The sequence below is a fragment of the Condylostylus longicornis genome, unplaced genomic scaffold (assembly GCF_029603195.1).
Source record: "Condylostylus longicornis isolate FDR11 unplaced genomic scaffold, ASM2960319v2 ptg000049l, whole genome shotgun sequence".
Lineage (NCBI taxonomy): Eukaryota > Metazoa > Arthropoda > Insecta > Diptera > Dolichopodidae > Condylostylus > Condylostylus longicornis.
Genome location: NW_026578018.1, coordinates 8,717,256 through 8,861,434, shown reverse-complemented (window position 1 = coordinate 8,861,434; position 144,179 = coordinate 8,717,256). Strand labels below are relative to the sequence as shown.

The 144,179-nt window shown below is 26.0% G+C and overlaps 1 protein-coding gene across 1 annotated transcript; it reads left to right on the top strand.

Annotated features, from left to right (window-relative positions):
* Positions 1-49,683: 49,683 nt before the first annotated feature.
* On the top strand, positions 49,684-101,404 carry LOC129611489 (zwei Ig domain protein zig-8-like; the record flags this gene model as incomplete). Its single annotated transcript, XM_055524667.1, has 6 exons — positions 49,684-49,795; positions 90,314-90,423; positions 92,896-93,106; positions 98,926-99,028; positions 100,255-100,442; positions 101,280-101,404. Coding segments are annotated over exons 1-6 (837 nt in total), but the record flags the coding sequence as incomplete, so codon positions are not given.
* Positions 101,405-144,179: the final 42,775 nt, after the last annotated feature.

The following is a 144,179-nucleotide window of genomic DNA, read 5'->3' as shown; positions in this document are numbered from 1 at the left end:
TATAGTTAAAAAAATGCATTAATATGCTTTGTTTTATAATAGAAATAGAAAATCTATTGGGATTAAATAAATAATGCACCTAAAGGTATGCAATTTTTTTATATAGTATGAGAAGACGTGATATTAAAATAAATTAAAATTCTTCTAAAAAAATGAATAAATTTTGTAATTAAATTCAGTAATTTTACAACATTTTTATAAAAGTAACTTATGAATTTTGCCATGTGTGCATTAAGATGAGAATCACGTTATTTACGTTAAATAAATTCACTAACATTTTAAATTAGAAAAAAAATATTTGAAATGAGTTTTATTTTGGTGATTAGAATTTCTATTTAACTTTAATTGCCAGTCATTCAATTCAATTTCACAAATAATAATTTATGGTGGTCATACGCAGCTAAAAATTAATATAATTTGTAAAATATACCAAAAATTCATTAAAATAGTTTACCAACAATAATAATATTAGTGAGAAATTTGGTGAAAAAACAAAATAATATTACAAGGTAATAAATCTTAATTGAAAATTATAAATTCGCGAATAACATTTTTATTTAATATGAACGACATTTTTATTGGTTTAATGGTGATTATACGATTCTAAAATGAAAATAATTTTTGTAATATTTTAAAATTTTATTTAGGTAAATTTTTATATAGTAAATAAAATATCTAATACTGTAGCTATTTACCAATTTAATTTATAAATATTTTATTCCTTTACATTCATTTGCATTACATATTATAAAAAAATATTTTGTAAAAATTAAAATTATATTTTTAACCACAAATTATTTGCGATTAGTTATGTAGTTGCCAACAAAACCGCATTCAAATTACATATAATGTAGGCTTATATAAAATCTAATAAAAAATTCAATAAAATAAAAATATTATCGTGTGTACTTAAAATGCAATTTATTAGAAATAACCACGGTAAATGAAGGAAATTTGAAGCAACTATAGGAGAAATGAGAGGAAGTAAATGCGAATTAAAAAATCTAAACTAATTTAAATTGTACGGCATTAGTCTCTATTCGGCCAATTTCAAGGTTAATTATGTAAATAATAATGTGTGTTGCTTTGAACACTGGTATAAAACTGACTTGCCTTCTACGAAACAGTTGTAGATTGTAGATTTTAAGGAAACCGAGTGAGGTAAGAGAATCTCCCCCGTGGTACCTCAGCCATTCGCGACTTATTGTAGCCGCCCCACACTCCCGCCTATAATATTCCTGTTTCATTTATAAAGCTGGAGATATCTCCAAGGGATTTGAACAGTAGCTCCGACCGCTTAAGAAACCCGGTACAAAACAATTATGACATCCGACAGTCATTACCGGGCAGTCGCAATTGATATGCACAGTGGTTTTGTCACTGTCCCCAAATAATAATTGCTCTGCTTTCCAGCAGGTTCAACTAAATCAATTGAAAACTGTCTAAAAGTGAGTTCACATTAGCTGACATTGTTCTTCATCGAATACTCAATTAAAATGTAATTATTTTTGAAAGATTTCTCGTATTTTTTTTTTGAGAATATTTTCTAAGGAATGCAAAATATTTCTAGTAATCCCGCTTTAAATGTTGAAGTCTCTTCCATTAGAATATTTATTGTCTTATAATATATAATATGAATCGTTTGGATTTTTTTGAGGTATTATAAATTGGAAAAATAAATTTGTCATAACCAGCTTGTATTTACAGAATATGATTACCAATATAAATTATATTTAACATTTATAACAGTAAGCTTTACATTGAATTTAACTATAATGTCCTAATGTCTGTACTTTGGAATGTAAATATAATAAATATTTTTTTAAATTGTTGCTAATCCGTTTGGAATATAAATGAATTACAATTAAAGTTAGTGTAGGAATTAATAGCACAACTATAGTTCAATAGCCTTATTATACGTTAATATGGTTTAAATTATTAGAATAGTTCTTAAGGAATAATATAAGCTGTATTGAATTACAGAAATAACTAGAAACTTTAATATTAAATTAAAAATTGTAAATCATTTTTAAACAGAAAATTTAGTTTAAAATTCTCCTTTCTCATTAAATTCCTGCAAAAAGTTTAATTCATTTTTAAGGTTTTAATGGTAATTATTACTAAAGAAGGGAGGAAATATTATAATTTAGTATCACAGTTATAATTTGATATCGTGATTATATTATCGGCTATCATGAAATCACATACACTTAAAATTAAAATATTTTGTGGTTATTTTTGTTCAACCTTTTACATTTTTCTCATTTATTATTGTGACTCAACATATTTACAATATAATACAATATTTTCTCTGATGTCGTATCTTTCTATGTTTTCGAGTTTTCTATGATCTCTTTCTACTGTTACCACCAAAGAAAATGTAAATAGAATTATCTAATATCCAAGCCATATAGGTAATTGCTCATGCTGAATTTTAGTGTTACTTTTACATTATATGTAGACACATTAAAACTGTAAACATGTCTGTTACATAAAATATTTTATTATATTATGTACTATAATTAGTTATTACATAACTAATTATTTTCAAATTGCCAGTTAAGATTACGTCCATACATTAATATTATTTATTCTATTTTTCTTCTTATTATATGAGAATTAATGTTATCCTTAAAGAGAACAGCTATAATATTAATATAAGTATGAGATCTCATTAAAATTAATCCTGAATAATATAGAAATTGAAATTATTTTATTTAATTTAATATAAGGCACAAGAAATTAAAGGTTTTTTACTTAAAAATAATGTTAGAATAAATAAAAACAGAAAAATTCTGTAGATATTGTTATTTATTTACAGGACCAAAATAAAAATGACTGGAGCGACTGGAACGACTGGAATTTTTAAGAAATCAAAATTTTTAATACTCAAAGAAATATGTTGATATCCGCTTTATCCGAAATTTTATTATTCCCTCATTTAGGCTACCCCTTATCAGAATAGGCTTCAACTTTTGAACTTAAGGTCGTTCTGTTGTCGTATGTTGGTTACCGATATAGTTTTCATTCATCATCTTTTGGTGGGAGACGTAGTTGTTTTATTGTGTCGGATTTCTTACAAAGAGAATTCCAGTAACTTGAGGTCGGATAGCATTGTTTCTATTTAATTTATTCTCAATTTATGTGACACCATCTATTGACTTTTCTACTTCTTAATTTACCTATTAATCTTAAATTATTGTTACTAATATTATGTTTTTCTCTATTTTTCCTCTTTCTCTTCCCATTCTATCTATAAATGATGACAATTTTAGTTATATTTCCTGATAGCCTTGTCTCCTTCATGTAGCTTAGTCATGTTTATTTTGTTATACTAAATTTTTAAGTAATTGGCGAGCTATACTTATGATAATCTATATAAAATCATTTTAATAATCTAAATAAATGCAATCAAACACACATTCCGATATAAAGTAGCCCGAAATACCTATATGTATATTATAACTACCCACATAAATTTATTAATTATTTAAAATATTCAAATTTTAATTGAGTAATATTATTTTCTGTAAAACAAAGATCCAGCGAAGTAAAATATTAATAGATTACACTAGTCATATAGTTGAACTGAATTTTTCATTTTAATTTTTTTAAGAAATTCCATACCTTCATTTCATAATTACTCCCACTCATTCATAAATTTTAATTAGAAATTTCTTTTAATTAATTTAATTACTTATTTTTTTGATAAAATTGTTGATTATCTAATTTCTAAGTATATTTTGTATATTCCATTACAATCTTACAATAATTATCTTACCTTTTTTTAAAAAAAAAAAAAAAATAAAAGAAAATCTCAGAATATTATCTAATTTTCATTATTTAAATTATTATGTACGAGTATATAAGTAAAGATACTCAAATGTGAATAGTATAATAATATAGAAAATTATTTTACAGAAACAAAAGAAATAAAAATCAGAAATAATTAATGATTTTACTTATTATAATTAATTTTATTTTTTTAATGTAATAAATTTTAAGAGTAAAACTCATTATAGTGATTATTTTGTTCCGATACGCAAAAATAAGTTTTTACCCTTGATATTGAAATTTAAACCAATTATTTTTTTTAAGTTAATTCTATTCTCTAAAAAAAATTTTATTAAAATAACAGAAATCAAAATTTATCTACCGTTCCAGATTGATCAGATAAACAACAATATTCGTTTAATAAATAAAATCACGCGTAATCGTATACGCGTTTCGCGTATACGTTATTCATGCCACGTGGAGATGCGATGAAAAATAAAATTAATTAAATTTAAAAATTATTGTTGTTATTGTAAATTACAAAAAGTAGGTAACTATATTTTTTATTATCCTTTTCGTTTCTCTCTCTATATTTTCATTTCTTGTTTTTTTTTTTTGGGAAAAATGTAACCGACCTTAAAATTATTCTCTTATCCTTTTTAAAGGTCACATCTTTCAGAATTTATATCTATATCAGATTAGAATGTATGCACACAAAAATTAAAATGTAAGTATATGTAAAAAGGTTAATACACAAAAAAAAAGAAAAAAACTTTAATATAATTATTATACTTTTAATAACTCAATTAAGCATTCCTAATCATAAAATCAAAGTTCCGGATAAAAATGGTAAAATCTCTTGTAGATTTTTTTACCTTTAGTTTAGTAACAAAAAATTAGTAAGTATCCATTAAAGATTTCTGAACTTATTTGTTTTTGTTTCCCTTTTTGTTTATATAAATTTTTTCCCTTTTTTCTATGTGTATTGGTATATGTAGAGAGGATTATGAACATTGAAAATTTTAATATTATATTATACATTTATAAAAATGAGTTAGTCAACAATAAAAATTTTTAAATTTCATGAAAACTTGGTCTGTAACTTAAGAAAATATTATTATATTTTAAAATCATCGAAATTCATTTATAGAAATTAAGACTGGACTAATATCATAATATCCCTTAGAGGGCAATGGTATATACCCCTGAGATGGTACCAGTATGTACTCAAGCACAAGCGTCTTTACTGATTTATTAATTGAGAGCATAGCTCTCGAACAGGAACCGAACCATAAATTTGGATCATAAATGTCTCTAGAAATTTTCAAGATTCATTAAAATTAAAAAATAATATTATATAATCAATGATGATATCTGGTACGGTAGTTAGGTGGTTGATTTAGGAAGTGAAAAAAAATTTCATTTATTTTAAAAATTTTTATCTGAATATATTTTATAATCACAAGTTACGTAAGCTCTTGTTGGTGCCCTGTGCCAAACAAATTATGTATACTTTATTTGCGTAGGTAAAAAATTTTTTATATTATCATAACAATAATTTTTATTCTACCCACATATTTTTTACATTAAAATCTTTAATTTTTAATTGACTAACCCTATTTTATATATGTTTATAATATGACGTTGATTTTAATAAGTATTTAGTAATTTTGCTTATGTTATACATATATTATAACAAATTGTATATAGATATTATTATAATTATTATTATTTTCGCATCTTTGTTTTCTTTTCATTTTGTTCTGTTTTAATTTTTATCCTTTTTCATACACTAGTTATTTTCTTTGCTAAAATTGTATATACATAAATAATAATATACAAATATATTGTATGTATAACAAAAAATACGTACGTAAAAGGTAAATAATTTATTATTAAAATAATAAGAGAGAGGAACTGAGCATATTTTTACGCTATTAAATAAGTCACTGAACCATCAACTTCAAGTAAATTATCCTTGAAAAAAAAAAATGAGAGAAAAATAAAAAATTAAATAAAATATTTCATTTATATATCACAATATACATTCATTATTGTTATACTCATAGATAGTGTATACGTATACTAATTGTATATACATACAACAACATAGAGTGGTATATTTGTACAGAACTTGTGTTATACTGCAACAAAATTTGTAATAATATTTTTTTTTCCAAGAAATGGAATTTATTTTAATAAATTCATAAATATACAAAAAGTATAAAGATTATTTGTGCATGCATACTTGACATGTGAGGGAAATAAATTTTTGCATTCTCAAAATAATAATATGTGCGTACATATTTTATTTACATATTTTATAAATTTACATAACATCTATATATATGTAATTAGTTAGATAAGAACAAGTTAATGACACAAAATAATAATTATTGTCATTTTAAACGTTAATTTTTAATAACCCTTATACAACATCTTGTCGCTAATTGTAATGATTTTGAGGTGTAATAACGATTTTATTTAAGTTGACAGATGATTATTATATTTGATAATGTAATTGCTATCATAGTGAAATAGAGAAAATAAGAAAAATGTTTTGTTATTGTCATAGCAGTAAACATACAAGAAGGTACAGTAGTCATGATTAAAATAAAATAATATTGCTCTAGTAAATTATTCCTTGAAGAAAGATAATAGTAATTTTTTTGAGATAGTATAAAACAATATTGTTATTTTGTTAACAAAGTAATAAAAAAAGAAACAAAAATCAGTAAATATGCGGGTAATGTAATTTACTATAGGTATACAGTAGTGTTAGAAAATTGTGAATTGCGGAGAATCCTAAATATTGGTCTTGATTTGAAAAAAGCATTGTGATGCCATACTGCAGATAATTATTTTGATTCCACTTGATGCACGTTGGCGTTGTTTTACTTACATATAATCAATGATTTTAACTAAAGGGATTTGAACATAATTCGATGGAGCGCTAGATTTATAAAGAGGTCATAATAATGCGCTTATTAGAAAGTAGTTGGAGTAGTTGAAAGCAGTGATTCCAACAATATAAAATACCAGATGTATTGAAAACTGGAGACCACTATTAAGACCCATGCTTCTGTTAAAGCGTGGAAGAATAGAATTTATTAAGTTGTAATTAACTGAACTGTTGTTGTGGTAGTCAAATAAACACAATTTTAAATCTAATGAGATACGAGAAATGAAAAAACCCACACAATAGTTATAAAAATGCGAAATAGGATATTCAAATGTTTTTAATTCCAAATATGCTTAAGTGTTTTTCTCAATCTTTTACTTTGTTATCTAAAACTTTGAATGAAATCACAATTTTATATTTTTATATTCAATAGTATTTTGTGTTGTACATATATCCTTACAGAATATCCTTAATAATTTTTTTTATTAGCTATTTTTTTTAAGCACTATAATATATGAAATATAATCTTTCAATTTCCTTTAATTCTGTTAAATTACTCTGTTATCAGATTTTCTAAGTTTTGTGTCTTTATTTATGTAGTTCATTACATATTTTGCCTTTAATATTGTGATATTTAATTTTCTATATAAATATTCACACGTTCTACTCAATATACCAATATAATAACATTTAAGAATATTCTACATGTTAATTTATTAGCATTATCTATAATCATCTAACACAGTGTTTAACATTTTGAAACACAAAAAAATATTATTTATAAAAGGATAAGAAGTTTATTTCAATTCCTAAGGCATTCATTTATTTTTATTTTTATTTTTTTGTTAAAATACCCTTATACCTACATTCATTTCAATTACAGAAATTTATTATACAAAAATTTATACCCATATATTAAAAATAAACACCTATCTACCTTTTTATTATGATATTGTTATACTACTTGCACATTATACAAATTTACTATTTTGTATGTATGTTTGATTTAAGTGTTAATAATTTATGTATAGCTATTCCAAATTAAATACTATAATATAATATAACAGTTATTTTCTTTAACTTATTTACATTAATTTAAAATATTGGTATAATATAGACGTCCTTTTTTGAATAATAATGTAATTATTATTATTATTCTTTGAATTAGCTTCAACAACTATATTATATGATAGGTTCTAAAAATAAATTAAAATTCTTGAGGAGAAATAAAAGCGAGCGTCGATAGTTATATTAATATAAAATTAATATGCGGGTGAAAATAATTTATATTATAATGGAATATTGTAATAATATTTATAATATAGGCACTGGTATACTGTCAATAATTTATAGAATAATACGTACGTACACATTATAAATTTAAAGCACCAGCACTTAAATACACTTTATATGTACAAATAATAGTATAATAAATGAGCATGAAATTATATATTTAATATATAATTCAAATTACATAAAATCAAAAGCAATGTAGAAGTAAAGTAATTGGAATAATAACAAATACAAATAAAATCCAAGAACAATAAAAACCACACACAAAATTTTAATGTTTTATAATAAAATTTCCCCGAGAAGTAGGCAATATTTTTTTCATTTGTCAATCTATTTTATTTTTTAATTTATTTAGTTAGCTAGCTTAGTGTAATTGAAAATAAAATTTCAATACCTTAACCAAAAGGGAATTAACAGAATTATTAAAGTTATTTATGGAGGTCATAGTATACATATGTAATTTTTGCATTATAGAAATTATAATTATAATATTGCCCATTTTGTTGATAGTTTTGCATATGTTGATAGTAATGGTTATAATTTATTCACTTTTATATTATAGTTGATAAATAATATTGTTTATTAAATTCAGCTTTACATCAATTGTTAATTTATTATTGACATTTTAGAAAACCGAAAATTACTTTTATCAAGATTTTAATAACTATTAATAATACAATGAAGGCGGTTTCTTTGACAAGGAAATTCACAACAAAAAAAAATGTGGATATTGAAAATTAATTTATCACCAAAAATTCGTAATTATTATTATGAATTGAAATGAAATATTATTTTTTTCACCTGGATGATCATAAATTCCTAAAACCAGTAAAACTGAGTAGCTATTAGTTTTTTTCTATCGTGTTTTCGAGTCTACATTCCGTGAGGGAAAGCATGGGAGTACCGTCACAAAACTTTGTACTAATTCGGGAGATCTCGTTTACTTCAGTCTTTTTGTCCATCCCCTATAAGTTGAGATGGCCCGACAATCACATATTACTCCTGTAATATAATGAAATCTCTGAAATAGATAAATTATTCGAAGGCAATATTATAGTGTTTTGTCATATTATTCTAGTAAAAATTCTAATATTAACAGTTTGCTACAGAGTTTATTCCAACTAATTTCAAAATAACTATTTTTAGTAGTGGGTCTACTAAAGTAGTTTTTATTGTATTCTAAAATTTAGTTTTAATGAAATTACTTCTCATAACTCAACAGGAAACGTGCACCCCATTAAGATATGAAACATAATCAATTTTTTTTAAACAATTTATTAAAAGGAAAAATCATAATATTATTTTTACTAACGCAGACTTTATTGCTAGGGAAAAAGGTTATACCAAGATTCTTTAGATCTGTTTTTCAACGAAAGATTGGAAAAAAAAAATGGGATAGAAAAACAAATTGTTTCAAAAAAATTTTTTATTACATACAATTTAGAATGTTATTTAAAAAAAAAGGAGATTTTGTTTAGGGTTAAAAATGCTGTTTAAAACAAGGACCAACTATATAGGTACAAGATACTCGAGAAAATTGTTTTGATTAGATGGATAATGGGAACCTTTTATATTTTTTTTTTGTATTTTGGTTTTTGCTAAAAAAGGATCTAATAAATTTATTAATAATGTAAATATTTTTATCAAAGATTGATTTTATATTGAAGTTTTAAGGTTTCTCCAGTATGCTTCATTTTTGGGTGTTATGGTTTACTTTTTTTTTTTATGATTATCAAGGTTATATGAATAATAAAAGGTAAAAAGTTTACCTTTATTCTTAAATTAAAATCTTTGAAAATATGTTAAAATTTTCTTTTGTTTTAGTGGTGTTTTATAATGCAAATACATAGACGCACAAACATAAACCCATATAAAATAAAACATATTTTCAGTTGTATGTATGTATGGGTGTATATAAAAATGTCCATGAAAATTTTGGAACAAAATATATTGAAGGAATTAAAATTGAGCGATGAAAATCTAGAAAAAAATTAATTTATTGGTAAAATATAAATTGAAGGACATTTTTTTAATTGATTAAAGAAAATTTTCTATAGCTATTTTAAATATTTTATTTATTTAATAAAAAAATTAAAAAAAAAAATTCTATTCGAATCCACATTTTGTCGGTCTAATCTGATGTGTTCCATATGCCATTTTGGGTATTTTTGATTTAACAACACTTCCGTATGTTTTGAGAGACGCCATTTTATAATATGTAACCCGTTTTTCCCTATCTCTTTTTATTATGGATTTATAGAGTTGCAACTTACGAGTAGGTCGATATTCGAAATTTTTACTAAATTTAAATGAATTTTGAACCATAACTGAAATCGATGGCGTATGGCGAATCAAAATGCCTAACATTTTTTCATTAAAAATTTCTAATGCTTAATCAATCAACTTATATCGTCCTAATAATTATACCTCGCTTTAAAAATGAATTTCTTGTATATTTACATGGATCTTGGAACTTTTTTTACACGGTGCCTTATATGTCCTAGGTCCGCAACATTTTGAAAAATCCAAGGTCCGCAAACATGAAAAATTAATATAGACCAAAAATGCATTTTTTTTATTCTTATAAATTCAGCTATAACTCGCTTAATTCTTTCTCATTTTGTTTTAAACTTTCTAGACATAATATACAATATGTATACTAAAAAATTTAATTTCAAACTTTAAAATTGATTTAGCCGGAACATGAGACGTGGCATATCATACGGATCATATCAGAGCGATAATTTTTGAATTAGGCAAATTTATTCTTGTGAATTAGGCAATTATTTTTAAATAAATTGAATAATCAAATTATAATATTTTTGTTTTACTTAAAGAAAGTAGTTTTATGTCCTAATTACGTACAAGCGACGCGTTATTGTAGTTGAAGGAAATTTTGAATTTATTAATAATCAAACAATTATTAAAAAAATAAATTTTAAAATTTCTTTAAAAAAAATTACATTTTATTCTTCAAGGTTTTCCATTAGTCCTTTTTTTTCTTAAATCTTCCTTTTAATGGCACGTGTAAAAAACTGCATGGTGGTATGAGTTGAAATAATATTGTGAATAAATTATCAGTTACCTTTTTTTAAAATTAAAAAAATAATGTATTATTTTGGATTAAATTTAATATTTTCAATAATTAAATAAAAAAATATTTTTTAAGAATTCAAAATTATTCGAATTTTTAATTTCAATTAAGTCTGGATATTTAAAAATTTTCTCATATTTTTCTTTTAAATTCTGTTTTTCACCATGATTTTTCGGACCCATTTCGGACAATGGGATAATGATTATTGAATCAAGTTAATCTATATTTAGTGTACACAATTATTCATAGTGAATTTAATTAACTCATGACCATTTATTTGCGCACAGCAAAAATTATTATATCGAAATATTTCCAGGCACGTAATTGAATAGTGACAAGCCTATAGAGTTTTCACTCATAGAGTGTGTTATAATGACTTTGATATGAAAATCTAGCTTCCTTTTCCAAACAGAAAATTTTTTTAATTATTTTTGAAAATTTAAATTAAAAATAAAATTTTTGAATAGAATGGGGATTTGATTATTATAAATTTTTTCTATATGAAAAAACTTACAGAGGTAAATATTTTTAGAATAAAATAATTCTACTTGCTATATGTTTTAAATGGTTATCGATTTGTTATATCGGATATAAGAAAGTGGCGTAACACAAGATTTACTAAAATTTTAAGCATTATTTGTTTACCTGATGCCTTTCGATTCAACTCACATTCTCAAAATTCACAGAGAATCTGACCTTGTAGGCACTTACATCATTAAATTGTTAAAAAAGTTAAACTTTTTTTGAATCAACTTTCAAAAATTCATTTAATTCAAAATGCAGAAATGATACTTTGTGATTACTTATGCTTTTGTCAGATAAGAGGCATATTTCCCTGATTCAAATTTGTAATAAATCATAGGCACCATTAAGGTAATAATTTGCTGTTTATTATGCTAGATTTTCATGTCAAATATAATAATATTATCTAAATTAAATTTTATTAGCAATATTTTCAAAAATAATTCATTATAGTCATAATTCTTCCCTATAAGAATATGACATTGACTTGTTTCTTAAAATAATTTTGTATAAAAACGTAATTGATGTTACAAAATCATACTTCGTCCTTTATACAAAAGCAAATTGTAATTAAGCTATCTAAAATTGTTCTTAATTAAAATTGTTAAGCTTTTTAATAACATTACACCTGTATTATTTTGTTTCCCGTTTCCATCTCATTTTCTCAGAACATTAATTTTTCTTTCTTATTTAAAAATTTCATTTCATTAATTTGAAATTACAGAAAAAAAAATATTATTGAAAAATTTTTTTAAAGAATTAAAATGTAAAATTGTCCTACCTTGTCATGTATATTAAAATTTTCCTTTGGAAAATTTTGTATGTTTTCCTTATATATTTACCTTTTGTTACAAGCAAAGCTATGTATGTGTATGTAGGTAGTCTCAATTTTAATTTCTCAATCCATTATTCTCAATACACTCAGAATGTAGAATCGTATATCATTTATTTTGTAAAAAAGAAATATTTAAAATTTTATTTGAGTTAAATGGGAAAATTTTATATAAAATTAAATATTATGTAGGTAGCTATCTATAGTTATATTGTGTAGATAAATATGTAAGATAAAGTAAAATAATAAATATTTTCTTTACCATATTGTGGTTACACTAAATAAATTTTTAAATCCCATTTTTAAGGTATGCAATATTATTTATTTTTTTTTTTTTTGTTTTTACCAAAAATTTTGTTTGTTCTTCACAATTTTGTGGAATATTTTTTTTTTGTGTTAAAATGAATACACAAAAATTACAAGAAAAAAAAAGAGAGAGAAAAAACTTATTTAAGAGTTTTGATTACATAATTTTATAAAATTTCCCCAAAAAAAAAATATTATAAATTATTTTTATTATTTTTTCTCTCATTTTGTTCTTGTTCTTCGTTCGGGCAATTGCAGTTGGTGATTCGTAAGCACAATATAATAATTATAATGGCTCAAATTTATTTAAAAAAATATTTTTTCCTATACTGTACTCCGAATGAGCTTGAAGACAGAATTAGTTTATTAAAATTCCATTCTGAGCAAAAGGAACTCACAATATTATGTAAGAAATAGACAAAAATGTGAATTTCGTTGATAACAAATTGTATTAGAGTCGCAAAGCCCTGAAATTCCATCTACTACATAATAATGTAGGAAAAGGACCAAAACAGCAGAACGCAAAATATTTTTCTCAAAACTGTAATTTTGTTGGTTTCCAAACCAAAATTTATAAGAACTGAAAATTTGAATGAAAGAAATGAAAAAAAGAAAATTTGAATGAAAAATGAATGAAAGAAATGAGATCGCCTGTCTACATTCTTAATTAAACTAACACCAAACTCGCTCATAAATTTAATATTCAACACAATAAAAGACAGACAGTCAAATTAAGTAAGAGTATAATATTATTATTTAAATGATTTTGTTTAGTAAAAGAAAATACACCACTATATAACCATTCTAAATTAAAGAGAAAAACAAAATTTTCACAAAAACACATGAAGTTGAAAAAAGAAGCAAATGAAGAAAACAAAATTAAAATACTGGAAAATCTTTAAATATTAATGAAAAATTGTAAGGAAAAACATAAGAATTTGAGAAAAGAAAGCCCACAAAAGTAACGAAAATAATTAGAAAATGAAAAGGAAAACCAAGAGCATAAAAACTTTTCGCAAAATTTTTCTTCTTTTTCTTTCTAACAACTAGCAAGAATTCCTTTCGTTTCATTCATAATATTTGATTCTGTTTATTTAGAAAAAAAAATGTCTCTATGTGTATTAAATTTAAGACTTAAAAGTATTATAGAGGAAAATAATAATTTTTAATATAAGTTTTTGTTATTTTTAACGTTGTTAATTTTCTTGGTAGTTGGTAAGACTACATTTTTTGTCACTAAAACTCATCATTTCTCATTTTGATGAATAATACAATATTTTAGAAAAAGTATTAGAAATACCACGTCAATGATTTTTTTATAAATTGAACAATATTGTTTTGAGAAAGAGAGGAATTAGAAAGGGAAATTGTGTATTCAGGACAAGTTTTGTAAGACAATAAGACAAGCAAAAATTATTAACAAATTGCACAGTAATGAAATTCATTTATTTTAGGCCTATGTTATTCTTTTTCGAAAAAAGGATTTTGGATTCCTAACTGTTTGCTAAATTAGTTTCCCTTTATAGAAAATACACGAAAAGATTTGCCTGTTTTAAGAAGCCTTTATGGTTTTTATTTTGTCACCTTATTCCTAAGTAAAAATATTTCTTGTCACCTATTTCTAAATGAAATATGCAAAATCAGTCTTCTGAATCAAAAACAACTTAATTTTATGACGCATTTTGTGAAATATAGCTTCTGTACCATTAACCGTCACTTATTACCTTGGTTTATTCATTTTATTGAAAATTTTAACTAATTAATTTTATAATTTTTATTAAAAATTATAAAAAATATTTTATTCTCTTTCAAATAATGAAATTGAAAAAAAATAGCTTCAATAATAATTTTCTATATTTTTACTTAAGGTGCCCCTAAATATATGCAATTTTTTAAATAAATTAAAATGTGAAATTAAAGGAACATTGAAAATAAAAATTTACTAATTAAAATGTCTAGCTACTCTATTTTAAAATAATTCTTTTGACAAAATGAAAAAACAAACAATAAAAATGTAGAAAATATTTAAGAAAAGGAAAAAAATGAAAGGACTCAAGGATATTTTTTTAAAAATAAATCAAAAGATTTTAAAACTTTTTTATTTTTGTTTTATAGAAAAATTTAATTTTTTGCTTAATTTATTTTAAAGGAATTCCTTCAGTGGTCTTTCATTTCAAATTTTTCATTTAAGCTTCGTAAAATCTTTGAGTGAAAATATTTTTTTTTTTAAATAAATGTGCAGTGATAGGTTTTCGTTAATTTATTTTGGAATAAAAAAAAAAAAGAAAAGCTATAGGATACTTTTATAATATTTTTCATTAATGATAAAAAATTGTAATTGAATAGAATTTTATAAAATTTTTTAATTACAAAACTTATACAATATTGTTGATGATGGCTTCTAAAATGTTATGATCAATTTTGTGACATTTTGTTTTGATATTTTATTGTAAATGCTATGTATAGCAAGTTAAGACTTCAATCAAACGCAATTTAAAAAATTTTAAGTAAATAATGTAAAAAATAAAATTTCATAAAATTTTATTAATGAGTTTTTATTTGTGTAAACCGTAAATGATGTAAAATTCATATATCTTAATCAGGAAATAAATTCAACTGCGGTGGTATATTCAAAAACCCAATAATCCAATTTTCAATTTTAAAAACCTAGTTTCTTATTTAACCTCCTCTAATCTTATTAACCTCCTAATTGTAAATGCCATTTTCATTCTACATAACTTAACAAATTAATTGAATACAACACACTTCATAATATAGGTATTCCAAAATATTTAATTGAAATGAAACTCGGACGGCTGAGAATAATCAAAATGTATTCCAAGAACTATTATTAATTTATTTTAATATAAAAAATAAAAAATTTCCAAAAAAAATTTCTAAAATACATTAAAAATTTTTTTTTTCTTTTTAATTTCATGGTCTTACTATGGTTAATGAAAAATTACTTATACCCTTATTTATAATATAAACATGAGCTAGGATATTTTTCATAGGAATACCAAATAATTTTATAGGTAAATATATTTTATATAGGTAAATAAAATAAGCCTCTCTCCCCTACTCTCCCTAAAAATAATAAGCTTGATAAAAACAAAAGAACATGCAAAGAAAAAAAAATTTTTTTTTAATAAAATTAAAAAATACTAAAAATAAAAAATCAATTTCATTAAAAGGAAAATTAATTTTATCAAGAGAATGAAAATTAATTAAGTGTAAATTGATCAAAGCCTAATTTGAGTTAACATTTTGCATGTATCTATACTTGTTGGAGGCTTCATAGGTATTTCAGGTATCTATAGAAATACGAAAAACCAATTGTGAATATTGATGGCTATAAGAGGTAAAAAAAAATTTTTTTTTTTTAATTTTAATTTTTTTTTTATGCTTTTGCAAATATTTTTTTGTTTTTCATGGATCAATAAATGGAAAATCAAAAAATAGTTAAATAAATATTGGATACAATAAAAGGTATAGAAGAAATTCTATTAAAAAAATATTTTAATATTTTGTAAAAGGTTTTAAAACTTACGAAATGAAAGTGAAATTGTGGGTATGGGCAATGAATGTATTTATATTGGAAGCATATGGCTCCTGATTTTTGGTAATATATGCACATGATCAGCAAAAACAATACATTTTATGATACTGTTCAATTTAATAGTTAACTTTATACTTATTTCTTTAAGATATTTACTGGAATTGGTAACAGCATATGATGATATGATTGAAAGTGTGATTCATATGAATATTAATATTTTGAGTGTGAAAATTTTCTTCAAATTCTTTCAGTGTCTTCTTTTAGTGTAAATATAATAGATTATGCAATAGAATAAAAAATTATAGAAGTTTCCATGACCTTTCTCTAACCTGTATTACTATGCTCTTTTGCTCTTGTAATAATATAATTTGAGGAATTTCTTGTTGTATTTGTATGATCCACTAACTATAGTAGAAGCAAAATCTTAAATAATCAATTGAAACTAAAATTTTTACAACCGCTATAGTAGAATATAAATTGTAAGCTATACAAAATTAATTAATAAAAAATGGAAAATCTTAGTAGCTATTATTAATTTAAAAAAAAAAAATTTTGCAAAAAATTTTTGAATTCATTTTTGTTTTTCTCTGTGTAACTAATCATACAATGCAAGTACACAAATCGTATATCGATTGTAGAATCGAAATGAATATCAATTGTTATCTTGCATATTATGTACAATATTTTAAATATTTTATTTTAATTTAATTTTTGTATAACATTTAGAGATTATATTATTTAAAACTGGTATAAAATATTTATAAAATAAGAATTAACTTACAAGTAAATGAAAACAATTTTTTAACAAGATCTTAAAATCTTTCATATTTAATTTTAAAATCTTAAATAATTCCGGTATAAGTTCTATAAAATTATTGGTATAATAATATTAAGGATAATAGTCTGTGCCAACAATAAAAGGGAATTGTATAAAAATTTAACATATTGTAAAAAAAATTTTTATTATATAGCTACATACAGGGTGTTCGTATAAGATGGTAAATAATTTCATGGATTATTCTTTAATCAATTTCCAGCCAATTACAGCCTGTTGAAAAAAAAGTACCAGATTTTTCTACATATATATAAATCTTTAAAAGTTACGAGTCATGTGACTTAGGGTTACCACCAGGAACAAGTTTTCCAGGTGATTGATTGCTCTTTATTTTTAATCTTACAATGAATTTTATTTGAGACATGGTTTTCAAGATAAAACTCGTCGAAATCAAATTTTTTTTAAAAAGTTCGAATTTTCTCGAAAATTTGTGTTATTTTTTCTTATGCAATGATCTACAATGAGAGTTAAAAAATAACCTAAAGAAAGTAATATATCTGCACCAACCTCTCTCCCTTCATGAAATTTTTCTGGAATTTTATATGGTACACCCTGTATATTAATTTATATAATAAAAACAATAAATAATATTTGTATTGTATCACACTCTAGGTATGAATTGGGTGTGATATTTTTTCTAAATGTTCTTATAATATTCTTTAGAATATTATATCCTTATATGGGTCTATGCATTAAGTTTTATATTTACATATTAGAAAATTAGAATAAAAATTTATTGAAAAATTCTTTACTATTTGCAGTCTAGACTTACTTTGTTTTTAAGAATTTTATTTGGTTTTATAAGGAAAATTTTTAAACTAGTTGCACATGTAATAGTTAATAGCTAATACGAAAGTTTTAGCAAATAAATGATTGTAAAATATATAATATTAAAAATTGCATACTTTTAGGATTTAATTTTTTTTTTAATTGAGAAAGATCTGTGTCTGGTCATAAATTTTGTATAAAATTTATTGAATTTATTGTTGAAATTTTAAAAAGGCATCACTGCCTTATAACTAAGTTATTAAAAAGCCACCAGAAATTGTTATTCATAATCAGGCACGGTTCTGATGTATTCGTCGCCCTAAGCGGTTCCTAAAAAGTGCGCCCCCCCCCCCCTTTTCACCTATTTTATTACTGTGAACAAAATTTAATAGGCATTGCACATTGTGCATCATAAAGCAGTTTCTTGTAACCTTATTGTGCTGAATTATAGAATTAAAGTCTGGAACTAAACTTTCAATTTTTTGTTTTATAAATTCAAAAACAAGGTAATTTATTTAACTGTACGTTTTTTTATGAAGTTATGATCAGATTTATATCAATCACTTAAACTTGATTTTTTGATTTTAACAACCAAAAAATTTACTTTTTGACGTAAGTGAAACTTATTGTAAAAGGTTCTATGAAAATTATATCAAATGAACTTTTTCAAAGCTTATTTGAATATGCAAAAAAGTAAAAAATTATTTTTATTTTTATTCGTAATTTTATTTTTATAATTATTTTTATTTTTATTCGTAAAATTTGGCTTTTTATTTCACAAATCGCCTGAGAAATGAAGCAGCGTATAAAAAAAGTTTCGACTTGCATTCAAAAATTTAAGGAAAATATTAAATTCAACTAAAACTTAAAAACTAAGCTTTTCATGTACATAGCTATAAGCTTTTATACTGTTCATTATATTTTTTAGATTTTATTAAAATAAATGCATTTACTGGTATTTATAGGCTCGTGGTTTTGAAATTTCAGAATGTCGTTTTGCTTAACTGTTTTAATTTTGGAGATAAATGTGTGAAGCAAATTATGCGCCATTTCATTTTACTCTTATTTTTTGGATGACTTACACTACATCAATTCAGCATAAAAATTCTTAACATTCACTTGATTATTAAACAACATTTTTTCAATTCAATATAAGTAGTAGATTTTATCAATTAAAATTTAATTCTGTGATTGATAACAGTTTTTTCAAAAACGAAAGCAGAACATAGTAGTAGAAATTCATAACGATCATGTAATTTTAAAATTCATTCAAAATTTTTTGTTGTTAAACAAAAACAAAATATTGGTATACACAATCTCAATATCAAGTTATGCTTTCCATCATTTAAGAATATGTATTGCTCTCATTCTCTTTTTCTAATTTCTTTCTATTCTCATTCTTAATTTGTGTTTTTTTTGTTTTGTTCTTGTTGTTTACTAATGCAATAGTATACAGAAAAGTAATACATTATAATAATGTGTTTGTTTGTTTGGTGAGTGGGCGACAACTAAGCAAAAATAAAATTTTGCATGTATGAAACAATTTAAATATAATGTGTACGAACGAGTGTAGCCACTAAGCATAATAATAAGCTTTGTGATATAATTATATGTGTACGAGCGAGTGTTGATAGGGAGCAATCTCAGCAAAATAAAAATTTTGCTTTATGAGATAATTATATGTGTACGCATGAGTGTTGATCTTATTCATATTAGACAATATAAATTATGTGTACATGTGTATTTTTGAATATTTTTATTTGTTGCGTACATTGCTTCTATATATGTATGTATATTATATGAGACGATTTCACTTATATATATGAACGATTGAATGTATACAGCTGTGTGAAATAATATTCTGTGTTTATAGGCATATACAGTACATAAAAAATAAGAATGAAAGAGTAGTGTAGAGTAAAGAAATGTATGAGTAATTTTAATTCTATGAATATTTTTTGTTATATGGTCCAAATAGAAAATATGTGTAGGAACAAAATATTATGTTTGTATGTAGGTAGATTTTATTAAGTTAATTTCGCTATAAATTGATGTATAAAAAAAAACTTGGAATCCTTTTTTTTGGGTGAAAATTTTTTTTTTAAATTTAAGGGTTTTTTAAGTTTTCAATGGCGCCCCTATTTTTTATCGCCCATTGCAAATGCATACTTTGCATGTATGATAAATCCGGGGCTGTTCATAATGCATAAAATACTTTTCATCCTATACGTATGTTAAAACTAATAATCTTATTCTCATTTCAAATCTTATCAAATTAAAGATAATTTCCTATTCCTTATACAAACATATTCATTAATAAAATTAATATATTAATATTAAGCTTGTGTTCACTTAAAAACGATTTACATTAATATTAATAATATCTTTAAAATTTTATTAATATGAGAATTTATTTTTAGATTATTGTAATGATTAAATGAATTTTATATTATATTAAATAGAAAAGCCTCTATTCCAGTTCAATGAATTTCTCATTAATATTTTATTTCAAATAAATTTTCGCCTACACAATATTATTTTAATTTATTTTTAATTAATTAAGTTTTTTTTTTTTTACTCTTTCTCCCATACTTGAATAAGTAAATTAAGAATATAATTTAGATGTCATGTGTATGAATAAATAATTTGAAATGAATTTTTAAAATGGTAGATATATTTTAGATTAAAATGATTATAGTAATTGGAGATGTTAATAAAAATATTATAAAAATGTTTTGGTTTTTCCAATAATATTTTGATATAACCATTATGTCTGAATGAAAATTTATTTTCTTCACATATCCATTATGTCTGAAAAGGATGAATGAAATTTATAAAGAGTTTAATAAATTTTAAAAGTCAAACTCTTTATTTAGAGCCATTAATAGTATAATTAGACTGAGAAACTTTCTAATATACAGAAAATTTTTTAATTGTTTGATTCTAAAATTATTTTTGTCTTTTCAAATGTACATATTTGCTTTAAGAGTACATTGTTGAGGCTGATTATTTACTAATTATTGCTTGTAATATAACGATTACATTTAAAATTCAAAAGGGTTCTTTAAAATATGAAGATAGGAACTGAATTAAACCTACTAAATTTTTCTAATTACAAAATCAAAGATATTTAATAATTTATTATTAAAGTAAAATTTTCAAGATTTGAAAATTTTTAATTTATAATTTTAGAAAAAAATATTTGTGTGGGAAATATTTAAGAGGAAGCTTGACTATTCCTTCATTTCTTTTCTATGTGACAAATCTTTTTTAATCTACTTTTAAAAATTTTCATATTATATGAAAAATTTTTGCAGGTCTCATCTGTAAAATTAATACCTTATTTATAACATTTTTTTTTTTTTATTAATACCAACAACGATGTATTGATAATAAAAATGTAAACGATTATGTTTTTTTTTTTTTTTTTTGGTAAAAGCATAAATTTTCAATCTAAATATTACAATAGCCTTGGGCCCTATATATTTTATTCCAGAAAAAAAAAAATTATCGTAAAAAACAGAAAGCAAAGGAAAAACGAAGGAAATCTTTTTTCTATCAGCAGACATTAATGGTTCTTTTTATTTCCTTTAGAATTTTGTAAAAAAAATAATATAGATTTTCTTGTTATCATTTAGAAAATTTATGATATTCAAAATCGATTATTATAGAATTTCCTTTTCTCACAAACAAGAACGAAAACAAAAATTTCTGATTATATGGAATTTAAAATTTTCAATATATATAATTCAAAGAGAATCAGGTGATTACACTTATGCAAACATATTGGATGCAATTTGCAGTATGTAATAATAATGACTGAAATGCGGTTCCTTTTAGAAAATATACGGGGCATTTAATACAATTAAATGGAATACCTTTCAATCCAGTTTTCTTTCAGTTTATTTCATAGACACTTTGTATTTGTACTGTTATACAGAAATTCTTCATTTTCTTAATCCTGGAATGTTAAAATACTACTTGACAAACATTATGGCAAACAGCTGTAGCTTGTACCAATTTTATATGGTAATACGTTTTCAAATTCAAAATCTTTTTTCTAAATATTGTGCTGTATAATAATGTGGAAAATTTGAAACGACTCATATGTCACATATAGAAGGTTACAGATGTATGCTATAATGGAAAGCAAATAATTCATATATATGAGTCAAAATGTTATATCCTTTTATGGAAATGGAAATTTACGCAAAACTATATCTAAAATCTTATAATACTCGTATAGCCTCTAAAAATTTTTGTCTATAAGAACATCTTAATATAGATATTGTACAGTTAACAGATTTCATTTTTCCCAAAAGTATTAAATTTGCTTAAGGTGATAAATTTAAAAGTTAAGCAGCAAACCAAACATAAAACTAAAAGTAAGAAAACAAAAAAAAACAAAATGGAAACAAAAAAAAAAGGATTTGGGATTTAAAACATTTGTTCTTTTCATTTCTACTTTTCTACAATTTTATTTTTCTTTCTTTTTCTTCAAGTCTTTTTTTTGTATCACTAATTTTAATAGCAAATTTCTTATATACAAATCTATCTTTTTCACTCTCTCTATCTCTCTCTATTTCTCTTTCTATTTCTGTCTCTCTTATCTATTTTAAATGTGAAAAGAGTCAGTCACCCACCTTAGGCAAAAACAAAAAAGAAAAATATCTATTCAAAATATTCATGAAACTTTATTGGTATTTTTGTTCTTCTCTTTCAAAACAGGCTTTTTTATATTTTCAATATTAATATTCCAGGACTATGATGAAGAAAGATGAAAAAATGCAGATGAAAAAAAAACAAAATTTTAAATGAAAATAGAAAAAATCGAATTCCGATCATTTCTAAAATGGAATTTCCATTTTAAATGCTTTTAGGCGTACACATAATAAAATGGAATAAAAATATTTTTCTTTTTTAGTGTTCGCAAATATTGTTCACATGAAAAAAACACAAAAAAACAAAAAGAAAAACGAAAATTAAAAGCATAGTGAAAATATTCATAAATTTTAAAAATAAAAATATTTTTTGTATAATTTGCAAAGTGCGATGACTTTTTACTACAATTGTGAAAAAATATGATTTTTGCGGATTTAAGGAATTAAAGCTACTTATATTGAAGTTAAATTGAAAATATTTTGTCAATGATTGACAAGCACTTTTGATTAAATTTCAATAGGTTAATGAATTTTCTACCAGATTGCTGAGTTTATACAATTTTGTTCGATCATACTTTGAGCATACCAATTTTTTGATATTACAATTTCTTGACAAGGGCTCAGACAGAAATGCAATTTTTAATTTTGCAATTACTGCTTAATTATAGAATCGTCGCGCGGATATTTGACCAAATAAACTATTGCATCAATTCAAATCGAATACGTTAAACAAAAATTGCTATCAGTTTGTAAAAAATTACAAACTGTTTGATTGCTTAAATGCATGCGACCATACTTAGTTTCATGCGCACATGCATTTGAATATTAACCTATGGAATACAAATAAGCAATCAAACAGATACAAAACTGAAAATTGTTTATCTGTGTGTGCTCTAACACAATTTTCATAATCGCACAATAGAGAAAGTAAAAAGTAATAAAAGTTCCTTCATGCTATATCAGTGATGGAAATTCACCAACTTTTAAAGTGTCACGTTAAGTTTTCTGAGTGTTCCAAATCCAAAGATAAGAATACTATTTCATCAATCTAGTCATATAAACTTTGATGTTAGTGTTAAAAAAACTTCTATTTTCTTGCAGTTTTAGGTAAATTTTGTTTACTGTTTTTGTTGGAATTAAATTTTTCATTATTAATTATCTCTTTTTGTGTTTTTCTTAACTTTCTTAAAGAAGTTTTGGCTTCTTAAGTTATAAGTAACTTAAAAAGTTATTTGTGTTAGTAGAGATGTAACAATTTATCGCCGTCTGAGTGCTATTTTGATCCATACGCCACTTTCGAAGTTTCTGATTTGAGACCATTTTCATAGGTTTTCGACGATGATCTTTCATTATATGTAATCAGATTTTCGCTATCTCATTCAGTTTCGTAGATACGACAATGTCATTTTGATCCACCTCCACTTAAAATTTAATTGTTAAACTTCTAACGGGATTTTCTCGATTCAGCCGAAGATATTATTTTTATTTTAAATGCTAATGAATTATTATGTTTTTTGTTCTTGTTTATCATATTAATGTAGATTATCTTCATAAAGATAATCTACTATTGAATGCTCTGATATTCCCCATAGCAAATTATGAAGCAGAAACGTAGACAATAAAAACAAGAAAAATATTGAGAGCTTTGAGCTGTGATTATATCGGACAGTGCTTAGAATATCATACATAAAAAACCACACTAGGCGTGATGAAAAAATGGAATAGGGGTCAATCATCTAATAGATGGATCGATCAAGTACGCAAATTTACTAACAAAACGGGTGCAGAATCACTCACCTTGCCCAAGGCTCAGTTTTTCCAAGGGTTAATTTTTAATTCGAATATGCGAATATCATTAAAATTTATTTTTTTTTTAATTTTTAAAATAATTTTATATTTATTCAATAATATTGAAAAAAATTGGGTATCCTTACCTACATAATATCATTCCAATATTTTCTTTTAAGATGTTCGAACAGATGGAACAAAATCGCATACCATTTGTATGCAAATATTTGAATTTTTTTAATTAATTTTTTTATAACAAAATGGAACAGATTGGTACGATAACCATTTTTGATATTTTAAAATTACAATTTTATTTTGGTGTTAATCACATTCATATAAATGCTATAACTGTAATATAAATATATGCACCCGTGTACCTTACACCTTATTGAAATTTTCGTAAAATAGAAACGTTTTATTCTGTCTGTTCGAACACTACTGATAATTGAATTCCTTATTCCTTTTAATACTTAAAAATTCCCATTTTTTTTTTTGTTTTTACTTAAATTTTCTTTATTTTTGTATTAAATGCTTTTTGCTATCATATGGAAATAGGATTTTTGTATTTCTTTAGCAAGCAACTAAAATACGATATAAAAAAACTAAAAACAAAAAAAAGAAATAAAAATTATGAGAAACATTTTCAATCTCTTTAGATTATATTTTAATAAAAATAAAGATAAAAACAAAAATAAAATGGAGAAAAAAAAACAATAATATTCTGGGAAAGAAACTTTTAAATCTGGAACAATAATATTTTGAACGTAGGTTTGTTTGTAGGTTTTATATTTTATAATATTGAAAATTTAAGGAAAATGAAAACAAACAAAAACAAAGTTAAGTCCTTGAAATCCTACAGAACATATAAATATTTTATTATAATATCGAAAGTACACATTGCTCTTTTGATTAGACTAGCCATTTTTGTTCCAGAATTTCATATACCAATTGTCCTTTAAGTTGTTCTCTAAGGCACATTATAACTCTATTTATTTTAACATAAACACCCGAAAGCTACGCTACGATTGTAATCAACAGTACTTCTTCCTGTTTGAACGCCTAGTATTCATCTAGTATCAATCCGAATTAAAAAGTAGATTATACACATAGTCTAGTTTTTTTAATATTGCCTTAATATTGCCAATTAAATTTGAATATTTTAGATGATATGGTTCCAGACGAGTGCACTTTATGGTATAAATTTTTAATTACTTTAATAATATTTCCGAATTCTTATAATGTTTCCGCAATTACACAATTCTTATAATATTTCCGAAATTCCGACTCGTTATACAGTTATTGGAATTTACTTTTCTCTTGAAATTTTCAATTAATCCCAGTTGTTGAGCTTTCTACACAAAATATTGTACAGTTTTGCAATTCATAATTTTGTTATTGTGCTACAAAACCCCGCCACAGAACTTAATCGAGATTTTAAATTACTTGAGAATAAAAAGCATACACAGTAGAAATAATTCTAGCTTAGAATATTTAGCCATTGTTGCTTCTAAATTGAAAGAGAAAATATTTGAATTCTTAAAATTCAAATAATTTTATTGAACTAGTCGTATTCATGTGGCTGTTCCCATAGCCATACAAACAAATAAATTTATTATTTTTTAAAATTTAAAAATCAAATTGGATTCTGTTTCGAAAATTTTCCTTATATCTTATTCTAATTTTCTATTTTTGAAATTGAATTTAAATATTATGCTGTAGCTACTTTAAGAAGACAAAAAAAAATTTTTATAAAAATTTTCATTCATAAGTCGATTTAAAACAAAGTCAGTATAGACGTATACAAAAAATTTAAAAAGTTAAAAAAAAAGGGAGCGTCATTTTATTTCTTGCCGTGTTTTTTTATTGAAATTTTCGATTTGGACTTATTTTTGTCATCTCTTAATATTAGATTGCTTTAATAGTATTAGACCTTTAATAATATATTTTTCTTCTGCTTTATTTGTTTGTTTGTTTTTTTTTTATTGTTATTTTTACAGAGATGTCTTCCTTTCGTATTCAAATTATGGAAAGGGATTTTTGAATATTAAATTGAATGGGATTATGGTGGGAGCTGACAATTGTGGGCTGGTAGATTCTGGGTTGATGAAGTCAAATTTTATAATTTAATTTTTTTTGTGGTTTATTTAAAAAAATATTATTATGTGGTTCTTAAATATTATGGTATTTGTTATTGGTTAAGTATTCAATGTTAGACAAAAAACAGGAATTTAATAAAATATTATTAAATTTTAAATAAAATTAAAATTTTAATATGAAAAATTATTAAAGTAGACGGAAGATTGACTGTTAATAGCAATAAAAATGATTTTTGAATATATTTTTATTAATAATAATAAAAATTTATTGAATTTAGCTAAAAGTATCATTAAAATTATTGATAATTTATTATGAAAAATTCCCGAATTAAGAAAGGATTTAGGATAGATTTATTTAGAAGAAATTTTTTTTGATGTAACACACAGAGAGGAGCTAGTAGTATAAGATAAACTATTATAGACCAGTAAATTCCTGGAAATTCTAGGAATTTTTGGATTTCAATAAACTAAATAATTTGCTTTTAAAAAGTGAGCACTGATGACATGCAATACAATGTGATCAATAAATCTCACATTAAATGAATCGGTCATACGCTATATGATAAGCTCTTAGAATGAAATTCAAAAATATTTCCTAATAAGTTTCAATATGACAAAATATCAATTACTGCAGAGCTATAGTCCCAAACATATCCATCGTAGATTATGACGGCTAATGCGACACAATAATTATAATATTAATACTTCCTTATGTTGATTTGACCATTGGTGCAGTGGTTATGGCACCGGTCCTTTAACCGAAGGGTCTCGGGTTCAAACCCCGGTCAGGTCACTATAAAAATTATATTCAATTATTATAACTTAATATACAATACTAATAAAAATATTATACAAGTAATATTCAAATATTCCTAATATTCGATATTAAAAAAAAAAACTAAGAAAAATAAATAGTAAATATTAACAACCTCAAATAATTAATATATAAATAAAAACTACGGCAGGCTAGTCACCTACCTAGTTAAACCCTATGACGCTATGAAACTAGTGCATGAGAAATCATGCACTAGCCCTATGCTCCTTCTAGGAGTGAACAAAGGAAAAAAAAAAAAAAAAAAACTTCCTTATCTAATATAATCTTCAGGATTTCTTGCACATCTCATTTTTGCTAATTGCCATCGGCAATAAAATTAAATAGAATTACAATCATATTCAATCCACCTGGAAAAGTTATAAGAATCTACTTTCAGTAAGGGAAATAAAAATATAAAGCATCGAGGGAGAGACATGATGGGGATTAGAAATTTTAATATCGTCTTCTCTTTAACCATCGATTAAATTAATTTTAAATAATATGAAATTAAAAAGGATTTTGTTAGTGTTTTTACAATATTTTTTAAAATTCCATTTTAATGACATTAATTTTTTTTCCTCGTTTTTTTGGTAATACAAAATTTTTCCCATCAGCTTTTTTGATATTTTAATTGAAATTTATGTTACAATTTATTTTTTCAATTTCATATTCCATGACGTTGTATTTAATTGGTTTTATTTTTACTAAACTTTTTACTAAATGAGTATACTTAGTTCTGTAATATAAAATTACTTTAAATGGGATGAGGCGGGAAATTAAGTCTAGCAGAATAAAAACTCATTAATGAGTTATTGATTTTTGAAGTTTTCTTAGGGTCATTGTCATTATCGTCTGATAAATAATTTTTCGTTTGATATCATGATGAAAATTATGATTCTATTTGATTTATTAAAAGAAAAGAAAGAAAAAAAAAATTAAAAATTTTTCATAAACCGATTTGAAATTAAAAATAAATTGATGTTCTTGTAAATTCCAAGAAGAAAAAAAGTAAGACGAAATATAAATTAAAAAGTCTATACTCTAGGCTTCTCTTGGTAAATAATTTTGATAATTGAATTTTTTTTTTAAATATTCATGTAGGTGTGGGTGTCTAACAATAAAACGATTGAAGAAATAAATGGTGGAATGGCAAATCAAAAGAACAAGATTTGAGATAGTCGCTTTATAACGTTTAACGTGTCGGTTTCCTTCATTTCTTTTCTTTAGCCGATTGCCTCAAAATATAACCTGAAATTGTGTTTCAACGCTGCCACCCAACACTGTGGCAGTAGAACGTCCATTAGCATTCCTCCACAAGACACCTCTCCCCGTTAATTTCCTTGAAAATGTTAGGCAGATCTTCCACAACCGCCCTCGAGAGCTCCTTCAGTCCCCGACGGAGCTCTCGAGGGCGCCTGTTGAGGGATGAGCTCGCGCATATTCTCAACCACCCCGATGATTTGGCATCCCCGACAAATATCCAAAGAGGAACTGTCAGTCTCTCAGGCATCCTTTCCAATGAAGTATGGGCCGTATAGCCAATTCTTTAGCCATGAGGCCCATCCTTCCTTGCACAATTCATGAAATATTTATGTTATTTAAATACATTGTAATGATCTGACTACAATTATTATTTCAATAAAATACATATGTAACTTTGCGATCGGCTTTGAAATATTACAGTCAAATTAACGATAAGGCTCTGGGAGTTCTCTTTACTTAATATTCACGAATTTTATTAAGAAATTTTAATAAAATGTTCCCTACACAACATTGTTAAGGCTAAAGTTCAAAAATATATTGAGGTCTTCTATTATCTTATAATTTTTAACGTGACAATATTATCGTTTTTTTTTCTTCTAATATTATTTAATAAAATATTGTCAATTACGAATTAAACCCCACTTGTTTTCCATAAAGGACGTATAATATTTTCTTAAGGTCAAATAGAGAAAAAAAAATGAAGAAAACACTTTGTGTTTCATTTTATTTTTAACAGCAGCTTTCTTTGTGATCTCCCATTTCTTTTCAAATATTAATGTTATGCTATTATTTTTTTTCTTTTCACCATTTATAATTTTTTAAAATAATAAAATATTAAAATAATAAAAAAAAAAACTGCGAAATTATAATGTCATTCAAGTGTTACCGTTTTCCTTTATTCAAGAAAAATTTTTTTTTGTTATTTTTGATTAGAAAAGTTTTAGCTTAGTTTGATGTACCAACGTAATTGATTGAGGATGAGGAGAATGAAGATGTTAGTAAGTAGCCTTAAATGGTAACTTCCCAAATCGAATTGAGTTTGAAATTCTTTTCAAAAATTTCTGAAAAAAATCGGAAGATTTTATCACTTTAAATAATACGATAAAAAATATTTAAAACTGATTTACGTAATATGGGAACTTTCAAAGCAAAATGTGATGGACAAAGTAAAATGTGCTAGTGGATAAATGCAGTTTATTTGTCGTCTAAAATTTTCTTTCAACAATAAATTTCCTTCGTTTGGCGAAATATGCTAAAATACTCTCGTCAGAATTTCTTTTCCTTTCGCTAGTATTTTTCATATTTTAAATGTAAAATGGCAACACTACTCAACACAAACGTTCACATTTTTAGAATTCTGATTTTAAGATTTCTACACATTGTTTTCCTCAATAAGCAGCTCAACTATATTAAAACTATACATGGCAATTCTTATTTTTTTCTTTATTCAAAACTCGTAAAAAACAAAACCAAATTATCAAACAAATAAGATGAAGATGAAGATGAAACGGATGTTTTACAATAAAGCAATGTAAAACGCAAAATAAATGGAAAAATGAGAGAAAAAAAAACGAATAGAAATAAAAAAGATTTAGGCTTATGTCGGTTCGCCATGTATTAAAAAAAAAAAGACCCCGGCGGCAGCATAATGAAATGAAATCATTTGGGAAAATTTATTTTTTTTTTATGGTTTTCTTTTTCCCTCTTTTAATTTTATTTTTGTTTTTTTATATTTTTGTAAATTATACCCAAGGATTTTAAAATTTTTTGTTTTTAATTTTTCTTTACAATATTTTGTTTTTTATAGAAGCAATAACAAAATTGATGATTTATTTTTGTGAGAAAAAAAATTAGAAGACAAGAAGGTGTTCGGTCAGAACCTTTAAGGTAGAAAAAGGAAAATAAAAAATTAATATTTTTAAATGAGAAATTAGAAAAATATTATCATTAACGTGGCTGTGGAATAATATGAAAAAAAAATATATAATTTACCAGGTTAAAAAAATTTCAGAAGAGTGTTACAGATTAAAGAACGAAAGAATAAAATCAGTAATTTTAGTTAAAAAAGATTTGAGTATTGGCAAGGTCACGATCTCCGGACAAAATAATAAATTCAATTTTTTTTCTAAATTTCAGCTATTCGTAAATATTATTTGAGCCTAGAATTTCAACAGAATTTCAATAGAATTACAATAAAATATTAGTGATTCCAATAGAATCTTATTTGAGCCTAGAATTCCAATCAATTCCAATAGAATAAATATCGAAATTTGACAAATATATTCCACAATTTCTGTTTAAATGAGTTTATGTTTCTACTCTACCTGTTGTATTTGATATGGTTTTGTAAATTCACAGAATTTTATATTAGTTTTGTGTTATTGTACGCTATTTTACAGTGTTTTTGTCACAATTCGAGTATTAAAATCTCGGCAGAATTAACTGAAATAAAATCTAATGCAGTAATGTACTTTTAATATTATGATTATGGTTTTGAATAAATTTTCAGCAATCTAATTGAAATTGACTACTGGTAAATAAAATTGGGGCAAGAGCACTCTTTGTTACATTAATTTAGTTACAATGCATCATGGCAATTATAACGCCTCATACTCAATCGAATTTTCTCGTTGAGATCTTAAATTATTCAACTCTACAACCGGAGATGTGAGAAATCCCCATAATTATATCTCATTACACTTAAAAACTCATTACACTTTTTCTTTAATTCAAAATTAATAATGTCTTTTTTTTTACAAATTTCAATTTCTGACGAAATGCATGTATATCGGTATCTGCCTAGATTTCAAATTTATTAAAACAAAATCTGCCAAGAATGTCATGGATTTTAATTTAAAAGGATGCTTATAAAATTTTGTCTAATAAAATTGTCTGATTTAGTGTAATTTAATCCTTTATAAGTAATCCTTTGGAAATTTTATCTTGCTTTTAAGAAAGAATTACAATTTTCAAAGTGCAATAAAAATTTTATTCAATCTATTTTATCCAGTATTTTTTCTAAAATTTTTAATTTAAAAAAAAATTACTACAATTTGTAAGTGCTTAAAGCGATGTCACGTCTTTTTGTCCTTGTTATTTTCATTTGGAAATAATTTTTTGGATAGCTATAGTCTTATAAATAATTTAAAAACTTGACAGAAATTTTGAAGCTATTACTATTTTTTGTATAGAAAGTAGAATCATAATAGTTATAAATTAGAAAGTTAAATTGAAATTTATTCTAAAATTATATGTAGTTTAAAAGTTACTTTTTTTTTTGAATAAAAGGATTCAAAATTATATTTAATATTTTTATTTGAGCCCAGAAATACTACAGTCTAGACATTTATTATTATTCATATTATTTCTTTAAAAAAATTTTCCAAAATTAGGATTAATAAAATTATAATTTATTGCTAAGTTTTCAAAGAAAATATTAGAAAAAATTTAAATAATAACAAGATTTCAGAATAATTTTATTTTCTAATTTATAAAAAATATTATCTAGAATATAACAAGAGAATGTTATTGGAATGAGAGTTGTCCATTGTCTCCAGTTTTCACTTACTTTCAAGTAGTTCTAAAAATAGTTTAGTCTATTAAACAATTTAAGTTTCTCCTTTGGCTTGAATTTTCAGTATAATTCCAAATAAAAGAGTCTTTAACCATGAAAAATAATCCGAATAATATTTTCAGTTTCGTGAGGATAGTGGTAAGGATACCATTGAAGTTACTTATAAAACAAAAATTATACTGAAACTATAAAAAAAATTTTTTAATTCAAATCAAATAAATTTTGTAAAAAAATGGAAGGCTTGAATAAAAAGTTTTGAATTTTAACTCAAAATGATAATTCGTTAAAAGTATTCGATAGAAATTTTTGGCAAATTATTTTGTGTCTCTTACATAATTTTAGTATACCTTATGCTATTGATACAATATACCTTAATTAAAGAAGAAATTTTTAATATTGCTAGTGAAACTCAACATAATTGTATTAGCAAATTAAGAAATATTATAACTCTAATTTATTTCTTCTGAGTAATTTCATATGGAATTCTTGACTCTTTTATCTCATAATTAAAATTTAATTCAATTAAATGATCACGAAAAAATATTGAGTGAGTTAAATGTTGTTATACGCTACGTCCATCTTCTTGAAATTTTCAGAAATTTCCCCCAATCACCTTTCAATACGAGTACAAAGTCGCATTTAATAATAATTTAATAATGCCTTCTAAATCCTACTGAAATTTCATTTACAGTTTGGAATGGCTGTCATTTTATTCAAGGACATACAAATTTTATTTTTATTTACTAGCTATTTAACTTTATAGTAACAGTATTTTTGAATTTGACCTTGAAAGGTTATTATAAATCCCCCGCTCCCCCCCTAATGAATATATGCACCATTTTGGTATGACCTTGATTAATTGCGATACCACAGACATTTTCCTTTTTTTTCTTTACCATCTTGTCGTCATTTTACCGTCAAATTAATATCACCAGTATAAATGACAGATCATTCTACTTTATTTCTCTATATTAAAATATTATAAAAAAATATCAAGTCATGCACGAAAAAATATTTTAATATTAACATGGCGCTACTATCAAAGGTACAAGAAAAAAAAAATTCAATTGAAATTTTTATAATTTTCTCAAGGTTAATTTTCTTCACGTTCAAAATATTTTTCATAAATTTTTTGTTTTTATTTTTTTTTTTCATCATTTTTTTCACTTTTTATCTTTGTTTATCTTTCGTAAAGAAAATATTTTTTACAAAAATATATTTAAAGAATTTTTGTAAAATAAAAAGAAAAGAAAAACAAAAATTCTACTATAAATTTTCATTTTATTTTTAAGAATTTTCTTTTAACACAACTTGACTGAATTTTCGGATTTTCTTCAATCTCCTTTTTTTCTCTCTTTTTCTCATCACAATTAAATTTATCTCTAATTTACACTAAAAGGAGGACTATAAGGATGTCGTCGTTTATCAACTCACACTTTTTATTTTTTTATGTCAAATTCATATTTAATCTACTTTTGATATTCTTAATTACCCCTTTCTATATAAAAAAAAATCAGGAGATGTAGTCAGCATATGATCGACCGCAAGGTGTATAGTTTAGTTTTAATTCACTTTTTTCAAATTTTGAAGAAGCTATTTACCTTTTAGCCAGTGTATCTAGAAAAATGTGAAATTGGCTCTTAGTTAAGTTTCACTTTATGCCAACCCAATATTCCCTGAAAAGTTCGTCAATTACTTCCGGTAGCAAACTGAATTTAAACATTAAATTTTAAAAATTTGGTGATTAAGTTCTTCGGATATGATAAGAAATATAGAATCTTCAGTTTCTGGGTCTTGATGTTCCTAAAAATTATATTTAGGAATTTTATAAGTTTATTGTTTTAACACCTCAAATTCAAATATTAAATTTGAAAGAAATCGGTTTATTTCTCTTAATATGCGCAAAAATGTAAATATAGCCCACAGTAAACGTCCGGTTTTTGACACTTGATTTCTTCCAAAAGTTAGGGGGCTTCTCGTACAGTAATGTGTTAAATATTTTCTTAAATAATACCAAAAATGTAAAATCATCCTGTAGTAAAGATACAGTTCTCAAGACCTGACATATTCCAAAAAGAAATAAAATTAACAAAAAAACTCAGATATAAATTTTCATAGAAATCGGATCAGCCGAAATAAAAATACTGATCTGAATATTAGACAGGTAGACAGACAGACACACCGAAAGACATATCTCTAAAAATAATTTATTTATGCTTTCTTGACGACAAAAAGTACTTGTCTGCCGAAAACCCGATGTACAAAATTTGGTACCATCATAGAACCTCCCTTATTTTAAGTGATGTGGTCGGTGAAAAGCGTGGTATTTGAATATATACTAGAATTCTAGTAATAACAAATTAAGGAATAATAAAAATATTCTCAAAATTCTCACTTCTTATTATTCTTTGAAGTAGAAAGAAAATGGAACAAGAGTCAAAGAAAAGGGAAGTCTGACGCTACAAGTACTTTGAAAGCTTTGAAAGATGTTAAACAAAATTATTTAAATAGCAATCTAATTAAAATTTAAGGGAGAGAAAAATGAAATTTTTTTTTTTAAGTGTAAATTCAAAGTAAAATATTTGTAAATTTGTTTTTATTTTTATCTTCAATAAGAAAAAGGAAAAATTTATTTTTTTACTAAAGCATTTTCTTTTCAGATTTTTTGTTTTTTTTTTTGGAAAATAAGAAGAATTTTGTCACTTTAAATATTTACAAAAATATTTTCTTGTAAAGAATAACGGTGGTTTAAACAAAGGATGTCTGATGCTTGTATTTAAATATTATGGGCTTATTAAAAAATTCTTTAAAAAAATTCGTAGGTTCTTTTATTCTAGATACAACGCAATACAAGCATGATTATTGTTTTTTCAAAAAATCTGCGGTTAATATAAAATATATTGTGTGATATGCAACCAACAGCATCATACGTAATTAAAAATTAACTTAAGGCGGGGGCATTAGAAATTGTAATCATATTCATATTCAATGCTTCTAAAAGTATGTTAAGAGCAAGTTTATGTAAGTTAGAGTACCTAATCATAGAGAATCAAGGAAAGAAAACAAATTCGACATTCAGACCTAAAAAATAAATAAGTCTTTTATGTACAAATATAATGCTATACGCCCTTCCATAACTGGTGTATTCCTGAAATCAAAAGAATCTGTTCAATTACAACAAGTGTATGCACAAAAATTCGTGGAATAATACACAACAGTTGAAAAAGAGCATTCTTCAATAATACTAGATTTAAGTCTTTAGACATGCAAATGGTATATCTAAAGGATCTTAAATCTCTTATACCCAATTATTTATAAAAACAATAACACATTATCTGTTATTACTCTGGTACTTCGCAGAGTTTTTGATACTCATTAATTTTTTACAGAGAATATTCCAAAGTTTTTGACTCTCATTAATTTTTTACAGAGAACATTCCAAAAATGGTGCCTATATTATACAATAGATTAAATTTTTTGAAGAACCTTTTCAGATTTTTTCTTGCCTATCACATTTTCAAATCAAGAATATCTTGAAATTCTAAAAATTACAATTCTTTATGCCACAATACATTAGCGTTTGCGTATGCTTGTGAGTATGAGAAACTGTTAAAAATTTTCTATTTTATATTCACTATAGAAAACAAGTAACAAAGAAATGAGTGAATGAAGTATTATTGAGGAAAAAATATTATAATAAAAAAATTGTATATAACAAAATGATAGTGTAAGATAAAAATCTTTTCTTTATAGTCTTAGAAAATAAGTATGTACTCTAAATACCTATTTTTCTGTATTTTGAGTTGAATTTTGCAATATTAACCTGTTTCATAAGATTACTTTCATTTGAACTTTGGTTATAAAGTAGAATCAACTATTAAGCTTACATTATACTTCCGACATTTTATGACAGGGCAGTTTGCATTTTCTTGCAGTTGTACACTGCTTCTCTTATGACTATTTGTCAATAATGTAAAACAATTTTAAGTCAGTGCATTTGATTCTAATTGGTATTTTTTAAGATAAGTAGTAGCTTTTCAAAACTGGTGGTAGAGTATAAGTAGTAGCTTTTTAACGCCTGAGTGGTAGAGTGTAATTTCTTCACTATTATTAACCTTATTATTATTCTTTACTATTATTAACATATGCAGTGCTGGTACTCGAGAATTAAAACTCAATTTATTTTTGCAATAAAATTTATCTCTAAAATTATGATTAAGAATTTTTGTTGATGGAAATATTAAAAAAAATTTCCTTTTCCCAGGTTTTTTAAAAGAAATAAAATTAACAATTAAAATTACAGACCAGGCGGTAACAAGAAAAATAAGAAACTCGTTATAATATTTTTTATGTTATATACGCAATAAAATCTTTAATGGAAATTAGGATACTTTCTAAACAAAAACATTACGAAAATGGAAAAGAAATATTTAGAGTGTGTGAGATACTGTTATGTCAGCAGTATACCAGGTGTAAAGTATATGTGTGACACTGAAAAATTCAATACAAAATTTCTGGAGTCAGGGTTACTGAATTATGAAAATATTTTTTTGAAAAATATTTGAGATTAATTTCACTAATATTCAAGAGAATTTATACAACTTTGAACTAATTAAAGAATAATAATTATATGCAGAATTTTAAAATATGTGAAAATATTTATAATTTAATGTAAACGTCGCAACAGTTCGATATTTTGCCTAATGAAATTACGCTTTTAGATCATTGATTCACAAATGAAAATGCTTAAGGTTTAGGAACTGAATTCAGCACTAATTGTTGGAACATTTGAGAATACAATTGAGAATCATCTAGGGTATATCATAAAGGATGTTATTGCTATGGAAGCCAGTGAAATAATTGCAGAGGAAATTTTATCGCGTTACCTAATTTGAACTGTATCGTAAATATGTTAAAATTATTTTACATATTTTTTAAAAGTTACCATAAACATAAAGGTACTACAATACTAAGAGGGCAAATATTGTTAATGGAGGCAACCTTTTTTAAGTTTTAAATTCAATTTCTGTTTTCTTTTCCTCAAAGAACATTTATGTAAATTTCAATTATTCCATACACACCTAGAAGCTGTAAGTGCATAACAGAACACTGTACCTACCTTATAATTTTATGAATTTTTTTTTGCTTTTATAAAGGTAGAAGAAAACTTAAGTTAGCTAAGTTTAAATAACATAAAAATCTAATTCGTCTTTCTTATTTTCGCTGTTTTCCTCCACTTTTTTTTTCGAGAATTTCATGTTAAAATCCTTGGCATGTTTTATAACCATTTTATTTAATTTAATTTCATTTAATTTTGTTTTTTATTTTCCGTTTTCTTAAGTTTTCTTTGTTTTTATTTTTTTTTTTATTTCAACTTGTTTGCATTTTAATGCCGTTTTTCCTTTTTCCTCTACGTTTTTTCTCTGGAAAAGTTAAAAGCATCTGAGTGATACGATAGATGGATGGATGTACATATTATCTATGTGACGTTATCCTCCTGTACCTTTTAATTTTTACGTAGATATTTCTGTTTTTAAATGTGTTGCTTATTATATGTACGATTTACGAGTTCATTTCAAGATTTGCATATCTCTTTTCATTATAAAATGTTAAAGAAATAGGAATAAAAAATAAGGCACTTTTTTTTTCACTTGCTAAATTCATTCAACGAAACGAACAGGATGGAGAAAAGGAATTATCGTCAAATAATATTCTTTATAATATTAAGTAAATAGAAATGGGAAATTACATAGAAAAACAGAAGAAAAAAATAGGGAGTGCAAGACAGAAGAAGAAAAATTATAGAAATTTGAAAAAATTTTCAAAAGATTTTTTTTTTTTGCACTGATTAAGGTAATTTTACCTTATGCGCCCTCATTTTTTCTAGAAATATTCGATTAGGATGGTAAAAATTTCTAACAGTAATTAATAATTTCATTGGAATTATTTTGTGTTTCATTTTCATTCATTCATACTATTTGCTCTTTCTTTCTATTCAGTAATTTTTTTTTCAGTAATTGCAAAATTTTATTTATTTTTACTTTAAAATAAAGCAAATGAAATTAGAATAAGAAAATTTTTTATTTCAATCCATTTCGAAAATGCTTTATTTTTAAGCTACAACTAAACAGGTAAAACTTACCTTTAACACTTATTTTTTTAAATCTTAAAGTAGCCTAAGAAACATTAATTACTCTATCCCTTTCTCTGAGTTCAATACGGCTTGAAATTAACCAGATACAGCTCGTTCGAATCCAATAATATTGTCGAAAAAAAATATTGTTTTCTTTATTTTCATACATTGTCGGCCATATTCATTTAGTTTTAGACACATAACTCTTTTCATTCCAAAATAAAATACTTAAAATTGAATGGTGTCATAAAGGGTTAAAATTTTTTATCATTTTATTTTCTCTATAAGTTTTCAAGAGAAAATATAGGGAAAAAGGATAATAATCTACAGAGTACTAATGGTGCAATTTAAGTGTTTTAGCTTCAGTAACCACTTTAGTTGTAACTACTTTGGTGGAGAAAAATATAAATATCATTTTAATTTTTTATGTCTTGTACTATTTAGAATTAAAGTAATTAGGACAAATTTTTACAAAATAATTATTTGCATTTCTTTAAATAAATAAATTGCGAATTAAATATTTTTTTATGTAAGATTACGTAAATTAGAAAATATTCTAAAAAATTTAAATAAATATTTGAGTTGATTTGGTTTAAAATTTACACAATATTTTACTGAAAAATTTAAGTGACTTACCAGGATTTTATCGTTTGTGATAATGTACTGCCATCATAATAGTACCAAAGTAAGTCGTCATTCTTAAAAAGTGTAAATTGTCTTATACATGAATAGGGAACAAATCTTTTACGATCACCTAAACTTCTACATAACCTATTATTAGTACCCTTTTTACGATATTGGAACGGTAAATTGCTAATATGTGAAGAGTTTTCAGTCATACAAGCTAATATTGTCAGGAACAAGAAATAAGTTTAATGTTCTTCAAATTTTAGAAGAAATAATCTCAATTGAATGGTCCAGCTCTTAGTATTGTGACAATTCACAACAATAAATCAAATTTCCAATTTAATATTATTGAATTTCAATTCGAAAATTATTGCGGCTACCCAAAATTACCGTACTGTGATGTAAACCGATGATTTATATATTTTTTGACACCTGCACCCCATCGTTAACATTATCGCAAGATTAAAGTACCCTCATTTTTTCGTGAATATTGCAAATCCGTAGTGATTTTTTAATTAAATGTGGTAAAAAAAAATCTTCTTTTCCACTTATTCATTTATTTCCGATCATAAACATAGAATTATATTCCTCCACCTCGGTTAACGGAAGGCATGATAATTATAATTTTGTTTCTCTCTTACATTCACTCTCTTACTCTCTTTTTCTGTACTGATTTCATCCCTCATTTTAGCAATTTAGCACACAATTTCTATTATTAAAATTATTTTATTATTATAAAAATTTTCAAGTTTTCTTTACTTTTAGGTGGATCACATTAATATCACGTGAACACACAGAGAAAAAAAAACACGTCATTTCAAAAACAATAATAAATATAATTGTTAAATGTGTTGGGTGTGCGTTCAGAAAACACAAAAAAAAATTTGCTTATTGTTTATCTTCTGTTTTTTTTTCCTGCTTGTGTTCCTTTTCAAAGTTTTTAATTCTACAGGTGTGTGTCGTATAATATATAGAATAAGGTGAATTGTCGACACTTTTCGAAAGTGTCGTACCTTTATTTGAATTTTTCATTTTATTTTCATTTTTTAATTTTGGTATTTTTTTGTTTCTTAATATTATGGTTTTAGTGTAGGCAATGATTACAGTGTGATTACAATGATGTTGATATAATAATGTCATTATGATGATAATGATGATGAATACGATGATGGTGATAGTGTTGATTATGTTGGCACTGACATACAAGAAATTTATAGCAACTTTTTAAAACTTGAATAGTTCTGTCGTTTTGTTTGTCTTTTTCTCGTGCAACTTTATCTTGGTAAATTTAAGTAAAAAATAAATTATTTTTTCAAGCTGTTCAAGTCAAAATTTATAAATAGACGACTATCATTATAAGGTCTAGAATTTTATAAAACAAATAAAGTTTTTCTTTTTATTAAAAACTTATTTGATTATTGTCATGTCCTATGACTTTTGGGAAATTTGTGTTTACAAAATAAGGTGATTTTATTGGTCTTTATAGTATAAGTGTTCAATACAGCAAATGATGTCAAATCAATTTGCAATTTAGTTCATAATTATATTGAAAGAGCAATTAATTTGAGGTTTTAATTTGACGTCTCTATTTTGCTTTTCGTGATTCTGAATAATTTTTTTTTTACCGTGAACAAAATTTTCTGTAATCGAGATTGGCTACAGCCTTAAAATATGACCAACATTCAAATTGTAATTTCTGATATTCCGACGAAAATATACGAAAGATTGTTCATATACTAAAACGTCTAATATTAGAAACTAAAATGTAATCGTGGCCAACACGGCTATGAAGTCAATTAAGGATTTTAGTGCGAGTTAAGAATTTTTAATTTATTATTAAACAATTTTTATTATGTTCAATTGTAATCATTTATTTATTTACGTAAAATTTCACAAAAAATTTTTTAAATATATTGATTCCGACTGGTTTCGAATTTTACGCCATTCTCAGGGAACTATGTACTAAGGATTTTTCTCCATAATATTATAGTTTCTTATAAATTTTAAAAACAAATATTTAAGAGATCACCTATATTTAAATATGCTTTAATAATTCAGTGTTTAATTAATTTACTCATTATTGTAAGTATTTTACTTCTTTTCCCATCTAAAATTTAATAGCACACAAGGCACTTACGAACATTTATACCGTTACCACTAGAACTGTTTAGTTCATATGACTTAATTGCAGACAATAAGACATTTTTAATTCATAATAATATTGTTCCCATTGGGAACACGTTTGAGAAATTTCTTTTTTAATTAAATCTATCCCATGTTACATTAAAAGCAGATCCAGAGAATTGACATTTTCGTAATTATATGAATCTGATATAACCATAATTTAATTTTCCAACCATTTTTTCGAATCTCATTCTATATATTTTCACTATGACTGAAATAAACCCTAAAACTGGAATTTATTTACAAATAAAAGAAAATAATTAAAATTCTACACCGTGTTATTGTAAAATACTAAAAATAGAGACTCGCCTGTAACATAATTCAACAAAATAAAGGTTTTGTTTATTTCTTAGAAAAATTTAGGCATTTAAACCGAAACTGCATGCATACTTTGAAAGCTAAAATTCATCAGAGAATTTTCTTTTATTTTTTTTTTTGTTTTTTTTTTAGAGTGTTGTTCTCATTTCATTTGAAAAAACAAAAAAAAAAGATTCAAATTCTTTACTATCTCTTACTTTTCTGTTGATGTCCTTTCTTTCTCCAGTTCCTAAAATTCGAGTTATACAGTCCTTTTGTATTTTCTGAAAAAGTAAAATTTTTTTTTTTACTGACCTCGTTATGTATAATAAGGGAGGTATTGTAATGATACCAAATTTTATAATAGTTTTCATGAGAAATTAATGCCAACTGTCCAATGAACTAGAAGAATTTTACTATGAAATAATTATACGATATTTGATAATTTTTAAGAAAATATTAAACAGATTTTCTTGAAATTTTGTATACGAGTCATCTAGTTTCTCATATGGCTTGAAAATCAAACTTTCATATAGTGGATGGACGATTTTTCATTTGTTGCCATTTCTTTGGAACTTACGATATTTCTTGAAATTTAAAATACATGAGCCTGTTTGCCAACGAAACTAACTGCAACATTTTTCAAGGTATTTGGATCTCATATTAAAATATTGCTCTACTAAGAGAGAAAGATATTATTATATTTTTTGAGATATAGCTGAAAATTTATTGGCATCCAGTATGTGCTTCATAGGGAATATTCATTATCTTGTGCAACACTTTGGTTAAATTACAAAATAAACTTTCCTGACGGTTACGTGCTGAACGTTTTTCCTACTAACAAAAAAAAAAATTAAACTAAAATTTTTTTTTTTTCAATTTTTTCCATATTGTACACTTCTTTGGGTTTTCGGTTGTTATCCATTTTGGCTGTTTGTTTTTTTTTTTCTGTTTTTCGGGGTATGCGATGACAATGACATTAATAAAAACAAAGTGCCAAAAAAACGGTAAAACATTAATAAAAGAAAAAAATTTTTATTTTTTTCGTTATTTTGGGAGACAATAGCCTTAAATGACAATTGGAAAAGCAGAAAATCCACAACAAAAAAAAAACCCAAACAGAGAGGATCAACGAAAGAAATATTAGGCCTAACATGGATTTTTTTTCTTTTGTTTTGTTCTTATATGGAAAAGCCAGTATCCTGTTGACAAATCCTTATTTTTTTATTATTCTTATTATTATTTTCATTATTTTTTTTTTATTTATCGTATTTTTCTTCTTTACTTGACTAATTGTATTTTGTGAATGAGTGTCAACTTATTGTTATTTTTTTCTAATTGTATATCTCCATAAATATTCTTAGAAAATGAAATTTAATAACTTGTCGTTCAAGAACAAAAACAACAACAGCAACAGCAGAGAAAAAAGGGACTAAAATATAAAAACCAAAAAAAAAAAAAGGAGGAGGAAAAACAGCTTGTCTCTTCTTAAAAGCTAAAATAAAATTTGAGAAATTTATGGATGTTTAAGGATTTTCTTTTTTATTTTTTTCTTTTTCATCTTATTTCTCAACTTCTCTGAAGTTTTCATTAAATTTCTTATCCTTATTTTCCCAGAATATAAATCCCAGATTTTTACTTAAGGTTATTACAAATTTTGGGTTTTTTTTTTGTTGAAAATATTGAATGCGGCCGTTCCTCCTATGTGGGAAACTCTAATTGCAGTTATTATAGCCGCTTTATTAAAACAAACTAAGATGGTATAAATTATTATATAGCAACTAATTAAAGTTTATTCTATCAACTACATATGAGAAACTGACACCATTCAAGCTGGCATTTCATATATTGCATATTGCCGGTAATTTCTTGATGCCTTTGTAGCTCAGTTTAAATGATGTCCGTCAAGAAAGCGATAGGTCACTGGTTCGAGTCTAGTTTGAGGAGAAAAATTTTTAAATTTTTCTGACGTTGTATTGGTAATAAATTAATTAAATTTTTAGTATATTTATGTGAAGAGTATATAGTTTTCAGCATATTAAAAGTTTACAAATTAAATTTCAAAACATCAAAAAATTTCTTTTGGAACACATTTCGACATGACTATGGAGTTATTCGAAAATCATCAGTCACTTTTGGGAATACAATATTTTTTATTATTTTGAGAAACCGATGGTCATTATAAATAAAACAAGAAAAATTTTAATGCCCGATAATATCCTTGTGGCCGTGTTAAGAGTAGATTAGATTAGGTTAGGTTGTCGCGGCCCGCCGAAGGCTATAAATAGGCCTGTTGTGATACCGTCGTATCTACCCTCTTCAGCTCCTCATTCGAACCAGCGAAACTCCTCAAAAATCAGCTCGAATTCCTAACACTTACATTCGGGAAGTCCGCAGGGCGCCTGAAGAAATAATACTCAAGAAATCTCTGCATGGATTTCGCCAGCGCCTGATATGAGCATAGAAGGTGGGTCATCTTTTTCACCTCTTTTTCGTCACAGCAGCTCCTATAAAGATCAGTTACAGTAACGTGTGAGTTTTTTTTTTAACATGGCAGTGAGAGCGTATAAGATTTTCACATAAAAATGATATTGTGTATAAGAAGGAACAGCTCGGTTTTTACTCAATAAAAATTTTGTACATGTTTATAAAGTGACAAGGACGTGTTGCTTTGAAAAATGTTAATCAAATACCGGAATCATAATGTTGGCAAATTGACGCTTTGTTTTCTCTAACTAAAATATTTTTATTATAATAGGATATCAAAATTTTAATAATTGAGTTTTAAAGATTTCTAAAAATTGTGTACTAAATGACACGTGACTTAAAAAAATTTTGGCATCTGAATTTGATTGTTATAAAATCGAAAAAGAAGTCAAAAACCGACAAAATGAAAAAAAAAATTGTCGAGTTTTATTAAATTTAGAAAATAAAATAAAATTATTTTTTAAGATTTAATTTAACAGAAGAACCTATATTAAATTTCCATTTAATTTTTTTTTTTTCTGTTTGCATTTTTGTTGTTAACTTAAAAAATTTCTTTAAGTGATTTTCAATTTTTTTTTTTTAAATTTGGAACTTTTGGCAATAATCCAATAAAGGTATATGTACGTACATACTTTAGTTATAAAATTTACGAAAACTATTTGCTAGATTATTTGTCGTCTTATTGAATTAAAAATTTTTATTTTTAGTACATGATGCGGTCTATGAAAAACTTTCTATACTTTACTCGTATTTTGTACAATATAGGAAATGCAATGTAGGTTTAAGAATGAGTCAACAATTTAATGAATGGAAATGAAACATGTAACTTTGATATTGTTGAATTTGTATAAAAAGAAAATGGAAAACCAGTTGAAAGTTTATTTTGTGTATAGAAGAAAAAAAAAATTTTAAATTTTATTTAAAGAAATAAAAAAATGAAGAATGGGAAAAGGAAAAATGAATTTTGTTCGATTAAGAAAATGTAGGTCATGAAGTTTTGGACTAAAATTGAGTGCAACATTTTATGTACATCATGTGTGTATAATAAGGGTTACCGCTGCTAATAATAAATTGGTAAAAATGTAGTAAACTAAAAGTGGTAGATTATATGTATTGGTTGTTATGAACAAGATGATTCAAAAAAATAAGTCTGATTATTCTAAAAAATCTGAATGATTTGATAAAATTTAAGATTTCATAGTACTTTTACTATATATTTTATGTCCGCCTTTGGAGCATACCCTTCAGTTGGGTGGTTCAATTTTGATACCAGAAATTTTACTATGGTCTTAATTTTCATTCTGTTATATGAGTATCTAGTTGTAAATTGGAAAATGAGTAAGGAATTTTATACTCGAATTTAATTTACCGATGAATCCTAGACCGAGAAAATTCGTAATTGGATTAAGAAGTACAAGTCATTTACTACAGACTGACAATTTCTATATCATGTTTTTCTATGTTAACTATGTCATTTTTCAATGTCATATTTTGACTGTCAATTTCATGTCATATTGCTCAAATGTCCCTTGCACAAGAAAACTGTCTATTCTCTTTGAACTAAAAATTTTACTCTATAAATCTCAAACTTATACATACTTTATTCTAGCTTATTTGAAAGATATTTTTTGTACTATGTATTACAATTTTAAATTTTTTTTAAATAAGATTTACCAATTTTTTGTACAGCCCCATTTTACGTACATATAACTATATTGTTGAAGGTATTGGAATATCATAAATTTTTCTATTAATTTAAAATAGAAAAAAATAAAACGATTGAATGCAAATTTTTTACTATATAATTTTATAGACATTATAGCTGAAAAAAAAAAGAAAGTAGAAAAAATAAATTTATTGATGTCATTGCTCGCTACTGTTAAATGTGATAAATTAAATTTAGAATTTGAAAGGGACATATGAAATTATATGTTTTATGGAAAGGTTATGTTTAAGCATATGTTAAAATAAATGCGTAAACTAGTGTTATACACATAACACATGTATTCGTAAGCTATCTATATTAAATTTAAACGATGTAGAAGTTAAAAAAATTTTCTAATCTAATCAATTAGATTTTTGTAATTTAAGAAAAAAATTTGCAGAGATTGTGTATATTTTAGATTTTTATATCTATATTATATCCATCTATATGGCTTACGAATATATCAATAAAGACTTAATTTTTCATATGTGTTATAATGACATTGAAATTATCGTCTAATTCTAGTGTATTAGTAAATATTTATGTCTTTTTATTATACAAAAATTTTCTTTTTTTCATCATTTCATTACATAATTTGCAAGGAAATTTTAAAACTATTACATTATTATTTTTCCAATCATAAGACCGCTGAAAATGTACGCACATTAAAGGATTTGTTGATATTTTACGAAACGATGAAAATTTTACGAAATTATAAAATTGTTCTATGGAAAGAAGGAGTGTGATTGGGTTAATAATTTTCATATTAAAAAATTATTCCAGAACATAATGTTTTTCTCTTTAATTTTTATATGGAAATCAATTGATACAATTGATATAATAAACTTTCATTGGTACCAAACTTTACGTTTTAGTATTGTCAATATTACCAATTTTGCAGAACAAAATTTTTTGTTAATTTTAATATGCCTAAAAGTAATTTAATAAGTCTCACCTTTGTAATCATCGTGGTTCATACCCATATCTAAAATATGAATTCTCAATTGTAAAAGAAGAATAATATTTCCTGACTGAGTGCATAATGTAAAAATAATATTGTTACTATGGTAATATATTGCAACAATATGAAATGAATGGCTTTAGTAATTCAGGAAAAATTTCAAAATACAGATGAAGGGAATATAATTCTAATTCGATATTTTAGCTCTCTCCAGACTGTAGTGGTACTAATTAAAAATAGTGCAATGGCTTTGTATATAATAAGGCTCAAAATTTTTTAATTATTATACTTGCAAAATTACGATAAAAGTATTTTTAATATTATATTAAATTTTTGTATTTTTATTATAAATTTTATATTCACCACGAATCTATGATGAAAAAATTTATTTACAAAAAATTTTTATCTTTTTTTTTTTGTTACAGAAAAAATATCATTCAGATTTATAAAATCCATTCAATACCAATGCAGCTGTGTCTACAAAATTAAATTATCCAACAAGGATTTAAAAATAGAAACAAAATATTAAAAATAAAATTGCATGTTTAACACACAAAATAAAAAAAATAGAGAAAACATATCCTTAAAATAAAGAGGAAAAGAAAATTATTTTCAATTTTATTTCATTGTTAGCTACACATAAAGGTTGTATTGCAAAAAAAAAAAAAAAAACATAACCATATTAAATTAAAAAACAGGAAGATAAACAAAAAATTATGAACCTAAATGTGTATAAAATATTTTATAAAAAATTGCAAAAACTATTATATTAAATGTTATAAAACAAAAAAGAATCGAAAAATATTTTAATATCGTAAAATAATTTCATTCAATATGATAAAGAAATCCTTGTGGAATCATGTGTACCATCAACAAAATCAGTATCATCACTACAATCATGGAATGTATGGAACAAATAATAATAATGATAACAAAATAATTAAAAAATATAAGCAATTGTCATCTATAATAATAGTTGTATATAATAAAATTTTCAATCAATACCACAACAGTAAAACAAAATCATTAACAGCAATTATATTCAATAATAATAGTAAGAATAACAGCAATAATAATAATAATAACAATACGAATAATAATTATTATTATAGTTGTATGTGTAATAATAGTAATATTAATAGTAAAATCAATGAAATTCATAAATGTATAATAAATAGTACTGTTGTCAAGATTCGATAGAACTAATTTATTATTCATAATAATTATTATAACGTGCTCAATGCCCAATACATGAAATAAATAAAAAAATTGAAAAATTAAAAATAAAAAATGTTTTTCTCGCGAAAAATTTATGCAATATCTCTAAAAAGGATATTCCGTTATTTATACAAAACATTAATTTTTATTTATATATCTATATGTATATTGTTCATGTATAGTAAAACATCATCGTCAAGAGAAAAAAAGGATATTTAAATTTCTGCTTTACGTTAGCTATTAAATAGCTAGTGATTACGTGTCTTAATAAGAAATGCAAAAAATTTGAAAAAAAGGACAAAGTCAAAATTATTGAAAAACAAAAAAATATACATATATATATATAAAAAATAATATAAAACTATAAAAGTATTATTATTAGTTGTTGTCATTGGTTTGTATGTAATTACTATTACATACAAGTTGAAATTAAAAAAAAACTCATATCTAAATATTTTAATATCCTTGTAAATAATTTATAATTAATATACTAATAAAAGGATTACTAATGAAACACAAAAAAAAAAATAACACCAATCATTGCAATTACATAATAATCAATGCCATATGATGCAAAAATAATGTAATATAATAGAAAATTCCATATATAGAATATGACCATGTCCATGAATTTAAAGTAGTGTTATACGCAGTTATAGTTTTCAATCCAGCTTTGTATAGCTACTCAAAGAGATTACTTTAAATATTTCAAAAAATAATAAAAATATTTTGTACACAAGTCAAATTACATTCAAAAAATTATGCTCCAAAATTTTTGTTAGAATTTGGGTAGCTCGAAATTCCCTAATTCGGCTAGGTGCCATACAACCTTTAAATCCAATATTAAGTATTGAAAAAAATAATAAAGGTGACTTTATCACCTTTATTTTACATCAAATTTGACAGTCCCATTTCCAATTAGTTTTTATGGAATGGCATGAAAATTCCGGATATTCTAAAAGCTAATTTTAAATAATCCGAAAAATAATAAATTTAGATTTACGAGACTTGGTAATTACGTACCCAATCATAGGTAGTTACATATCTGTAAAATTTTTGTGAAATGTTTTGACAAGTTCAATTAAATGTCACACAAAAATTAAAGCTAATTCTAAAATATTTGAAAAACAATAATTGTTATATTATAATAGATTTTATATTTAGATTGTCAAGGTGTAGAGTATAATTCAGTGAGTTTAAACGGAATGAAATGTGTTTTAGTTGTTTATAATATTAATGTATACATATATATGCATTTTATATACTTCGTAATATTCAAAAAAAAAAAAATTGAAATAATTTGTTGCCTAGCGAAAATATTAATCAAAATTTTCAACTGCTTTATTCTAATGCCTTTTAAACAGTGGGTACATGCTTTAGAACAATTTTTATTTGTAGAGCTCCAAACATTGTGTTGATTTTTGCACCAAAAGTTGTAGGAATATAAATAGTATTTTTTTTTGAAACGAACCAAGATCATAGTTAATTATATTATACATAAATTTCTTGAATATGTAAGAATTTTTTTGGCAATATTATGAGGACGGTCAGTTACATACTTGATTGCATTGTACAATATTCATATTATTTGATTGCATTCCTATATAATATTAAAACAAAAAATATTTTTATTACAATATTGATTAATAATATTGAATAAATTATTATAAATAATTATTTTTTATAATTTTAGAAAATATGAAAACTCTTTATTTATTACTTAATTAATCTGTAACAACTAACGAAGACCATACAATCTTGTAATATAATGAGTAATGCTGTTCCGAAAATACTTATACAATGAACTATTTAAAATGCTGATAACATGAACATAAAATTTTCCAAAAAATTTTAAAATAAGGTTTACATACAAATGACAATTTAAAAATAATAAAATAATTATGTAAAAATTAAAATATTAGTGATAAAATTATTATTATTAGAAATAATAAAGATTATATAAAATTATAATCAAAGTGAAAATAAAAAAAGAAAAAAAAATATGGGAACATTTGAGTTAAAAAATTTTTATATATTTTTTAATTTTTATTCAATGTATTATAATTTTTATGCAACAGGAGTTTCATTAACATATGGTAATGGTAAGTCGAATTTATGTTTATCAATTTAAATAATATTATAGCTATTTGAAAATATTTAATTTAATTTAAGAGTTGTGACACGAATTTGTTTACAGCTTTTATACTTAATAAAAAAATCTATGAGTTCTAGCTGGAAAATGCATTCTGGTCGGTAAATACAATTATCAATTTAAATAATATTACAGCTTTTTAAAATTTTACATTATGATTCATACTACACTATTTGTGTAATGTAATTTAAGATTTCGAAAATTCTCATTAAAGCGATCTGCATATATCCTAGTTTAGCTATACAATACAGGGTGTTAAGATCATCATAAAGAATAATATTCTTTCATATAAACGTAACATATACGAAATATTTTTTTTGTGTTTAGTTTGAATAATGAGGAAATTGTATGAAATATATGAAAAGGCATTATTCGCATGTTTTTAAAACACATTTAACACGATTTACTGGTAAAACTATGAGAAATAAAGGAAAATGTTATATGATAAAACTTTTAGCTCTTATTATACCACATCGAAAAAAGCAAAAATAAAATAAAAATAATAAGACCAATTTTCGAGAAATTTCGAATTTAAAAAAGAAAAATTAAAAAACGAAAATTTTGATTTCGACTAGCTTTGTCTCGAAAACTATGGCTCAAATCGAATTTATTTTGAGACTGAGAATAAAGAGCAATCAATCGCCAGTAAAACAAGCTCTTAATCTATTCTATGTTGCACTGTTTCAAAATTATAAGTATTTATTTATATACGGAGGAAAGATCTGGTACCTTTATTTTCAACAGGCTATAGATCGAAAACGAGTATATCTGTACCCCTCTCAACTCATACAATTTTTTGCTGGAAGTTCATCTAGGAAAATTATTTGCCCACTTATGCAAAATACCCTGTACAGTTTAAAATTAAATATTATATACTTATTTTAAAATTCGAGTATATATAATAAATTTTGCATATAATGCCAAAAACTTTAAATTAAAAAAAAAACCAGCTTAATGACATTATATCTATGTGCTTGCGCTTAATACACAAAACTCCAAAAAAAAGGGCCTCTTCTGAATAAAATTTATAAATTCTTGCCATTTTAATTTAAATGCAAATATTAAAAGTAATATTAAATTAAGTATTCAAGAAGAATTCGGGTCAATATACACGCAAATATATACGTACATAATAACATTCATAATATATATGGGTACTTAAAGTGGGTCAAAACCTTTTAACAATGCTACTATAATAATAAACTTTCCATTTTTATATAATAAAACTGACATAGTTTTTACAAATTAAATTTAAAGCGAAAATTCCCAATGCAATCAGAATGAAAACTTTTGGGTAAATTAAAAAAAGAAAATAAGAAACAAAATGGAAAATTGGCGTCTGATGTAGGCGCCCGAATTTCAAAATAATATGTAAGTATCTACAAAACAAAAATGCAATTTCAAAAAAAAAAAAAAAAATGTTTACTTTGAAAATGAAATTGAAATGCGAAAAAATTATATTCAATGTCATCGGTTTTGGCACAGACTAATCTCAAAACAAATTTGTTATTTTGTATCGCATAAAAATTTTTTGGAAAAGTGCTAAAAAGGTGACAGTATCTTTTATTCTCTCTCGAATTCTTCGACTAAATATGGAGGAGTATCTGCTAAGTCTCCAGTATTAATCGTTTTGTAAAATTTTTGAACCAAAGGATCAATAAATTGCATCAAGTACTCTAAGTTTTTCTTTTTTGGGACTAATTTTCTCTTTTTTTTCAATTCGGAGTATATCTTGAAAATCTAACTAGTTAACACCTTGTCTTAAAATATAAGAAAGCGTTGTTTGTATAAACTGTTTTTGTAAAATATTTTTTGGAAGTCAATTTTTTAAAATCTGTGGGGTGGCTCTTTCCACTTAAGGGAGTTTCAAAAAGTATTTCAATTACGAAAAGGCTTCATTGTGCAACGGATCTGAGCAAATAAATAAAGTTGTAGCATAAAGATATTTATATGTAGTATCTATCCGTTTTTGTTTAAAACCCTTTTTTGGAAACAAGTTTCATCAAGGCATTGTGTAAAGGAGACCATTGTGTGTGATATTTACGTACTCTGAAATTGCTGATATGTTGTATTTTACATATTGTTTTTGTTTCAGATATGCCCATTAATGAAACCACATATACAGTTATCTACAGATATGTTCTTGTGCCCGATAGGACTCCAAAATTTGCTTTTGAATGCTATTGAAAATCTTACATCTGTAGTTTTTACGACAAAAGAAACTTACTTGCCTTGTCAATTTTCATATTCATTTCCCAAATTCCTATCGTTGAAAGCCCTTTCTCTTGAATATTTCTTTAATTTGCTTTGTTTTGAAACCGAATATCTGTATTTTTTTGAACATCTTTTTCTACTTTATTTTATTTGAATGAACCCGTCATTTACGTCGGATCCTGAAGAATTTTTGTTTAGAAATTTTAAAATCAGGATTGTTAATACAATCACCACGACCAAAGTCAATTGCGGTTTTCAAAACTGTATTTACTTCGGTTTTCAAAGTAAGATCTGTTGATACTTGTTTATTTACTAAAGATCCAGTTTCGTTAATTTCTATGCTTAAAAACACTTTGAATCCGTTATGTTAATTTCAAATATAATGTAATACATCTAATATCCACCACAATCATTTCAGCTCTCCTAGCAAGTTCCAAAACTTTTAACGTACATTGATTAAACGTGGATAAAGTTTATATTGGATAATTTTTATATTACTTAACAATTTCCAACATAAGCAAATTTAAAAACAATAATAAATAACTGTCTTTGTAAAAAATACTTCCTTCGAAATAACAAAAATATCATAAATATTTGAAAATCGAAGAAATTTGATCTCACGGAAATAAGTAATAAAAAGTATAACAAAATATTGTTATTCCCAGATGTACCAGTTTTATTTATTGAAAACTCTTGCAAATTATAATAGTTTGAATATCCTATCAAAATGTGTTTTACTAGTGTATAATAAAAGTGTTGCTTTGTAATACAATAATTAAAATAAAAACTCTTGTTAAACACAAAAATTTGATCTTCCTAATAACATGTGTTTTACAAGGGCGTAATAAAACAACACTTTGTTTAATAATACAATTAGACCACAAAAGCAAAACAATCTACCATCAGGTAGCTAGCCACGTGTCATTTTAACATGGGAACTCCGTCAATTGAAAAAAACATTTGTCGCAGGTAAATCACGAAATGACCTACAAGATTATTTGTAAAATAAAAAAATTCAAATCTTAAACATGGAATATTTGGGTAATTAGAGCATTAAAAATGCAGGTAACTTGTGTACATGTTTTATATTTTGGGTTAAAAAAAACTATCTTCCTTGTCACTGAATGTAAGATTTAATTTTAACTATAGTGAACAAGTTTTAAATCATGGACATAAAGTACCTACACTATATATCACATAAAATAATATGTTAAGCGTTATAAAATATTTTTTATTATAAAAAACTAAAAAATATTCTATACTGATCATGTATTATTTCGAACACTAAACGCTTAACTTCGATGTATTGTTCTTATTTGCACGCGTTATAAAAACCTAACTCGACATAAGAAGCCTTTTGGAATATAATTGCATTTGCAATAATCGCCTAACTCGAGATGAGTTTAAACAACCAACAATAATTATTTTACACAAATCGCTTATGTCGAGTTAGTATTTAAAAAAATTCAAAATTAATTTTGCAACAAAAGCTTAACTCGAGATAAGCGGTTGTAAACATTCATACAAATAAAAAAAAATGTCACTAATTTCGATTTGCAACAATAGCCTATCTCGAAATAAGTGGTTTGTCAAAAACATAAAAAAGATGTTTTCTGCTCTTAACTCGATTTAGGCGATTAGTGCAAGTGCACATAGTTGCCATTTCGAGTTAGGTCATGTGTGAATTCGACAATAACTCCGGCTACAACAATCGTAGAACCACCAAATTTTGTGAGCATATGAAACTCAAAACGGAGAATTCGCTGGTAAACATATCTCATTTTTGTCTTAACTCGAGTTAGGCGGTTTGTGTTTGAGGCCACTGAATTCTTCAACTTTTATCAGCATTTCTTAAATGTTACGGCTAATTGCTATTAATGCAAAAATAAAATACAATATTATTTAATTACGAGAATTTTTAGTGTCACAATATTATAGTCGAAATAGAACTTTCAATATTTCAACGTGATTTTAAAGAAAAAGTTAAAATTCTAAACCTCCTCTGCTACTCCACTAAAGAATAATATTCTTTCAGTATTACTATTATAATATTATGTAGGTTAATATTTTCATATTTCGCTTACATATTATAAAATAAATAAATTTCCATTTAATTTAACAGTGTCGTCATGCCTCTCTTATACTTATTAATGAATAGAATAGCATGTTTGAGAAATAAAATATTTTTTTTTATTGATTCTCTTATATAATATTAATTGAATATTAAAATGTTATACGTAAAGTAAATGCATAATCAAAATAATTTTTATTAATTTTGACTATGTTACGTAATATAATAATGATAAATGTAGGTCTAGGTAAATATTTACATATACATACATAATTATTATTATGCAAAGGTGTTCGAAAAACGTGAATTTAATTGAGAACAATTTTAATTATTATTTTAAAAGTAGGTTAATGTTTTGCTATAAGAATTTATTCATTGTTGTAGGTAGGAACGATTATAATCAATCAATAAATTTTATTTGTAATCACCTGTAGGTATAATAATAATAATATTATAGGAAAACATAATATAATAGGAAAACAGTCTTGCTGCGAAAATTAAAATTTTTCATTGTGATTCAATGAGAATGGTAGCTATATAAATTTTATATGAAAATATGAAAATTATTAAATTTGAATGCTGTTAAGCAAAAGAAAATTTCAATATTTTCAATTGAAAACCTTAACATAGTTCTATTGAATTTTAATAATAATATGAGATTATTTTTATGATAATAAATTGTTATATAGAATTTAAGAGTTTGAGAATTTGAGAATTTTCTATATTAATGAATCATGAATTTATTCAGGACTTCAATTTGAATATGAAAATTTTTAGGCTCTAAATTGAGTTTGTATACAAAATATGATTTATCATTTAAATTAAATAAATTGGGTTATGTTTACATTATATAATTTATTTCAAAAAACCAAAAAGTTTTAAAATTTTCAAATTACATTTTTTACTTTACTACATAATTATGCAAACAGTAAATATGTAATTTGTCCTACTTTTCTTCCTATCATAATAATATTTTTCTACTCATAATAAAAGAAAAACTTTTTTGTTACTAAAATGCTAACTAGATTTTTATTAAGTATGGTCAAATATATTTAAAAATTGTTATTTTTACTATAGAGTTACCTACATACATACATTCAAATATACACACATACGAGTACATATACAATATTATTATAATTAAGAAGAAAAATAGTCATAATGTAAAAAATTTTAGCCTTAAAATTTTTCCCTTTTAACATTTTTATAATTTTCATAGAACACGTTTTCAATTTAATATTTAAAAGCATATATTGTTGATTAAAATTTTTTTTGGGATTACATAGAAGAAGATTAAAATATTGTGATAGGAACCAAAAAAAAGTTTATGTAGATTTTTTTTTTATTTGGTCTTACCCACATTAAAATTCTTCTTTTACAATAATATAAAAAATAAAATAAATTTCAGAGGTAGTAAATTTTTATTATTAAATAAACGAACTAAAATTGCAAGCAACTGTAACAGAAATTTACATTTTCGAAAATTTTATAATAATATATTTTGAGTATTGTTATTTCGACGTACCCTGAGATCTCTATAACTCGAAGTCGTACAGGAACAATAAAACAATTCAAGTTATGGATATTTCGAGTTGAAGAGAAAAAAAAAAAGTTATTCTAATGTTCGAGGGAACTCATAAGACTTTGAGGTAAGGAGATTTTTGAGTTGTAAAGGATCGAGTTGTGGAAACTCTACTGTATTTTCATTTTTAATTTTATAGTATGAAATGTGTTAGAGCAAACCTTTTATTGCATATTCATTTATCTCTCCAAGATTATGTCAGAGTCAAGTACGTATAATAATATTATACGCAATATACCAAATAATTATTGCCATATACAGGGTGAGTCAAAAAAGTATACAACAATATATACCATTAGTTAGGAGGTCGAAAATTCGTAAAATTTTCGTTCCGAACCATGTGCTAATTTCCGCGTTGCAATTATTTTAAACATTTCACGATATTTCTACTTGTCTAAGTTTTATTGCTTATAAATTGCGTTCCAAAAAATATAGAACTTTCAAACAAACATTTTTTGAAAGAACTAGTAAAGGGTTTAAAATCAACATGTTACTGGATTTTTTATTTTATGTATTTTCGAAATACCAATTTGTATCGAACTTTAGGAGAAATCAAATTTTTCCCTTTTTGTATTTTTTTAGTTTTCTCAAACTCGATAATTTTTTCCGAAATTTTCTGAAACTTTTATTTTGTTTTTGTCCAGCTACTTAAACTTTTATTTAAATCATTAAATGTTAACATATGTTTTATTGTACAGGAAATAGAGCACTATTTCTGTATTAAAATTTTAGATGTTCTTATGAAAGGTAAAACATCAAAAATTTGTCAGCATTTTTTGTATTTTTTTGGATTTTAAGTACTACAATGTCAACTATTATCACGATAGTCACTTTGAAAAGCAGTTGATATTTTGAGGAACCGATATTTTGGTAAAAAACTTAAATTTTAAAATTTTTATTGAAATACAATAAATTCTTTCATGCTTTCATTTCTTTCTTTTTAAGTAAAAAGTTCAGTTCTTTCCCCAGTATATAAGAATAATTGCAATAGAAATCATTTTTGCTCAGTGTTTCTTTATAGCTAGGCAAAAACTAATTCTGATAAGTTTAGTATTCTACGCAACAAAAATGTTTACGATGACTGATTTAAAATTCATAGAGGTACACAAAATACATAAAAATAATAAAAAAGAAAAGAAAAAATTTACTTAAGTCTAAGATAATTAACTTTAAGCTTTTATGATAAGAATTAATCTTTTATATGGTCCTGTTTATAAAATACAAAGAGAGATTCAGGAAAAAAAATAAAATAGCTTGCAAAAAGTTCTTATATGTACTAACAAATTGGAAAATTGCTGGTTATGAGTAAAACATCAGTAATAAAACAGAACAAGGAAAGGAAAAAATAAACCAACAAAAATTAGTAGCATCCTTATGAGCCGAAAAGAAAGGAAATTTTTGTGTTTTTTTTTTTTTTATTTGTTTGAATAGAAAACTTTTTTAATTTTTGTATTTCTTTTTCATTTTGTTTGGAATTTTTTTGTTTTCTTTTTTGCTTTCTCCATCTTTAAGATAGAAAAATAACTGTGTATCTATATAAATGAATGAGGTCAAAAATGTTATTTTGGGAAAAAATAAATTAAAAACTTTTCATCTTTCCTTTTTTTTTAACAAGGCATGTGTATGTCCGTTTTACGTGTACGTACGTTGTATTGTGTAAGTATGTATATTTATACGTTTGTTTATGTAAATATAATTGTAAGAAATTAAGAAAAAAAACTCATATATTTAAAAACTTAACCGTAAAAAAAAAAGATTCCTTTTTTATTATGAATGTCTTGTTATTGTGTTTTGTTGTTTTCAAAGGGATTTTCCATATCATTTTAACCAAAAAAAAAAAAGAAAATATGAAAAATTTTTCTTACTTATTGTTAACAAGTAAAAGAAATCACGAACAATACAGACACACACATTGTAGCAGTATAGTTCTTATTTGTTCTATACGCCAAAATATGATTTTCGAGAAAAAGGACATTCAAGAATAGTAATATCTAAAAAGCTGCTCAACAGGTTTCTAGATTTTCATAATTTTTATTCGGAGTCTCCATAGCATTCAAAATTTTCAATTTTCGAAATTCGAGAATCAGGAATCAGCCTCAAATCGTCACGTATTCACTTTTTAAACATATTTTCACATGAAAAATACGTGGAACATTTATCACTGATTTCATAAATAAGACCTTTATATTACATGAGCCATACGGATATACACATTGTGGGTACGAATCAGTTTTCAGAACTAAAATAATTAATTAAACTAAGCTGTTTTGCCAACATTGCCTCCCGATGGTCCATTTGAAAAGGATGAGCAAGGTGGAGAATGATATTTGCCGTCTGTGCCTAGAGGAGGACGAAACAGTTAGGCAATTATTGTGTTAATGTTACATTGTGGCCCATCTGGCAGCTTGACGTGGTTACAATGCTACAATTTCTCAGTATAGTTCTAATGTAGGCGGGGGAGAGAGTCACAATCATATCCATATGATCTTATATGAATCAACGTGAGAAGAGGCGTAAGGGTCTCTGTCCCTCACGAAAAAAAAACCTTTTTTCCATATACAATTAATTGAATTTAATATATTTTTTCCAAAATCAAAAAAGGGCATATGAAACATTTAATAAAAATAAAATCGACGTAATATAAAAAGTAAATTATAAAATAGCAATGACCCATAAAGGAAATTATCTACATATTATTATTATTTTTATTATTTAAGCTCTTCTTTTCTAAAGTGCACATATAATATAGAAATAAAATCATAGCAGTTTACAAGTTTTAAATAATAATGAAAGAAAAAAATTAGTTTTATAACAAATATACTTAAGAAGAACATTATGAGGTCATTTTGTTAATATTGTGTACGTTTTACAACTTTTTAAAAATTTTGCACTGTATTATAAGGGTATTCTTTATAAAATTACGAAATTATTTTATTATTCCCTAATAGAATTTTCAACATAGAATTGCAAGAAGGTTCACACAAGAAGAGTCTGTACTAACACAATATGAAGAAAATGGTTCTGATTGTACTATAAATAAAGGAAAAAAAAAATAAAAATTCTTTTTAATGTAGTCATAATTTTAAATTTAATTTCGAGAAAAAGGACTTTAAAATTTATCAATTTCCCGTAAAATTTGATTAATTGGGTGCTTAATCTGTTAGTTGTGCCACATTTTCAACTGCACCGCTAACATAAATGCTGAAAATGAACAAAATATATTAAAATTGCTCAAAATATCGATTGATTGTCTCTCCGATTTCAAATTCTCTATGAATCCGAACCCAAATCTTGGAATTTCAATCGATTTCCTCCATCAGTGAATAAACTGATACAAAACATCAGATTCTTTAATTCCTCTCTTATAAAATTTAATTTATTCCAAAAAAAAAATTTTTCTACAAATTCCAATTTATCGTTTTGAATTATTTCGTGAAAAAAAATATTCTTATATAGAAACAACATTTTTATACCCTGCACTTCGTGAAGGGTATATTAACTTTGGTATGGAGTTTGTAACTACTTGAAGGAGTCATCTGCGGTATGGACATATATATATATTCTTCCTCAGCGTAAAATTCTGCATCGATTTAGACATGTCCGTCTGTCCGTCCGTCCGTCCATCCGTCCGCCCGATCGCACGATAACTCAAAAACGAATAATGCAATCGACACCAAACTTTCACAAGTTTTTTCTTTTGTGCCAAGGACGAGCCCTATTGTTATTGGACTAATTCGGACAACGGGTTCGGGTAGCTGCCATACAACTCAAAGAGTTTATTTTAAATATTTCAAAAACTAATTAAGCTATAAATATAAAATTTTGTATACATGTGTCCAATTATATTCTACACATGCTCTAAAAACTATAATGGGATAGCTACACCGGTTCGGGTTTCCTCTGCCATACAACTCCAACAGCAAATTTTTTATATTCGGAAAAATAATAAAGTCAGATTCATGAAACTTGGCAGTTGTGTGTTGAGTTATAGGTCAGATATATTTCTGAAGTTTTGGTTGAATTACTCTACAGCTACGAGTAGCTCCCATACAAGTCCAAAAGTTTAAATATTTGGAAAAATAAAGTCAGATTCATGATACTTGGCAGTTGTGTGTCCAGTTATAAATCAGACATATCCGTGAAATTTCTATAGAATGGTTTCACAGGTTTGAGTAATTGCTATACAACAACGAAAGGTGCAGGGTATAATTCAATCGGTTTATACCGACTGAAACGTTTTTCCTTGTTATTTTTTTTGTTTTTGAAAATGAAAGCTTTCATTTATGTACTTTGAAATTATGCACCTTAAAGCAATTTTTTTTACATATATGTATGGTTATTTTGAAATGTTGAAATTCAATAATTTCTCAATTATTATTTTAAGTGTAGTGATAAAATCGTTGAACAATATTGCATATTGGCATAAGTGTGAGAATTGATACGTGTACATAACACAGGCATAATAATTGATATGAGCAATATGACTTCGAGCATTTTACCAGGAAGCCACAATTTAAATGGGTTTATTATTGTATTGCAATATAATAAAAAAAATTTTCGCAGAATTTAAACTTTTAAAATTTTAAATTTGTATGTTATTTGGATACAAGAATAATTAAGTATGTTTGTGTTTTTTTTATTTTGACCACTCAAAAGGGTTGCTTGCACTCATCTTGTGTTTAACATGTAGGGAAATTTTTTTTTCATTGCAAATAATAATGTTGAAAAACTCAAAATATTGAATAAAATTCCTAGATATAGTTTTAATAATTTCAAGTTAATTTATAGATTCTTCGCATCTTAAATTTTTGAAGGTGTTAATTTTTTTTTTTTATTAATTAAAATGAACAAATTGTGATAACTACAAAAAAGTATTACCTTCTTATGTCTTACGAAATGTAGTAAATAAAATAAATCCTATCTGATCTCTTGCAATAAGATGCACTTAATTCCCTTAACAAGATTATAATTTAATTTTTCGAATTCAAACTTTTCCTTGCTTGAATAATAATATTACCCAACTTCATTCTTTCCGATTAAAATTCGTGGTGCAACAAAAATTATTGTTGTTCGGAATTTTTTTGCCAAAATTTTCAAAAAAAGTAAACTGTCCAGGCAATTATTATTCCAAATTTCAATATTATTCAAATATCTTAGAACTGACAATAATTGCACGCGAGAAAAATTCTGATGCTTCAATATCACCGTATAAATTTTACCAACTTATATGGTCTATTGAAATCTAAATTTTAATTTTCATCAACTATAATTTTATTAAAATATTTTTCACAAGAAATTTAAAATTAATTTGAATTGATGACTTTTTGGTTATACAAAAAATTGAAAATTTATTACCCATAATAACTTAATCCTTATTTCACTTCAATCTTTCAATTATTTTTATTTTTATCAAAATTTTTTTTTTAATCTATAAAATTATGTTTTTTTTTTTTTATTTTCCAATTGGAAATGAAAAATTTTTCACTCAACTCAATTATAAAATGTTTTCTTTATTAAAATTGTTTTCATTTTATTCAGATATCACCATGAATATAAGAATCGTTCGAAATATCACAATTATCCTTTTATTAAAAAAATAAAAGAATAGAAGATCAAAATGAAATAATAAATCGGGAAGAAGAAGAAAAAAAAATTACAAAAATAGTTTTAATAATTTAAACAGAATTTCGATTAAATCGTGTGTAATAAATCGAAAATTAACCCAGTTTTTTGTTGATTCATCAAAAAAAAACAGAATGTAAAGAAAAATGTTAAATGAGTCTACATAAAATTTATATATTGTACGTTTTGATTTCATCATATGATAAAACTATATTCATAAATTAATAACATTGTGTACCTATACATAGAAAAATAAAAATATCTACAATCGTATAAACATTGATCCTTTCCAGATATTAAAACTATAGCTTTGGTATACAAAAAGTCGTTCAAAATTATTTTTTTTTTATTAAAAAATTGTTATAGTCATGTTTCTTTATGAATAAATTTTTGGAACAATAGCATTGATGTACGTTATAATATATGAAAATAGGGGAAAAAAAAAATAATTTACGATATCACAAATTCAAATATAGAAAAGAGTATTTTTAACCCTACACAACATAGTGCTTATTTTTAAAAATCTAAGAGGTTTTTACAAAACAGTTTTAGTCTGAAACAATTTCCAGTCAATCAGGCTTGACAATGGTGGGAATATTGTGATGTAATCACAGTCTTCACATCACAGTTAAGATAAACACAGTTTTGTCGAATTCAGTTAGATAAATAATTTTTATTAAATTATTAATAGTATGTTATTACAAAAGGAAAATAACTATTTCTGTGAGAATGGTTCACCTTTTTGTTATATAGTCTTTCACTTTAAATTCACCAACTATTGTCTCAAGTTTTTAAACTCATACTCAAAACTTTAATTATCTGCATATTTTCATGATATTTATATATTATTATTTGATTAAAAATTTCGTCCTTGGCTCCCAACAGCGCCAGATCTACCATATATGCAAAGTAAGCTTTCACATTGAGGGCCGGAAAACAGGGGTGAAACTGAAAACTTAAAAAAAAAAAATAAATTTTAAAAAATTCAATTTTTTGTCATTGCGTATTTTCCAAACTTTTTCTTATAAATAATCAGTGCAAAACAAAAATAGAAAGATTAATTCTAGGCTATAATCCTTAGACTTTTCACTCAGCATGATTTAGTTACAAGAAAATGATTTATTATGCGCAATGTACAATATTTCTTGTCTAGTGTTTACTGCCTTGAACAGCTTGGGAAGCGGGAACGCACTTTTTGAGAGCCGCATAAATTGTCGAACAAGTCAGAACCGGGCCTGGTTGCCAATTACATAAACGTTAAGAAATTAATATACTTCAATTTTCTATAATAGTTTTTAATATCTAATTAAATTAAAATTTCAATATTGTTGGCATTAATTTCACGGGATAATACACTTGAACCTATCAATATCATACAATTTTTTTTTTTCAGTTTGGGAGAAACTCAAATTTAAATACATCACTCCCGCATTTTCAGTATTGTGACAAAAAAATTAAGAATCCCTGCATTTATTTTCCAGTATATAAACTAAATTTGATTTTGATTAAAAAAACTGTACTACACTCTGGGGTTAACGTATACTGGATATCATTTAATAAAAAATAATATTATTTTATCTACATATAAATAATAATCATCCTATTTTAAAACATCAACACTTTTTAAATTGTGTTTCAAAGACTTTAAGAAGGTTTTTAGGGTTACAAGAAAATTATTCATTTTCTTATCTCTAATATCACATTTTATATACATATATGTATAACACTTTTAAATTTTTAATCATATTTTTTTCTCACAACAAATTATATACCTATAGTTTATTGATTTTACTTTTCACCTGAAAAATTATGTAGATAAATCATGTACGAGTACCCAATTACAAAAAGCCAAAACAAACAAAATATAAAATAATAATTTGACCCAATATAACAAGATGAAAATGTTATATACTCATAACATTGTATATTTTGTATGAGTATCACTATAATAATGTGACTGATATAATATCATTACGTAATATTATGGGCATTATTCCGATAAAAATGTTATACAATATTAAAAAATGTTCTATACACATTATAATAGATGACACAAAATAAAGTGTTAATAACCGTAAAATTAAAATTCATTCTGTTTTGTTGACATGTTATTATTATAACTTACTGCCAAAAATAGATAAGTTATGAAAAAAAATAAATAAATAAGAAGAAAAAGGACGAAATATAAATTCTACAAATTTATTTGTTTTCCTTATTTTTTTTTTTCGTAATTCATTTTATAGTGTTAATGGAAATTGTTATATGAGCATATTACAAAATGTTCATATAAAAAATATTTTCTTGTTGCAGTTATACTACCTACATTCATACATATATAAACGTTTATAAGCAAATCAAAAATATACAAATGCGGTTTTTAATATAAATACCAACATAAAATATATGAAAATAACATCCTTTTTATTTTTATCCTCTTAAATTTTTATTTCCTCTTTAGAGTAAAAATTTTCATGTGTCTAGTGTGCTAATTTTTGTTGCCATTTTGTTCTACGAATTGATAAACATTTTTCAATATTATACATTTTATTTTTATAATATTAAAAAATTACAATGGAAAATAAAATTGTAAAATTATATGTATATGTGTAAGTAATAAGGATACAAGCCAAAAATATTATATTTATAAAATGTGTGTACTTTGGAAAAGTCCTTATTTTTTTTGGTATTTTTATATAATTTAGGTCAAAATGTATGTAAATATGCATAATTATTCTTTATTATATTATAAGATCGTATAAATATAAGATAATGCGGAAATTATGTATGTATATGGACTTAAGTATCTATACTTATGTTTAAATTTTCTTTTCAGTTTGAATCATCATTATAGTTTTGTATAGAATTTCTGTTCAAATTAATATTATGAGATTAAAATATAAGTATATAGGAATATTATGTATTTAAATTAATTACTTATACTCGCAATGTACAAGTTATAAATAATTTAGAGTGCTATACTAAGTAATAATATTCAGATATTTTTAAGTAAATTTTCATTTATTATTATAGAATCATAAAATTTCTTGTCATATAACTTATTGAATTGAGTATATCAATTAATCCAATTAAATTGTAATATTATTTTTATATATATAATAGCATTCTTATATTTTGCCAGAAAATTTGTAAATTTTGGCATCATAAAAATTCCAGAAAATATGTAAATTTAGAACACCCTGTGATACTGTGAGGCACATTTAAGGTGTGTGCCTCACAGTATCATCATTTTACATAATAATATTGTAATTCAGAAAATAAAATTCAATATTAAAAAATTGTAAATGTAAATACTGAAGAAAAAAAAGCAATCAATATGAAAATTTATTTTTTACAAGAAGATTTCTTAACAAAGGTCTATTTCTCCTGTATAATAGTAATATGTATTATAGATTTTGTATACATTTGTAACCGAAAAGCGCTATAAACGTAAGATTTGAAATAGAACGTGATGTTTACCTTTCTTACATATTTTAGATTCCGTGTAATTTATAACACTATACTTTGAATATTTTGGCCCACATTTTTACATGCATTTTAGTTTTGTTGAAAAAAATTTAACTTTCTAAATTCTTTTTATAGAGTTTTTTTTAATCTTGAGTAAATGGGTCATGGCTCATCCTTACCTAACAAGTGATCAAATTTTGCAATTTAAGTGGTAATAAAGTTATTTTTGATTTGGAGTTTAAAATATTTAAGATGACCGAGAAAACTGAAAAACCAAATTAAGTGTTCCATAATCACAGCATTTACTCTAAAATTTTTACATGGGAACAAGTTGATAAATCTATTCTTTGATGCAATCAAGCTGTAAATATCGAAAATTTGCTTCAACCTCACAAATTATTCTTTAGCTCTTTTGATTTGAGGTTTAGTTTTGTTTACATTTCTTTAAATTTTTTGCTATTTCTTTCAAATTTTGTTCTAAAATGCTTCTTTATAATATAAGTACGCCTACACTTATGATACACTTACTTTTAGCTGCCTTATACATATAACAAAAATTTTCTTATACAATATAATAATATTATTATTATTAATAGCCACTTGATAATGAAATTTATTGTACAATTGAGAATAAATAAAAAAAAAATATCTACCTACCTATAAACACTTTTCGATTTTATTATAATTTGAATAACAAAATTTCTTTGCGCTGATTTTACAAAAAATACAAAATAGAAACAAACAAAAACTGATGATTTCAAATATTTTTATACACACGCATAGCATTGCCATCTACACAATAATATTTTAGTTGTATATCAAAACAGAATTTTTGTATGAGTGCGAATTTTATTATTAAACAACGTAAAAAGAATGTATACGAAATTTATGATTTTATATTAATTTTTTTTTTGCCATTTTATTACTCACACACACACGTTTATAATAAAATATTTTTCATATGCTATACCTTAATATTTTTATTGCCATAAATGTTAACTAACATTTGTCACATTTATTCATTTATTTTATGAGAAAAAATTATATTTTAGGACCGCAGTTTTATAATACTTTTTAAATATTTTATAAGTATACTATTTTATTACTATATTAGATACTCGTATATAAGTATTATTATATTTTCATATAAAAATGGCGTACAAATTGAATTAAAAAGGTGCGAGTATATTGTGATGAAAATAAAAATAAGATTTCAGCAAAAAATTTCATAAATTTTTACAAGAATATTTTTATTCACTTACACTATCTTTTAGGAGTTTTCCAAAAAAAAAAAAAGTGATAAAAAGTGCTTATTAGTTTCACTTTGTCCGATCGTCTATCGGTCAACTTTTTTACAAAACATCTACATCCTTGAAGATAGAAAGCTGAAATTATTATTTTTTAACAATTTTTTGTAGCAAATCTATAAGTACTTTTCAAATTTTGCAAACGAAGCAAAAACTAGAGGCTGGCTAATAGAGGAATAGAAACCAATAGAGGAATCTATTGCGGGATATCATACATTGAATTTTAAAAACCAAAATGACTGTCAAAATTTACCGTTATAAAATCGTTTTTTTTTTCAAATTTTTGATATCGATTTTCTTCTATAGGCCTATACTTGCAAGAGTCTGAAGTTTGGCAGCTTTTAGACACTAATAACTTTTTCCATTTCGTTAGAAGGAAATCTTTCTCCACCTCCAACCCCTCTCAAGTTATCACCTGTCAACATTTGTATTATTTGAATTTTTGGCCCCATATATTTCCGAAACCGCTAGCTTTTTCAAATTTCTATAAACGTAGAAAGCTACGACAGAAAATTTCATGCTATTAAAAAAAATAATTATTTTTCTTAACTCATACAATTAACCCTTGAATGCGAGCATTATTTTACTGTTTTTTTCAATTTTTTTCCCTCATCCCTAAATGTATGCAATTTTTTCGTATTTTAAGGAAAGTAATTTTAATAATGTAGTACATTATGTAGATTGTTTTTAAGCAATATTATTTTCACTTCTTAAAGGAAAAAGCTCTGCATTACAAACCATTGATTTGACCCAACTTTATTTTTTCTTTTGTTGAAACAAATAAAATTTCGTATAATAGTAGAATTAATAATAACAATAAGGACTTAAAGTATATTATTGTGATATTAAGGCTGTAATAAAAAAACATCATGTAAGAAGAATATAAATAATGAACAGTCTATTTATATACATCATGGATTAATAATGCCTTTGTACATTACAAGTACATAATAATATGTATGAAGAGTTTAGGAAAGTTTTATGTATAATTGCTAGCTCCTTGTATATTTTGTTATATTATTAATATTATGTGAATAATATGTTAAGAAAATATTACTCAAAAAAAAAGGTATATACAAATCATAAGTAGTATGCTATGATTTATCATTGATGGTAGATTATGGTACTTTCTATCATCATAATGACAATAAAAATGTAACAAATATAAAAACTTTTCATATTAGAATAATTATTATAGTGAAAGTAAAAAAAAAAAAAATTTCAAGTTTAATGCTAGTTGTTTTTTTTTATTATTATTTAATGATAAATGTTATTAAGTAATTTATTTTATTATAGTTACGCATGTTTGTAAAACGAGAAAGAAATTAAAATAATTAACTGAAATATGATCAAAGAAATCTTCAATATTTTAATTAAATCCGTAAACATGTTCTTGAATTATTTTTGAAAACTTACTAATTTACAAAATATAAGTAAAAATTGAGACTTAAAGAACACATAACGCAGCCTCAGAATTTGGGTGCAATATAACAATTCAAAACCAGAAAACAAATGCAGCACAAAAATTAAATATACGATTAAAATTATTCTGAACAAAACCACAAATACCTTATTAACTCTGTGGCCGAGCCCAATAAAATTGGTATCAAAAAATGGTAAATATAACAGTTTATAAATCCAAAATATAAAAATGATAATTTATTATTCGTTTTAGTTTTAAAATATCCCGCTGCAAATTCAATTGCGATTTCCCAAATTTGTATTTTTTGGATGTATGACGCTCATAGTAATTTTATTATTATTATTTTATGCTCTGTGTCTATATTCCATAAAACTTTCCATCGCTAAGCAAATATAATGCTTAAATTCTTAATGTTTCAGATGCAATTTCACATTGTTCAATTTTGAATATATTATTTTTGTAAATTTCATTGCAAAAATTTTATGTTTTTCAAAGAAAAAATATTTTTGTAAACCAAAATATTTTCAAAATCAACTTAAAAGTCTAACTAATTATAGCTATACATTAAAATATTTACTAGATCATTCTTGCTCGAACATAGCAAAATAATTTCAATTTTGTCTTCTGTTTTTGATAGCCCTAATTTTGAATTTTGAAACTTCTAATTAATTTCTTATATTCAATTGATTTGTTTCAAAAATAATTTTTTTTCAATGCAAATTTATGACAACGAAAATAATTGCTTTAGGGTTAATAAAGTCCACCATGTTACATACAACCACATTACATACTTTGAAAAATTAAAATAACTGCTATGATAATGTGCGAAAAAATCAATAAACATTTGGTACACAAAGAAAATATTAAGGATAATAAAGAAATTCTTCGAAATATATAAATTTCGACTCATTGTCCTTCGAAAAATTTCAATTCACAAAAAATAAAACAGGTGTATTTAAATTTTTTTTTTAAACAGTATGTACGAATATTTTTTGCTTTCAAGGACATTCAGAATTAGATAAAAAAAAAACACATCTTTAGGTCATTTACATTAACCAAAAATTTATGAACTTGTTACTTTTTAAAGTGAACTTTGAACTTTTAAAAATTTTCTGTTTCTTAGAAGACCACAAGCCAATCAAACAATCAAAAACCATCAAAATTATTAAAATTGATGACAAAATTTTCAATATTAATTTTAGTCCTTTTTATTTTACACAATAGCTTCTACTATAGATAGATTAATATTGTTGATGACTTTGTTTTTTTGATTTCGTCATTCTGTTTTTTTCATTTCAGAGAGCATACTGTTTGCACCTAAAATTTTTTTGTACGTATCATCTAAAAATATTGTTGATTTATTTTAATCTTCTCAGAAAACTAATTAAAAGAAAGTCAAAAGATCTTTAAAAATTAATCAATTTTCAAGTTAAGGACTATATTTTTTTGTTATGTTTTTATATTCTTGTTTACAATATTAAAAGTTATGAGGTTTTAAAGAATCACTTGCAATTTACTTACAACTTTTTTGTGATATTTTAATTTATATAGTTTATTAATGTATAGGATTACTGAGGTCAATAAATTTAATTAAGTTTTGATATGAGTTGATTATTTGGCAAGTAAAAATAAAATTATTTAAGGCAATCGATGGAAATTTTATTTATAAGTGAGGGGCGGAATTGAATGAATTGAAAATTTTGGAGCAAATTTGTTAATGAGGTAAACTATTGCGTATAGCTTTTTAAATATTTTCAATTCATCTAATTTCTCTACAATTCTGCCCAAATTATATTAACAGTTTTTAAATTTCAAAATTTTTCGTTACGAAAATTTTTCGTTTTGAATTTAAAGTGGATCCTGCTAATAAATCTCCTGAAAAAATTTTTTTTTTGCATTCACATTGAAGTTATTAATTTTAATTATTTTTTTATTTAATACTCGTACTTATCTTTTTTTTCTAAATACCATAAGCATTTTCTTAGCTAGTCCTTGAATTTTTTTACACATTTTCTTCTCCCTTTTGCATATGCTACTGGAAAAACCAGCAAGTAATCAAATAGCAAGTTTTCTTATTCATAAAAATTATACTATTAACCTTGTTTATTATAATAATTCTCTTAAAAAAAGAAAAAACAAAAACAAATTGTACCTATATTACGACAAGTCCCCTGTGATTGTATTTGTTTTCCTATATATGTGTATGGTTTTTAGGAAAAATACCAAGAAATTTATTCACCTGTAAATAAAACTATCTTAAAAATTTTAATCACATATGGGTACAGAATTTTTTATGCTTCAAATATTCTTAAAGTATTGAGACTTTTATATTTTTTTCATTTTTATTTTTTTTTTTTTAAGTTTCCGTTTCAGTTTCCATAATATCGTTTTATGTCCTTATTGTCAAAATAGGTTATTTCATTTTTCTTTTCCTTATTTCTGGTTTTATTTGAATATTCCCAGATAGCAGGTTTTCAATATTTCTTTTTAAATTGAATTCAAAGTTTTGTAAAATGTAAAATTTTAAGTCAAATATAATTTATCTCAGCCTCATAATTTTCTAATTTTTATAATAATTGCCGATTAAATAGGTTAATAAATCCAAAAATTTGGAAATCATTTAGAGACAAATTAATTTGGATGTTTCTTAAATAATATTACAAATCTTCAACGAATAAATTACTCTCTATCTTTTTATTACTCTAATATTGTTTTTGTTTAAATCTGATTCAATTTAGAATTAATTGTAATTGCCGAATTCAGCTTAACTATATTTCAAAATTATGGTAGGAATGCCTGCCAATTCTAACTCTGATTATTTTGATCTTGATATTGGAAATGTTTGCTCTGATGTCTATTCTTTCTAGGAATTTGAATTGTGCTTAGCAATGGGTAATATAACAGTAATATTATGTGTATTCAGTAACTATGGGTTATATAACAGTAGTACAGTTTATATAACAGTAATTAGTTAACTCAATTTTTTTTTGGTTTTTGCTATTTACTTTTTATTTTAAATTTTATACAACTAAATCCGAAATATTTTTTGTGACTTTTATACTAATAAACTATAATCTTTACTAACTCTCCATCATTTCCTTTTCCATTCTCATCAAATGCGATGATTTTGGTAGGCAATATTAATTTCGTGCAGTATTTATTTGCATGAAAATTGATGCTTGGTCTAAGCAATACGTCTGATATAAAATGGTTTATTATTGGTTTACTTTCAGAAATATTATAAATCAATCGAATTGATGGTGTTAATTTGAAAACAAATTGAAAAAATTTGAGTAATTTTCTACCATCTGCTGAAAATTTCTTTCTATTAAGAAAAAAAAACTCATCTTTTGCTGCTTGGGTTATTAAAAAAAGAAAACCCTTTCTATATAATACATAATAGCTATGTAAAAATCTGTCCTACTTTAACAATTTATTTTTATTTTGTACCCCATATTTTCATTTTTTTTTTGTTTTTTGCTTCTACACAATAGACAATATTATTATGCTTGAGAAAATTTTATATATGTTTCAAAATATGCGATAGAAATATAAAAAATATGTACAATATATGTATTTAAGTTTTGAGGACCTAGTTATGTGGATACTTTTTCGAAACTCTATGATTGTATTATACATTATATAATATATATATTAGGTATATCCAGCATAATATATTATATTTGTATATTACGTATAATATAGAAATTGGCCTGTAAAACTAAACATTTTTATTGACAAAAATAAAAATATATTGAATGTTCTTTATCTCTATATGTTATATAATATTTTTGCTGTTTTGTCTTTGGGGACTTATGTATAATTTGCATGCATTAGCTGGAAACCATGAAAAGAACAAAAATTATACAATATCAAAAGCTTTTGTGCTATTTTTATTTTTCTTTTTTTGGAAGATTTTTTTCATATACCTTACAAAATTTTTGTATTGTTCAAGGCCATTTTGTTATTTCCACTCAACTATACTAGATGGCGAGTTTTTCGTTCTTTATCTATTCTTTATATAAGAATATTCGTAATAAAAATATTTCTAGAACTAATTTTTGAACTGGAACTAATTTTATTATATGAAGAAAGCTAACTTAATTTATCAATATGGTAATGAAAATTAAAAAATAAATCTTAAAATTTTTGGAAAATGGTCCTTATTGTTTTTCTGAATCATACATTTTGTTTTCGCATGTATTTTAAATAAGTCACCATATTTTAATTTTAAATACTATCAGGACGATTTAAGATACCGGTCCTGTTGCTACCAGAATAATATTCTAATTCATTAACACTAATAATATCTAACATTTTATGAAAATAATGTGATGTAGTAAGTTATAACGTAAAATATTCGTGTTAAAAACGCATTCCTGCATTTAAAAACTCGAAATAATTTAGTGCCCGCAAATAACCTACCATATTGTATGAAATGCGATCGTTAAAAATATTTGTTTTAGGTTAAAATTGCGTTCATCTGCCTTAGTGTACAAAAACTATTATAATTAATACATAGACGTTATAAAATATTGATCCTAATTTATATTATTATCTACGACAATTAAAATGGATCTCTAAATGTAAACAATCAATTAAAATCAAGACATTACTGTATTTGAAACTGAAATTAACATAGCTTTTATACTGTTAATAACCACAATAGTACATACATTTATTATATTTAATATTTTTTTATAATGTAGAAATATTTACTAAAAACTAAATCTACATTTTTGTTTAGGCACTATTATTGCCTTAAAACATATGAAATTTAGCTTGTGCTCATAACATTATTTATGCCTTAATTTTAGCTAATAATAGAAATTGTCCTAAAAGAAAATTTTTACTAAAATTCACATAATGTAGTTCAATAAGAACAGAAAGTTAAGAAGAAAAAAAAAGAACAACAAAACCCTCAAATGATCAAAATTTGAACCTTTTTACATGGATTATTTTTTTCCGATTTTATCCTTCTGATAACAGACCTTTTTTATTACTTTAAAGATAATATTTTTATTCTTTAATCTTTTCTTATTTAACTTTTATTAATATTATTCTAATTTTTTTTTATAATATTTTCCGTGAACTGTATTTAAAGTTTATATGATAAAATAAAAATTTTTAGGTTCACCATATTTAATCTTAATATAATATTTGTTGTATTTAAAAAATATAATATTTGTTGTTAGAAATGCATGAAATTTTTAAAATTAATTGAAATTAGTGAGCCTTATAAAAATAAATTGAAGTTTTAAATGCGTTATTTAACTATTAAATATTTAATTTCATAGTGCACCAATTATAATTTTATAATTGAATTACTGGCTATTTCATTCAATTTGTTTTAAATCGCATTAAGAAGAAAAATGCTTGGAATATACCATATTATGCAGAATAATGTATTATTGAAATTTAAACCGCTTAATATCAAGTATAGCTAGAAATTTTCTTACATTTTTGTTTTCAACTTTGTACTCCCTAAGCTTCAACATTCCGTTAAAAATGTATTTTACTCCGTTAAAAATATTGGCAAAATAATATGAAATTGTAGAATTGACCCTTTAAACCAGCTTCCCAACTACGTGATAGCTATAACTTGAATTAGTTTCAAATAATATGCATACGTAGTTTTTTGTGGATATTCACAATATTATTTCATTTGTTCACAGGAAATTTCTTTTGCACCTCCTCCGTTTCAATAGTTTTGCTCCATAAATGTGCAAAATTTTTATTTTTAGTCCTTTATTTCTTCGACACTGTAATTACTCTAACATTCATCCTAAATGTATGCAATATTATACGATAGAAAGGAAATTTATAATATTATCATAGTTAAATACGTTTAATATGAATTCTGTTTAATATCATAACTCGGTTAAATTCTGTTAATAAATTTTTGAACAATTTTCTATGTGATATTAAGCGTGTTCGCCTGTAATAATAACATTATTTTCTTTAGGGCTTTTTCTGAGTATCGAATCACGAAGTGATGGACATATTTTTCTTCCAAGTTTTAAAAACTTTAGAATTGGTTTGTGTTTACAATTGTAATATAGAAATTTTTACGATTGTTACTACTATCACCTAAGTAATTCAATATTCAGAATAAGCCCCATTATTCAGACCTAAAAACTTTAGGTCTGTACAAGTACAATAAACAATAACTAATAATTTTACAAATTTTTAAAGAAAATTGTGCTATTTTAGAAACTATGCATTTGACTGACTACATTTTTCCATAGATAATCGGATTATTTTTCATTACAATGATCTTTTGTACTATCTTAGATCAAATTTATGCCTGTAAAATATTTCCATTTTATCCAAATTTACTACTATTTAAATTTTTTGAAAATTGCTATTTTTTTTGTTTCAACTGCATATTATTGCCATTTTTATTTCCTGAACTAAATTTTCTTATATTTGCTTGCTTTTTAACCCAATTTCATTTTATTTTTAACGAAAAAGGACGTTTAAATAATATAAACCCAAATTATCATCGGTGTTTATAAAATTAAACATATTTTTTTTTTATGTTATTGTGATTGTATGTGTTTTTTTTGTCATTTTTATATTAATAATATGATGAGTCCGTGTTCGAACTTAAAACAAAAAATGAGAACAAAGTAAAAAATTTAGATGAATACCAATTTATTTTTGTTTATTTTTTTTAGTTTCGTAAAAGGGATAAGAACCAAAATAGAAAGGATATAAAAAAAAAATATTGTAAAATAAAGTAAAAAAATAATGAAAAATTTTTTTGTTGTTTTTGTTGTAGTTCACTGTCTTTCCAATTTTGTAGCTTTTCATTCCATTTTCTTTTTACTTTTTTCGGATAATCAAGGCGACTTACTAGCTAGGTTACAATAATAATATTGGTATAATATTGAAAATAATAAAGAAAATAACAAAGTATTTTTAATAAAATAAGAACAAATAAATAAAAGGATAAAAATGAAAAGTGAAATCGAGGAAAAAAACTAAATGGTATAAAAAAAGTATTAAAGAGAAAAAAAAACAATACATAGAATTTATGATGTAACAGGATTACATTTTGAGTACATAAAAATCGTTTCCATACCATTTGTAATGTGGTTTTACTATAAACGAAGACTTTTAAAATTGTAAATCTGAAAATTTACAAAAAAAAAAACCATAAAGACGTTTTTATACATGTTTTTTATTTTTATATGTTTATCTTATCCTTACTAAAATGTTTTCGTTATGAATTAAAATTTTCATAAATTGAATAGAGTTGTAGAGCATTTCTCAATTTCCAAGAGTTTTTTTTTTTTACATAAATTTTACATTATAATTATACCAATTAATGCAGTATTTTTAACTCTGCAATATTTTATTAAATTTTGAGTAATAAGAATACAATAAATATTTAAGGGAGAACAAATTGATGATAATAGCATTTCCGTCGGAAAGTAAGAGCTATATACAAAATATTGTTACTAATCAAACCATTAACAAATTTTCAATTATGCAAGATAAGGTTCTATAATCATAACCTCTGCAATTTCATTCAAATATGTAATTTAAAGAATTGTATAAATTGAAATATTTAAAGGATTGTAGTACAAAACTTAAGCATAAATTTATATTATTACTTACGGTATAAGCCAGAATATTTTCTCATAGATCCATAATTGAGAAAGGTCATAATTTTAACAATAAATAATTAATTATAATAATTGTGCTACTTAATTAATTGGAGCATGAATTGTAATATTTTAATTTCATTGTTATTTTTCAAGTGGTGTTAAATGTTAATTGGTCTGTAATGTCATTTTGTTATTAATTCCGCTGCGTTGTTATGTAATTCACATTTATATTTTATTCACAATAAAAAGATAATTTAATGAAAAATTTACGATATTAATTATTTAAATATTAAATTATCGTAAATATTAAAATAATTTTTATTTGATCAAGTAATTAAAATATCGGAAAAATTATACAATCCGAACACAGTACAATTTGATGACATTGTGTTTGGATTTCCAAGGCAGGACCTAGCTCTGCTGGACAAGATGAAAGAAATTATAAGAGATGTGATTTTTGTTCCAGGAAAGACTGCTGTTTGTAATTTACACAGAGCACCTATTTGCCCTTATAAATTTTGAATTATATAATGGATTTGATCCCTCTGCTGGACTCTAGCGTGAGTGAATTGTTTCTGTTAAATAATTAGTATGAGTGTAGACGGTTTAAGTCGATCAGAATTATTTACTAAATTTATCAAATCTATAACCCTTAAGATTGAATAAAAATTGTCACCAAAAAGAAGTTGCTATATGACTACATTATTAGCAACATTTGTAATAAAAATATCGATCCTTCTTTTTCTTTCTAATTATTTGATTTCAAAAAAATTGTGTTTTTGTTCTAAATAATAAGCAACAATTTTTAATGATATCATGTTTGCCATATACAAACAAAATGAAATATACTTCATTTGTTTTGATTCATCGATTTTTCAAGAGACAAAACAAAAAAAAAACGAAAAATAATAATAAAATTTATTGTCTAAGTAAAAGGACCTTACAATAATAAAATATATTTGAACATGGATGGTATATAATATTATTTTTGTTGTTTTTCAAATTAAAGAGGATTTATTAGATTTTATCTTGTATATAGATTTTTTTTCCAAAAAAAAAAAAATGAAATTTTTTTTTCGAAATTAAGCTTATTTCGAAGTTCAAATAAAAATTTATCAATCAGTATTTTCCTTCCGACATAATAATTTTTCGTTTGTTTATTCCCCTAACAAGAGAGTGTTCATATTACTAACAATATTATAGCATGTATATAGTATTGTAGAGGTTCTCATATCTTAACTTATACGATAAACCAATCAAAGTCATGGCCAGAGGGTTACACTGGTCATGTGAAAAAGGTGATATCATCAATGATCTTAAACAACAAGGTCTTGAAATCAAAGATGCCACTAACATTGTCAAAAAAGAAAGGTCGGAAAACGATAGAGGAGAAATTGTCGTCAGTCATAAAAAGTTGTCCCTGTTTATGCTAACTTTCGACAAAAATCAGAGCACCCAAAAAATTTATGATATTAAACATATACTCAAGCTAAGAGTTAAAATAGAACCAATAAGGAAAAACTCAAAAGCTATACCGCAGTGTACGCGTTGTCAAGAATATAATCACACCAAATCTTATTGTAAAAAAAATCCCAAATGCGTGAAATGTGGTGGGAATCATCACACTTCGGTGTGCCCGAAAGGCCGCAACACTCCACCAAAATGTTCCAATTGTGGTGGAGCTCATCCTGCAAACTATCGGGGATGTGAAGTTGCTAAGGAACTCCAGCGCAAAAGAAATTTGGCCTTAAGTTCAAAACATAAAACAATAGCTCCTACAAAGATTCCTCCGATACATCAAATCCAACCAAAGAACACCAATGTGCTTTTGACGCCTCAAATCGCTGAAAAAACAGCAAGTACCAAAACTTCAAAGAGAAAAACTTATGCCCAAGTAGCGGCAAAACCTACAACAGACGAAATTTTAGAATTGATATTAAAAAAACTTGACGATCAAAGAGTCTCAGAAAGACAACTTAATGATAGATTAAATAGACTAGAAAATAAAATAAACTCTAGATTAATTAAAAAATGACGCAAAATCTAAGAATTATGACGTGGAATGCTGATGGTCTTCAGCAACATATCCAAGAACTTGATATCTTTCTTAAAAGAGAAAAAATTGACGTTTGTTTAGTTACAGAAACTCACTTTACCAAAGAAACCAACCTAGAAATTTATGGTTATAAGTGCTATAACGCAGTTCACCCAGAGAATAAAGCCAGAGGCGGCTCATCAATTTTTGTTAAAAATAATATTAAACACCAAAGACACCTCGGTATTGAAAAACAAACGATGCAAGCAGCTATAGTTAAAATTTATATCAAGAATAGAGATTTGATAATTTCCTCCATCTACTGTCCCCCAAGATATAATTTAAAAATAGAGGACTACAAGTCAATGCTGACCTACATGGGCAAAGATTTTCTGCTTGGTGGTGATTTTAACGCTAAGAATACTTTTTGGGGCTCAAGACTTACCACTCCAAAAGGCAGAGCCCTATACGAAGCTGCAGTCGGAATAGGTTGTGATTTTCATTCCACGAGAAAACCCACTTACTGGCCGACAGATAGGAACAGAATTCCAGACCTTCTGGATTTCTTCATAAGTAGAGGAGTCTCTGAAAATTATATACATGTAAGCGAAAGCTATGATTTGAACTCTGACCATTCTCCAGTTATTTTGACGATCTCAGAAACAGTGATACTTAAAGCAGATATACCCAAATTGACAAACAAAACAACCAAATGGAATTTATTCAGGGACATAGTTGAAAACAACACAATTCTAAACGTACCCCTTAGAAATAAGTATCAACTTGAAGATGAGTTAGAAACATTTATTACTAACGTACAAAATGCTGCCTGGAATAGCTCCTCAGAAACCAAAACAAAAGAAAGAAATGTAAATTATCCCCTTCAAGTAAGGAATCTAGTAGCTGAAAAAAGAAGAGCACGTAAAATATGGCAAACTACCAGATTTCCTGAGGATAAAACTCGTGTCAACCAACTGGCGAACAAACTAAAAAACCTATTAAAAGAAATAAAAAATGCGACTATAGCCAACTACTTAAACAATTTATCAGCTGACAGAGAAAATGATTACTCCCTATGGAAAGCTGTTAAAAATATCAAAAGACCTAAGTATCAAGTACCCCCAATTAGAAAAGACGACGGTTCCTGGATAGTAAACGATATTGATAAAGCGAATGGGTTTGCAAAACATCTCGAAAAAATTTTTGTGCCTCTTCCCAGACAAACCTCGGAAGAAAATCTAACTGCAGTTAACGCGAACCGAATGGACGCAATACAAATTCCGAAAATCAAAATGGGTGAACTAAAAGCTGAAATCAAGAACCTGAAAAATAATAAGGCCCCGGGCTACGATTTAATAACTGCTGAAATAGTAAAGAAGTTACCAGAGATTGCTGTGAAGAAATTACTTTTCCTATTTAATGCATCACTGAGATTAAATCATGTGCCATCCCAGTGGAAGGTTGCAGAAATTATCATGGTACCCAAACCTGGTAAACCAGCCAACGAGATGAAGTCGTATAGACCAATCTCTCTTTTGCCAGTTTTATCAAAGCTGTTTGAGAGAGTCTTATTAAATCGCCTGAAACCAGTAATTGAAAACAGAAACTTGATTCCTGATCACCAGTTTGGATTTAGGTGCAAGCATTCCACTATTGATCAGATTCACAGGCTGACGAATGTAATTGAAAATGCGTTAGAAAATAAGGAGTATTGCTCTGCAGTCTTTTTGGACGTGGCCCAGGCATTCGACAAGGTTTGGCACAGGGGTCTCAACTTTAAAATAAAAGAAAATCTGCCAGAGCCATTTCCGGAAATATTGAAATCGTATCTTACAGACAGACTGTTCAGAGTCAAATTTGAGGGGGAGTACTCAGACTTTAAAAATTTGGGGGCTGGAGTACCTCAAGGAAGTGTCCTAGGACCTCTGCTCTACCTTATTTACACCAGAGACATACCACAAAGTGTTGAAACTTTTCTAGCAACATTTGCAGATGATACAGCGATACTGGCCACTGGTAAAACTGTTAGCGAAGCTACATGCAAGTTACAAGAATCCTTAAACAAAATTTCTACTTGGACCAAAAAATGGAGGTTTCAGCTCAACGAGTCTAAGTCTGTTCATGTAAACTACACAAATAAAAAAGGCGAACCGATTAGGGTGCTATTAAACGGCTTAGAAATTCCATATGCCAACGAAGCAAAGTACCTTGGTATGACTCTGGATGCGAAACTGAAATGGAAGGAGCACGTTAAAAAAAAGAAGACTGAGCTGAATATCAAACTCACAAAAATGTATTGGCTGCTAGGAAGACACTCCGAGCTCAATATTCATAATAAACTCCTGCTCTACAACCAGGTTCTTAAGCCTGTGTGGACTTACGGTATACAGCTATGGGGCTGTACCAAAGAAAGCAACATCAAAATTATACAGACCTTTCAAAACAAGGTTCTCAGAATCATTGCCAATGCGCCATGGTACGTAAGTAACGACACTCTACATCGGGACCTGAATGTGCGTACAGTTAAAGATGAAATAAGAAAGCACGCAATCAACCATCAATCAAGATTACTCCAGCACGACAACCCTGAGATGCTGCAACTTTTGGATGTTAGTCAAGGGCCAAGACGCCTCAAACGCACGAGGCCACTTGAACTCATCCGCTAAACGAAGCAATATTTGTAACTGGGAACCCATCAATGGATGATGCGCCCATAAACCCCATTTAAAGTCAGAAGGATTGCTAGATAGGAATTAATTTCTTAGTTGCAATATTAAATAATAAAAAAAAAAAAAAAAAAAAAAAAAAAAAACTTATACGATATTATAACATATGATTATGAATTAGATGCTAGATATCCTGTTTTATTTTCTTATTTTTGTTTTATTTTGTTTTATTGTTTCCTTTTTGCATGAAAGATTCTTGAAAAATTTTATTAAGTAACGTAATAAATATTATTTCTTATACATATAGATTTCTGTATTTTAGGATGTTTCATTTCAAAGATGCTGAATATCATTTGAAGCAAGTATTACAAGAATAAAATGAATTCGATAGAATTTATTGTAAGAATATAAAAAGTATAGCAAAATATTAAGAATCAGGTTGATATTTAATTAAAAACTAAGTATATCAATTATTTCCTAGTGAGCTTCATCCACTCTTTCCGTTTTTAGAGTGGTAGTACGATTATTTATTCATTATTTATAAGGTCATAGTAGTTCATTTTTAAATTGTAAATGGAAAAGATGATGAGGCCTGTGTAAAATTAAACTAGATGATATTAATCGCAAAAGATACATAGAATTGACTTCAATAAACGAACTATGTCCGATTTGGTTGAAATAAATTCAATAATTTTAATAATTTTCCTTAAAAATCCTTAAAGGGAGCAAAGTAGAATACAATCTGGTAGAATTCGGTAGAAACTATGACACGACAGAATATAAATTCATGTGAAAAATATTTTATTTAATACGATAAATTAGAATTTCAATTACAATTTGAAAAAAAGCTGAGATCCTTGCAAAATTAATGATTAACATAGTAAATGGTTTTTTAATTTAAACAAAAAATTTCGAAAAAATTTATTCAAACAGCAATATTTATAATCAAAATTTTTCAGTAATAACTGAATAACACGTATTTTATCGAAAATATCCAGTGATTCACCCTCTAAAGGATTCTCTCATTCACTATGAAAGAATCGATCTGAATGTTGACTAAAATACCATTGTTAAATAGCATTGTTTAAAATTCCTAATATTTAATTTGTTAAATGTAGTAACCTACAATAATATTTTGAAAGCCCTATTAGATGGTCTTCTAACATATTTTCAATTGTAAATTAATTAAAAAATGTGCCCGACATCATCAGCATCTTTTTGTCATACAATTTAAATTACAATGAATTTTCTACAATTGTTTTGGTGAAGTTTGTTGTTCAAGCCTGGTGCCTTAAATATCATGCTCCTATTAATTTACGATTCCAGATGAATAATGGATGCTGTCATGATAATCATAATAGTGTTTGGAATTCTATTTTGCTACATTTTATGGGACACACCTTATTTTGAATAATCATTTGTTTTAGTTATACACATACATCATATATAAATGAATTATGGGTTTTCGAAGGGAATCATTTAATCCATTTTGTGTAATAATGTTCATGTGGATATTTTTAGAGTTTTTGTTTTTTCTTTTCTAAAAGTAATAAATATAAAGATGAAATAAATACCAAAATTTATGTGTTTCATATAAATATAAAAAAAATTTTTGTTTTTTTTTTCGGATTTTTTTTTTTTTTCATCACATTACATAAACATATTACCTAATATTATAAAAAAAAGGAAAAACCAATATTGAATTATTGAGTTTGAATTTTGGATTTTTTTTTTCTTTTTATAGAATAGCAATAGAGAGTATATAATATCTAAAATGTTCAACAGTCAATAAATTATATTACTTAAATTTCTACTCAAATGTACTAAATTTTTTTCTCTACTCTCTCCTTATTTTGTGTGCGTGTATATTGCTTGTATATGTTTACGCAGCAACGTGCTTATGTGTATGATATGTAAGTAAATATGAAAATCTCTTCAAATCTAAGTAAGAATACATTAAAATTGAAATATGTGTATTTCTTGTAGTAAATATTATATGAATTTTAGAGGAAATTGGAAAATTTTGAATTTTAAAAAATTTTTGGAAAACAAAAAAATATTCAGTTCAACCTTAATTTTTGGTGCAATAATTTAAAAGATTATCTTTGTATGTATAATAGAATTACCAATATTATGCAATATAAATCTAGAATCACTTCAGTTTTATGTAGGGTGAATATCCTATATAAAAAATGTTTTATATAATGTACTATAGAAATTAGAGTTTATACCAAATTTTATGTGCGACAATATTTTGTTATTTCTATGAAAGTGATATTTATTGTTATAATTATAACAGTTCTGAAAATAATAATGATTTTGCTGTTTCAACAAAAAAAAATTCTTAAGTGAATCCCAGAATTGTGGGTAACGAGTAAATTCAAACACTCAAATTTCATTCTATTTGTACACAACAATCCGAAACTATAATGTGTAAAATAAAATTGCGGCAGAATACAGATAAGAATAATTTAGCTAATCAACTAATTAAATCACTTCAAATTCAACTTAGATGTAAAATTTTAGGGGTTTATAATTAAAATTTAATATAGAAGAAAAATTAAATTAGATGTGACTAAACTAAAATAAAAATTTAATATAGAAAGCAATAGACAATTTTTGAAAAAATTTAAATTAATTTTTATTATTATGGTATACTCTTAAATTTTTTATGACCATCATCAAATTCCTTATGAATTTTTTTTGATTAATTTGGATTATAAAAATTTTAAATTTATATTTATTAAAAAAGGATTCTTATATGATGCTAATTTACTAATTTTTGTCCTTCTAATAAATCAAAAAGACTATGGAAATTTCCAATACATTAAATTATATGCAGAATTTAATTGAACGGAAATTTAGTTTTAGAGCGGGCATTAAAAAATTTCCAAAAAAATTTTTTTCATTTTCGAAAGTTGCCCATATAATTTCTCATTATACTTGTTATTTAAACTATTAACGAAGGAATGCCACCATATTCGGGACATTATAAATATTCTAAAATATCAGGAATGCTGACATATAAGCGGTATGGCGTGATATTTTAAGAAATCTGTTAGGTTTACAAGTTACTATTAAGGAAAATCACAATTTATTACTTAAATTAGGAATGCACTGAAATTTAAATGATTTTAATAAAATTATAGTTATACTAACTTACGATAAAAATACTTCCCTGTAGTCAGTATGATATTGAACACAATTTCATTGTACAATTATTATAGTAAAATTATTTTCATATCCAAAATATTTTCTAAATTTAGTAACATATTATTTCTTGATACTAGTTATTCTACATTCAATTTATATTTTACTATTATATTGTAAAATTACAAATATAAAAATGTGACATCTTCTTCAACAAAAAAAAACACAAAACAAGAACACCAAAAATCTAGTTCTTATAGTATTAAGAAGCATTATATCCTTGATTCCAAACAAATATGGACAATATTTTGACCACAAAATATTTTAGTAATATATTTCTTCTTCGATTGTCGTAAAAGTAAGTATACATAAAAAGCATAATTTTTGAATCCTGAACCCATATTCATATTACATAAATAAATATATATGCAAAAAGGATATTTTCATATAAATACAAAATCAAAGACATAATGACAATATGTATTATATAAAATGAATTCAACAGGACCTTTTTATATTTTTATTTGAAAAATTGAGCATAACAAAAGAAAATCATTTTATTTTCTTTTTTCATTCTTTTGAAATCCAATTTATAATTTTAAAAGTAAGCAAAAAAGTAAAACGTGAATTCAAAAGAAATATAGATAGAGAAAGAGGGAGAGAAATAGAGCAGGAGAGAGAAAATAAATTTATTTATCTATATCCTTCTTTTTTGGACAGATTAAATGCGGTTCAAATCCAATCCAATGTCCAAAAATTTTAATTTTAATTTTTCTTGTATTTTTATTTTTCATTGTTATACAATTTTTTGTCATTCGTATGTTATAAAATTAAATTTTTTACAGTTAAAAGTTACAAAAATTATTTTTTATTTTTGTTAAAAGAACTCGATAGAATTATTGCTGCTTCCATTTAGTTAGATTTGATGCTTGATTCAGGTTAGAAAGGATAATAAATGTTTCCTTTTTTATTAAAATTCTTGCACACAATTTTATTCTATTTAATATAGAATAAAAAATAATATTATGTAAAGTAAATTAGTCAATCTCTTCTCATTTATATACAAAAGAAAAAAAAAACCCTAAAAACCAAAAATGAAATTCTAAATTAATCCTTGAATTAAGATTTTCAATTGAAATTTCTAAAGCATATCTATTAATTTTACATTGGGTAAATAAATTTCTATCTTCCAAGCATGTTTATGTATTTTAAAAATATAAGATGTTAAAAAAAATGGAAGCTTTTCAAACTGATATGAAAAACAAAGTGACATTTTGTTTCAAATCATATTATAGTTTTGAATATAAGCACCAGATTGAATGTTAGACATTTCAATTTAATCGCGAATTAAAAATCATGGAAATATAAAGGCTTAAGCACTCGTCAGTGCCTTGTTCATTATTATTTTCATATAAATTTTTGTAAAAATTTTTTATTAAACTACATTACTCGTATTATTGTCAACAACAGATTCCAGAATTTATGCACTATGTAGGACCTATTACACTATTTAATTTTACCAAATTTTTTAGTTTTTTTATTTTGAAATTTGAAATTATTAGGAAAATTGCAGAAAGTTAGTACTCATACCGAATATAAATATCTAGGAATCATTTATATCTTCCTTCTTATAGCTAAACCGATAACACATTATGTAAAAGAATCTTTTAAGATACTAGAAACAACATAATCGTTATTATTTTTCATGATGCATTGAATGACTCTTGAGATTGTATCTGAAAAGGAGGACGAGTGACCTCTAAAGACGTGCAAGTTGTTACTACCTAATCCCGTAATAGGGAAAACAAACAGCAAAGGCGAAAATGCAGTGACATGAGGGGCGACCAAAGAATTGTGGCCTAATCTAAAGCATCGTCGCTCGGCGGGTCTAATATCTCTCTATCGGGGTGATATTGGTGCTGTAACTAGGCATTGTCTGAATAATGAACACGCCAAAAGTATGGGTATCTTTGCAGGAGCAATTGCGACGAGAAGAAAGAGCAGGAGACGATAGCTCATCTTTTGTACTCATGCTCGGTTTTGACAAAGGAAAGACGAAGATTTCTTAATTTATAAAGGATTCGGACAGGTTCGCGTGCGGCTAAGGATATGCAGATGGAGATGCAGCCGTATCATAACGAGCCTAGTTATATTTTCTGATAGCCGCATCTACCTACCTATCTACGTATCTAGTAAATTTCATCTTCACATTAATATTATTCCTTATGCTATCATCAGTAATAAGAAAGAAGAAAGTCAAGACTTCGGCAATTTTGTATTAAACAACATTTGTATTAATAATTATAAAAGTTATTTTATTATTAGTTAATGACTTGTGCTTGAAAATAACCTTTGCACATTTGATGACTATGTTCGATGTGAATTTTAACACCAAATATTTTTAGCATACTCCTTAATTTTTAAGAAATTTACATTATTCTTCTAAAAATCCTATTCTTAGAAATTTTTTTTTTCTTTTAATTTTACTTGAAAATCAATGAAAAGACAAAAAGTTTCAAAATAGAAAACAAAGAACATAATTTTGTATAAATTTTTTTTTTATTAAAATTTTGATTTACAATAGAAATATAAAATTGATGAATTTATATAGCTAGTAGTTTTTTCATAATAAATTTTAAAAAAGGATCCTTTTTTTTTGTGTTCTATTTTTTTTTTTTTTTGTATTAAAAATATGTGCATAACATTTTTGTTACCATTATTATAATATTGGATTCTATTTAATAAAGTGTTTTTGGCTTTTGTCTTCGAAAAAATCGAAATCTATAAAATTATATTTACATATACACTTAGTTTGTATGTATATCTAGATATTATATAAAAGAAAATATTTATGTTCAGGCAAAACCACTTCATTATAGAATCCATTTTAATTTAGTTTCAAATGAAAATTTTGGATCAATGGGTTAATATAATAATGTATGTGAACATATTATTATTATTTTTTGGAACATATTTTTAGAAGAGTATATAAAATACAAGTCCTTTTTAAATATTTGGATTTTATTCTATGATAATATTATATAGATATAGGAAAATTATTTTATATACGATACGACAAATATTTGACTATTTTTATTTTAACTACTAAATTACTATAATTTAAATAAGAGTATAAATATAGAGATTGGATAGATAATTTAAAGATATATAGAGATATATAACAGATATTATTTCACATATTATATTATATACATAAATTACGAGTATAAATAAATACTCGGGCTATAAATAAATTTTATTATTTTTTTGATCGAACTATATTAGGTCCATTATAGCAGTAAACGAATTTACTCTTAAATTTTAAAGACAAATTGAAGTATAATTGATAATTTTTGGAAAATAATCAATAAAAGAGAAAACATTTCATTAAGAATTAAAAATGTTTTACTATTAAAACAGGTACGAGTTTTTTTTTTTGCGAAAATTTTCAAAAAGAAAATTAATTTAATATTGTATTTCCTTTTAAAATTTCAATCTAACGAAAAAAGTTATGCTATTATTAAATTTAAATTGACATCATCAACAACAAAAACATAATTACCTTTTCTGAAATTGCTTGAAAATATTTTTGAAATATAAGCAGTCAATTTCACACCAAATCACTTTAAATCACACCAAATATGAAAATTTAATTGCTCCAATAAAACCTATTGCAGAATATGGTTCATGTTTTAACATCCTGATGTTCAGATTTTTTTTGATATTTTTCTAATATATATATGAAATTATCATACATAATTACTCAAACACATAAAATTCATGCAAAAAGAGAAAAACTGTTAAATACATTAATATATCTAAATAGATTGCATACTTTTAGGGAATTAATTTTGTTCAGAGTAAAAAAAATTTTCTTTATTCGAATTTTATTTGATCGTAAATAGCTATTAATTTACAAAAATTTCTATAAATCAATAAAAATAAAAAATATACTATTTTATCATATTACGAGCCAATGCGTGCAAAACAAAGGATTTATGAATTATCAAGAAATTAATAAAAACTATTTACGAAAAATTTAATTTACGAAAAAAAGCAAATAAATTTAAATATCCAAAAATATCCTTAGTTCACTCACATAATTTAGAAAAAAGAATTTATTATAATATTATTTTTTTATTAATAAATTTATAATTTTAGTTTTAAAACTAATTTGAAAAAAATTTTATTAGAAAAATTTTCACACTTCTAAAGTCATTCATTCCAATTACGACCCTCCATTTAATTGGGTTTTTTTAGAAAATATTTGCATTATTTTTATTAAGCACTATTAAACATTATTAAGAGTTTTTGAATACCCGGAGAAAAATTTATAATTTTTTAAATAGTTATCATGGGGGGCGGCTATTTTCAAAAGAACTTAATACATAAATTTTAAAAATTCGAATTTCATTGATGCCATATAGAAGATATAAAAACTTATACAAAATAACAACAAAAATTTTTATTAAAACTGCATTATTTTTTAAAATTTAGTTTTAAATTATTTTTTTTTTTGTAATTTATTCACCATATTTTATGTGGGAGAGTGTTAAATTATTCTTTTATAAAGAGAATTTCATTATTAAAAATTTTTTATTATGCAATTTTCCTCACCTAAATACTTATAATGTTGTCTAACATTTTTATAATGTGAATAAATCAAAAAAATATATACAAATATCCTTGAATATCCTTGAAAATCAAAGAAAAACTTCAAACATATTTCTAAATAGAATTCATATTCTTGCTTACATTATTCAAAAAATTCGGTTAATTGGAAAAAAAAAAGAAAAACATTTTGGTAGAAACCCAAATAATTTTTTTTTTTTTTTCCAATTTATTTTTTAAGGTTTAAATTTAACAACCTGGTGATTGATGAGAAAATTTTTGAAAAAAAATTTTTTTTTTTTTTGTTTTTTTTTTAAAAGCCAACATTATTATTATTTTTGTTTTGCATCTCCTCCAAAACCTTTAAAATAAGAATTTTTCTTACATATTTTTTTAGATTTTAGGAAAAAAAAATAAATGGGAAAGTTTTTATTTAGTTTCGCGCAAAAGAGTAAATTTTTCTTTTTGCTATTTTTTTCATATTTATTTGGTCTATTTTCATTTTGTTTTTGAATCATATGCAAATGAAAATAATAACCTTCAAAATAAGAGAAAATAATTTATCATTTAAACCTGACGTAAAAATGAATTTTAAGAGGAACAAGAGAGAAAATTTTTATGGTTTGTTGAAAAACTTATTTGGCAAGAAAATTATTTTATTTCTATCCTATACAATAGTAAAAATAAATAATTATTTTAAGGTTATGGTTATTTTGGAATATAGTATTTTTAGAATATTAATATATTTCACCTCTTTCTAATTAAAAATATGGGTTAGATAGTGAGTAAAAGAATAATTATGGTTAATTCAAAATTAAGTTTTGAGTAAACATCATTATAATTTTTGTGGTACTTTTTTGGAATACGAAAAATGATTTTATAATGATTGGTTTTTGATATGAAATTTTAATGAATATTTGATTAAATAGCTAAATATTTTTTTTTTTAATTCAAAATTATTAATAATTTCAATAGGAACAAAATGATTTCAAATATTTTATAATTTTAGATATTTTTGAATTTCAAATTTTGAATATAAATATTTGAATTTTAGCTTTGTGCCTCAAATAATTTTAATAGTGATCAAATATTTAAATACTCTGGTCAACATGATTATAGTATTATTCATGTTGCATTCCAGAGGTTACTAAATAAAATGATTTATAATTCTATGAAGCTATCCATCTTGTGTCAACTATTGGCTATAATCCTCGTTATACCCAATATTTATATATTTTCGAAGGTTATACTAAATTTGCCGTTTGTAACGTTTATAAATAATGGTCTATGATATAGACCCAAGTATATGTTTTTGATCAGCGTCGAATTTTGAGTCGATTTAATTTTATCTGTCCATTCGTCTCAACGATAATTTAAAAGCTATTATTGAGCTAATTGAACTAAATTTTCATAAATGAATTATAGTATCAAATGGAACCCTATTTAAATAGGATATGATCGAAGTGATGTTTCGGCATACAACTTCAAAATTTATTTGCTCATATGTCAGGAATTAATGTTTGTTATCATAACAACCCTTTGTGTTAGATAAGATTCGTTGAAATTTCCCGACTAATTGTGGTAGTTGCCATAGAACTTCAGTAGCTGTTTATTGATAGCGCTGAAACTATAAAACTGAATAGACTATAAAACTGAAATGTTTGGTAATTTGAACAGAGGAATTTGGTGGAGTTTATATAGTAACTGCAATTATATGAATAAAATAACACTAGGCATATAAAAAAAATGGGTTATATAAGACTGTATGTTAATTGTCTCCGGCACTGAAAATCATTTATTCGTACGGGTATCACAGAGTTGGCGTGGTCAACTTTGGTTTTTCCAGTTTGTTTTTTAATTTTCCACAATATCCTTTTTAAAAAAATTCCTATAATTTCTATATAGACCTAATTGGTTACTTTTCTGTTTAATTTATCTAAATAAATAGCACTTATACATTATGAAATTTTTCCAAATATTTATTCATATATTTTATAAAATGCATTTATATTATTTAAAATATTAATGTATATTTATATAAGGATTTTGTAAATAAAACAATTTTTGTACATTAATAAATCAAAATAATAAAAAAATTAAACTAACAATAAAAAAATCATGTCAAATATTACAGATGAATAAATTTTTAGAATAAAAAATAATGAGAAGAAATTTACTGAATGCATGAAAAATTTTGAATATTTTTATTATTTATGTCGGACTGAAGGTTAAAAGATAGCTAGATAATTAATTTGAAATTATTTCAAAAATATTTTGCACTAAAAATAATTATTGTATACTCGGTGTTATTATGTATGAAATTATTAAGATATTTTGGTATCTATATAATAGCTGGGTTATATTCAATAATATTTAAATTATTATTAGAAAAATTATTAAAATTAAATCAGTATTTGTACAAAAATATAAATATTTAAATATTCTGAATTACTAGTTAATAAATTAGTAAATTCCAAGAATATTTCGTAAATAATGTATAGAATTTTGAAGTTATTAAAAAGAATTCTTTCAATATAGCTAAAAATGTATTTAAAAAAAAGTGTTCCATTTGTAATCAAATGAAAATTATTGCTCTTTAAAATTTTCAAATCCCTAAAAGTATGCAATATTAAGATACTCTTTAATATTTACAATTTATTTGATTGCGAAGATAATTAATTTGTCTTTTTATTTTTATATTTTCAGGACTATTAGATAAACCATATTTTGATGATATTAGTCCTAGAAATGTTACCACCGTAGTTGATGACACTGCAATATTAAAATGTAGAGTAAAAAATAAAGGAAATCGTACGGTAAGTTTAATAATTTATTTATTTGCTTTTTTTTCTCTATTTTTCTCTGTTGGGGAGTATGGAGCTCCCAAAAATATTTCTTCTTATTGTTCTTTGTCATTTATTCTTGGGTCATCCAACGCTTCTTTTCACTTGCGGATTCCACTCCAATATCTGTTTTGCAATTGCTCCGGATTGCCATCGCAATATGTGATCTATCCACTCTCATTTTCTCTTTCTTGTTTTTCTTGCAATACGCTCTTGCTCTTGTGTGTTAAAGCCAAGAGGTCTGTGTTAGTTATTTGTATGGGCCAGAATAATTGGAAGATGATTCTTAGGCTTCTATTTATGAATACCTATGTGTTGTCAGTTTATTAATTTTTTGCAAGACATATTTCGGAGCCATACAACAGAATTGATTTCATACAGGTATTGAATATTCTTAATTTTGTATTTATTTTAGTTGAATAATAATTTAATTAGGTATATAAAAAAAATTCTTATATAAAATGTTTATGCACTCAAGAAAAAATAACAAAAGCAGCATTTTGTTCGTGTTTCATATTATTGAGGAAATCTATTTAATTTTATGTGAAAATTCGGTCTACATAATCATTATACAAAATTCGTACAATCTTACTGTCATCTTACTCGGTTTCTAATAATATAATCTTGACCGCCTAGACCTCTTTATAGGGGATGACAATTAAAATTCTTAAAAGTACTTGAATGTAGTATTGAGAGTTTATAGTATCGAACACAAGTTCATTTCTCAAACACAAAATATTTTTCGTTTGAAAGTTGTTCTTAAAATTTCAGTTTTCGTCTGAAAATATCCAAATTTGAGTATATTTAGCTTTTTTAGTTAAATTCAATTTTTTTCAATTTAAATTAACTCAGTACCAACTTGTTTTTCTGGTACACTTCAATCTTATACAACGGGAGTAACTATATAAAGTGTAAAGTGAATAAATTTTATTACAGTACTGGTGAACAATACTTGTATTTTTCCAACGTATATTCAGTACAATAAAAGTGTAATATATTTGATTCCTAAAGGACTAAAAAATATGCACAGGTATTACACTGTATGATTCTCTACAGAAATTCAATATTTGCATGAGCTACATGAATATATTATTAAAGTACAAAAGCACATGCATAATTATATTAAAATGATAAAACTAAAGACATATAGGTAAAAAAAAAGGATATTCTTGAATTAATGGTCATAAAACAAAAGTTTTTATATTATACAACAAAAACTGCCTGTACACCGACACAAAAAATGCATGTAGTTGATAAACAAAATCCTAAGTGCATGTAGATAGTGTTGATTTTATCTGTAATATAAAATTATTATGTATAGTCTCAGTTTAACATTATTTTTTCGGTATATCCTGTCAACAAGGATAACATAATCCTCATAGTATAGTTATTTTCTATTTTCTGTAACTCGATTTTTTATTTTTATTATCATATACTTGCTAAATTATAGAATCATAAAATGGTTTTATCGTTAACAATTATAATATTCGATCAAATGACCGTAATACTATAACGTAAAATACATACAAACAATATAGTATTATTGCATATTGTGCAGCTAGTATCCTTATGTTTGTTTTTGTTGTAAATATACGATGTAAATGCATATTCTATATTACTTTTGTAAATAGAATCAAAATGGGAAGTAATAGTAATGATTCAGCTTAAATTTATGGTATAGCAAAAATGTGTAGATTATCTATTGAAATAGGTTAGGTACCTTCAGGATAAAAGTTTTTCCAGAAAATTGTTAATTCGTATATTTTATTCAAGGTTTTTATATCATTTGGTTTTTATATTCCATTATATTATAAACGATTTTGAATTCTATTTTTAATTCAATTGAAAAATTTTATCAGATAATACAGGATTGTGTTCAAGAAATAGTGGAAACAGCATGAATTATTCTTAATTATTATAATGGAATATTCTTTGCACGCCCCGTTCTTATAAATTATTCAAATTTTATTTTCAACATAGTCGAACTATTATAAGCAGAATTAGAAACATTAATGCCAAAAACCACCCCCAGCCACAGTTGTATAATACCTCTAATAGCTCTTCAATTCAGAAGCTATTCAAATAATAATCTTTTTAAATATTGAAAAAACTATTTCAGTTTACAAATGAATAATGTTAATTTTTTTGTTGCTCATAGAGCCACTGTTGCATTGACAGTAAATAAGTTCTAATTATACTCCTTCATTTTTGCTTCTTGAACATTAATAAATGCGTAGAAATTATCATACAATACTCTCCTGTCTAATGGGACGTATCTATAATATTATGTAACCAGGATGCTACCTAGATAATTTTTATAACTCTCCTTTGTTTTCTGTTCCCTGTTATTTGTTTAAATTTTTTATTTTTTTTTTTTTATACATTACTATATTTTTTTTTGTTCTATATTTTACTAACTTAAATGCCACTTGAATATGTATGTAGGTATCCTGGATGAGAAAACGTGATCTGCATATTTTAACAACAAACATTTATACATATACTGGTGATCAAAGATTTTCTGTATTACATACACCAAATACAGATGATTGGGATTTAAAAATAGAATATGCCCAACAACGCGATAGTGGAATATATGAATGTCAAGTAAATACAGAACCAAAAATCAATTTAGCCGTATCACTAGATGTTACAGGTAAGTGTATATTATAAGTTTAACCCTTAAGTTTTTCCTTTGTTTTATAGGGAATTTATGATTTCTAGTATGCTATTATTATATTTGTATATGTGTGAATTATAATTCAGTAAATAAAATATGAGGGTATGGTTGAATAATAGAATAATAGTAAAGATAATAGAAAGTTTTTTTTTTTTTGTTGTTTGTTGGACAATTTTATTATATTTTGCATCTCTTGAAAATGCAATTGAAAATTGTAATATGAAAACATTTTCAAAAATGCAGAAACAAAATAAAAGATCAGAAATGTTCTAAATGTTCTGCTGAAAGCTCAAATTGTGAAATTAATTTACATATAAAAGGGGAAAGTATTCACACTATCATAATGTAGACACACCTAACATTTTTAAAAGACAAAATTGTTAGAAAAGTTCGCTTAAGTTGATTAACCTTACTATATATATACGATTTATTTAAAATGTATATAAAACTGATGTAAATAGCACAATAATTTTCATACACCAATTCCTTACTTTTTATACAGTTTTATAATTCTTCTGTATCATGTTTGGTACAAGGAATCAAAAAAAAAATTCGATAACAACAAAATTGCATCGTAAAGATAATCACTTTTGCAGTAATTGTGAGCTTGTGGAAAAAAGAGGACTGAGTGGCGCGTGTTGCATTATTGTCCAGAAAACAGGGCTAGGTGGTGAACTACTCTTGTTTGGCAATACTCTATTGCAATTTATGTGCCGTCATCTGTTGCTACAGTGCACATTTTGTGTTATGGCACATTCCTATCCTTGACTTGAATACAAATGTGAATCAAATATTCGAATTAAATTTAGAATATGCAGTAATCCCTTACATCATAATGCTACTTAAAATATCAACAGGGTGTTATGCTCGTTTCCTCCCACTATTTTCCTGTTATATTATTAATATCTATCTTCAAACTCGTACCTACTATAGATATTTTGTTACTATTTGAGAAACAAGTTTGAAGAACCCTAAAAGTATGCTTTTTTTGATTACGTATACCATTAAAAATTTAAAATATCTTTCAATATTAGCTATCTTTTGAATCTTTAAATTCTTTTGAAAAAAAAATTTATTTAACTTTTCTTTATACATTATTCATTAATTAATTTAATGTTATCGTAAATAATGAGATACCATTTACTTATTTACATTATATAATTTAAAATTCAGGATATTTTTTTTTGTTGTTTTTATTTTTATGTTTTTTTTTTAAATAGTGTTTTATCAGAAATAATCGAATTTTTAATTTAAAATCCCAATAAATATTTTATATCAATTATTTATATAATAAATAGGGGTCGTGTTATTGGTCACTGAATGTTTAAATATTTTTAAAACAAGGTGTTCCGTTTTATGTTATATAGTTCGATGAACTGAGAGAATTATTTAACGTGTACTTCCATGGAGTATACGCTGTAAAAATTTTAAATATTTTAAAAATTCCAAATAATTTGCTTCAACAGCTCCAGCTCATAAATTTAAATTCATAAGAAGTTTTTAGAAAAATGAGGTTAAACAAGTTATTGAAGCAAATTTAAAGCAATTCGAATTTTTTTTTTTGAAATTATTTGGTTTAAGTACTCCAAGTCAATAAAGTAATGTTTACTTAATTGATCTTGCTTTAAAAACTATTATTTTTTCGTCTTGTTCTTCCCATACATTTAATACATTTAATTAAATTTCAAAAATTATTGGAGTTATTCGAATCATGTCGTTCAATCATCTATCATCAAATATAGAAAAATAATCTGAAACCATGTAAAAATTTCTTTAATTGCGTTTAGTCTCTACTCCTTTCCAAGATTATTCCACTCCTTAACTGACTTGATAACTTAACTTTGTACTGGGAAACATTTTATAATTCTGTAAAATCGTAATGTTACTATTATCCCCTAAAAATATGCAATGTTACTATTAAATTTTTTTTTAAAACAAATTATTTTTAGAAAACAGAGTTTTTTTTGGAAAATGAAGAAATATTATTTAAAATGTAATTCATTTTAATTTTTGAACGGAACATCCTAAATATTAAAACTATGTTAAGACAACGGCATGAACAGCAGTTCTTGCTTTTCTGAACTTTTATTTTAAAGGATATTATATAATAATATGTTTACTTTTATTCATAATATGAACCTTCGTATCAATATTATTTACCCTAATTAAATTTTATGTGGAATCCATTCGTTAATAGATATTTAATGTAACCAGCTTTTACTTAATTAATTTGCGTTATCCTCTTTTAAAATGTATTCTGAGATATTCCTGTTTCTGTTTCTGTTTTTTCTTTCTTTTCTGTTATTTACTTTTGAATTCATGTAAATTTTATTATATATTATATTATATTTGCTTATATACTATAACAAGGCGGATTTTGATTCCCTTTGTTTACTTACTCTATATAATATTATAATATTTGTATATTTCAGATATTCTTTAGATTTGTGTTGGTTATTTTCAAAGGTCTATATTTTTTATTTTGTTTAAAAAGGGAAATAATAAGGGAATATATATGTATATTGTTGAAATTAAAATATAATATTTACTCATTAAGGATGTTCTTTCATTTCTCTGTTCACTTTTTCATCCATAAAATTAAAAAACATAAAATGTTGTATTTTTTTTGTTTTGCTTGTTTTTAATTTTCTACATTTTAGTGTGCTTTCAACAGACGCTGCCTGACAGACACTGATTGAGGAGAAAAAGGACAGAAAATCCTTTTTTTAATTTTTATGTTTTTTTTTTCGTGTTGTTTTGTTTTTCTTTCGTTTTGTTTTCTTGTAACACATAAATAAAAAATTTTGTAAAAGCAAAAAAAAAAAAATGGAAAAGCTTTATTTAAAATGCCAATTATAATAGAGTTAAATGGTATTTTTTTTTTTGTTTTTGCATAAATTAATTGACTTTATAAAAAAAACAAAAACAAAATTATTTTTGTAAATTAAAAAGAATTTATGTAAGAGTGTAAAAAAATATTTTCTATATAATTTTATTGTTGAATATTTTGAAATAGCATTCAAAAATTTCCTTTCCTCCTTTAGTTGAAAGTAGGTTTAGTTGTTGTGTCACGATAGATTTGGTAAAATTATTACTTAGCTAAAGAGTATTTAAAACATTTCATTTCTGTAAGAATTTGTGAAATAATTGCAGTTCCTGGGCGATATTCAATTCCTCCGTATTACACTTAATGCAAGGAATTAAGTACCTGAATTTATATTTTTGGGAAAATTGCAATTCAATATTAGTTTATTATGTAAAATTATTTAAAATATTATCGAAAATTTGAGTAAAAATGAAGAATTCAAAGATGTGTGCCAAGTATTTAACACAACCTTTAACAAGAAGAATGAAAATATTAAATTTTAATAGAACATATTTCTTTCATTCTAAGGCATTTTACTCGAGAATTTCTTTTAAAAGTACATTTTATTGTTAATAGTAAATTACTATAGTAGATAATTATTAATAATGTGAGTCGTAAAGAAGTTTATCGAATAGTTTCATCTACCTCTTGATAATTTTGTTCCCTTGTAGATGATTTAAAGAAATTTTTATACAATTTCACTTTTCAAGTTTGGTTCTAATTAATTTACATAAAATTTTAGTATATATATGTAATATTAAACCTATATGCAATGTCGGGCTTACAATATATACAAGATAAGCTTGCAAATGGGCGAAATTCGAATCTTAAAATAACCTAAATTTTAAAAAAGAAAAAAATTTAAAAAAATTTTTTTTTTTAATTACGTGTTAACATTACAAAACAACAAGTAAAAACGTTTCAGTCGGTATGAACCGATTGAATTATACCCTGCACCTTTCATTGTTGTATAGCAATTACTCAAACCTGTGAAACATTCTATAGAAACTTCACGGATATGTCTGATCTATAACTGAACACACAACTACCAAGTTTCGTGAATCTGACTTTATTATTTTTCCAAATATTTAAAATTAGTTTTTGGAGTTGTATGGCAGGTACCCGGACCTGCCAAGCAATTCCACTAAAACTTCGCTAATATATCTGATCTATAATTGGACACACAATTGCCAAGTTTCATGAATCTAACTTTATTATTTTTCCAAATATTTAAAATAAGCTTTTGGACTTGTATGGGAGCCACTCGAACCTGTCAAGCAATTCCACCAAAACTTCAGAAATATCTTTGACCTATAATTGGACACACAACTGCCAAGTTTCATGAATCTGTCTTTATTATTTTTCAAAATATTTAAAATTAGCTTTTGGAGTTGTATGGCAGGTACCCGAACCTGTCAAGCAATTCCACTAAAACTTCGCAGGTATATCTGATCTATAATTGGACACACAATTGCCAAGTTTCATGAATCTAACTTTATTATTTTTCCAAATATTTAAAATAAGCTTTTGGACTTGTATGGGAGCCACTCGAACCTGTCAAGCAATTCCACCAAAACTTCAGAAATATCTTTGGCCTATAATTGGACACACAACTGCCAAGTTTCATGAATCTGTCTTTATTATTTTTCAAAATATTTAAAATTAGCTTTTGGAGTTGTATGGCAGGTACCCGAACCTGCCAAGCAATTCCACTAAAACTTCGCAGGTATATCTGATCTATAATTGGACACACAATTGCCAAGTTTCATGAATTTGACTTTATTATTTTTCCAAATATTTAAAATTAGCTTTTGGAGTTGTATGGCAGGTACCCGAACCTGCCAAGCAATTCCACTAAAACTTCGCAGGTATATCTGATCTATAATTGGACACACAACTGCCAAGTTTCATGAATCTAACGTTTTTATTTTTTCCGATATTTAAAGTAAGCTTTTGAACTTGTATGGGAGCTACTCGAACCTGTCAAGCAATTCCACCGAAACTTCAGAAATATCTTTGACCTATAATTGGACACACAACTGCCAAGTTTCATGAATCTAACTTTGTTATCTTGCCGAATATAAAAAATTTGCTTTTGGAGTTGTATGGCAGCCACCCGAACCGGTGCAGTTATCTCATTAAAATTTTTAGAGCATATGTAGAATGTAATTGGACACATGTATACAAAATTTTATATTTGTACCTTTATTAGTTTTTGAAATAATTAAAATAAACTCTTTGAGTTGTATGGCAGCTACCCGACCCCGTTGTCCGAATTGGTCCAATAACAACAGGGTTCGTCCTTGGCACAAAAGAAGCAACTTGTGAAAGTTTGGTGTCGATTGCGTTATTCGTTTTTGAGTTATCGTTCGATCGGACGGACGGACGGACGGACGGACGGACGGACGGTCGGACGGACGGACGGACATGTCTAAATCAACGCAGAATTTTACGCTGAGCAAGAATATATATATATGTCCATACCGCAGATGACTCCTTCAAGTAGTTACAAACTCCATACCAAAGTTAATATACCCTTCACGAAGTGCAGGGTATAAAAACGTGAAATTTTAATTCAAGACTTCAATTCTATGAAAAATGTTGCAATTCAGAGTTATAAAGTTACGAGAAAGTAATTTATGAGGCGTAATGAGTAATTATATTATTACAAATTGTTCATTGCTTTGAAAGGGGCTAGGGGGTAGTTTTTGAAAACTGCGTAAGAAACAGAACAATCCAGCACTGGTTCTGCTTATATGTATAATATGCATAATTCACGTGTTTATTATTTTTGAAAAAAAATAACATAAAATTTAATATCAAATTTATATTTGCACAAAAAAATTTCCGTTTCAAATAATTTTGCACCTTAAAATTAATTCAATTTTTTGTATATTAATTCATTTTCTCTTTTACTTGTTTTTTGCAGCCGCTCGTGCAAAAATTCTTGGATCAACAGAAGTTTTTGTTAAACGAGATAGCACAATATCCTTAGCATGTGCTGTAAATGTTCATGCTTCCTCAGTTTTATGGTAAGTTATATTATTAAATTTATTATTAAAATACGCAATAAATTATTAGATTTTTCATTTTTATGGTATATAAGTAGTTACATTTAATTTAACCGGTAGTATAAAGGTGAAATTTTATATTAAAAGTTTCAACAAAAAAAAACCATAAAAGGTCTTGTATTATTCAAAATTATAATAAGAATGATGGAAAAAACTTCCTTCATAAAAGCCGTTTTTTTTTTCATTTTTTACTTTCTACTTTTCTCTTATTTTTTGAAAAGGATACTTTTTTAAATTAATATACCAGTTCCATTGAAGGTCAACAGATGTTTAAATTATTGAAAAACACTGAAAAAAAAAACAAAATCTTAACAAATCCCAAAATTTAGAGAACAAAAAGAGGAAAATTAAATATTAAAATTTACTTTTAATGAAAAAAAAAAATTGAATTGAAAGCTAAGTGATTTTATTAGGATTTTAACATGGAATGCTTAAAAGCCTAATGAAGTCTAAGAATTTATGCATATTTTATAAAAACAAACAAATTTGACAATATTCTGACAATACTGTGATAAGGGAATTAAAAGTTTTTCAACTACGTAGGTTTTAAACTTTGTTTTCGAAACGAATTCTGAAATTTTAATAGAACGCTTCCTCTGATATGGGACCTTTTGTTAATAATGTTAATAATGTGGAACAAACTTAATAAAAGCTCCCCCGAAAGGTCTTCAAGGCCACCATAAAAGAAATCCTCCAAGTTACTTCTTACACATAAGAGACGAACAGACACAAAAAACATGTTCCACATCCTCCATCTTCGCAATATCCTGCAATCTACGACAGACATCCGAGGCAGTGAGCCCAGGCAACTTGATCATTTTCCCTAAGAGGCAGTGTTCCGCTAGAACCCCCACAAGTATGCTGAGATCAGCCCTGCTATATCTCAATAACGCCTTCACTATCTTTTTATTCCTACTACCATCTTTTTATTCCTACTCACTTCTGCGAGTTTTTAAAATAATTCAAGCAATAAATTATATTGCCTCTTGTTTTCTCTTATATCACTGAATTTTCGGAAAACACATTAAGAAATCCAGCCGGCATATTTAAATGATTAGACCCTAAACAATATTTCATACTCACATTAAAAAATTATATAATTTAAACATTTAAGTTTGGAAAAATAAAAATTCATATCTGTTATAATATTTTTATATTATTTTTTCTTATTTAATAACATTTCATAGGTATCATGGTACTAAAATAGTAGATTTTGATTCAGCACGCGGTGGTATTAGTTTGGAAACAGAAAAAACTGAATCAGGTACTACAAGTAGGTTAATGTTAACACGTGCAACACTTAGAGATTCTGGGAATTATACATGTGTACCAAGTGCAGCTGTTCCAGCATCTGTACAAGTTCACGTATTAAATGGTAAGAAAATCACAATGGTAAAAAAACATACACATTTATCTTTTATACATGAAGCACAATAATATTATAATATCATTGCATGCACAATAAATAAAATAGTAAAATAGTAAAATCATTAAATTTGTTCTTCATAGTTTCTCTCACATTCTCAATCACAATTTTAGAAATGAATTTAGTATATAAACGTTGACATAATTTATGACGGAATGCATAAAAGATTTCCTTAAACTCAAGAGATTTTAAGAAATCTTCAAATTTAAATATTAAAAAGAAATATTTGCAAAAAAGAGAGTTGAATTGCTTTTTTTCAAATTACCTTATTTTTTCATACGCTACTTCGTTCGATTGCATTTACGATTCTGCTCATTGAATTTCGATTTTGCCAGAAAGACTCACATGAAACACCTTAACGGTATGCGGGTCGCAAGGCTCACATTTCCACGGTAGATTCTCATTCAATTTCCAAACAGAGACGATACTTAATTCGTGACACCGGCAACGCTGTTAAAAATATTTGATTTATTTTTAGCTAGTTGGTACAGTTAAGTACAGCATTTCTTGAAAAATAGTTTAATTTTATAATTTTGTATGTAGATTTATAAACGGATTTTCTTTTAAATCAATGCTTTACGTACCTGGAACGGAATTCTCAATATATTTCCATTTCTACTAGTATAACAGTAAAATTTGGTATACTATTGTTATAGCATTTCCTTTACAAATAAATTGCAAATTAAATTTTATATGTTCACTAAAAATGTTATTGATAAATATTATATTATTTATTTATCATTTAATTTTGTTTTTTATTACTAATTATAATTATATAATATTTAGGTGAACATCCGGCAGCAATGCAAACAAGCAGCGGTGTACCACAACCATCTCATTTAGCAATCGTTACAATTTTATCAATGATAACATGTCATCAGCCAATCATATCACAGACAACGTCCACAATTATTTATTTAATATTCAGAAGATGATTTTTTATTTAAATTTTTGAAATATTTTATTTATTTATTAAATTATAAAAATAATATTAAAAATATAATATAAAATTATAAAAATAATAAATTAGAATAAATTTGTAAAATAATAAAAACTAATAATAATAATGTAGATTCTATATAGAAAATTGTATAACAAAATATATTCGAAATTTCTTAAATAATAAAAAAATAATAATAATAACAATAATAATTATTATAATACCTATAATTTATTAGAAAATTAAGGATTAAAACAGTAAAAAAATAGAAAATTTAGTTTTAGATTTAACTAAAATGATAAATTAGAAATTACAATAGAAGAAATGTGTAAATATAAGAAGGATGTATGGGTATGAAGGGTTAAACAGACAGAAACTATAAAATTAAATAAATAGTTAAGTTTAAAATTAAACAAGTCAAAATTTATTTGTTTTTGTAAGGAAAAGATGTGAGAAAATAATTAGTTTTGACAAGATTGGTAGAATTATTATTTCTTTTGACCAAATAAGCATTTATTATCTGCGATTTATTCTATGCATAATTTAGGAAATAATGAAAAATATTGTTATGTTTTTAAATTCTTAAAATATTTTCTTTCAAAAATAAAATTTTTAATAGGTTTTTGTTAATTGCAAGCTGTTGCTCGAAACAGTAGATATTTTAATTTTTTTTTTGGAAAAATATATAATATGGCTGATTTTTACGCAATTATTATGGAATTTTTAGTGTGTTATGGAAATCCTTGATCTGATAGAATCAGAAAGTTTTGTGCATTAAAAATTATATGAGTCTCTGTTAAACATTGAAATAAAGTTTTAAATACGTTCAAACTCCACACAAATTATTTTATTTAAATTTTTTAACATAATTTCTATATTCATCGAATTGAGGATCATATATTACAGCCGAATTAATTATTCTGGAATAGTTTCAAAACTTGAATTTCATGCTTTAATTTTAATTTCATCTCTATAACTAAAATTCATCATTATACTTTTAGTTCTAGTTCATTAGTTAAAATAATTTTGTACAATTCTTTTTATAATAATTACTGTATGACTTTAATAACAAAAAAATATTCCGAATTCAAATTAAAAACTGACATAGCTAATTATTAAAAACTTAAAAAAAAAATTTGGACTAATTTTTTAAATCAAGCATAATTAAATGAAAACAGTAATAATATTATGTGAGTGCATAGAATGGTAGGTTAGTAAAAAAAAGAAAAAAATTTTCAATTTGTACAATATTTTTATTATTTATTTAGTAATGTAGAAAGAAAACTTTACAGTAGGAAATTTAAATTAAATTTCATATAAGTATTTAAAATATTAATTATTGTTAGGTTTTAATATTAATTTAAATGTATATAAATATTTTAAATTTCATAAGAAATATATTAAATGAAAAGAAATTGAAATCTAAATAAGGCGAGACGAATGATATGAGTACTAAATTTTGTAATAATTGTGTCAAAATATGCAAAACTAATTGAGCAATATTAAGATAAAATACGAAATTTAGCATGTGAATAACAATGTTTTGGACCATAAATGGAACAGAATGAATCTCAATATGAAACTGATGAACTGTGAAACAGTGGGAATTAATAAATTTACTTTTATTTCAAAATATTGCCGTTTATATGTGACTCAATTTTCTCAGATATCACAGTATCATTTAGAATTCAATGATATTATCTCAATTTTCCGGTATTAAGACGTGTTTTACGCAAGTTTTTCTATACGAATTGCTGATCATGTTTTGAAAACCAAAATTTTCGATCAACTCCAATATTTTTTACATTACTTTGGTAAAATCCCAGGAATTTTAAAAAGCAAAATAAAATATACCAATTGAATTTCCATGTTATTTATTGTATTTCATTTTATTTACCCTTTAAATAAAAATGTAAAAAAAAAATTTATTCTTTTTTTTAAATCTTGTAAATTTCAAAACACGTACTTTGTATATTTTTATTCACAAAATTTAAGCTTGAACACAGAAAATATGCAAATAAAATGAAGGAAATTCAATTTTAAATTCCAAAAGTTTTTTTTCATCCGCAATGTATGCAATTTTTTTTTTTTTTTTGTATTTTTTGGAAAATCTTCGTTCAAAATTTTATGGTATTTTTCTGGTTTTTCCTACACATATTTTTTTTTTCGTACTTTAACGTTTCCTCTAAGCTTTTGTAATTTTGTTCTTTTTTTTGTATTATAATTTTATTTAAAAAAATCACATATTCGCTAGTTTTGTCCGAAAGAAAAAATATTGTTTTAAATAAAACAATAAAAATAAAACTTTATTTTTTATACCATATCTCTATTTGAATATTTTAGTATGTATTTGTTTGGGTGTGTGTCTTGGTGCATTTTATCTGACTGTAAATTGCGCAATTTTCATTTTAATAGCTGGATCTTTGTATATTGTATACATAAATATTAAATTCAAAGAACAAAAAAAAATTTCTTTCTGAATATTGTCTAGAATGAATATTATAGCTCTTGAATATCAACTCTGTATAATAATATATTTCTAGAGCATAAATTTACATATTAAGATTTAAACATACAAACACAATAAAGTGTATATGCTAAAATTTATTTTATATATAAAATGAAAAAAAAAACTAAACAATTTTCGATTGGGAACACTATATCATAATATGCAACATAGTAGAACATTTTGTATTTTCCAGTGAATTCAATTGGAAGAAATTTACAAAATTTTTATCGGATCAAATAAAATATTTTCCATAGCTTAATATTAATAATTTCAAAATTGAATTAAAAATTCGTATATGATAGATGAATTCCGCAACTTATGAATTAGGACAACCCATATTAATGCATTCATAATCGAATTCCCCTAACCGACAATGTGTGGTTAGGGGAATTACAGATTATATCTAGAATTTTCCTTTCATAATTTTTTGAAACAACACACAAATTTCAAATTAATATCATTTTGGTTATAAATTCCATAATATAATCTTCTGAGAAATACCGTGTTTTTTGTTTTTAAAATATATGAAAGCGTATTAAAAATAATTTTTCTAAAATATTAAAAATGTTATGTACTTCCAAAAATACAATAGAAAACATAAATCTAATTTAATTTAAACAACAATATTTTAGAATAAATTAAAATGTTAAAAATCATGTAACTTTCATAATAACATGAAAAAACGAAATTATGGTTAGTATTAAATTAAAATAGTGGAACCATGTTTTCTGATTTAATTGTATTGGAATCATGTTTCAGTATCCACGGTAAGATAACATGTGAAAATTTTGAACAAAAATATGTACATATTATGTAATTTCATAGTGATTCGATAAGGTAGGTAATATATTAGTACTTGGAGAATAAATTAAGAAATTTCATTCCGGTGGTTGTCAATAATTTCTCTCATATAGTCTGTTATATTCAGAGATTGTAGATTGTAGATTCTAAGGGAACTGAGTGGGGACAGGAGCATCCCCCAAGCCACCGCAGCCATTTTTGACTTATTGTAGCCACCCCACTCTCCCGTCTATAATATCCCCGTCCCAATCACAAAGCCGGAGATATCCCTAAGGGAGTTGGACAATAGTTCCCGAACACTTAGGGACCCATGTCCAAGACAATTGCGGCGCCGAACAGCCAGTGCCGGACAGTCGCAGAGAATGTGCACGGCGGTCTCATCGCCACCCCCACAAAATCTGCACAGGGGGGAGCCCGACTTCCCCAGCCTGTGCAGGTGGTATTTCACCGGGCAGTGCCCCGTGAAGAAATTCGCAATAGTGCGAACCCGGCTCCTGCTCATCCCCAGCAACTCCGCAGCGAATCCGCCGGAGCACGCCGGAACAAACACCTTCGCATGACGGCACCCTTTCGTGTCCCGCCAGTGACGACTGCATTCCGCCGCGAGTAGGCAGGCAAGCCTGGCCCCCACGGCGGAATTGATTCTCAGACAGATCTCTATTGCATGTATTTCGGCCTGGAACACTGTGCAATACGGGTCAAGGGTTGCACTAATTCCCCAGGTCCCCCCGATGAAGCTCCTACACGTCCACAAGGCCGCCGTAGCTCTCCCGATAACTCTATCGATATGGGTATTCCAAGAGAGACGATCATCCAGGGTTACCCCCAGATACTTCACCTCCCTCGAGTAACTAATACGTTCACCAAACAGAATTGGGCTCGTTAATCTGTCCCTGCTTCTGCGTCTGGTGAAGGCGACCAAAGTGCTCTTGCTTGGATTTATATTTAACTCAACGCCTTTGCACCACCTTTCCACAACACGTAAATTTTGCTGTAGAAGATCAGAAATAGTGCTCTCAAATTTTCCCCGCACGACGAAGGCCACATCGTCAGCGTATCCCCAGACACGCGCCCCGGAGCCCCTGAGAGCAGCTATTAGATCATCCACTACAATGGACCACAGGAGGGGCGAAAGAACCCCGCCCTGCGGACATCCTTTTGCAGCGGAGATGAAGAGTATATCGTCAGCTATGGTGGACTTAATAATCCTATCCTGTAGCATCCGATTGACCCATCTGCTAGTCGTCGCATCAATCCCTCGTTTGTGCAACGACTCACAGATGACATGATATGGGGTGTTGTCAAAAGCTCCCTCTATATCAAGGAAGCAGCCAACTGCTACCTCCCGCACTTCCAGTGAGTTTTCAAGGACCCCCACCAGACTCTGCAGAGCGAGTACAGTAGACCTTCCCGACTGATAGGCGTATTGAGATTCATGCAAGGGATTGCTTCCCAGTGCACCGTCCCGTATAAATCTATCAATCACTTTTTCCATTGCTTTCAATAGAAAAGAAGTAAGGCTGATTGGACGGAAAGACCTTGGGTGGTTGCTTGGTCGCTTACCCACCTTCGGAATATACGTCACTTTAGCCACCCTCCATGCCTGAGGGATGTAACCCCACGCATAGCTGGCGCGAAAAATTCCCAACAGTGCTCTAGCGATATGTTGGAAACCCCTCTGCAAAAATGCAGGATATATCCCGTCATCACCAGGAGATTTGAAGGGCCTGAAAGAGAAAACAGCCCATCTAATCCTGCCCATCGTGAAGACTAGACGGGATCGTTGCCAGTCATCCCTCCTGGGCCAGGGTGCCCCCGGTTCGATGACTGCATTTGAGTGATTCCGAAGAATCTCCGAGTCAGGAAAGTGCGTTGACGCCATAAGCTCCAACGTCTGCCTTGCGTTCTCAGTCATGGAGCCATCAGGACGTTCCATTAGGCCCAACCTACTAGCATACTTTTTGGAAAGCACCCTGTGAAGACGCGCACTGCTGGGGAGTTCATCAATGCCCTTGCAGAACGCCCTCCACGAGATTCTCTTCGCTTTCCTAATTTCTTTATTGTATTTTGTGAGTGAGTCCTTATACTCTTCCCACGAACCTGACGCTTTGGCCCTATTGAATAGCTTCCTGGTCTTTAGTCTAAGCCTTGAAAGCTCCTCATTCCACCACGGGCACTTCCTATTGCTCCGCCTCGGCTTAGCACGGCAGCTCCCGTGATAGGCATTAGTAATAGCCGCCGTCAGGGCCTCGCTGGCCAGTTCGATATCCATCACCGTTCTGACAGAAGCAGGAACGGATCTAATCCCATCCATGAGGAGCGTTTCGAATTGACTCCAATCTGTGGATTGGGGCACCCGATATATTTCTTCTGCCAGGCCCCCGGAGACCATGATATCAAACCTAATCTGCCTATGATCGGACATGGATGTCTCATTTGAGACATGCCATCCACCAACCCTACTGCCGATAAATTCAGTGCAAAGGGTGATGTCAAGGACCTCTTCCCTAATTGCATTTATGAATGTCGGCCTATTGCCTTCATTCATAATCATTAATTTATTGCTATATATAAATTCAAGTAGGCACTCACCTCTTTTGTTTATATTGCTGCTTCCCCAGACGGTGTGGTGGGCATTGGCATCACTTCCTATTATAAGTTGGAAGTTCCTCCTTCCACAAAAGTCCACTAGATCCTTCAGTTGCTCGTCCGGGTGGGCACAGTCCCCCGGGAGGTAGGATGAGCAAACAATGAACTCTGTCCAGCCCCCGCAGGACTTCACCTTCACCAACGCAGCTACCTGATCCTTAGAACAGTAATCTGGAATGGGAAAATACGTTAGCTTTTTACTAAACAAGATGCAAGCCCTAGGCCTGCCCCCAGTTGTATTATCATACAATAGCTCACCTGTTAGGCCCTTAACCTGATCCTTCACTATGTAAGGCTCTTGGATAAGGGCGATATCGAGGTGATCCTTCATAAATCTATGAGCCAGAACATCAGTAGATGCCCTAGCATGCTGTAGATTTATTTGGATGCACCTCACAGCCATATTATTTCCTCCGGCTCTTGTCTATGGGCTTTGGCCCTTTAGACAAAGGCTTTACATGAGCCTTACCTCCCATTTTCGCCTTTTTACACATCTTGGTGGGCGCCTGCCCTGCCACAGCCTCTTTTGCCGCCCCAGGTGCCACGCTAGCCCCTGCAACAGCAAATACCGAAGCATTTCCGGGCTTCCCAATGGGCTTGAGCCCTTTTGGTTCCCCCGGGACGCTTGTATTTGGCGTGCTGGTCGATGGTCCTTCCGTTTCCCTTGCCGCCATTTTCGGAGCGACTTCAGGCTTTCCAATGAGTTTTGGCTCTTTTGGTTGGCCTGAAGTGCTCGTCGTTGTCGTTGTCGCGGTGGGCACTGGTTTTTTATTTTGTCCTGCCCTGCCGCCAGCACCTTGAGAGGATTTCCTTCCTTTAACCCGAACGGTAACACGGAAGAAATTCAGGAAAAGTCGGAACTCCGCTTTCCGTAGATCTTCCAATCCGGAATCATCCACGGAAAAGGTGATGGAGCAGCCCCCGTCCTTTTCCTTATCCATCCTCAGCACCCTCCAGGAACTTATCTTGAGGCTGGGATTTTGCTTCCCTATCCTACTTAGAAATTTGTCCCTGGAGAGACTGACGGTTGTCTCGTCCTTTGGTACGTAGGTGACGCAGACATGCTGTTTGGGCATGCTGTCGCCATCCAGTACCACGACATCGCAACCGTCCCAAGGCTTTATCTTCCTGCAGACACTGGTTATCCACTCCCTGGTGTCTTGATTGTTGCATGTTACGGATATCCATCCGTCCCTTTGCAACGCTGCAGTGAATTGTGGATGAGAGTCCACAATCCTATCCATTTCATCCATGATGGCTACTTTGATTTTCCCCATCTGGACTTCGGATAGCCTTTCCTCTGGATGCAGTCTATGAGTGATGGCCACCTTGACCTGTGCTACTGCATCCCGATAAGAAGTCATTTTCGGGTTTTGTTGAGGAATGTTCCCAGGGACCTTTTCCTCAACATTGCCCTTCATCGACCTCTTCTTTGAGGGCCCTGCATCAGGGGTGTTGCTTTCCGACCTTTCCCTCTTTTGGGGATGGTCGGCCACAACAACCGATCCGCAGGCCTTCAGCTTTTCCAGCCTTTCCTTCTCGTATCTGCGAGCTTCCTCTGGGGACATGCCATCCCTGATATAAGCCGCGATACGCCGCTTGGATGCACCAGAGAAATATTGTTTTTTTCCCCTGATGTCCAACCTTTTCAGGTCCTCCTCAGTTTTTTGGATAATAGGTCCAAGAGGATCCTGATTATCCGTCTCCATCGGAGGCGAAGCCTTTTCCTCCACTGGCGTGAGTAGGAGTTCCTCCTCTGCGTCAGTTGAGAGAAGCTCTGGTTCCGAAGACCCTTGAGCACTAAGTGGTTGTATGTTGTCCTTAGTGTCGTTGTTGTTGTTGTCACTGTTGTTATTTGTCTTGTTGTTGTTGTTGTTGTTTTCCATTTCTGTCCCACGAGTAGCGCGGGAAAGTAAAGTCACCCATGGCAGAGCCCGGCATACCATGGGAAGGCTCATTCAAACTGGAGGGCGCCTGGTATCCAGAGTCCGCATACTAACGACTAAGCTCCCCCTTAGCCACGCAGTCATCGGCATATGCTGTTCCACCTTGACTTGGGACGCCTGTCGTCAGCTGACGTATAGATATAGGGCTGAAACTCACAAAGCAAGAGGCTCGCCGCGAGACATGACCACGACACGAACGTAACTTTGATCGTTTCAATCACCCCTTTATCCTCCGCCATTACCGGGGCCCACCACTAGGAGGTGACAGTTTTTGGCCCGTGACAGTGCGGTTTTGGGCCCCCTGTTATATTCAATATGAAATTGAATGTTTAAATATCGGAAAAATTAGGGCCGGAAAATAGTTTTTCTTAATCTCTTAAGAGTCTTTAATTTTTTGATAGTGTACCTTAAATAATTTACAACAAATATATGAAATGTGATTGAACAAATACCTACTTGACTTACTATAAAATAATGCTAATAATGTAAAAAAAAGTCATACATGCCTCCTATATCAGATACAATACAAATTTTACAAGTCATTTTGAATAACCTGCTCCAATATATGCAACTCTTATACATCATTTTACATGTATTCCGTAATAATGAAATAATTTTTTTTAATATCATCATAACCCAATTTCATATATACATTTTTCCTGTAAAATATTTTTATACTTTATTTTTAATTTTTGCCCTTTTAAAATTTTTTTGTGTCCATTTGGAAAATAGAAAGCGCATACTAGCTATACCATATTTATGCATAATGTGCCATAATAATAATATTATGTTTATGTTTGTTATACGCAAAAAATTTTCTGTTTTTTTTTTTTCTTTTTATTATAATTATTGTGCAACATAAGAGATATGAGTATAATATTACATTTAATTATAAATAAAAGGAAAACTCAAGGGTAACATAGTATAGTCTCTGATTGCTCTAATGTTGTTTTGCACAATAAGGTTATTTATGTATATATTTTATATTCATATTTAGTACGTGTCATTTATATGCACAAAATTATTGTATATATGTTCAAAAAGTATGTTGTAGAATTAAAATGAAATTAGTTTATAAAAAAAAAAAACAAGAATAAAATAAAATAGATTTTTAATGAGAACAACTTACAATAAACAAACATATTTTTTTTTTTTATTTTTTTTTAGTTTTTGTTTTGTTTTCTAGAAAATTTTTTTTTTATTTTAATCAGATTTTATAATATATATTTTATATTATAAAAATTATCATATTTTAAGTCCTGTGTGAGTGTGTGTGTGTGCAAGGATATACGATTTAAAAAGCAGGACGGATATGTGAATTAGGATTCAGCGCTAATCTAATTATATTCGAATAATAAATTTAACTTTGACACCTTTTTTTTTTTTGTTGTTCTTTGCTATTTAGAACAATATTTTTAATAAAATTATAAATTATTATTATTAAAATAATTTAGTGGCCTAAAACACAAACCGCCTAGCTCGAATTAAGACAAAAGTGAGATTATGTTTACCAGCGAATTCTCCGTTTTGAGTTTCATATGCTCACAAAATTTGGTGGTTCCCCGACCATTGTAGCCGGAGTTATTGTCAAATTCACATATAACCTAACTCGAATTATTCAGACTAAATAAAATATTACAATGAAAAATCGTAAATTAATAGCCAAAAATTGGGCACTTTTATTATAGTTGAACAGTTTATTTTAAATGAATTTCTTAACATCCTTAACATTGATCTAAAATCAATTTATTTTTAGTATGAATAGAACAATATTGTGAATTTTATACAGGCAAAGTTTTGCAAATTGTATTGAAAAAATTAAGGATATTCTACTATTGTGATTGAATTCGGGTATTTAAATGAGAATTTTTAATCCGGTGTTAAATTACGAATAATTTTGAAAGTATATAAAATTTATATTCAATAACATAGTTTTGAATTAGGAGATTTTGAATTTTGAAAATTAATAACATATTAATTATATTTAGCATTTCTTCTTATCTTAAAAATTTTATTCTTCAAAATCTCTACAATATCTAAAATTTTTAAAAAAACTTAAGAAATCGCTTAAAACTTAATCACATTATTCACATTATTCCAACACATACTACATTAATATTTTCTATGAATATTAATTTAATTTAATCCGTATAACATTTCTAATTTTCTATTGCATAAATTTACTCACTTTGCTACGTATAGTTACTACGTCTTATCATTTACCAAGAATGGAGAAATTTTCTACAATGGTAAAATACAAAAATTTTATTACACATATTTATATGAAATTTTAACATTCAAATTGGGATTGTAAAAAATTAACCCTCCTTTATACCTTGTGTAGAAACCTACACAAAAAGTTTTTTATTTATGAATTTTGCGGCAACTATTGTCACCAAAATCAAGAAACTTCATGACTTTGTTAGTTTCTCTATTTAATACCAGAAACACATAATTTTAAAGACTTTAAGGTAGATGTCACTGCTTAATTTAAAAATATCTCTTTTTATCCCATGTGTGTAGATTTCTACACATATGAGATTTTTGGTTATTTGATGTAATCATCACTGCTTCAAAATATAACAGAACAGGATTCTGATTTTGAAAACGAAGCCCCAGCTTTAAAACGCCTAAAAACCATTCCAGAACAGCTCAAAGGAAGAGGTAGATGCCGCATTTGCTACGAAGAAGATTCAAAGAAAAAAAATAACGTACATGAGACAATCTGCTGTTGTTGCAAAAAACCATGTTGTAAAGCGGAGCACAATAGATATGTTTGCACAAAATGTTTTTCAAATAAATTAATTTAATATATTTTCACCTTTTTCTACATTTTGATTTGAATAAAGTATAAAAAAATAATAGATATTTCATATGTGTAGAAATCTACACATGAAGTATAAAAACGTAGTGTTTTTTTAAGAACAAAGGAGGGTTAACAGAATAAGAAGCTGGATTTTCTTCCAAGAACAAAATTTTCAATTATTATCCTTTTTCTATTATTATTCTTATGATTATTATTATTAAAATAATTATGTAAGAGCAGGATAAAGAAAATTAAAGGAAAAACAAAAATTGAAAAGGATTTTTTTTTTTTGTTTTTTGTTAATCTAATTTAGGTTAATTGAATTCCTTACAATAATAATATTACTATCCAATTATGAACATTATTATCTTTATTACATCAATTTTACTTTTAATTCAAATTAAAAATCCTTATAATATTTTGAGTGAGGTTCATGTTTTTGTTTCTCCTATTTTATTTAGTTTTTCTTCCTTTGTTTTTTTTTTAGAAAATTGCATTTTTTTATTCCTTATTATTATTATGCTTACTTGATTTTTTGCCATTTTCATTTTCTTTCCTATTTTCATTTTTGTTTGCACTATCTAGTACTATCTATATACAGGATGTCTCGTATTAAAATGCACTGCTGTATACATACCATAGTATAGGTCCTTATACCATAGACAAACCTTTTATTATTGAGACAATATTCACAGCTCAACAGGTACGGAGTTACAGGGGCTTTAAATCAGTTTTGAATTATTCAGAGTTTTTAAGACAGGCGAATTATTGAATACAAAAATCCTGTCTACTCATGAGGACCTACACTATCTCATACGACAGTGTATTTTGATACGAGACACCGTGTATATAACTTTTTCTTTTTATTAAATATTTGCTATAGAAAAATTTAATAAAATAGTAGGAAAAATATGCAGAGAAAAAGTAAAGTAATAATATTTTCGCAGAATGGTATAGTAATATTTTAACTAATTCCATTATTTTATAAATAATAGAACAAGGACGTTTCAAAGAAGCAAATCCGTTTAAAGGAAGCAAAAATTTCAAAAACAATATGCAGTAATATATTAAATTTCCTTTAATGATGAAAATGCGCGTATGTATATTAAAATGTGCGCATTATTATGTAATGAAAAAATTATGCAAAAATTAATTCCCAAGATTTTTTAAAAAAATTTTTAGTTTAAAGCCTGAAAACGGCCTTTCAAGTTAATATATGATAATCAAATGGAAAATTTATATTTATTGTTTAAAAGTAGCTATTAAATATTATTAACATTGTGTTAAAAAAATCGGTTAAACCTTTAACCAAAACCTAAGAAAAAATGATATTTTAATTACTGGTAAAATTGCGCCGTGTTATTTTGTAGCAGCTCGGAGAAAATTGAGATTTGTCGCTTATCCCGCGAATATTTTCATAAAAAAACCCATCTCAAACATTAATTCAAGTTACAATTTGTAATATTTTAAACGAAAAATTCTGCTGATATGGCCGCAAAATAATTATCAAGTATTGTAATGAAGAGGCAGGAGTGAGGCATTTGTTCACTATTCTCTTTACATTAAGAATCTAAATTTTAATATTTTGTCCCGAAAATAATATTGGTTTTGCCGTAGTTTCGAGATAGTTAATTACTAAAATTTTTCAAATTTCAGTCTGAGTGCTTAATGTATTAATTTAGATTTCGTAAAAAATAATATCAAAATTCTAAGATCTGGTTTTTTTTTAATAATGAAGCATTAAAAAGCACCAGGGCTACTATTTCTATTATTCAATTTTAAGAAATTAAATAATATTTTAAATGTAAATCCACATCATATTTTAAATTTAATTTTTGAATTGTTTATAATTGGATTTAAAACATGGTTTAATAATTAAATTTCCAACGCTTTCTCAGAAACTTTAATTCAATGAGATTCAACAATAATTAAAAGTACTTTACATAGTACCTTTAATAAATTTATTTTAATATTATCATAATCTTCTCGAAAAATTTTGAAATATTACTCGTAAATATAAGGAATAAAAATATTTTAATTTTTGTTTTTCTATTATTTGGGAATTACCCTTATCCATGATAGTAAAAATAATGATCAAAGATAAATAGAAAGCAGGGTAAAATAAAAATATAAAAATTCAAATATAAAAGGTTAAAAGTTTTTTTTTTTTGTTTTTTTGATTGTATTAGAAAATCAGCGATTTTTCCTTTTTTTTTTTCCTTCTTACTCTGCACTTATACCCAACTTTGAACTTTTTTTTACTATTATTTCATTCTATTTTGTGATTGTTTGATTTTTACTGTGAAAATAATAGAATATTATTATACAAATTAAATACATAGAGATTGTTGTTTGCAAGCAGTTAAATGCATATTATATTAAATGCATCTTTGTATTCATATACATACAAATATGTATATAACAGTAAGATATTCCATATATAATGATAGTAGTAGTAGTAGTAGTAGTAAAATACAGATATAATATACATGAAAGAGAAAATAATGGAATAATAAACATTTACAATATCGCAAGTTATATTGCAAGGAGTTAATGAAATTATACTATATCTTCTGCACTCTTGAATCTCTAAGGATATAACAATAATAATATTTTATTGTTTGCATTTTATTTTTTATTCCAGTTTTTTTTTTTTTGTTTTTGCTTCTCTATTATTCTTCTGTATTTTAGTTTTTCTTTTGTAATGATAGTTAAGGATAATAAACAAAACAAACGAGCAAGCAAGCATAAGCAAAATGAAAAATAACAATAATAATATACAATACAATCATAAATATGAAATTAAAAGAGTTCAAGCTCTTAAAGATCTGGATTTTATATATTTTTTAAGAAAGAAAAAGAAAAAAAAATTAGTACCACTTCTAAAAAAAATATTATTTCTGTTTTAAAGCAAACTCAATATTTTTAAGGGATGAATTTTAAAAGCTAAACATACAAAGTTTTGCATATAGTGCTAAAATATGAAAAGTCGAGGAAAAAATATTTGCTTTTTTTTACTATATTTTAAAAAGAATTGAATTAAATTAATGTTTAATAGTAATAAATTTTGTTTTTGTTCTTCTTAAAAATGAATGCTTTTTAAGTAAGTTCATACTCGTATAAAATTTTTTTTTTTTTTTTAGTATAAATTGAATTTATTCAAAGAAATAGCATTGAATTTATGTTAGTTTTGTAGAAATTTTGTTATAATTTTTGAAAAATGAGGAACAATTTCTTGATAAAATTTGTTTTATATAAAATAGTTTTGAAAATTTAAAGCTCAGATTCCAATAGTTTTGAAATTAATAAGTTTTGAGCTTAAATTATAATACAACTCTATAATTATAGGGTAAATTTTGTAATATTTGAACAATATACTATATCAGTGAGAGAAAACATTGTTGGCACATTTAATAAATAAATTGGAAAGAGTAAATTGTTTGGTTTTACAAGGGATTAATTTCCATTTGCATTGTAACACATTTTTTCTTACTGCATTGTAAAACTATTTTTGTTACTTACCTACTATATGCTCTGTCAATCTCGTCTAGTGATCACAATTGAAAGCAAATGAAATTTAATGATATTCTATTCGAAAAGCTCGATTTTCGTCAAAATTTTAGTTAACTTCGTTTGTTCACTTACTTTTGTAATTTACTTCTTATATGTATGTAGAAATATTTAAAATAATTAATATTTTTCATAAAAAAATTTCATGTTTCAGAATTAACATTTTATCGATTCATTTTCCATTAAAAAAGCCCATAAAATATGAAATATTTTATTAAAAATTGCAATAAATTTTCAACAATTCTAAAAATTACAGTAATTTTGATGTTATGTTAGTATTATTGTAATATTATTTTAACACTAAATAAATATTTCTATGAAACTCATTTCATATTACGAATGCAGTAAAAAGCTTAATTAATCTGCTCAACATACTTTTATTCAATATAACATGGTCTGTACCCTGTAATATAACAAGAAAACGTAATAGTAAAGCCATGCCACAGTAATTTCAATAATGGTATTTTGCTTTTACTCATTGAATGAGAAAAGATTATAATTTTCTAGACCAAATAAGAGAGATCAAGATTTATTACTCACTTACTCAATATCTCACAAGTTACAATACAAAATTTATCCGACTTTTTTAAAAATTTAAGAGAAATATTAACTATGTATAAAATAAAAGAGACTTTATTTACTATGTATAAAATGAGAACATGGAAAAATTTAATCAAAAATTTTAACATTTAATAATTTTGTAAGAAAAATTATGAGATTCTAATGAAAAATATTTGAACGGATTGTGAAAATCAAAAATTTAATATTGGGAATTTTAATAAGAAAGGTATTTTCCTACACCTTTCGCTTAAAAAAGTGAGATTCGTTGAGTAAGTAGTCATAACACTCTAAAAATAAAAAAAAATCTTAAAAAAATAAAAACCATAATGAAAATTTCTTTAAAAATATACTAGAATTTAAACAAAAAGGGTGACTTCCATATTGTAAAAAAAAAAAAAACAGTTTCCGATACAATTGCCAGGCAAATTTAAAAATAAAATTCAGAAAATTGTATAAAAATTTTGAATTAGAATATTAATTTATAATAAAATAATTTTAGTCATAAATAAATAATAATATAAATGTAGATATTTTTGAAATAATCTAAAAATAATATTAAATTTAAAATTTAATAAAAAAATAAGTAGAAATAAAATTATTATTAAAAATAAATTAAGAATATTTAAGAAATAATATAGAATGTAATTAAAATGAAAAAAAAAAAAATTAAAATAAAAAATGGAATCAAATGTTTGTTTATAAAAATTATAAATTAAGTTTATTATGAAAGAAAAAACACACAAATTATTTATATAAATATAAATATATATATATATATATATATATATAAATTATATAACTATATCAATGTTACTGAGTTTAGTTATTAATGAAAAATTAAAGAAAAAAAAAAAATAAATTAAAATGAAAAAAGAAAAATAAAATAAATATTAAAAATTAAAATTGTAAGAGAGAAAAAAAAAAGGAAAAAGAATAAAATTAAAAAAGAATTTTAAAATAAAAAGTTTTAAATAAAATTTAATTTTGTTTTCATTATAAATTTTACTTAGAATCTTAAATCTAAGCAAACACTTCATATGAAATTCAAAATTGCAATGGTATTCGAACCACTTTCGATCGAAATTTTCCCGTTCAACTTGTAAGCGAAAATGTTATCCTGCGTGAAAATATCAAAGCTTTTGTATAATATTTGTTCTAAAACGAAATAGGAAAGTCGTATTAAAGATTCACATAGAAATTAATCATCTAGTTAGAAAGCAAATTAATATTATTGGTTCGAGTCCAGTTTGAAGACAAAAATTTTTTAATTTTTCTGCCATAACTCATTCTTTTTGTTACGTCATCCATCTGTTATTTATATAAGAATTATTAATAATGAACAAACTACACATTGGATTGGTAATTAGTAATAAGAGAATATCGTTTCTATATTCCAAACAGCGAAGTTAATATAATCTTGTTCTTACATATAAGGAAACCCCATATGGAGAATTGAATTTCCTGGAAATAGTTTGTATTAAACAAAATTTCATTGAAATAATAAAAAAAGAAGGAAATCAAATAAGTAAAAATGTTTTATACTGCCCAGTAACTGATCAATTTTTCGGAAAGAAGTCAAATAAATATTGTGATAATTTTTATCAGTAATATCTCTCAAAAAGCAATTATACTTACCTTAAGGGGTAACAAAAACCGTTTTTAGAGTGAAAATCTTAAAAATTTATTAGAGTTTTAATAAAATTTTAAAAATAAAATTCCCCTCATTGTAAAAATGGTGTAATAAAAGAATAACCACAAACATTTTAAGGACTCAGCCAGACATACTATTTTTAGTTTTGTAACTATTTGACTGTTTGTATTATTTTTTATTCAATAATATACAGCCGTATGATTGCATGGAATTAAGCAATTAATCAGGTTATAAATTTTTATAAACTGATTGCAATTAATTATTAATTTTAAATAATTTAGTTGCTTAAGTGTCTATGTCTGCCAGAGCCATAATATTTCTAATTTCAAATTACAATTAAGAGCTTTGCTGCTTTTACAAAAAAGGATAGCTTTTTCTTTTCAAAATTTTATATTAAAATATTAATGATCTTAGTATGAAATTGAGTTCTGACTTACTTATAATATTATTTTACAAAAATTTTTATAGAACACTCATAATCTTAAAACTCACAATATTTGATTTTTTTATAAGATGAGTAACTATTAAACACAATATTATAATATAGAATTAAAGCAGAATTTTATTGCAATCAATATTAATTTACTACATAATTTTAATAGTCTTCAACAATGTTATTTAGACTTTCAAAAGATCTGCACGTAAATATTACAAAATTATGTAAACTATTTTGAACATTTTTTCCACCATTTAAAAATAATTTAAAAATTCCTGAAAAATAAATTTAAGCATTTATAATAAATGTGATAATAATATTTTTGTTAGCTTCTAATTGCAAAAAAAACTACCTAATTGCAATAGTTTCATTTATCACAGGTAAAATATTACAATTAAAAACCATTTATAGATAATCAATACACTCAATACACTGCAAAATTCAATGTAATTGGAATCAAAAATTGAATAATAATAAATGTTATACATATAGGCGTAAAACTAATATTGACCTATTTAAAGTACCATTTAAAACAATCATGACGATAAGATGATACTAAAAAGAAAAAGGATAAAATAGAAAATATGTAATATATTGGTAAAATATTTTTTATGGTGGTCTTAATAGTAACGTTGTCTTTTATACTGGGGATATTATGGGGATATTTAAGACGCTATCAATTTTAATAAAAGATTGTTATGCCAAGAATATAAAATATCTACGTTACGTACATTACTGTTATACCAACGGTTGTAGAGGAAAAAAATGGAAAAAAGTAATACGCTGATGAAAATGTAAGAAAATAAAAATGTTTTACTCTAGCACTAGCAGCTATTACTATATACATTTAGAATATTTTTCTGTATGTAACAAAGCAATATATTATTATTATTGTGGCATTTTAAAAGGACATTCCACATTTAAAGTATTTTTCTATTTTTAGTTTCCCATATCTTCTATGTTTGTGTTTATATGTTCATTTTCAACTTTATATATTGCAAATACATAGTAAATAATATTGAGCTGATACCACTTTTTGGTGTACATAATAATGTGTTGTTATTTACATGAAAATTTATATATAGTAGAAATTTACATGCAGAAAATTCCTTTAAAAGCAACCATATTCCAAAATAAACCATTTTTTTTTCATTATCAAAAACTCCAAACACACAAACAAAATGAGAATAGTTTCATACCATATGCTACCAAAAACCACAAAATATTTGAAAATGTTACTGATATACCTATCTAGCTTCCAAAAGTATTTTATAAAGTAGAATTGGAAAAATCAAAGAATTTCCTTTCGTTTTTGTTGGTCTTCTGTTTCTTTTTTTTTAAACCATATTATTTATGGTGCATTCGTATTCATACAAGTTAGAATTTTGTAGTTACAATCACCTTTTTTTTTACTAAAAAAATATTTCCTAGAAATGCACAAAATTCAAAATTTAGTTAATCAATTTTAAAATGATTCGTAAACTTTAGTAACTACAATGAATAGTATTTCATTCGTGGAAAAATAATACGAATATAAAATTGCATATTTTTAGGTGTAACTCTGATTGATCATTTTAGAAATCAATTGAAATTTTGCATGATTAGTATTTAAAGATTTTATAATTTTTGGTCGCAATTAATTTCAATTTTTGTAACAATTTTATTTAGTAAATTGCTACGATTTTTAAAATAAAATTCGTTGTTTTTTTAATATTACCGCAAAACTAATTCAATTAAAACCCTATATCTTGGACAAGACCTTTTTTTAATTTTAAACGCTTCTTTTTACATACCTCTACATTCTCTACATTCTATTACAATGCACTAGAACAAAAATAATAGCAATTTCAACTCATGTCTGTTTGCAATTGAAGGACAATTATTAAAGGACAATTTTAACGAAATTTTCAAAGAGTTATATGTAAAGTGGTGTTATTATAATGCTTATTATAATTCTCTGAAGCTTAACTTTTCTCTGTCCCTTCTTAATATTTTTAAATTAAAATTTATTTTGTAAATCAAATTACGATCACAATTACATCAATTTTGATAATAGAGTATTGTTCAAAACACAGCATGCTGCATAAAATTCATAGTGATATTTTGTAAATCGAAATTCCGCGTATCATCTCTTCATTCACACTCACATGTGGAATATTGAAGTAGAGCACGCTGCCAGATGTTTTTTTGCAAGATTTTCACTCCAAACTACCAATGCCCGTCCACTTTTCAATTGTCGTCAATGAAACATGGTTAGCTTAAATGTTATTAACTCTAACACTTATACCCTTACTTGAAGAGCTTATAATTTAAAAGAAATGATTATGCAATTACTATTAGAATATAAATTGGACGACTTTTTTAAAGTAATGGTAAAGCGAGTGCCTACTTCTTCGATTATAATCTAAATTCTTTCCATTGCAGTATTATTTTATATACGGCTGTCAAATATCTAAGTGTACTGCTCCATCTTTTAAGAATATTTTAATTATACAAAATATTCATAGTTAATTTTATTTTATTTTTATATTAAAATCTGATGACGATATATATACTCGTATATATTTATTTAATTGACATTTTCTCAAGGTTATTTTCCAACTAATTAACTAAAAAATCATTAAAAACATTAACTTAAAAGCAAAAAGCGTCCTATTATTCTTTTATTAAAAAAAGAAATTGTTTTTAATTAAACAGAATTTTAATCCGGCTGAATTAAAACAAAATGGTAATGAAGATAGGAAATTAAAATTTTCTTTTTTTTTTATATTTTTTAAGAAGGTATATTTTGAGTTAATCAACAGCAGCATGAAAAATAATTAAATTGTGATATTATAAAAAGATGCTTGCCTTCATACCACAAGGAAATTACTATACAAAAATGTTGATGAACAAAAGTACAGGACTTTTTAAAAAAGTTTTTTTTATTACAAAAAAAAAAAATTTGCATGCGATTTCACCTTGGAAAAGGCTTGCAAAGCAATAATTGAATAAAAATGTTTTTGTTTTTTTTTTTTCTCTTGAATAATTATTTGATTTTTTAAAATGAAAATTTTATATTTGAATATTTTTTCAAAGTAAATAATATTATTAGATTATTATTCAACGGAGGTGTCAATATTTTTATTATGTTGAATTTAGGAATGACGTGATTTTATTTTAAAAAGGTAGTTTTTATAATTTGGAACAACAATGATTTATGGCGTAGTTACAAATTGGAATATTAAAATAACTTAGAATATTGAAAATTAACAGAGAAAATATTAATAAAACCTTAAGGTACATTAATGATTAACTGGTACATTAATCTAACAAATTAAAAATTAATAAACCCTTCTAATTACAAAAATATAAAAAAATTAACTAAAACCGTATATTAAGAAATTGTTAGATGAAAAACAGTCGAAAGTTTAAAATTCTCTGAAAAACTTCTGTTTCTGAAAACTATAATAGTCGTGATTAGTAATAAACGAATTTTTCATGTCGATTCCAATATTACTCGTGTCTTCAAACATCCATGATAATAATTTCACAATTATTGTGAAAACTTAAACTGAAGGCCACTAGAAAAAATTGGAAGAAAGAGTGCGTTTAACATTATTTACCTGCTTTTCCTAAGACTGGATGTTAAATCCTTTTTATGTATTTAAAATGATATGAATTTTTTCAACTCTAAAAAAATTTATTCGAAATTTATCAACAGTTAAAAAAAAAAATAAAATTGTTATATTAAGTTGCAAAGAATCTTGCTATGTAGCTATTACATTATTAAACGTACCTTCGAAGAAATTTCTCAAATTGCATACTTTTAGGATAATGCAAAAAAAAAAAATTGAAATTGGGGTAACATATGCTTGAATTTAAGAGTTAAGAATAAATAATTACATTTTTTAATGACATGGAATTTACCATTTGCTTTCTGCATTTATAAAAATTTGGAAAAGCTTGCCGTTTCGGAAATATGAGGTGGAGTTCAATTATGCTATACTGCGGTACAAGTAGCTAGTCACAATTTTTTTGCGTTTGAAAAATTTTAAAAATGCTTATTGTTTCGCTGTATTAAATAATTAAAAGACAACATTTTTAAGGCTATAATTTAGAGCGTAGGAGATAATTTTCTTCTACGGAAATAAGTTGCTAGTAAAAATTTTGTTAGATATGAAATTTCAGCTTTCTATCTTCAAGGGCGTAAAAGTTTTATAAATGTGCCCACGGACGAACGGAATAAAACTATAGTAGCACTTTTTTCAAAGAAGCTTATAATACAAAAATAAAGTGAAAAGGACGACTATCGTTTCAATAAAATAATATTATTTTAACAGGTTAAAAATAATTGTACGCAATATTTTTCAAAATATTAAATCATTATTCAAGAAAAACAAACTGAATGTTTCTGCGACTTCAGCTACTTCTCATTTCACCAATTCATTTTGTTTTATTGAATTTCCGCTAAGAACCATTCGGCAACATGTCACTATAACGCGTTTTCTTTCGCTATAGCTACATATTATATAGAATTTGTACAATATTTTTCTGATATTAATTTTTTAGTTTATCAGATTTATGATTGATTGATTGCTAGACATTATGAGAATAGGAAATACATAAAAATATGATTTATATGTGTTTGAAAGTATTAAATGAATTTTGCGGTTATAATAATAAAGTACCTATGACACAGATACAGTAACTATATGGGGCAACATTGGTGAGAGGTAAAAATACAAGGAAAGAAAATATTCATATTTTTAAAGAAATGTAGAGGTAAACAGGTACCTTAAAAGTTGTAATATATTGTGGTTTTAAACATATTATTTTTCACTTTCACTTTCTTCTACCTTTGTTTTTCCAATTTTTTGTTTTGTTTCTTGAGAAAATTCTATCATAAAAATTGGAAAATTTTTCAACTTTATTGTTTTTTACACAGGGTATAACGGGAAAATGAAAATATTTTGAGAATGATATTTTGGTGAGGTGAAAAAGATTTTTCCTAGCATTTATAGGATTTGAAAAATTTGAAAAAAAAGAAAATATCCAAAAAGAAAATTAAAATCTCAAAATTACATGTTATTAAACTGAATACTTTGCTCTAATAAGATATTTCTCAATAATAGACTGTTGCAAATCTTGATGGCCAAATTCAATAGTCTTAATCAATTTTGTTTGAACTAAATTATGATGCCGCAAAATTAATGTAAAAAAAATGTACTATTTTAAAGTTCTGTCTTTATGCACCTGAGTTATGGGTCAGCTCAAATTTTCAAAATTCCTATGGAATTTAAAAAAATTTTTTGAAAAATAAATCTCCAATTTCATTATGCGTTTTCGATGCATTATACCTTTAAAAAAAGTTATAAAATTTTATAAGTTACATGATGTGAAATAAGCTTAAAATATGGTAACGATTTTTTTAATTTTTTAGCACAGGATATAAATTCACGAAAGTCATGTAATTTTATTTATAAATTTTTAACAAAAAATGATTGTCTTTTTAGAGTAGCTTGTCTTCGATTCTGTTTGTTCATTATAGCCTCATGTAAAGTACAGATATGCTGAATTTTAAGTATAATAATAAAATTAATAAAGTTGGGTCAAACCAATGGTTTGTATTGTAGCACTTTTCCCTTCAATAAGTGAAAGTTCTGCTTTTAAATACAGTCTATGTATACCTATCCCACTATTAAAATTATTTTCATTCATATTAATTAACTATTTCTAGGATTGCATATATTTAGGATGATGCATTCATGCAGTCTTTGAAAAAAAGCGAAAATTAATATAAAGAGGGGTTAACATAATGCTCGATTTTAAGAGTTAATTGTGTGAGTTAAGAAAAATAATTATATTTTTTAATGTCATGGAATTTACCGCTAGCTTTTTACGTTTATAGAAATTTAAAAACGTTTGCGGTTTCGGAAATATAAGGCGCCAAAAATTCAAATTTTACGAATTTCAACAGGCGATAACTTGAGAGGGGGTGGAGATGGAAAAAAATTTTCTTCTAACAAAATGAACTATTTGTTAATGTCTAAAAGCCCATAAAATTTCAAGCTTCTGCAGGCTGGGGTCTAGAAAATAAACGACATCAAAAATTTGGAAAAAACAGACTTTAGATAACGGTAAATTTGAGCGGCCATTTTGTTTTTCTAAAGTTAACCTTTAGTATACCCCGCTAGGGGAAGCAAGCCGCTGCCTTTATGCGTTTGCAAAATTTCAAAAATGCTTATGGTTTCATTGCAACAAATAGTTAAAAAAGGCCATTTTCAGGGTTTTGGGGGGTATACCTTCTAGAGGGGGGGAGATAGGTAAAAATTTTATTCTACGGAAATAAGTTTCTAGTAGAGATCTATATACATACAAAATTTCAGCTTTCTATCTTCAAAGGTGTAGAAGTTTTGTCAGCAGACACACGAACAGACGGACGGACGGACGGACGGACGGACAGAGTGAAACTAATAAGCACTTTTTTTCAAAAATTTTTTGGAAAAGTGCTAAAAAGAAATTATTCAAAATTTTAATTTGAAAGGGACAAGAGCAGCGAAGGGGCAATAGTTTATATTTTCATTATAATAAATTAAGTGGAAAAATAGAAAAAGCAAAAGTAAGACAATAGGTGAAGAAGTGTGTAAAAATTAAAATTCACACCCAAAGAGCAATTCAATACTGAGTACAATTTAAATATTATATACGCCACTTTTGTGATTTCTGATTTACATAGCTTTTCGAGGAGGATCGTTCAGGATATGCAATCCGAAGTGTTTTTTTAGGAAATATAAGCTTCATGTTAAATGACATTTTAATGTCTTCAACTCGAATTGGTACCAAAAATAGAAATGAACCCTTTCTTTTGCCTCGTCATTACTTTTATATACTCAAATAATATTATAAGAAGTAATCGTATCTCTTTTATGTGCTCGTTAACTTCCTTTTAATTGAAATAATTCTAAACTCTATCAGAAACCGTCAGAAATTTTCATTTAAAGTCTAGATTTCAAATTTTGCCTTACAAGGTATACGAAGTGAATCATTGAACTTTTTAAATTTATAAAACAAAAAATTTACATTCAACATTTTTTCCTGTTATTTCAAATAAAAGGATCCTTTTTTTCAGCAGCAAAACCGTCAACTTAAATTTACCTTAAAGAATATTTGAAATTTTAAAATATTTTCATAAGAAATTAATGTTAGCAGGAAGTAGAAATAAATTTTAAAATAATTTTTGAAAATGACACGCTTAAAATGAAATGGAAATATATTTGCTTCCTTTAGGAGGATACGGCAAAATATAACTAAAAATGTGTGCATGCAATTTGTTTCTCTTTTGTATTTTAAATTCCATATCGTGTTTGACTCACCCTTCTTCCTAATAATTTTCTGTATTAGAGGCATATGAGTATTTATCAAAGTTCTAGGAAAATTTAGGAATGTGTTTAAGTAGGGCTGAAAAATATGCTCTTGGTCTATTGCTATATACCTATTACATAAAAAATATTTCACTTCCTCTTATAAAAATTTAAATTTAGTTAGAATAAGAAATTGATTTAAAAAATATTTCTTAAATATGACGGAAACTTTTTTATGTCGTGTAATAATTTCTATTCAAAATTTGTTTTTTTTTTGGGTAAAATGAATTTGTCTTTTTTTCTAAAACATTTGATAAAGTTAAGTAAGTAAATTTTTCTATTGTAGCCAAAAATAAGTTCATAAACAGGAAAGAACGAAATAAAATCATGAAAAAAAAAAAATGCTGAATTTCACGATGGCAATGCTTGCATTTTTTGTTATCATAATTGAGAAGCTCAGAAGCAAAGTGGCCAAACCCTCATTCCCAAATATTTTTGTTTTTTATCGAAAAAAAGTCAAATATATCCTACATTTCGTTATGAATTTTTTGTTTTTTGCTTAAACCCAAAATTTAATTTTTTCCAATGCGAAGTTGTCCTAAACCAGAAATTGTGACAAATTTTTTGAAAGTGAAGGTTAAGCTACTTTGCTTGTCAGCCTCTCAATTGATTTTTTATTTCATTCTTTTGAAAATTGGCCAGAAAACCGTATAATATTTTTGCTATGATAAATTAAAAAGAAACCCGTTTACGGGCTTAATTTACTATTATATTTTGAATTAGGTTTCCAAAATATTCTTAAAGTGCGACATATTAATAACATTGATTAAGATAATTAAATAATCGGCAGAAACTCTTGCTCACTGAGCGATAACAAAAGTTTTATGTTTATGCCCAATTACCAAGTATTTGACAATACAAAAATGTCGGAATTCCTTTAGATTCTATTAAAATCATTTAATCATAGGTGAAATAACTAGTTATCATTTTTCTTGTTAACTAAAGAACTCTTTTGTTATTATTTTCATTAAAATTAATATTATTCAAATTAAATTATAAATTGTAGGTCATCTCGCATTATTCGAAGAAGTTGTTCAAGTAAATTAAAATTGAAGCTACAAACTTAACACTGTATATAAAATCTGTGCTTAAACAGAAAGGAATTGCCATTTGAATTACATTCAATTTTGTTCAATTTATTAGAATCCTTCCTCTTAACTATGGGATTAAACTGTATACTACGTATATATAGAGAGTATGATGCGTATTTTATCCCCTATATTATTGGTTCTGAATCATTAAATTTTATAAAATTCATTCTTTTTTTTTTCTTTTGAAAATTAAAATAATTTTCAATTTGAACACAGACACCAAACAAAACAAAAAAGAAAGTACATATTATTTTCTTATCGCAGTACTGACATTATCAATAACATAATGTCAGCATTAATATACAGACAATTTGAAAAAAAAAAAAAACAATTTATTTTGCTGACACATTAGACATTTTTTTTCTGGTTTTTCCTTTTCCCCTTTTTATTTTATTTTTAAATTTAAATGGAGACGTTGACTTTGCAGATATGTGCGGTTACTGATAAAATAAAAATTAAAATGATTATTTTGATTAATATTGATGAATCATATAAAATTATCTTGATCTGTTTTTAATACAAGAACACATACACAAATATTTTACTGATATTTAAATATAAAGGTTATTAACATAATTAGTAGAACAACAGTCAAAATCAATATTATACAATTATGTATACTCAACGTTAAGTTAAGATGACGTGACAGAAATATTGTGGGTTTCTGTAGAAGAAATTTAACAAAATTTTTTTGATATTTAGTTAAAGTAAATTAAAGGGATTTAAAAAGGATGTTTAATGTGATTCACAACTACATAAATTTTGAAATTAATTTTCAATTTTAAAAGTACCTAAACAAAGAATAAAGACAAAGAGATCTGAAGATAAAAATATTTTTATAGTTTAACAATAATTTGGGTAAAAAAATGCAGGATTTTTCCTTCTGTGCTAATTTTAGAAATGTACGACCACGGTAATATGAGCAACTGATTCTGAAACAGACTACTAGACCAAAATTTATTTATTTTTTTTTTTTTAAATTTTGCAGCATTATGCTTTAAAAATCACATTTAGAATAAATTTTCACTTAAAAAAATTTACAATAGAAAATTTGCAACAAAAATATTGCAATATATATAAGCTCTCGCGTGATAGAGTGTATTACTCGAAATATTTCCACCAATTCTGAAGATTTATTGGACGTCTCACTTTTTTATTCAAATAAAATTAATTACTTATATAGTCATCACATATCTCAATCGGTTATGATCTCCCTATAGTTTTCTGTATAATTCTTACATTAATACTAAAAATTATTATAGCAAATTATTTAATTATTATTGAATTTAATTATTAATATTATTCAATTTTAACTGAATTTAATTGAATTTACATAAATTTCTTATATCACAACAAAAAACAAAAGAAAAAATAATTGGAAAATTTTCCAAATTAATTTTTTAAAAATGAAATTTTGTTTATAATTAAGATACGCCTGTAAGTAGGCAATTTATTTACATAACTTATTGTTATTATTGCCTTTATCTTAGTTTTTTTTTTTTGTAAATCCAACCTTTTTGGTAATATACACAATCAAATTTTTTACTACACTCCTACATAATATCTTCAATCTCTAATATACAGTTAACTTAAAGTATTTATACAAAGAAAGGATATTTTACGCTGCCTTAAGGTTATTTTCTTATTTACAATTCATATATGAGTTTAAATGCTCTTTCATTTTCTTCTATACAATATCAAAGAAAAAAAAAAAGGCTAAATAAAAATTTCCCAGTTAAATTCTATAGAATCTCACTATATTTATTTATTTATATACTAGGTTTGATATGTAATTTTCAAAAGATATAAGTGTATATAATTTCACTAATATGAGCAAAAGGAAAAAAAAAAAACAAACAAAAAAACAAGAAAAAAGGAAAGTACAGGATAAAAAAAGAAAATTAGAAGTGCAAAAAAAAACAAAAATTGAATGCCTAAAATTAGCCTATGGGATTTTTATAAATAAAAATTGTTTTCTCAAAGTCTTATCGCATTAACTGAGCATAATAGAAAGTAAGGAAATTGGGTAACGATAAAAAAAAATAAAAGTATCGAAATAAGCAGCTAAATATGGGAATTTTTCGCCTTCCTTTTTCTTTTTTGTTTCGTAAATTATGTAAGTAGTTTGTGTAAACAGTGGCGTACAATATTATACGAACGGAAAATAATGTATAAAATATTCATCAACACCATCCCATCAACACAATGGTAATGAATATATTATATAGACATTATTTATTGTGCGCCGACATGAGGTAAAAACCTCTGATTCAGAACTTCAAGAAAGATGTGGCCAAAACATTATCTTTGAAAATCGTATCCGCTCCTGGCAGTGTATTAGGTGGGGAGTTGTCTACCTGACGGCAGTCTACAAGAAACACTCCCCGTTACGTGAGCATGCGGATAGGCTAGGATTGCCATTCAAATAAACGTGCCGCAGCTGCCGGGAAATGCATAAGAAGGAGACCGTTTTTCACTGTCACTACTAGTGTCCGGCTTTGGGCAGGGCCAAACTGCTGATGTGGGGCAAACCAAGTGTGACGGATGTGGACGACATACGGAATATTAAAATTGGAGATTTAGATAGATTACTCAAACGATCCGGGTGGCTTAGATAGGCCTTCTGTAATTGTATATTCAGTAACGGTCTGGTGATCACATTTGTGTTTACTGTGGTACGCTGGATCTGCTGCTCCGGCCGCAACAACCAACCAACCTAATTTTGTAGGCACAACATTTCAAAGTGAAATTTGACTTATTTTCATCTCTCATAAATTAGGACTCTTACGAGAGATGCAAGTACATTGAATACGCGGTTATTAGCTCTTGCAATTTTGCGAAAATAAATCAACTATTCAGAGCGCAGACTGTTCATCTTCGCAACATATAAATTTTAAAATTTTCAATTTTTGCATCTCCACTGTATATCCATCTACATATAATAATATTATATACTCATTATTATTATATGTATATAATATTATATTGAATTTTAACCTATAATAAAAATCAAAAGAAAAGGTTCGTTTTGCTTGAAAACATTGAAAAATTATGAGCCTAATCCACAAAATTTGTAACAAAAAGTCAACAAAATATTGTATTGTCCCTATATATAGACATACTTTTTTTCCCGGGATTCGATAGAATAGCTATTTTTGTTCTTTTTTCTTCTCACATATTATATTCTGCGGAAATCTCTTTCTGAAACTGTTAAAATATACAAGAAGGAAATATTGAAGAAAAATTAGATTTAACAATAATAATATATATTAGATTAATATTGTAAATTTGTGACTTTTATTGAGGAACTCAACTTTCTAAATGTATTAAGGCTACTTCTTTGAGAAAATTAATTCAAGGGTATAAGATTTATTGTATTTGGTAGCCGGTTTTATTGTTTTAGTATGCCTGTATTAAAATTTAAATTAATTTGATAATGAAATTTCGTTAAAATTTTATAAATATTGTGAACTCCATTTGGTAACTGATAAAAATCATAAATTTTATGCCTCGGGGTTAGATACTGAATCCAAATTTCTTCAATTTAATTATGCATGAGCTTTAGAGAAATAATGTTTTATCCACTTAAAAACATGATGTAACTTGGAAGGATGACTTTGATGGAGTTCTCGAAAAAAGGACAATATTCTTCCACTTATTAAAAGGTTTTCTAATATCAAATTGAGACCACACCAATCGAGTACTGAACTCCCTACTTCTAAATTATTTTCTGAAATATGTTTTAGTCGGTCCAAACACTAAATTCAATACCATATTCTATTTTTTCTATGAGTTTTATACATATATTATTGTCGACTTCAAAAAAGAACAAATGATCATCGATGTATTTAATGGTATACACTGTTATGAATACAGGATTTTTCCTAATATTAATTGTTATCCTAATAATATTAGGCAATGAATTATTTTCAGGATAAAAAGAAGTGATTAGTTAAAGATTGTATTCAATTATTAGTTTCTTGGAAGGAAAATCTGTGTTTTTTTCATATATTTTGTTTATACTCGTAGCAATAAGTTTTGTTCCATATAACTTGATTTGACTACAGTATAACACTATAGTACAAAATAAATTATAAAACAAAATGAGTATATTAAATATTATATGTTTTGTGATTTAATTACAAGTATTTTTTTTATACATCTGATTCACCGAGTTAAAATTAGCAGGAAGTTCAAAAGTTCGATTGAATTGAAATTTTTTGGGAAAAATTCTTTAATCAGCATCTGCATAAATATTATCTATGAGATAGTTTTCATAATTATGATCAATTAACATCTTAAACAATACTGTTTTGTTTCTACTCAAGAATATCCTACCACATGTAGGATATTCTTCATATTCTATATATTTTACATATTACGAACGACACTAAAGTTTTTGTGCTCAAAAATACTCTATTGGTACACAAAATGAGGATGAACTTATGAGTAACATTAAATAGGGCTTATCAATTGGACATGCATATTGAATTTAATTGAATAAAATTTCCAAAATTGTAAATGTTCACGACGATGTGATTTCATTCTTCAGACAGAAACATGCGGAAATAATGTGGAAACAATATACAGCTTACATACTAAATATTTTTTAATGACCTGTAATTGTGCATAGTCCAATGTTTTTCATTCTGATAGAAGAAGCGTTAAAACTTAAACTAAAACAACTACTATACGTAAAATTAAAGTTTTTTTAACAAAATTATTGTTCAGTGTTCATTAAATCCTTTTGAAAATTATAAGAAATTTTCTTATCATATACCTACATATATACTATGTATTATACATTTAATATAAAAATATCCTCTAAAGAATGAAAATAATCATCTAATACAGGAAGTGTTAGTAAAAAGTATTTTATAAGAATTAAGAACACAAGCAAATAGGATGAAAGTTTTATAAGTAAATTTCTAGAGATTAATTTTTTTATTAAAAAAAAAATATACGTTCTTGCTTAACATTCGTTTACCTTCTATTTAATGAATTTTTAAAAAAATTTCTACTTCAATGGAATAAGGAGTTAATGATCAGTGTATCAGATGTTAGCAGATAATTTTAAGAAGTACGAATAAGATTGGAAGATTTGTACAGATATAATTTTTAAGAATATTGACAAACTTAGCTACGAATAAACTATAAGTTCTTCTTTGAGTCAAATGTGTGTTTAGTAACTTTTAATGTTTGTATATTTAAGCTTATTCTCTGCTTATATCGCAAATTCCATTTAAATTTTCTATGCTTGAAATCAACTGGCGTCCGACATCAGGAATTCATTTTAAAAGACATTGTTACAACATTCGTATGTTATGTTTCATATTGAGTTGCCGATATGTGTTGTAAATATGCAAATTATACTTACTGCCGAAGCATGAAATCCAATGAAAAATAAAAGGCTTATCGGTTTGTTAAAGTTACCATTTTGTATAAATAATCAGTTTTTACTTTTACAAAATATTTAAAATTCTTTAAATTACTTGAATAACACTACGACAGGACTGTATTATAAACTTTGTTGAATTAACAATTTCCACTAACATTCAGTTAACAAGGAAGGAGAATAACATTCATTACTTAAATTTTAATTCCAAAAAGCAAAATAAACACATCTACTCACGTTTTAAGATATCTTAAAACATTTCATTCTAAACACAATTAAATTACAGAGGGTTATTTACATTATAGCAAACACAATTTTGAGAATTTTTATTAGGATAAGTATTTACATAGCATATAAGTTAACAAGGCTAGATTATGTCAGACAATTTATGGGAATAGTGTAGTCGAGTTTTTGGGACTGGTTCTATGTTGTTTGGTATACTGAGCCTGAATCTGTATTGCTCGCTGTTTTAAATTAAAATACGTGCAATAAAGATACGCTTGAGAGTAAACTTAGAAAGGGGATATAAAAAGTGCATTATGTATTATACTCTCATGTGATAGAACGGCGTTGTTGGCACAACACTCGACTCTGGTCACATAAAAGCTGGTTTGGAGCTGTGTGCTCGTACTTACAGGGTTGACATAAACAAGCAGAATAACGTTCATTTGGCTGTCGGGCTACAGCGGAGGGGATTTGGGATCCTTTTCGTTCGCTCCGTCCCATTCTGTGGACTTTTTGTGTTTGAAATCAGGGGAGGACTTGAAGGGGAATTGAATCGTCACTAGGAGGCTAATGAGGGATTTCATTATGCGAAGCTTTTCCTTCCATCTTGCTCAAGGAAATTCTCCACATAGATGCTTCCACTAGTTTCTTCACTGGACATTTCCTGGTGAAATTTCACTTGTAGTAATTAGGCAAATTGGATTCCCTTTTGTGTAGCTTCTGTCAGGGCGACAAGGGAACGACCATACCTATTTTGTATGGCTGTCTTGCTCTGGGTATCTCTCTTCAACAATTTAAAATATAAAAGCTATCTCAGGCAAACACCTTTTAATAATAATACAACAGGCATAGTATTTGTGTGCACCTACACAATATAATTTTTTTAGTTTCTTTTGTGTAAGAGCATAATTAAGGTGATGCTCTCAAAAAAAAGTGATGAAATTATGTTATAACCTTTGAACAATTTTATATTTCTTATTTATAAAGGTCATAAAATTATATAATACTAAAGGTGTTAATTATTAAATACAAAATGGGTATGTGTTGGTGATATCAAAAGAATTGTAAATGTTATGGCATATTATTGTTAACAATATAAAAAAATTCCTTTCTCTTATTTTCATGAAGGTTTGTAAAAAAATATATAAAAAAAAGTGAAAAATTTTTCAATACATTTCAATTTCAAGGATTTCAATTTTTTATAATATTTTCAAGGTAAAAATTTCAAATTATTATGAATATTCCTTTTATTAAAAAATTTCAAAAGCAGATGACTAAAAAAAGAAAATTATAAAAACTGACACTTTTTTTGTTTTTTTTTCTTTCTTTTTTTTTAAAGAAAATCTTAAATTTATGAGATAAAAATGGAACAAAAAATTTGTCAATTTTTCTTTAATCGGCATCAATATTATTTTTTCTTTTGTTTCGAATTGAAATTTTTTGAACCTGGTCTGAGTCAGTGAATCTGACGCACAAACATTTCTGAACTAGCCTGAATGCCACCAAAATCAACTAAGGCTCTTATCATTTACATTCTCCAGGTTTGAAGCACGTGGAAAAAATTCGTCCTTTTAGTGGAAGAAATGAGATCATAGACATGAATGCAGGATATGAGCTACCGTTTCCTCCCTTTATTTGTCGCAATAGCCTTCATAGAAATTAGTTTACAAGTTATAGAGTTATATTAAGGAGTCAAGGAAACTTCTGAGTATGAAAGGAATAAATTTCTTTGTATGTATCGCGATATTTTGCTTTTATTCGGCTATGCTTTTCATAAGCGACAATAATTAATAGAATTACAATGCTACTTCACTAAAAGTTTGTTGTAAGAATGCATATTTTGTGTAAAACCATATTTTACATACTCCAGAGTTTCTGTAAAGAAATTCAGTTTTAATAGAAAATATTTTGATAGATTGTCCTTTTGAATTCCAATCAGTTTTGGTCTTCTGATTATCAACTAAAATTATAAAACGTTTGAACTAAAATTATATAATAAATATGATTGTAGATTATGTCACCAACAACACATGCAATCCGTTGGAAAAATTTTATAAAATTTTTATAATATTTTACTTTATTAACCGTCTTAAGTATAAAAAAAAATAACTATGTACGAGTACCTATTATGCATAATGAACTTTAAATTAATAATAAATGAACGCTATATCTTAAGGTCATTATACTCTTGTAGTAGAAAATATACATAATATTTGAGATTAAGCACCTAGTTGTAGCAGAAGTAGTAGAATGATTCCAGACAAACATTGTTTTTTACTTTTTATTTTCTCCCTATATGACAGCAACTTCAAATCAAAAAGAAAAAAAATATAGGGAAGAAAAAAAAATAGCAAAAAGGATTTTATTATTTGTGTTGTTTCTCTTTTGTATAACATCAAACGAATGGAAAAATTATATATAGGTATACTCTTTAGCTCGGTCATACGTTATGAATAGTCAACAATTCATAGTTTTTTTTTCTACCTGTAGGATAACCTTTAAAGTCGTAGATAAAATTATATTTTCACATTCATCTCCTTAAACTTTTGCTTATGGAGTGAAATTCATATATGAATATTTTACTTTTATTTACTATACTATTTATCCAGAGTTTTGAAGCGGAGGAGGGCAGTTTGGAGAATATGAAAAGGGAATAATTCTAATTATGTGATTTTTCTGTTCATTTTTTCTCTTTGTTTATTGTGTAATTTTACTGTTTTGAAGATAACTCAAGCATATTATGCAATTACGTTTATATTATTTCAAATATGTATGAAAATTTTTCTTATTTTTTACAACTTCTGATATTCTTTTTATAATCACCCCAGCCTCATATGTTTATTTTGTGCTTCTTGTCTGGTATTTTATAAGCATATTTACAAATAAAACTTTTTATTGTTTCTTTTTTATTTTTTTGTTTTCAAAGAAAACAAAAATGAAAATATGAAATTTTCATTTAAAAATGTTGCTAGTTCTATTCAGTTTTATACAAACTAAAAGTTTGTATGTGTTTTTTTGGTTTAAACTTTTATTTTTTAAGAAAAATTTAATATTTAGAATTTATTTAAACTGAAACTTGACTCGAATGTACTATTGAATGTGTTATTGAATATAACTTCAGTGTTATCGAACACATTCATAAATACAAAAAAGTTACAACAAAATTGTAGTTATGTTGGGTGTTATTTGTCCTTCTTATACTTTTCAAAACTCTAATTGATGTATATCCGATTCTAAACTGAGACACGGCAATTCCTTCATTCAAGCAAAATTCCAAATGAAATTTCAGTTTGAACTAAGAACTCTTTTCAATATAATTGAATTTTGGACGCATAAAGGAAACCAAAACAAAAATAAAAAGAGGAATTTACATCTCATTATTTTCCTAATTGTGAATGATATCTCATAAAGGATGGGCTCTTTACTAGCCTATAAAGCTGAAACAAAAATTATTCCAAAGGATTTTTTAAGTTTTTCGCCGCAAATCCGCAATAGTCCGATTCAATATAAAGCCGCAAAAACATTATGCATTTTCAATTTAAAAATTTTTTTTTTTTGAGAAAAAGGAAATTTGTAAAAATATTTGTTTTGTTTTTTCCCCGTTGGAGATTGAGGCCTTTCTCACCATAGGATCTTTCATGATTCCCATCTGCTTTTACAATAGAACTATACCTAGGTCCTTGACAAACTAAAGTATGACAGCCATATCAACTCGCGATGCCTTCTTGGGGGTCACAAAGCCTCTTCCAAAGTAACACAGTCGCAGGCGAACCACTACTCAATAAGTACTCTGCAATCTCGTCCTGTTCCAAATAGAAACGGCAAACCTCATTATCAACCGTGCCCATCCTTTTCAGCTGAACTATCGAGAGGTAATTACCAGTGAGTGCGCTCAACAATAGCATCAAATCTTGTGACCAAGTGTGGCCAGATTCCGTCCTCTCAGCCCCAAGAGACACATAAAGTTTTTGAAGGCAAATAGGTGCAGAGAACTATTCTAATGTTCGACCCTGGTCCATTCTTCCGAATCAGCAACCAAAATATCGTCGTCCTCGGCACCCCAAATTTCGAAACTATTCAGTAAAATTCACAGATTCAATACATTTTTGGTAACATGTTTGTTGTTGAGTAATATTTTATGCAAAGGATTATTAACAAATTGATTTTCCCTCGAATAATAATGATCTGAAGGTTAAACTTGGGTTTCCTTCAAAATAAAAATCGAATTGTTGAAGTTTTTAAATGAATCTTAAATGAATCAGTTAAATGTTATCAATATTATTTTTGATTATCGTCTGTGTTAACCCTTTCCGTGTGGCAATGTAGCATATGTTTTTATTCTAAAATAAGACGATTAAATCGAATTCTTACATACTTTTATATAGATATATAAATTTTAATAATTCCACATTTTTGTTTTTTTTTTTTTTTGAGAATTTCAAAATTTTTCAATTTTTCCTTATTCTTATGTAATTGCTTTATAACTATAGAATTTTTTGTGTTTGTTTTATTTTTTTTCGATAAAGGAACCCATATCAATTTTTAAGGATTAAATTTTTTTGATTCATTGACCCAAAAATTATAATCAAAATGTCTTCGTGAAAAGATCTTTACCTTTTTTTTTTGTTATATTTAATTTACATGTAGTTATTGTGTAAAGAGTATAACAAAAACAGATGTTACATTTTGAAGAATGGTTCTATATATAATGTTATTATGGAATGGTAATTTTTAAATTCATTATTGTCTTTACATATTCTTAAAAGAGAACAAAACATATTACAATTCATTCTTTTTTGTTATTGAAAATTCGAAAAAATAAGTTGTTTGCTTCAATTTTTAATTGGAATTCAATTAATTATACCCTGCACTTCGTGAAGGGTATATTAACTTTGGTATGGAGTTTGTAACTACTTGAAGGAGTCATCTGCGGTATGGACATATATATATATTCTTGCTCAGCGTAAAATTCTGCGTCGATTTAGACATGTCCGTCCGTCCGTCCGTCCGTCCGTCCGTCCGTCCGTCCGTCCGTCCGTCCGTCCGTCCGTCCGTCCGATCGCACGATAACTCAAAAACGAATAATGCAATCGACACCAAACTTTCACAAGTTTTTTCTTTTGTGCCAAGGACGAACCCTATTGTTATTGGACTAAGTCGGACAACGGGTTCGGGTAGCTGCCATACAACTCCAAGAGTTTATTTTAAATATTTCAAAAACTAATAAAGCTATAAATATAAAATTTTGTATACATGTGTCCAATTATATTCTACACATGCTCTAAAAATTATAATGGGATAGCTGCACCGGTTCGGGTGGCTGCCATACAACTCCAACAGCAAATTTTTTATATTCGGAAAAATAATAAAGTCAGATTCATGAAACTTGGCAGTCATGTGTCCAATTATAGGTCAAATATATTTCCGAAGTTTTGGAGGAATTGCTTGACAGGTTCGGGTACCTGCCATACAACTCCATAAGCTAATTTTAAATATTTGGAAAAATAATAAAGTTAGATTCATGAAACTTGGCAGTTGTGTGTCCGATTATAGATCAGATATATTTCCGAAGTTTTGGAGGAATTGCTTGACAGGTTCGGGTACCTGCCATACAACTCCATAAGCTAATTTTAAATATTTGGAAAAATAATAAAGTTAGATTCATGAAACTTGGCAGTTGTGTGTCCGATTATAGATCAGATATATTTGTGAAGTTTTAGCGGAATTGCTTGACAGGTTCGGGTACTTGCCATACAACCCCAAAAGCTTATTTCAAATATTTGGAAAAATAATAAAGTCAAATTCATGAGACTTGGCAGTCGTGTGTCGAATTATGGGTCAAACATATTTCTTAAGTTTTGATGCGATTGCTTGACAGGTTCGAGTAGCTCCCATACAAGTCTAAAAGCTTATTCTTAATATTTGGAAAAATAATAAAGTCAGATTCATGAAACTTGGCAGTCATGTGTCCAATTATGGGTCAGACATATTTCTGAAGTTGTGGTGGAATTGCTTAACAGGTTCGAGTAGATCCCATACAAGTCTAAAAGCTTATTCTTAATATTTGGAAAAATAATAAAGTCAGATTCATGAAACTTGGCAGTTGTGTGTCCGATTACAGATCAGATATATTTGTGAAGTTTTGATGAAATTGCTTGACAGGTTTAGGTACTTACCATACAACTCCAAAAGCTAATTTTAAATATTTTGAAAAATTATAAGGTCAGATTGATGAAACTTGGCAGTCGGATGTCCAATGATAGGTCAGACATGTCCGTGAAGTTTCTATAGAATGATTTCACAAGTTCGAGTAATTGCTACACAATAACGAAAGGTGCAGGGTATAATTCAATCGGTTTATACCGACTGAAACGTTTTTACTTGTTTTATATTGTTTTATATTTCAAAAAATAACATAGTTATAGGAGTAAAAGAAAGGATTTGGGGCTGATTTAGTGCGGTCGCTGACTTTTTGTGATCTGTCCTATTCTACCATGAGGTGAATAGTAAGGCTTGCCTGCCTGTTTGGGACTGAATGCGAACTTCACTGGCGGGACACCAAAGGGTGTCGTCATATCTTCTTCCATCACCCTCTGCACAATTAAGCTGGGAGTTATTGGGAAATGGATAAAAAGCGAGTTCATACTATTGAGAATTTCTTAACTAATATCATTTGCATAAGCTGCAATCACGGTGATAAGACCGCCGCGCACATTTTGAATGAACATTAAATATTTTTCCAAACAAACGGATTTGTTTGATTCGTTTAGATTGCCCCCTTGTGAGAGTAGGATTCAGTTTTTGGATTTAAAGACGCTTCGTTGTCGTAGTTGGTTTCCGAAATAGTTTTTATTCATTAACTTGTGATAGGTAGCGTAGTTGTCCAGGTTTTATATGGTCAAATTTCCTACAGGAAGAATCATAGTAAATTAAGATCGGTCGAGTTTTTTAATGTTTCCCGTCATATAGTACGGACTACATGGGATACATGAACCAATGACGCGTATGGTCCATGAAATTATATTATATTTGTCTGTTTTTTGTAATTTGTATTTGTCTGTTAATTTGTACGAACATAAGCAAAAGCCGTGTAGTAGTTCTATACGTTTGGTTTTGGTTACTTAATCTTCAATTTACTTATAAATATTAAATCAATATTAAAATTTCCTTTCCCTTCCTTTCCATCTATAAAAATGATTACCATTCCAGTCATATTAGCTGACCGCCACCTTCGTTGGACAATTGACATTTTTTTTACTATACTAAATATTATACTAAGGAATTGACTGAAATATTATTCGAAAAAGTATATTAGGTAGATGTTGCCACAGTTCTTTTACTATCCTCTATTTATAAAATGTTCGCGATATTCAAACTAAAAAATATAAACACGAATAAAATACTTACGTATATGTATTTTTTTAAACAAAATATTTTGCTTACAATTTTTCATTATTTTCCGAGTTATTTTTGTAAAGGAAAATTAATTTAAAATATTCCATTAAATAAAAAATGATTTTCTATTAAAAAAATATGGGACCATCAACGGATATTTTATTTTATTATATTTTCTTCATACACAATAATATTTACTTATAAATAATAATAAAAAAAAAAACAAATTATATATACTAGCACGTAAAGTACATACAATGCAAATAAATTTTTTTTTAGAGGTTATGCCATCTGTTGTTGTACAAAACAACGAAATTTATTTCAGAAATACTATTTTATCATTATGATATAACAAAATAATATTACGACGTATTCCACTATAATAACACTATAATATGTAACTAAATATATTCATATATATATACATGTATATTATAGCAGAGTAGAAATAAATCTGACTAAAATAATGTTTAGACAGCATTATTTCAGCGACTTAATAACAACATAATAACAAGAAAATAATAAGTAAAAAATAAAACAATTAAACCTCTTAGTTCAGTTTTTAAGAACTTCTAGTTAACACTATAAGAGTATTATGTATGGCAGCAGACTAAAATACAGGTAGGTATATAAACAATAAAGTAAATTAAAAGTACTCTTATACATACAATAATATACAAACACTCCTATTTATATCTAAATTACAATTGAATTTATAGCATTCAACTTCACTGTTATATTCTTATTATTTGTTTTTGTTGTTTTTGTTGTTTTCTGTTCTATTCAACACCATGAGCATAACAAACACAAAAAATATTTTTTAAATGTGCACCCTACCTCCACCTCTCTATCTTTACATTAGAACAACAAAATTTTCATCATAAATTTTAAATAAGGTAAGCTATAAAGAAAAATGGTGGAAATGATTTCATTTTATGAAAATATAACACTATTTTTATTATTATTTATAGGACACGATATATGTATAACATATTACACTAAAAAGGGAACGTATAACAATATAAATAGGAACAAAATGAAGAGTAATCATGACTGCATTTAAAAAAAAAAAAAAACTTAGGCAACAAATAAATTATACTTTATATACATTTTCTCCAATTAGTATATGAGTTATTTACCTCAAGAATGTAATTTAGTTATACGTATATATACAAAATTATTATTGAAATGACTAGAAATACACAAGGGCTTTTAATAATAATAGGTACTGTATGTGATATCCTTTAAACTTGTGTTATATAATAGGAAAATTTCTTTCGGTTTTTCTGTTTTCTTTCTTGTGTTTTAAGTAAAGTAAAAATTTATGCATAATTTTTTCTTATTTTATTATTATTAAAAATGCAAGTATATGACAGTTTTGTTTAAGACTTTAAAATTTTATATAAATGTTAAAGAAAATGTATAGATGGTGATGATAAAGTACCCATTTAGTTAAAACAAGTGCAACAAAATTTATAGTTAGCTGGTTATAACCATAAATGCATGTGAATGAATTATAAATAATTAAAAATTTCAATCACGTTTTTAGTGTTATTCACGCGGGAGACTGTTCTATTTCAGTTGTACATATATTATTATGTTTGCTAATAATATTAGTATAATTTTGTGTAGGCATTCATGATTAGGGTATACGAGTACATTTTACATTTTCAATCACCATATAAGCTGTTTCAAATAAGAACATTAAGAAATAAATGAACCAACTGTGCAAGGATCAAATAATAAAATATTTCATTATACATTTTTGTAGAGCTATAAAATGTTATTATTATAACAATTATTAATATTATGTATACAAGCTTGTTAGCGTATATAAATTAAGTAAAAAATTTTAGGTTAATTTAAAAAGAAAGCACATAATTTGTTTATATTACTTTTTGTAATTAAAGAATTATTAATTTTTAGAAATTAATATTATTAAAAATTTATAATAAAATTTTATGGTAACAATATTATAGTAGTAAATATCTTAAGTAATACTCTAAATATTATCTCAAACAATTATAACAGTGTAAACCATTTAGAACTTTAATTATAAAAATCATAAAATCAAATTTACATTGACGATAAATTTCTTGTACTTCAGCTACAATTGCATCTTAATATTTTTCAATATTTGAAGAATCAGCCGTCTTATAATACTCATTTGATTTCTTCACTAGTGATTCTCGTTGGATATCCTCTCATCAAACGCATTAATTGCAGCTACCATAATTATTTTAAGCTCAATAAATAAGTTTCAAGGTTAAACAAGTTAGTAATTAAAAAAAATAAAAAATTTTATTAAACCGGCGTTGAAAATTTTGTTCAAATTTAGAATAAAATTAGCTGAATAGCATAGTTATTATTTAATTATAAAACTGCATTAAAATGCATAATAAATTGAAATTATGAAAATATTTTTAATAAAAACACAATAAAGAAATGAAGTAGAATATTTACGTTATAAGCTATAAGCTCATCTTTTGTACACTCATAACAAAATTGTCTAAATATAAATTAAATGCCAATAATAAAATTATTATCCTTTACATACATAAGATGGCAAATAATTTCAGGGATGACTCCCAATTCAATGCAAAAAATTTAAAGCAGATGTACTCATTTTCGAGCTACAAGTTGTTAAAAAAGAGGAGCAGATTTTACCCTGCATATAAGTTAACGCTGTATTACTTCGGAACCATACGACATAAAGTAATCTTGTTATACAGGCAATTCAGTACTCTTTATCTTCAGTTTTACAATAAATCTTACAAACAAAATATTTATTCAAGGAAGTTTTGAATTAATGTCTAGAATCATAACAAATAAAATTAATTTTGGCAAATTAAATTGCATTTGTTTCTTAAAATTATAATAATTTTCCAATTTAAATTAATATTAAAGCGGCTATTAGAGTCACTCAAATCTCTTTAAATTTTATAAAGTTATTGAGTGTCTTTCAACAAAAAACAAAAACTAATATGATTAAATCAAAACTAAAATTTTATTTTACCCAAAAATTATTCAACAAACAAAAAATATTATAACAAATGTAATCAATTTAAGGAAAATATCCTTTAAGGATGGATAAAAATTTAAAATAAAATGCACTTCATGACAAAAAGAAAATTTTTAAAAAATTGCCAACGAAAATATTTTAGAATTTGTCATTTTTCCAAAGCAACTGAAAAAAAAAAGTGATCTGCACGAATGCATACACAATAACTGTGTTTTCTCATTTCTCATTAGTCATTATAATTGGGATTTGAGGAAATTTAAACCCTAATAATATTTTAACATTTTTTTTTCATGTCTCTTCTTATTTTTTATAATATTAAAAGAAAAATTAATCCATTATTTAACAAAAAAAAAAAATTTTTTTTTTAAATGCATCCAAACCACTTTTTAGAAAAAAAAACATGAAGGCAAAATTATTATTATTGTTAAGCAGGAAGCATAAAAGCTTCATAATGATATAAAATTGAATCATCAATCTTTCTTTCTGCTTTCTATAAAGAATTTTAAAATGCAGAACTACTGCAAGTATAAAATACGAGTAAAGATAATGAAAAAAATTCAGGATTTAGTTTAAAAGCATGCAATGAGTCAAAATTTTTTAGGAGTAGCTATAGGTACAAACAAAATATTTCAGGAAAATATTTTTATCTTCTAAACGTTAATAACATATTAGTGTTGATGGTTTGAAATTTTTTTCCTCAACTTTATTACACTTGGAACAAAACTTAACCACTTTTTTGTAAAAAAAAAAAAAAACACTCTTTTAATGCTTGGGTTTCTCATTTTTTATTATTATTTTGTTTTTTCTTGTTAAAAGTATGAAAATGTGAAATAAAGTTTTTTACACGGTTTATGTTTTTTTTCCCTTTTACTCTTCTTTTTTCTTTTTTTAAAATGACACATGAAATAAGATGAAACGCATATTGTGCTTTGTTTGGTTCGCAAAAATTCACGTATAAGAAAATCAAAACGTATAACGCTGAACCATTACTTTTTTTTAGCAACCGAGTTCCATATAATAAAGGAGGTTATGCGATGGCACTATAAATTTCGGATGTCGAGCTTTCTAATGGAATATACTTCTCCATGACGGGGAGAAGAATCAATAATTTATTTACAGAGTAATGTCGGTTTGCCTGTCTTCCAGTTTTTCTATCTATCGGTCTGTATTTGCAACCGTGTATCTCAAGTTCGGCTAAATTGATTTTGATGAAATTTTACATGTTCTATTTTGCGATACATATACCTCGGGAATTGGACCTTTTCCGAGTACGAATAATAAATGAG